Below are 144,179 nucleotides of genomic sequence, written 5' to 3' on the forward strand. Positions count from 1 at the left end.
CTCCAAATCCTGAAGGATTTCTGTGTAATTTTCTCACTGAGGCTCGCCATTGAATCCACACTTCCTTTCCTGCTTCTGTCACCTCCAGCACAATAGGGTCTGTGAATAGTATGTTCCAAGTGACAAGTTGGTTGTACTGCATTCTGTATTTATCGCAGTTTTTCCCATTCTTGATCCTTCTCACATATGACAACCTTTTTCAGCTAATATGTGCCCAAGTGTGGACTCTTTGTCCCCAAAACCTAAAGAGTTGTACAAGACACTATTATTAGTTCTTTATGGAGAGGATATGAGATAAAGCAATGTTTTTGTGGTTGTCATTCTGTTTTGTGTTGTGTTTTACTTTAGAAGGAATATCCTGGCATACTCTTCACTATTGAGCATTTAAACATTTTTCTGAAAGTAGCAGATACTTGAAATTCTGTAGGGTCCATCCCCACCCTCGGAGGGGTGTCTTAACAAGGCTTTCAGTACACTTGCCCTCTCTTGCTTGCCTTTCTTACTCAGCCTGGTATGTTTGCTTTATTAGGTCAATATTACAGTTTGTGGGATTTTTAAGTGGTCAATATTTCTTTGTAACATATTCAGAGAGGATAGGAAAGATAACATCACCCTGGAATAGAACTGTAAGTGAATATTGCTATCTTTTCCAACTGAATACAAACTGTTCCCAATCCTCTATCTTTTAAGTTAGAATAAAAATAATGCATTACTACTAAATCCATGGCCCTGTACTAATTCCATGGCCTAAGACCTTATTAATCTACTTTGGCAAAAATACCATTTCTTGCATAGCAGCTGTGACCAAAGTTACTATAGTCAATTCTTGTTATTCATGTCTGTTAAGTTCTATAAAGTCACCATGGAGAGTGCATTAGTAATGCTGAACCATTGCTCCTAAGGAAAATGCAGAGTTAGGTTCCTATGAGTCTCTGGTCATGAAGTTTTTATCAGCCAGTAAATACATACTTTGTTTATATGTATTTCTTTTTAAAGATAATTTATTTAATATATATTGTTGATAATTAAAATTGAACTCATAGCCCACAGAACTATAATTCATGCTTGAATGAAGCTTATCTAATACATTTAAGGCACATCATAACCTCCTTGCTTCTAGGAATACTAGACATTATTTAACTCTATGCATAAGGGTTATTCTAAACAACAAAATCACCAACACATCACAAAATAAATGTGGTGCCAAACAAACAATAAAAATGGTACTTGTTTACACTATGGAAGCTGAAACAAGAAAGTAGAGTGCCATCTTGTTGAAGCTTATTAGTTAGTAGCAACTTGTGGCAGATGAATCAAATTTTTCACCACTCTACATTTCTGTGAATGACTGAAAAAGTGCCAAAAGTATTAATTTTAGAGTTACAAATACATTTTAACAAATGGACAAGTTTGCAAATTTGGAATGAATCTATGAATAATGAGGATCAACTGTACTTTGTTGAACTATATAAGTACTCTTCATTTCACTACTTGAGATTCAGCCAGTTTTTCCAGGGGCCAAACATGCAAGTTAAACAAAAATACAATAGGGACCACCATTTCTGCATCCTCTAAGTCAGTAATAACATCACTAATTTGTCCTCACCAACCGGACACAATATTATTTATTTTTTATCTTGGTGAAGGAAGATGTTCAGATCTAAAAATAGGCTTATATCCAGAAACTGAGGAATAGATCTTAACTTTTTACTAGGGTGGTTTCCCTCATTCTCCTGCAACCTCATTCTTGCCTTTCATCTTTTATAGATTTTACACAATAACCTGGTTGCTTGCTCATCCATTTTGCCCCTCAGAACTTAAGCTGTTCTAACCACTTCCACAACTCCTCATCAGCCAGAAACCTTGGCTATTTTCTGGTCATGCTGGTTGTTAGAGTAACTGTGACCCCCTGGCTTCTGGCAGTAAAATGCCCCTACCTGGACACACAATTTAGGGGTCCCATCATCCCTGTTACTTTCCTTGAGTTCAGTTCAACCAACACATACCATCAGCTTCAATTTTACAGCTTAGTGATGTGGCGCCCCTCCTATCAGCATATTCCTGGTGTCCTTAAAGACTTGTTTCACTCCTGGTCCCTCGTGTGGAACATAATCTGCTGCTGGGTCTCCTGACCTCACACATTATTAAGACAAACAAAAAATTAGTTATATAAGAAAATCAAGGTATTTTAAAAAGGGAAATCTCTAAACTTTATTTGTAATTATTGTTAGGGGAAAATAGTATTGGTCTTATAAAATATGAATCCATTTATAAAGAGCATAAATAATGAAATTCACCATATAAAAAGTAAAAAAAAAAAATACCTGGATGAAGTGCAGATTTGCTTAGAATCTGGGCTTTGTAGTCACAGTGGGCTACATGAGAAATGCCTTGACCCTTTTCCTCACTGTTGTAGAGATCTTCGGAACTGACAAAGGAGTTGGCTTTTTTGCCAGCTTGGCTCTTTGCTCTGGGTGATGCTCAATGGAGAATGCTACTAGGCAGTGGCATCAGCCTGGATCTACTTGTCCCCTGTCCCAGAATTGACATACCATAACCAAGCACTTACTATGATGCACCTTGACCTAGGAAGAAGTCAGGGATTGACACACAGAAAGCATAGCATCTTCTGCAGTCAGTAAAGGACTCCCAGTGGCCGTCAAAGTGAATTCACCTTTCACATAGCTCAGATAAGTAGACACAGAATAGGGTAGGAATTGGTTCTAGTTGATGTAAGAAAGAAGAGATTTCCTGTCCCAAATAATAATCTTACATTTCTTTTACAGTGCCTTTATCATCCACCAAAACAGATTGTTTGAACAAAAACAGTGTATCTCCAGGAACATCCTATTAAATTACAAACTAAAATATTCTAATATTCTAAAGGAGGACACATTGCATTAGCAACTTCACATGAGGTACTTTAAGAAGTTATTTCCCAAATGGATTCACTTGAGTATAATAGGAGCAGCCATGCATTTTGTGGTAGTAATAAGAAAGAGACAAGTTTATATACCAACTTCTTTACATACTGCAGTGTGATTTACCATCATATATAAAAAAATAATATAGATATCCTCAGCATGGAATCTAAAATTTGTCCTAATTTAGGCGTACTAATTCATTTCTTTTTCTTTTCTTTTCTTTTTCTATTTTGGTATTATTAATCTACAATTACATGAGGAACATTATGTTTACTAGATGCCCCCCATAACCAAGGCCCGCCACATACCCCATTAGTCACTGTCCATCACTGTAGTAAGATGCTGTAGAATCACTACTTGTCTTCTCTGTGTTGCACAGACCTCCCTGTGCTCCCTCCACATTATGCATGCTAATCATAATACCCCCTTTCTTTTTCCCCCCGCTTATCCGTCCCTTCCCACCCATCCTCCCCAGTCCCTTTCCCTTTGGTAACTATTACTCCATTCTTGGATTCTGTGAGTCTGCTGCTGTTTTGTTCCTTCAGTTTTTTCTTCGTTCTTATACTCCACATATCAGTGAAATCATTTGGTACTTGTCTTTCTCCACCTGGCTTATTTCACTGAGCACAATACCCTCTAGCTCCATCCATGTTGTTGCAAATGGTAGGATTTGTTTTTTCCTTATGGCTGAATAATATTCCATTGTGTACAGGTACCACATCTTTTTTTATCCATTCATCTACTGATGGACACTTAGGTTGCTTCCATTTATTGGCTATTGTAAATAGTGCTATGATGACATAGGAGTGCATATGTCTTTTTCAAACTGGGCTGCTGCATTCTTAGGGGTAAATTCCTAGAAGTGGAATTCCTGGGTCAAATGGTATTTCTATTTTGAGCTTTTTGAGGACCTCCATACTGCTTTCCACAATGGTTGAACTAATTTACATTCCCACCAGCAGTGTAGGAGGGTTCCCCTTTCTCCACAACTTCGCCAACATTTGTTGTTGTTTGTCTTTCAGATGGTGGCGATCCTTACTGGTGTGAGGTGATATCTCATTGTGCTTTTAATTTGCATTTCCTAGATGACTAGCGATGTGGAGCATCTTTTCGTGTGTCTGTTGGCCATCTGAATTTCTTCTTTGGAGAACTGTCTATTCAGCTCCTCTGCCCATTTTTAATTGGATTATTTGCTTTTTGTTTGTTGAGGTGCATGAGCTCTTTATATATTTTGGATGTCAAGCCTTTATCAGATCTGTCATTTATGAATATATTCTCCCATACTGTAGGATGCCTTTTTGTTCTATTCGTGGTGTCCTTTGCTGTACAGAAGACTTTCAGCTTGATATAGTCCCACTTGTTCATTTTTGCCTTTGTTTCCCTTGCCCAGGGAGATATATTCATGAAGAGGTCACTCATGTTTATGTCCAAGAGATTTTTGCCTATATTTTTTTCTAAGAGGTTTATGGTTTCATGACTTACATTCAGGTCTTTGATCCATTTCGAATTTACTTTTGTGTATGGGGTTGCCGCTAATTCATTTTTATCACCTGTTTTCCATTTATATATCATTCTTTGGCTATATCAAATTTTTATTGTTTCCGTTGCCTCAACACATCTGCTGTCAGGTAACGGAATTCTATTCATCATTTAAGATTTACTCAAGGGTTACTTTTGTGAAGGCTTTCATGCCCACTTTCACTCAAACTTTTTCTCAGTCTTGATTGGGATTGATTAGATGATACACTGTGCAAATTTTTCTCTTAACATTTACTGTGTTAATGTTCAGACCACATGTCTATTTCTCTACTCCAATAGAATGCATGAGCTATGTCATGTTACCTTTATATACTGAGACCCAAATATAGAGCCAGAACATATTAGGTACTCAATAAATTATCTCAGATCTGGGGAACCTCCCATGATGAGCAGACCTCAAACAGCTCCACACTGTGAGTTCCTTGGACTGCAACAGAGATGCAAAATTAAAAATATTGCCTCTATCAGACATTTTGCTGAGAATCACCCTGACCAATATATATATACTCACATATATGTATAATATATATTGCTGCACAAATTAAGTTAGCTTGGAAATTACTTTTATAAATCACCAGAGAAAAGACCCAGAAATGATAACGAAGTATAAGTGCTTGGGGAATTTGCAATAAGCATTAATACAAAAATAGAGTAAACTACGTGGTGCACAACATTAAAAAATATTTTTTTCTTCTTCAAATTTTAAATCATTTAACTGCATTTAAATATTTAAAGCTTAGACTTAGAGGAAATGAAGGCAACTCTGATGTCTCCAGAGGGATGCTTCCATTCAGTGCTTCTGAACTAATGTTGATATTTAAATGTTTTAAAAGTCAGCTTTAAACAGCAGAAATTCTTCATCCTGAAATAGTTCACCTTGGGTGCAGCCTAAGAAAATACAGATGTTCATTTAAGAATCTGCAAACTAAAAACCTTCTTCATTTATAATGCAAGTTAACTTGCTACAAAGTCATTTATGTAAAACTCATTTTCAGTTTTCCACATCCTTTGCTTCTTTTAATAACTGAGATAGAGACTATTTATTGAATGCCATCTTTATTCTGGGGCTTTATATGAATTGTTTCTACTCCTCACTCTTAAGTATATTTCTATCATATAGATGATGGAACTGAAGGTAAGAGAGGGTAACTGACTCACTCAAGGAGTAGCTGCAAATATTTTAAAGTATTTAGTTGCAAGAAGAAACTTTTCTGGGGAGTTCATTGTTTAAGACAACTGAAAGTAAACTGAGTATTTGCAGGCACAGAGATTAGAAACAAATTTAAATAATACCTAAAAATAAAGACACACAAAAGGAGCCATGGACATACAATGGGGAAAGGACAGTCTCTTCAACAGATGGTGCTGGCAAAACTGGACAGCTACATGTAAGAAAATGAAACTGGATCACTGTCTAACCCCATACACAAAAGAAAATTCAAAATGGATCAAAGTCCTGAATGTAAGTCATGAATCCATAAAACTCTTAGAAAAAACATAGGCAAAAATCTCTTGGACATAAACATGAGTGACTTCTTCATGAACATATCTCCCCCAGCAAGGGAAACAAAGGCAAAAATGAACAAGTGGGACTATATCAAGCTAAAAAACTTCTGTACAGCAAAGGACACCATCAATAGAACAAAAAGGTATCCTACCGTATGGGAGAATATATTCATAAATGATAGATCCGATAAAGGCTTGACATCCAAAATATATAAAGAGCTCATGCACCTCAACAAACAAAAAGCAAATAATCCAATTAAAAAATGGGCAGAGGAGCTGAATAGACAGTTCTCCAAAGAAGAAATCCAGATGGCCAACAGGCACATGAAAAGATGCTCCACGTCGCTAATCATCAGAGAAATACAAATTAAAACCACAATGAGATATCACCTCACACCAGTAAGGATCGCCACCATCTGAAAGACAAACAACAACAAATGTTGGCGAGGTTGTGGAGAAAGGGGAACCCTCCTACACTGCTGGTGGGAATGTAAATTAGTTCTACCATTGTGGAAAGCAGTATTGAGGTTCTTCAGAATGCTCAAAATAGAAATACCATTTGACCCAGGATTTCCACTTCTACGAATTTACCCTAAGAATGCAGCAGCCCAGTTTGAAAAAGACAGATGCACCCCTATGTTTATCACTGCACTATTTACAATAGCCAAGATATGGAAGCAATCTAAATGTCCATCAGTGTAGATCAATAGATAAAGAAGGTGTGGTACATGTACACAATGGAATATTACTCAGCCATAAGAAAAAAACAGATCCTACCATTTGTAACAACATGGATGGAGCTAGAGGGTATTATGCTCAGTGAAATAAGCCAGGTGGAGAAAGACAAGTACCAAATGATTTCACTCATATGAGGAGTATAAGAACAAAGGAAAACTGAAGGAACAAAACAGCAGCAGAATCACAAAACCCAAGAATGGACTAACAGTTACCAAAGGGAAAGGGACTGCGGAGGATGAGTTGGAAGGGAGGGATAAGGGCAGGGGAAAAGAAAGGGGGCATTGCGATTAGCATGTATAGTGTGTGGGGGGCACGGGGAGGGCTGTGCAACACAGAGAAGACAAGTAATGATTTTACAGCATCTTACTACACAGATGGACAGTGATTGTGAAGGGGTATGTGTGGGGGACTTGGTGAAGGGGGGAGCCTAGTAAACATAATATTCTTCATGTAACTGTACATTAATGATACCAAAATAAAAAAATAAAAATAAATAAACACACACAATCCCAGTTGAAAAGACTATGGGGCAAGAATGTATGTGACATACAAAAGGATTAATGGAAAGCAGATAAAGAAAGATACTATCCTCTTACTTACCCCAGGAGTTTTTACACTTTCCTTTGTGAGAAAGAACTGCAAATTTATATCAAAATCTCAGATTACATTTATCATCAATTTTTCTGCATATACTTTCTGCATTTGATTTCAGAATATGTAGAATTATTACTGTGAGAAATTATTTTATCACTCCCAATCAATACATGTTTAATATGCCTGTATTACTACATATATATATGTAATAACCTATCTATATATAGATTATTCTTGAATGCACTATTAAAATACATCGATTGACTCTAATACATATGTAATATATATATGTATACTACATTAGTATCAGTATAGTCAAAATTATAAAGATGAAAGTAAAAATGTTAAAGTGAATAGAGCCCCTGATAACATGTTTCTGCTCATTTAGATTTCTTTTGTTTGTGTTTCAAATTATATAAATGTTAGGCCACTAATGAGTGAAAGTTGGTATGAAAAATTTGAAAATCAGATATAAAGCAGAGAGCAAAGAAATAATAGAAGACTAAAAAAGAAAAGGATGAGGAGAGGAAGAGAAAAAAAAGAGAATGACTATAAAGCAATTTTGCAGATTTTAAATTAAAGATGTAAAATTATTTTGGGGCCATATATGAATAAGTGCTTATAGTGGAAACACTATAATCATATCTTGAATCATTCATTCTTTCAGTTGAACTACTGTGTAGGAGAACAATGAAGATATGACTGAAAAAGGAAGATTAATTTAAGAATTAGTAGTTAATCTAAATGCTTGTATATTTATAAGGCACATCTGGAAAATCAAGTTTTTTAAAGAATATTAGTTTTTTTTAAAATTATCCCTCCAAATACTAGGTTTAAAATTTTAAATGGATTGCCCTGACCCCATAATATACTGTTGAATTATGTGTTGTAGTAAAAAAAATAATAAAATGAAACTTGAAAAGCTAATACACACTTGACAAAGCTAGTAAACCGAATGTTACCTATCAATGGCCAAGAAAAAGCTTGTCGGTGAAAGTTGCCTCACTATTATTAGTTTGCTATTTAAACTTGTATTGATGCCAAACAGGAGTTTCATCTGTGATTCTCATTCGGTATATACCACATTAAACAATCAGTTAAAGCCATCAAAATTCCCTTCTCATTCGGCATATAACACATTAAACAATCAGTTAAAGCCATCAAAATTCTAAGTATTACAACCCATCACACTGCAGTGGTTATTTTGAAAAGCAGAGATGTTAAGGGAAAATAAATCAGGTGCTCAATAATGTCATGTGAGACTCAAACAGTGCTGAGCACAGAAATAACTTTGCTATGTCCCCAGAGGATAATTCCTTTTTGTAAACTTCTAAATTCTGTAAGAATTTCTTGAGAGAAAAAAAATATGCAAAGTACAGTTTTGTAATATGACACAAAAGAAACAAACAAACAAAAAAACCACCTCTATTCCAAATAGCTGAAATTGGGGAATCAAGCTCATTAAAACATGATTGTGGAGGTCCAAAATAAATCCTGTCACGTGAGCAGGAAAAGTAATGGTCACTGCCAGAACACCCTCTTGCTGCAAAATATTGCTTATTCCAAAATATGACTTATCAGAAACTTTGGTGCTTTAATTAAAAGACCAGTGTAAAATTGTCACTCTACTCTATCTTAGTGAATAACCATCTATAGTAAAAATTGTAGTAAAAATAGTAGTGCCACAAATCTTGACATAACCATTAAAGTTTCAATTCAAATGTCACCTGATCAGAGAAGCCTTCTAAAAATTACATAAATCAAAATAGTTATTCTCTCATTTCTAGTTTCTGTCTAGTTCATTAGTCTCTATGATTCACCACATAGTTCTAATACTCTCTGAAATTATTGTAATTATTAATTTTATTATTTAACATACAATCTGTACACCTAAATGTAAGTTTAATGGTTAACTAGGAGCTTTGTTCTTCCAATGTCTAGAAGAGTTAATATAAGTCAGGTGCTCAAGGCATATTTATTTAAACAATAAATTACACTTCAAATTCATTTAGGTTGTATTGCACTATAGGTGCAAAGTTAAGCATATTATACAACTTTTGTATTTCATTGGAGACAATTTGAAGGGTGCCAAAGTACCCTGCATAAGATAATATTTTAGTTACATCTGCTAATATCTTTTGTTACAGTAAAGAGAAATTTGAAAACAAGAAAAAACACTCATTCAATATCCATACGAAAAAATGTGTTTACTGTCTCCTATATACTAGCTATTTAGTTTTCTTTTTACATATATTTTCTGACTCCATACTATTAGCATCTGAGTGAGGTTATTATTTTGATCATTAATTTAGAGTAAGGGAAACAGGATAAAAAAATGCAAATAGTGTACCCAGTATCACAAAGTAAGAGTCAATACTTAAAATTGTAAGACTATGTTCTTTCTATCACATCACAGGTAGATAACTAGGCAGTTAGGCTATCTAGAAGATCAGAGCAGATAATATAATCTTATATTTATATTGATTTTATCCTTGTATCTTAGAGTCAAACTAAGAAATCATTGTCCCATACGTATTTCAAAACCCTTAATGTGCTTTGAAACACAATGAGTCAACCTCTTATTTGGATTGAACAACAGGATTACTCAATATCTTAGCCAGTGAATGTCTAAGTATCATAAACAAGAGCTTCCATAATATTAAACAGCTCCATTTTCTGGAAATTTTGCTCCATCCCAAGCATTCCAGGTTTTTTGTCATGAGCTCATCAGCTGGTTTGGTCTGATCATCCATCTGGACTTAGTATGGTTCAGATGCAAGAGTGTATAAAATAATTTTCTGAAATCAAAATTTGTTTTAAAATGACTAGTAAGAGAAAGGATAAAAGGGATTTTTAATTTCCATATTCACACACTTGTATGGATTTTTTACATTATTCAGAAGTGCTACTATTTGTGGTAGGGAGAAGGGAAGGCAAAGAGGTAAATAACAAACATGAAAATCTGCTTAAAGTATCACTTTTCTAATACCATTTATGGTGCAGGATTTTAAAGAGATAGAAAAAAGGAAAGCATCTCCTTAAAGACATAAAAGGAACATTGTCCTTATAGAGATTGTGATAAATACAGACCAAGAGATTATGAGTTTGTATTTTTTTCTCATTTTACTACATTGTTTTTTTAATATTGAGATTCAAAACAACAGTTCTACCAACTTTGAGAATGTAAAAGAAATTTATCTTTCTTGGGGGAAGTATTTGAAATCTATAGGAAACAAAGGAGGTCATCAAGCCACTGTTCCAGCCCACAAACCTGCAAATATTACAAATAATAAGAGAAACTCTCTACATAAGCGATTCATAGCATCTTAGCTTTCACCACATCCAAAGCTACATCCAAAAGCTTTCTTTCCAGGAAGAGGAAGAAGATTCAGATAGTGAAAGAACTTGTCTATGAGTTGACAGAGTGAAGTTCTTTTCAAAAGTGCTCACTTTTTTTCCCTATTATTTTTCATTTAGTGATTCAACAAATATGTGCTAATTTCTGTGTCTAACAAATTATGCTTTGAAATCTACCCATCAGTAAAAAGTCTAGGAAATTATAATTGTCAATATAAGGCAGATATTAAAAGAATGTTGATTACTTCCAAGATCATACATTGAAAATACCTGCCATATTTGAAAGAAAGTAAATAAAAATAATAACTGAATTGTATTCCCACTCTGGGAGATAGCCAGGTCCTGGACATTCCTGATGTTCTTCTAATATATCTCAGCTTCACTAAAATTCATTTATTATTTCATATATATATATATAAATCCAGTCATTATATTTTGCAACACAATCTGAAGCATGTTTCTCAAAGTTAAATGGCCTCACACTTGTAATAACCCAGAAAATAAACCAAATTCCAGCATTTATACAATGCTCTTGTGCTTTAGAATTGAGTTTCTTTTGACATAACATAAACATCCAAGAAAAAAGGGTAATAGATTTGCTCTGCACATAAAATTCTATTTTCTGTTTTCTACATCATGAAGTACTACTGTTACTTATTTGTTTTAATAGAAATCTTCTGAAATGTTTGTAATTTAATAGAAATCTTTTGTAATTTTCACATCTTCATGTATTTCATGGGGTTCAAGTTCAGACTACATAATTGTATTACTCAAGTAAATCATCTTTCATGGTACCCAAGTGAATGAAATGTAGTTATTATACCATATGTAATTATTAATTATATATTTAACTTTTTATAATCTTCATCATAATAAACATAAAATAGTTTAATCTTTCTCTTTGACAAGATAAATATATTTTGTAATTACCCCTCCCTGTTAACTGTCAATGAACTCAGATCCTTAATCAGATGTATTGATGTGGGTGGACAGAGTGAGAGTAATTTGCAGGCAGGATTGAAAATAGTAACAGACTTCATTTTACAGCCAGTGTAACAGTGCCTTCCTAAGAATGGAAGAAAAGGATAAAATTCAGTCGGATGAGTGTAGGTGTCACAATGTACAATGGGAAAATATTCCATGAATACACATATCCCGAAAGCTTAATTATTGCTCTCTGTGTCCCTGTCTATACCATTTTCATTACTGGCCACTTTCTTCCTGGATTTTTAAGTGTCTCATCCCATCTGCTAGCTTTATTGGAACAATTGCACCACCTTGACTACAAGGGAAACATGCTTTGTGTGGCTACCTCCTGACAGCGCTGCCAAGTTATTCTTACAAAATTGTGCCTTATCACAGCAATGACTGCCTTATAAATCATCCTTGCTTTTGCACTGAAGAAGATTCACCTATATTTTGTTCAACAAAATATTCACGTTACCAAGTATTCAGCAGCTCAACATTCCATTCTTCTTAAAACACTTTCTTCATCTGGCTGCTAGGAAGCAGCTCTTTCTGATTCTCCTGTTTCCTTCAGAGATTCCTCCTGCCCGTCCATGACCAAAGGAGGGCCTCAGGATTCAGTCCTTGTGTGCTCTGCTTCTATACCTATACTTATTTCTGAAAGGACAGATGGGAATGAAAGCTCATTCACCTAATGGTTTTAAATACTGTGTATATGTCAGTGACACCTAAATTTACATCTGTAGCACAAGCTTTTCTCAAACAAAAACCCATATCCACAAGGACTCCACACCTCCACTTGTTTTATACACAATTTATACTTACTGTGTTCTAAACTGATCTCTTTTTGTTCCATACCCAAAACTTCTCTACCTGGCCATCTCCCTTATCTTTGTAAATGACATACTATTCTTCCATTTGTTCATGAGAAAAATCCCTGGAGCCATCCTTCACACTTCTCTTTTTTCTGATATTCCACAGATAATCCATCAGTAATTCTTCTTAACTTCAAAGTATATGTTGATTTTAATATTTTAAGCCATTAGTTTCTTTTACCACCATGGTCCAAGTCATCACTCTCTTCCAAATTATTCTAACAAATATCTGTTACAATCTTGTTCTAAAGAAAATATGTTCATCATTGAGTAATGTAGTGTTTAAGTTACTTCACCATGAAACTATTTTTTTTGTAACATTTCTTAACTTTTGTTGGACATAGGGTATATTTTGGAAAACACTGTTCTAAAAAATACTGATTTGTTAGAGGAACCCCAGTCTCTCTCCTTAGTTTCCCCTTAACAAATTTCTCATTTACATTTCTTCAGTGTAACTAAATTTTGCTCTTAATGTTTTCTCCCCACCCTCACTGTATTTCAGCAGGTCCCAAATTGTATATAATTTGTGTGGACACACAAGATTAGTGACCACATATATGTATCATTTGCTGAAACCCAAGTATTTCTCTTAATTAGCTCATCCATGAACCATCCTGATGCTGCTTTTTACATGTCTGAGTTTCAGTCTTTTTATTTTTGGCTCATATGATTGCCATTGCTAGTCATCCTGAGCTCTAGATATTACTTTAGTTTGAGTAATTTGAAAATAACTATATTTTATTCCTTTACCACAAAATTTAGGTAGCAGCACAGCATTCTCAAAGATGAAAAGGGGGATGAACTTTTTTTTTTATTCTAAAGGAATGAAATAGGAATGTATTTATGACCCTAAGCAAATTCTTCAAGCAGATAAAGCATGTGGTATATTCTACCCTGCTGCTTATATTAATTTATGGTCCCTCATTGTTTATTGAAGCAATTGAGATTTTTTACCACTTAATGTATATTTTTTTCCTCTAATCAGGTTATTATTTTCTGAAATACAAAGATCATATCTTATTAGTGGTTGCAGCCCTATTGCATAGCCCAGTGAATGACAAAGTATAGTGACTCGATGAAATGCTACTGAGGGATACTTAGGTTAATCTACATTATGAGATTCACACTTAAGAACTTCTGGAGGAAAAAAAATAGTATGAAAGAGAAGTCTTCCATTTTTGTGAAAAAACAAAAAAGCAAGTCAGCAGTTTTATGTTGCATTTTACCTGTAAGGTTGGGAAAGAAGAAAATATTTCAACATGTTTAAAATGCTACCATTCTTTAAAAATGTAATACTGTGCGTCAACTACCCTTCAATAAAAAATAATTATTTAAAAAAAATGTACTATACATTACTTAAATGTGAACTATATTATTGATGGATTTTTAAAAAAATAAATTATAAACATATTTATGACTGAGCCCATGATCTTAGAAACTCATGTAGAAAATTGAGTTGATCCAAAGAATCAAATCCTGCAACATTGATTGGTCAGGAGAAATAAATCATAAAGATAATCTGTAACAGTGTCCTGACCAAGGATAAGAAAGTTTCTCTTATGAATAAGAACTCAGAATAACTATCTATAGAGCAGAAGAATATGGCCATGTAAATTTAACACTAGTGTAATATTTTCCTTCATGTGGTCTTTAAATATAAATTAGGGTGCAATTGAATTGAATGACTTCTTGAATTTCCTCCAGTTTGTTGATTTCTAGGTATGGCAGTATTTCTTTTCACTCACCATAGTACTGGAGGGATAGTACCTTAGATGTCTAGTCATTCATGGGCATAATCCTGAGTCTGAGAGCTCAATGATTCATAAGAGAGCCTCTATGTAGTCTGGCACAGTTCTGAATATTTGGCAGGATTTATTCAAAATAGGACCAAGATGGGAATAGCAGAGGCATTGCTGGCAGAAATCTATAGGGATACTTGCCTTCTCTGTTCTTGGCTCTAGCTGGTGCTATTTAGCCATCATTTCATGGAAACATGAATACAAAGCTCAGCCATGCCTTTTTTAAATGGAGGGAAAAAAAGCTAAGCTAAAAATAGGCCATCATTTCATTGAGTTTCAGTCATGCAGTTTTACCTGGTGTGCATTTGCTGCTGACTGGCTGACTCCCCTAAAAGTGGATGGTGGATTTTTTTCTGGCCGAACCTTTCATGTACAGCTATCGCTAAGACCATAATGTTTTGTTCAGTTCTAAGTGCTGTGGACCAAATATTTGTCTAGAGGCAACATACTGAATTACAACTCTGGCAGTGGAATGCTTTACTCTTTTCTAGGTAAAGAGAGAGTGACATTTGTTTCCTTTTAAAAATTTAGTATATAATATTGTTGAATTTGTCTTCTTCTAATTTAGTTTTGATAACACACTAAGTAGAAAGGATTCTATACAAAAATATCCCTTAGGACTTCAGTGCTCTATGAGCATTATTTAATGAAATCTAAATTTTTATTTCTTCGGGGAAAAAAACAAAACAAAACAAAAAAATTCCTGACAAATCTTTAAGAATATAAACCTCATTTTTTTACACCTAAACATGTCAAATAAATGATAATCCATCCTGCTTCTAGTAACTAACATTTTTGGAAATGAGATTTGCTACATGAAATAAATTTAATAGATTTTACAAGTAATATTTCACATTGTTTTGTTTGTAATCTATTTCAGTGCTTGCATCACTTATATTCTTATCAAGGGGGCAAAATAAATATTAAAAATTAGAAAATTTAAATCAGTTATGTTGCAAATACAACAATCTAAAATCTACAACCATCTAAAATTTTGATCTAAAATTTTGATCTAAAATGTTCCTAAATGATTGACTTTTCTATTAATACACTGACAGACAAAAATTCAGTCTTACTATCTCCAATTCTGTAGTCCTGCCATCTTAAAATAACATTTTGTGTCCTCCCAAGTATTTCTTTTTCTTCAAAAAACGTACTTGAAAATAAATTTTTATTTTCTTTTCAAAAAAATGGTATCAGCTAATCCTTTCTAATGAAGTGAGAGTTAATTATGTTCACATTTCAAAACGTGTTCCTTTCCAACTTTGCCCCTGTTTAGTTGTTACATTATCACAAAACATCACAGCCAGGAAAAGGGGAATCCTAAATCCTGAGGAATAAGTTTCTGCAACTTTCTGGATTCTGCCAAATTCCTACTGAAGGGCTTGTAACAGTTTATATTCCAAATAAGTCAGAGTAACTATTTCTTTCACATTCTTAAAAATGTGTGGAATTGCCAGATTTTCTTTTGCAGTTCTATAGCATGGAAAAGCTATCTTAATGATATTTCACTGAGTTTTCTCTTTGGTGACTTGTCTAATTATCATTTGATCTGCTCACAAACTCTACCCGAATGTCTAACAGATGCCTCAGTTCTAAAATGCCCAAAACTGAACTTGTGATATTTATTCCCAAAGCCGGTCTTCTTGTGGGTTTCTACATTTCAGCATCAACCCCATCTTACCTTTCCTGCTCTCCAAGGCCAAACACTAAGAATCTTCTTTAATACCTCATGCACACTCCCTCAGCCAATACTGTCATCACTACTTGAAAAATATATCCAGTGTGAATTTAACCTTTTCTCACCTCTATCACTGCCACCGCCAGATCCCAGCCATCATTATTTCCTGCCTGGAATGTGACAGGTGCCTCATAACTGTCTCCTTCTTTAGTCCTTGCCCTCCTACTATATTCTCAAAGGTAAAATAATGTCATTCACTGTTAAAACCTCTTCCTATTCTAGTTAGAGTAAAACATGAATGTTTACCGTGGTCTGTAAGCTCCTACAAGATCTGCTGTGCTTTTTCATTCTCTCATCTCATTTCCCAGCATTCCCCTCCCAGTTTATTTAGAACCTCTCTCTTCCTGGAAGTTCCAAGGACACACCAGCGATACCCGTACAGTAGGTTTTCTCCCCGGTGGGCCCAACCCTCTCTCCTTAGGACGCTCTTTCCTCAAGTATCCACATAGTTTTTTCATCCCTTTATTATTATTTTTTTGGTATTTTCTTAAACATTATGGTAGGGACCAAGGGCAGACCACCCCAAGATGTGCCATTGTGACATGGAGATTATTTCAGAGTTGAGAACAATCAAGACCCCAAAGATTCAGGGAGATACTTTGTTCTCCCCCTCTTCGCCCAACTACACAAAAAGAATTTAGGATGGAGTCACTGCTCCAGGAGGAGAGTGATCACCATATACAGCTATGTTATAATGCAAACTAGGGGTGCTAGACTGGGAGGGATGTAGCTGAGCCTGTCAACATTTCTCTCTGTGCCCCATTTTTTCTGTGTGGCACATCAAGCATTTTGTTTACCAAACACTCTTTTCATATTCCTTTGAATTACTGCCCTTTTCCTTTGAATCCTCAGGCCCCTACCCACTTCTCCTTGGTTCAGGATGACATAATACCTCATTCACCCTGTCTATGGAATCCATGTCTATGACTTCCCCATATGTATATAATTAAACTTTGGTTTATTCTGCATGCTAATCTATCTCTTGTCAATTTGATTCTAAGACCACCTAGAAGAACTTGAGAGGCAGAGAAAATATCTTTTTCCACAGCACTATCAACAGGTGAATGGATAAATGAACTGTTGTTTATGCACACAATGGGATACTAATCAACACTAAAAATAATTTAACAATTAATACAAACTACAACATGGATCTGAAGATAATTGTGCTAATTGAAAGAAGCAAGACAAAAGAGTATATATTGTGCGGTTCTATTTAAATAAATTTTAAATGTAAAATAATCTATAGTGACAGAAAGCAAAGCAGAAGTTACTTGAATTGGTTGGGTGAAATGGTAGGGAAGGAAGAATACAGGGATTATGGAGATTCATGAGGAAACTTTGGGGTGATGGATATCACAATATTGTCTTGATTGTGATAGTATTTTCATGGGTATGTACACATGTCAATACTTATCAAATTTTATACTTTAAATATCTGGAATTTATGTAAATTATATCTCCATAAACTATCAAAATTGGAACAAATTTGAACTTTAGATTTTTATTTGTAAAAGATAATAAGTGTTACCATTACAGGGAAATGATGTGTGTAAATGCGTAAGTTTTGATTGCCGAATTGGGTCCAATAGGGAAAATTCTGCTTTAACTTTTAGCACTTTTATATAGTTTGTTAGAAAGAATGCAGGTATCATATAAGGTTTTATATGATATAGATTGATCAGTCTAGAGTAAATAAGGGATAGATAAATGGATGGATAAACTGATAACTGTATGTAGGAATGGGAAGATAGTTAAATAAATCAGTATATGCACATGTTAGCCTAACCCTGAAGTTTCTATTTTTATGTTTACATGATCCAGGTTAAACCAAATGCTTTTTCAAATTCCTTTGTCATGCCAATAAAAAGATCACTTACGGATGGGTTCTTAAGAACAGAGGAGTCTCATTTGAGACTGATAACCCACCAGAGAAATGGAAATGTGAATAAGCTAACCATGTACAACACCTTTCTTTTTTTATCTTTCTATACATTACCTTTCCGCAAAAAGAATTTTTTAAAATGATGCTATTACTTTAATAGCTTACATTTCCATTCTGAATTTTCATTGTGCCAGTTACGCAATTCCACTTATATGATGAAATCTGTGGGCCTCACGGCTATTTTAATGTGATGCCTTTTATAATGTAATTGAGAGAAGTCTCCAGTGAATAAAATAAATGGTTTCAGAGGGTTCTTAAGCCCTCAACAGACATCAGCGGAAATGTTAAGAGTGCCTCCAAATCCCACTGGTGCTATATTTTCTAACCATGAAAGAAATGTCATTATTGTAAATTCCCAGCTTTTGTCTGAAAATCTTGTCCTAGATCCCTTGAGCACCAGTTCTGTTAATTAATTCAAACAATTTCCTCTCTAATCTCTAAAACATTTTCATATTTAAGACAATAAATGAGGTACTTAAGGGACTCACTCATTGTTGGTCATTAATATGCCCAGGAATTAGAAAAGTTACCCCTAGTTTTCAATGACATGAATAATGTCTTTTCTTTTTTTTTTTTTCCTTCCCCTCGTTCTGACCTGGACAAGGTTAAAAGCATGGTTTCTCTGCAGCTCTGCAGCTGAATTTAAGAAAATCCTATTTTCTACTTGCTTTGGTTTAATACTCTTCCTTCTCTTTCAGCAATAAATTTAATATGTAGCTTGATAGGTTATGCCAATTTAAAGATTAAATTAGTTAATAATAACTTTGAAATTAGTGATTAGTTTAGAAGAAGAATAATTACCTTTTCCTTGAACCAGTCCATAAGGTTAATGCAGTTGGGAATGTGATGGCTCCAGTAACTTTGACACTAATTGACGATTGTGTTACATGTTAAGATGAGGAGTCAGCATGAATGGAGTCTCATGAGGCTTGCAGGAAGGCAAAACTATTTGCTCACAAACTTACTTTTCTCCCATTTTAATGACTGGTTTAATTTCATAAAAAGTTCTTATGTGACCTTCAGGATAAAATTTCATAGCATCTCATGCCCTTGACTCTGGAATATCAAATTGAAACAAAATACAGAAAACAACTTTTTCAGTAAAGCAAAATCAGTCATCTATTTGTCAAGATATGAGTCTAATTGTTCAATTTCCTAAATGACTATCTCTAGGGAGGAAAAAGTGTGAGATGAAAAGAAAACCAAGCTTATAATGCTTAGAAGCTTTATGTTTATATAGCCATTAGTCCACAAGTCTTCTTGTAACTCTGGGGGCAAATTACCTTTGGAAATATTGCACTTTTACCCACACTTCGAAATAATTTATAACCATTATGAATTTAATTTTCTTAATGTAAATATACACACACATTCCTGTAAATGTGATTTTGAAGTGTTGAGGAAGAATCCAGATATCCGGGGGTAGGGTAGCAGAATTATGTACAGCAAATTGTAAGATAATTGAGTCAGAAAAGAGCCAATTCCCATAAATTCTAGTGCAGGAACGTATCTGTTACAGGATCACTCTTGTCTCTAGGTATCAGTTGAAAATAGCAGTGTTTCAGCTCTAAACAAAAGGTTTCTATTATATTTTTCTCATTTGTAATTTTTTAAAGGCTTAAGCGTTTGTAATATTTTAAAGGCTTATGCTAGCACAGCTCAGTGTTTTCCTCATCAAACTGTTAATGTCTGATATCTAAAATGCATGATTTATTTATTTGAAACATTTATTCACCTGTATATCATCTTTATAACCATCAACATTTTCATAGCGGAAAGCATGTTTGAGTAAAACAATGATATATGTAGATGTTACAAATATATTGCTTAATCTATTGCTGATAAATAATTGGGCTGTTTTATTTAACAATATTACATTATAAGTTACAATTTTCAAAAAATATCTGAAGTGTTGGGGAAGAAAAAATTTCCCTCTACCCTTCTTGGTTCTTTGATCTAATAATGAAATTAACATAGGACAGATTAACAGGAGAAAAACAAATTTATGTATGGGGAGCTCTATAAAAATATGAAATCTCACAGGGAGTCAGGCAATTGAGATTTATACCCCAATCTGAGCTAAAGAGAAGGGGGTAGGGGGGTCTGGGGCTTCAGAGAGAAAGAAAACAATTTACAGTAAGAAAGGAAGAACAAATGTTTGGTAAACAAATGTTTGCAATGCCTAGCCCAAATAATGGGATACAGAGAGAAATTAAATCTCCAGGTCCTGGGAGCCCCACCTGAGTTTATCATACCTAGCCCATATTCTTTTAGTTATCTCTAGTGATAATTCTCTTCCTGGACCAGGCCTTCTATCTAACTTCTTTTAGGGAGTTAAGGAAGAGGTAAATGTTTTTCTTGAAAAGCTGGGTCTTGATAGCCTTCAACTCAAAAAACTCCACATGGCAAAGTAGCACAGTTCAGGGAGGCTTGTTCTGAACCCCTTCACAGGTATGTATACTTGACTTTAGTTATCTTCACCATATATAATTTGTTTTTGTAACTTTCAGTGTTATACAAATGTAAGGATCTTGTTCATATTTTCCATTTTCAAACAGGTTTTTACAGTAAAAAAATACTTATATATTTTGAGATTCCTTTCTTTTAGTCACTAAAAGCAAAGGGCAGTACTAATATGATTTTATAAAAAACTAGACACTTATTTGCCCAATAACTGAAATAAATTGAATATTTATAAATTGAAACATATAAAAAAATCCATCATAGGAGGCTGCTTATTGGAAAAATGTGAATAGTTTTAATAAAATAAAACATCTAAGTATTTTCTGATCAAGTTCCTATCTAAATGCAGATATTTAAAAATAAATATTTTGCTATTATTCAGATAGGTATAGCCAAAAGACTTTGCACTTAGATGGATGACCACTGAAGTCACAGTGTCTTAAAAGCTTGGTATGTTTTGTGTTGATTTAGAGAAAAGAAGATATCTGAATGATGAGGTGCCTGTTTGCAGCTATGTTACCCAATCTGAGCAACCTGTAGTTTTCCATATCATTTCAGCTTCTTCCTCTCAGTTCATGGACTGTTTTATTCTAAAAAAATGATGATAAAAAGAAAAAAATGGACTATTCAAAGAGACCAACTTTTAAATAATGTAAGGAGAAAGACATAAAAATAGAAGAGATAGACACACATTCAATATGGCAAGTTTTTCTAAAGGTTTTATTGATATGGAAGATCATCCAAAATTATTTGAACATACTTTAATATTATTGTCAATAACAAGGTACTAGTTAATTAGATCAATGTTTTAATTCAATTTACACATTTTAGTAATTCTATACACAACTATTATTACTTTTAATTTCAAATTAATTCTTAGTGCTGTTTGTCTAAAATACACAGATATATAAGGAAACACAGTCTCACTATCCCTTCCCTCACCATGCACCACATTTTAGATGACTTTAACAGCTACATAATATAACAGAGTAGATAGAGTAAATATATTTTATTCAACCATTATCTATTTTTAAACAGATTTTCAGGAGAAGAGTTTTTCACTCAAAAGTGAGTTTATTTCTAATATTAATAGATCGTGCCAGAATCATTCTCAATAAAATTGTAATAATCTGTATATCCTTTGCAATGTAGGGAAATACTTATTTTCTCCATTTTCCTGATCTCTTAACACTAGTAGATGGCATTAATCATGATGCTTTGTTTTTGTTTTTGTTTTGTTTATCCTTAGGATGTATGAAAGTAATGTTTTTTACTGTTGAATTTATTTGCATTTTTTTAATTAGCCGCTAATGAGGTACCTTTTCAGTTTATTGATCCTTTGCATTTCTTCTCTTGTGAATTGTCAAATTATTTCCTTTTCTTTCTTTTTATTCATATATATTATATTTCTAAGATTCATCACACACGCGCACACACACACACACACACACAGTTCAGTGTTCGCCATGGAAATAGAACAAGTAAGAAGTATACAAAGAGGGAGGGATTTATTTTAAGGAATTGGCTCATGTGATTATGGAGGCAGACAAGTCAGAAATTGGTAAGGCAGTTCTGCTGCCTGGAAATTGAGATAAGAGTTGAATTTGCAATATTGAGCCTGGAATCCATAGGGCAGGCCAACAGGCCAGAAACAGGCAGGATTTTTATATTATAATCTTGAGGCAAATTCCTTCTTCTCTGGGAAAACTCAGATTTTGCTTTTAAGGTCTTTTAATTGATTGGATGAAGCATACCCCCAAATGGAGGATAATCTGCTTTACTTAAAGAAAATTGTTTGTAAATGCTAGTCACACCTGCAAAACACCTTCACAGTAACATCTAGCATAGTGTTTGATAAAACAACTGTGGGCAACATAGCCTAACCTAAGCTGATACATAAAATTAACTGTCATATTTTCATATGTCTGTAATTCATTCATTCTGACTGCAATACAATAATCCTGAATCTTCCACCCTATTTTTCATCAGTTTTTGTGCATTTGTTTCTTGGTTTTTCCTATTGTGCATAGTATTTCTATAGGTTCTCTATTAATATTGTTTAATAGGTGTTACAGCTTGGGTAGAAAGTACCCTTATACAATGAAAAGTAGGGAGTTAGGTCTTGAACTATAACATGTCAAGAACTGTTATGAGCCTATTCTAAATTAAGGTACAGGGATGAACTGACTCATAGAAAAGAAATGAGAGTCCATGCATGTATAATATTTCATGGCATGTCAAGTAAATTGGGAAAGTAAGGATTGTCCAATAAATGAAATGGGAAAAAAATACTATCCACATGAAGAAAGATGAGTTTCAACTTCCAATTTTAAGTAAAAACACAAAAAAGAAGATGAGTCACAACATAGTAGATTCTCATGACATACAATTGAGAAACTATTATTAATATATGCAAAAATACACTCTATCAATTAGTAAGAAGAGTACAAACAACTCAAAATTACCATGGGTAAGGGACATAATTTAGTCTTTCCCAAAGAAAACACATATAAAGCAATGCTAAACATTATTGTGATTCATAAAAATTAAATCAAAATCTTAAAATTACTCATACACAAAAACATTCTATAATCATGAAATTATTAATCTTTATAATGTGGGGTGCTTTTATCTAATCAATTTGTAGAAGCCCATGTATTAGGGTTGCTGCTCTTTGCCTGCTATATGTGTTGGACATTTCTTTCTAGTGTATTTTTTGTCTTTTTACTTGTTATTGTTTCTTGTATTTTGTATTTTGATGGCCAATATGAATTTTTATATTTAATTTAGCTAACATATCTATATTTTTCTCTGTCATCCAATTTTACACAAGTAATATCCTAATCATTAATTATAACAAAGAAAATTCATCAAAACTACCATGAAAGTATCTTATTAAATGATGAAATTTTGAAGATATATCCAGTAAAATCTTTCAAAAATGTTCCAGATGACAACTTTCTCAATATTATTCAACACTGACTTTATGTTCTAGGTAAGTGAATAAATACATGTGCAGAGCAGTAGATGAAATGAAGTTAAGCTAACTTCTGATCAAATTTTTAAAAAGCATCACTCGATAGATTATGTAATCACTATGTATAAAGCACTGTTTTAACTATAGCTGCTATGTTTTGTCATATGGGCTTTATTATTCAAAAAATACTGTGACTCACTGATGGATCAGCTAGAAATTCTAAATATGCCCCAGATATCAGCTTAAATTGATTGTCTTTGAGATAGAAATAAAATGTCCTCAAACTTTTATTACACCGATGTTGAAAAATGCATTGCCCTCCACAGGATTTCTGAAAATTCCCAAGAGACATATGTTCTTATAATCATGTGTGGCTCATAAATCCTGCTTCTGCTAAATTAGTTCAATTTAGCAGTCATATGCCATTATAGCTGAGCTGTTCTTGTTCTCCACCACATTTGCCCAATTATAAAATTTTGTCCTGTAAATTTGTATGCACACAATCACATAAAGATATACACATATGCAACCATCTTTAAGTCAGCTCTGTATAAAGCATGCTGCAGTGAATGTTGGGAGACAAGGAAAGATGTTAGAGTGTATATTACCTCAGTTAAAAATAATATTCTAATCCTTACCTCCTATATTCTAGCTTATTTCATCTAATAACCCAACTCAAACAGTTCTCAAAACAAATCTGGACCTTCTTCAGTCTTCGAGTCCTTCTGATTTTCTTTGTCTGCGGCTTGGTTCATATTCCCCTCCTTAACTACCTCACATCACAAGGAAAATCTGCATAATCAGCCTTCACATAAAGCTCTCAAATCCTTTCTAGCTTCATAGTCACTCACTGATTTAAATCACAATCCTGGTTTAACCTTAAAGTTTACTCTCTCCTAATGTGTACTTATATAGACAAACATAGATGGAAAAAAATGTGAAGTGCTTTCATCCTAAATTGATGATCAAAAACCTATGTTGAGCCCTTAAGTTGCTGGCAGTGAGACTACATTGAATTTGGGCATTCACATTTCCACTTCCTTAGTTGATTATTACATAATTTATCCTTTTTCATCAAGCTTCAGTACTTCTTTCCCATCATCACATCAAACTGATGACATTGCTGCTTATTTCACTGAGATAATCTCTCATCATAGCTTTTATCTGCTTTCTGTCCATTTATTCTGTTTGAATAACTTTTTGAATAACTTTTCTCACAGTTAAGGTCAACCACTTTGTCTCTACAGTACGTCTCAATATTTCTCATGTATTCAAATAATTGCTACAGAAAACATTCACTTCCTCCTGCATTGTTAGTATTTATGACACTGCTAGATCATTCATGCATGCATTTAAATCTACTATTATTCTCTTACCTTAAAAATTTTTCAAATCTTTATAGATATGAGAATATGGAGTAGCCAGAATCATGCTTAAATTGTTACTGTTGATTGTTACTGTTACTAAATATGAAAGATTATCATATATAGCAACAATTGCTTATAGAATTTGGGCAATTGGCAAATTTACAATTTGTGAAATAAAGGAAGAGGAACAAATCAGTGATTCCCTGTATTAATCCAGGCTTCCCCAGAAGAGCATTTTCCAGACAATCATGGAATAGGATATAAGAGTAAGAGCAGAGATTTCAAATTGCAGCTCTCTTTCTGAGTGGAGGAAACAGAGATTGGAGGGCAGAGCTGCCTTAATGCTTTGGACTTTTTCTGGGGTAAGGAGCCATAGAAAGGGGATCTGCAGAAAACTAACCCCATAAATCTGTGTAATAATTCTTAAGTTCCTTGGTTAGCCCCTGTTCTTGTGTACAGGGTGAAATTCTAAGAGGCTTAACAAAGAACAACCACTATATATCTGGAACACCTACCAGAGATTTCAGAGGTTGCACAAGTCTGAAAAAATATTGAAGTTCACAAAGATATCAAGTGGAGATAACCTCTTTTCAAATGCACATGGAACATTTTCCAAAGTAGATCATATGCTGGCCATAAATTAATTTTTGACAGTTTTCAAAGAACTTAATTTATACAAGGTATGTTCTCTGACCCCTTTGGTATTTAATTACAACTCAATTACAGAAAATTTCCTAGATTATGTTTGAGAATTAAGCAACACCCTTCTGTATAATCTGTATTTTGAAGAAGAAATCATAATATGTATTAGAAAATACTGAAAAATAGCTGAAAAGTGAAAATGCAACATGTCAAAACTTTGTAGATGTGCCGCTGAAGCAGTACTAAGAGGAAATTCATAGCTTTAAATGCATACATTACAAAAGAAGTTTAAATGAGTAATATAAGCTCCCAACTATAGCTACAAAAATAGAAAAATATTAAACTCCCCAAAAATGAAAGGCAAAAACAATAATAAAAACAATTAATTATGAATCAATTTAAAATAAAACAGAGAAACTGTTACTGACTGAGATGCTATTTTTCCCAGGATCATGTCTCAGAGGTGACAAAGAATGAAGCCAGCAGACAAGAGTATGGAGCAACCAGCAAAGTTTTTAATGAGGAGTGAAAAGGGAAGAAAAAAGCTCCTGCTAATCAGGAGGGGCTCCAAGGCATGAAGCCTTGGAGTTAGAGCTGCAACGTCTAGGGTTTGAAAGCACAAAAATGGAGTAAGTCACGCGGGTGGCTGGGAGCTGTTGCTAGGGCCTGTTGCTATGACCGAGCTAGGATCAAAGGAGAGAATAACTCCCTTTTTTCTCAGGCTGATTTTCCCAGATGTCCAGGATGAGGCTTCTTGTTTACTGGGAACCTTGACCCTAGTTCTTGTCTGCCTACCTCACTGGGACCTTGAGCTTTATCTGCTTGTGTCCAGGGCCTTGAGTTCTATTTGCCTACATCTGACTAATGCCTGTTTCAAAACCAATAAAGCCAAACCTATTCTTTAAAAAGTTATCAAAATCAATAAATACCAAATAAATCCAAGCCTAAGAAAAAGGAAAACATGTATTGTATATATTGAAAGTTTAGATAAAATGGATAGAATCACTGAAAAAATATTTTAACAGAACTGGCACATGAAGAAATAGATAACATAAATAATCATATATCTGCCAAAACAATGAATCCATAATTAAAAGCCTTCACAAAAAGAAAATTCCAGACCAAGATGGCTTCAGTAGATAATCCATTTAAAGAATTAAAGGATAACTAAATTTGCACAAAGTTTTCCAAAGCATACAAAAAGTGAGAACAAAGAGAGTAGCATAACTATGTTACCAAAACCTTAAATAGACAAAATAAAGGAAAATAAGAGTATATACTTCTCACAAGTCTTGACACAAACATTATCAACAAACTATTAACAAACAGAATAAAGGGATATATAAAGAAGATAATGTACCATGACCAAGGCACATCTATTCTAAGAATGAAAATTGTTTTACACTTCAAAAATCATTTAATTTAATTCTATAAAGAAAGAAAAGGGAAAATATATTATTTTTCCACATACAAAAAAATGCAGTCTCATATTTGTAGATGGGATGTATGATGAAAAATGTGGAAAATCCAGAAGAATCAAAAACAGACATTCAAAAACAATAAGTATATTTTGCAATGTTTCTGGACATAAGGGCATTATTTTTAAGTGGATTGTTGTAAGTTAGAAAGTAAATCTTACAAAATAAATGTATAATAAAGTCAAACATATTTAATATCTAACAGCAGTGTTATGAAAAGTGTGCCAAATTCCCCACTGACCACAAAATATTAACATGAGAAATCAATGATGACCTAAACTAAAAGAGGAATCTTCCATGTTTCTTGATTTAAAAAGTCAATATATCGAAGACATCATTTCTACCCGAATAGCTCTATTGAGTCTATATAGTATCAGTCAAAATTTGACAGGTGTGTGTGTGTGTATGTGTGTGTGTGTGCGTGCACACATGCATGTGTATAAACTGACCAACTGGCTTTATATTTTACATGGATATTCAAAAGACCTAGAATGGTCAGAGTAACATTGTAGAAGAAGGAGAGTGCAGATAATATATTAGCTGATGCTAAGACTTACTATCAAACTGTAATCATTAAGACCAGCATGTATTGGCACAAGTATAAACACTAGTTCAGACAAAACAGGGCAATGGATAGTTCCACAGATACATATTACCACCTGATATATCACTGCAATTCAATGCAGAAAATCAATGATCTTTCCCAAAATTTGGTCTGGGCCAATTGTGTATCTACTACTTTGTATGACAAACAAAAATCATTTTGATCTGGCTCATAGATCCAACCCTAAGAGATAAGACAAAAACCCTTTAAAAAAATATGCATGAGAACACCTTCATGTCTTTATATAGATGAAGATTTTTTAAACAAGACATGAAAGTCAGTAACAAAAGAAATATTGTAAGTTAGCCTTCAATAAAATTAAGCACAATTGTTCATCAAATGTCACTATTAAAGAACTTAAGATATATGCAAATTACAGGCCAGAGAAGATAATAGCAGTACACATATCTGAAAAATATATCAAAATGTATGAAAAATTCTAATCAACTTTTTTTAAAACAGTCATCCCATAAAAAATAGACAAAAGACTTGAATAGTCACTTCACAAATATGGGTTTCTAAATAGCCAGTAAAGAAACAAAAATGTTCCACGTTGTTATTCATCTGAGAAATGTAATCACCAGAATGGTGCAGTCTGAAAAGTCTGACATTATTAAGTGTTGATGGTGATGTAGAACAGATAGAACTCTCTTACATTGTTAGCAGGAGTGTAAACTGCTATGGCCACTTGGGAAAACTGTTCAGAAGTACCTGCTTAGGCTAAACATACTAATTTCCTTACATCGAGGTCTATTTCAAAATATACTTACAAAAAAATACTGAGTATTAATGTTCATGAAAAGATACTATAAGGATGTTTATAGCAATTTTACTAATAGTCATTTCAAATTGGAAATAATCTAAACATCTATCAGTAGCAGAATGGGTGAATAATTTGTGGTAAGTCATAAAATAGATACTACACATTGTGATCTACACAATGAAAACCCATGAACTGTTTTACAATACCACACATGAATTTATAAAAATACTCAGTATGCCTAGTATTAATTTTTATATCCCAGTCCTTTGTTTCTGTGCTTCAAATTATAGTTTCCCACCATGTCTCTCAGGCTAAACCTCATGACTTGCCTCCTAAGGTGTTTCTTGAACTTTGACTTCTTCCAAATATAGCATACAGAGCAATTCACCTTTCTCAATTTTCAAATTCTTATCCAGGCCCACACATATTTATTCAAATCCATGGAGATTCTCTCAAGGGAAACAAAAATCCCTTGGTTTAATTTTATCTTCCTTCTTGAAAGAGCAGTTTCCTCTCTGTTATATAACCATGGTTTACTTCAGTAACAAAATACACACAGATATATTCCCCACCACCACCATCATGCCATCCTTGCCATCTGGCAGAGTGTATGCATGGCCTCTCAGGAGGCTCATTGCCTTTATTTACTCATGGAAACTTAAGGAGAAAATCTCTTCTAAGTCTTGCAATGGAAGATATTACTGAATGTATACATTTGTTATGTGGAATATATAAGAGAGGAAATAAGTTGGAGTCAGAAGAGCAATTAGGATACTAATTCACTTTGATAGGTTTGAGGTGTAAAATATCCAGATTATCATATAACTAATAGAAGTAGAGAGAAAAAGAGTAATAGGTGCTACTAAGGATAGGTGAATGCAAATTATTAGCTTTATAGAGGAACATTTTCCTCTATAGAAAGAAAGAATTTAATAAGATTCAAAATGTAAGCATCAGGAAAGAATTAAACCATTTCTGTTATTTTGATTTATTGCTTTCTCTAGAGATATATTTGAACCTTTTAACCTTTTAAGTTATAAGTTATAAAGATATCATGTTAATGCCTGATGCCATATCAAAGACATCTTTTCAGGCATATCCTGAGTACATTTTCATAAAACACCAATTTAGGTTCTGTCAGTTACATCTGCTCCTGAGAGATTTCATCAATCACATTATGTTTAATCACATGACTGTACATGAAATGATTGATAGCATGCAGATAGAACACATCCAAATATGTAGGCTTCATTAGAAAATTTTTAAATAGCCTATGGACATTTCACATTGGCCTCAGATACCAATTATTTTAGTATGATTTTATTCACAAATAGGTTTTAACTCAGAGAATTAATTTTAAAAAATACACTATATTAAAGGGTCAAATTGAAAAAAAAATTTTTCCTCTCAAAAAAAATGTAAGGGCTGATAGAGCTTTCTTACAACAAAGCACCAAGTATAGAATATTCCAACTTCTTAATAATTCAAAAATAACATTTCATTTCAAATCATTATATGTGTATCATCAGCTCTGGAATATTCAGTTGCCAAATTGTACTCAAAGGAACCAACCTAAATGGCAGTGAAGGAAAACTCATATTGAATGGGGTGTTGGTGAGAACACTGCTTTGAGATTCATTTTATTATTTACATAAAATCCACAAAGATTGCCTAAGTCCTTAACTATCTCCTCAGTCTCTGCTTTCATTGTCTTTTGGAGATGTCATAGGGTGTATTACCTGCAAGAAATATATTCAACCTAAGAAAAAGGAGACCTAATTTCAGAATATCACACCTTTTAAAAATCTTATTTAGGTTTCATAGGAACTAGAAATCCATATAAGAAGCCCTTTGGTCTCATGGTCTCTTCTTTTCTGAGGCTGCTCTATCCTCCTTTCTGCAGACCACCCATCATCCTCTATAAGATGGTTTTCAGTTTTCCATAAGTCCCTCTTATACATTGTTTGGGATTGAAATGAGGCAGGTTTTTGTCTTAGAACAACATAACTTCATGGATCCAGGTCTCAACAGAGTTTGACAGAATTTGACAGTTCTGTCCTTAAATTCCATTTCCTAGGAAAAAATATATATAATTGGTGTAACTTTTTTCAAAGGTATACAGAGCTCCAGAGCAAGTTTTGTAAGAAATAAGAGAGGTGGTACAAAATAATGGTCATTTTCAATACCTAGTACCCAAATATGTTTGATCATGACAGAGTTATGAAAAGTGTAATTTCAGTTTAATTTTTCTGCACCCGAAATTTTTATTCATTTTATATATATATATCAGTTAAATCTATCACACCATTATTCCCTTTTTTATAACTCTTTTCTTGAGGTTTTGTTAGAATAAAACTGATTTTTAGACTAATGATTTTTAATCGTTATCAAGAATTGTTGAGCATTCTTTAAGTTAGCAAATTAATCACACATTAGACTTGTAATAATGGTTTCCTCTTCCCATAATCACAGTTATAGTTTGCCTAGTGGCAGCTCTCACATATTTCTGTGGAAAAGCATGGGGTGTCTTATTACAAAACAGATTTCAAAGTGATTTTTGCTTAACTGATGTTATCATTTAACATCTCATTTTTCAGTCACTCATTTTGACAAAATCAACTAGATAAAAAATAAACTCCATATAAAATGTCATATGGTATATAAAATGTGACTGGTGTTTTAGTTGTCAGGTATTTATAGCACCTGTGTTTTAAAATCTATCAGTTACCTTCCACTTATACCTAATTCCATCAGTCATTTGACAATTAATTGCACACTAATTTTTTACTTTGCAGTATTATCAGGTGACCCTTCAGGAGTTTTAAGTCTTGTTCGAGATGATATAATGAACTGTGAATGATCCTATTAAGAGAGATTATGGAGGTTTCATTATAGGATCCCAGGCCCTGATGAGGAGTTATAAATAGCTGGCTGAGAAGGGAAGAGCAAATGGGAGATTTTATGATGGAAACCTCATTATTAAGATACCTACAAAAGAACCAGTATCTGCATGTGTGATACACAGCTAACTCTGATGAGAGAGTTGCTAGCACTTTCCATGATATTGAGCCCTTTCCTTTTAATTTCCCCCTTCCTTTTGCTGAACAATTAAGTGACCAGAAACAGCAACTTTTGAGTGAAGGGAAGAGGAAATGAGAAAACCCACTATACGGTCCTCTTCCTCAGTACCTAAAACTGAGTCAGTCAGATCAGTCCATCAAAGGAGAGTCACATGGAAATTAATGAGAGGATACATCTTTAATTTAAATAATACTGTATTAAAATGCCTGCCTTTGATTCACCTCCTTTCTCTGCTCCTTTTTCCTTTTATTGTTTTAGTAGTATCTCAGATTATGTTTGAATGTGTTGCAGACTAGGCTTCCCTGCTTTTTAAATAAAAATAACTTCCATCAAGAGTTTTACTTTTCTACCTACCTGCTTCAACTAGCTCTCTGTACACTCTAACTTTCAAAATTGTGATTTATGAACTTTGGACTCCTGAGTAAGAAAGAACCTTGCACCTTGGGGAGACCAGTTCTTAGGGCCTGTTCATAAATACAGGACAAGGGAATCATTCCCAGAGTACATGAAGAGGTCTCCAGTACACTGGGAACATGCTCCATGATCTCATCCTGAGCTGTGCTGTAGTCCTCAGATACGACACATTCGGACCAATTACTGACACTTGAGCCTTTTGCTCCTCTGCCACATCAGACTTTTCTGTGTTGCCAGTACAGCCAGTAATCACATCAGAGCTTATCTTTCAAGTTCTCCTTCACACTTATGGTCAGAAATAAGGGAAACCCTCCAGGAGGGACCCAAACTTCTTGAATCATAGGAAAGAATCTGAATATAAAAATTAGACATTAGCTGAATATAAAAATTAGACATTAGCTTGAGACCAAATAATTATGGAGATCATAAATCTACAATCAATATGTCAAATCTATTTGTTTTAAAAAATTTTCACAAGTATTTTAAGACCAGGGTATTTTCATGTAAAAAATAATATTTGAAGATTATCGTGAACCTGTACCTTTAACAGGCATATGCTCCTACCTGTCAAGAATCCATTGAGTGTGCTTTGCACACTTCATGTGGGCATTTGATCTCTTGTTTGTCAGAGTCCCTGTACTGTCATTACAACATCTTTAGTAAAATACATTAATCAGGGTATATTAGTATATTAGGGTTCTCCAGGGAAACAGAACCAATATATATGTAACAGGATTTATTATACAGAGTTGGCTCATGCGGTATGGAGACTGAGAAATCACAAAATCTGCAGTTGGCAGCCTGGAGAGCCAGGACAGCCAATGCCGTAAACTCCAACCTAAAAGCCAGCAGGTCAAAACCCAAAAAGATCTGACTTTCAGCTTGAACCTAAAGGCAAGTGAAGACTGATGTCCCACCTAAAGCAGTCGGTTTTACAACTTTTTGTTTCTATCCAAAGTCTTCCATCTATTAACAAGGGCAGTCAGCTTTCTTCAGTCGGCTGATTCAAATGTTAATCGCATCCAGAAATACCTCTACTGAATATCTAGAATAATGTTTAACCAAATGTCTGGATACCATAAAATTAACCATCACAATAGACCTTCCCCAGAGGACACAATCTCATAAGCCTTTGCGGATATGGTGGTCAGGAACTCATCAAGTGTACAGCAGTGACTCAGGCTAAGTCTCCATTCCTGAGGACCTTATGTTTTACTTGAAGAGAAAAAAGTAAATTAGTAAGTATAGGTAATGTGTCAGTAGTAAATGTCTTAAACCCATTTGGCCTTGTTGTAGCTTTACCAGCCAAATCTCTGAAAAATATGACAAGACAGCTTCACAGATGCAATAGTGTTACTCATACTGCTGCTTACGGACTGCTTGATTGCTCGACAGCCAGTCCTTAGTTAACTCTGACGGAACCTTGTAAATATCACCGTAGAGGTTTTCAGGACATAAAATAGTCAAGTAAGTACCTATACCCATGATCCCTTCCAGAACTTACATCCAGTAAGATTTCCAAGTCCTTCAATTAGAATATGAATTAGGAAGGACTCTTGTCAAAACCCAACGGCCCACAAACAGCAAACACTCTCTCTGCTCAGATCCTCCAGGGAAAATGGGAAAGGAAATGGGGACACAGCTCGTCTTGTACTCAAAATACCAGAGCGGAATGATAAAGTGTATATATCCAAACAAATGCATTCATCTAAGAAAATCCCTTCACATGGAGAAGGAGACTTTATGGCAATCTGAACTATAACCTTGCAGTTAAGATTAGAGGAAGCAAGTTAAAACAATCTTCCTTTAAACTTTTCAAACCTAAAATTTTAATCTGAAAATGTATCTATTTCACAGAAACACTGGATTAGTCCCATTTTTTTGTTTTCAGAGACTTTTTTGTTTTTGCAATATACATGTGAAATGTAATGGTATAAACGGTTTTAAGTATTTTATCATCAAGTTATGTTTATGAACTAGAAAGAAAGCAAAGAATAAAAATAGTTTAATTATTTTAACTGTTAAACTTCTTTTTTCCTATGGAAGATAAATATTTGATTTATTTCCTTCATTTTATAATGTTGAAAAGTATATCTTCTATCTGGATTATATGGAGTTATACTAAGAGCTAGTGGTATTAAAATCTGATATATTTTTAAAGCGTGGCTGCTTGATTTGTTTACGAACGTTTATCTTGGTTGGTTTGAGTCAGTTTTTTTCAAAATCTGAGACCCATTGCCTGAAATGCCTGGTTTAATTAAAATCTCTTTGTTTTTGTTGTTGCTAAAATAATATAGTAATTTAAAGGAAATGTAAAGCCTTAGTCATAGCAGAAACACTTGTATTGTAATATTGCAACTTGAAAAAGACCTGGTGAGTTTCAGTGCTCCTCAAAACAATGAGGTTTAGTTAGAGAAGATGAAACTTTTGTGTTTAAAAACTAATGCATTCCATGCTTCCTACTACACTTAAAAAGTGGCTATGCTGGAAACCATATTCTAAGACAAATCAGATTCCTAGCTTCTTGATTTATCAGCTTACAGCCACAGCTGTTGAGACTGGGGATATTCTTTTGCTCCCCTGCTAACAAATATCAGTCTGGGCGTCATAGTAAAGACCTTAATGCACACCTGTATCCATTGTTCTTTCCTGACCATATGGGAAGATTATACTTGCTTGTTTTTATTTACGTAGAATCAAATAACTAGCTCTGGCCAATGAAATGTGTATAAAAATGAAGTGTGTCCTTGGGGTCAACGTTATTGCTAATACAAGAGCCTCCAGCAGGCACAAAAGCTGCATATCTTAAATGGTGCAGTTTCAGGCAACAAAGATTTTCTAGCTTATATATCTATGTGTGTATATACATATATATATATATATATATATATATATATATATAGCAGGGGCTGCCTTTACCCAATGTAGACATGCATGCAAGCAAGAAATAAATCTTTGTTGGGTTAAGTCACTGGGATTTAGAGAATAGTTTGTTATGGTGAAATTATCTAGTTTAAGCTACTGTAAGTGTGTTTACATATATTAGCACCATTTAAGCATTTAATAAATAGCAATAGAAATAGCACCTCTCCAGTTAACCATTAAAGACAATTCTATATACTTTGTTCCAAGAAAAATCCAAGTATTCAGTGTGGATGTCTATTCTCTATTGTTCCATAATTTCTATTTTCCAGAATTAGTCCCATAACAATTCTAAGAAACTAGCTTATTATGAATTTTTTTTTATTATACACACTAATCGTAAGGCCCCATTTCATTTTCCCCACCCTTATCGCTCCCTTACCACACATCCTCCCCAGTCCCTTTCCCTTTGGTAACTGTTGGTCCATTCTTGGGTTCTGTGATTCTACTGCTGTTTTGTACCATCAGTTTTTCTTTGTTCTTATACTTCACATATGAGTGAAATCATTTGATATTTATCTTTCTCCACCTGGCTTATTTCACTGAGCATGATATCCTCTAGCTCCATCCATGTTGTTGCAAATGGTAGGATTTGTTTTCTTCTTATGGCTGAATAATATTCCATTGTGTATATGTACCACATCTTCTTTATCCACTCATCTACTGATGGACACTTAGGTTGCTTCCATTTCTTGGCTATTGTAAATAGTGCTGTAATAAACATAGGGGTGCATCTGTCTTTTTCAAACTGGGCTGCTGCATTCTTAGGGTAAATTCCAAGAAGTGGAATTCCTGGGTCAAATGGTATTTCTATTTTGAGCTTTTTGAGGAACCTCCACACTGCTTTCCACAATGGTTGGAATAATTTACATTCCCACCAGTAGGAGGGTTCCCCTTTCTCCACAACCTTGCCAACATTTGTTGTTGTTTGTCTTTTGGATGGTGGTGATCCTTACTGGTGTGAGGTCATATCTCATTGTGGTTTTAATTTGCATTTCTCTAATGACTAGGGATGTGGAGCATCTTTTCATGTGTCTATTGGCCATCTGAATTTCTTCTTTGGAGAACTATTCAGCTCTACTGCCCATTTTTTAATTGGATTTTTGGCTTTTTGTTTGTTGAGGTGCAGGAGCTCTTTATATATTTTGGATGTCAACCCTTTATCAGATCTGTCATTTTCGAATATACTCTCCCATGCTGTAGGGTACCTTTTCGTTCTATCGATGGTGTCCTTTGCTGTACAGAAGCTTTTCAGCTTCATATATTCCCACTTACTGATTTTTGCTTTTGTTTCCCCTGCCCGGGGAGATATGTTCATGAAGAAGTCACTCATGTTTATGTCCAAGAGATTTTTGCCTATATTTTTTTCTAAGAGTTTGATGGTTTCATGACTTACATTCAGGACTTTGATCCATTTCAAATTTGCTTTTGTGTATGGGGTTAGACAGTGATCCAGTTTCATTCTCCTACATGTAGCTCTCCAGTTTTGCCAGCACCATCTGTTGAAGAGACTGTCATTTCCCCATTGTATGTCCATGGCTCCTTTATCATATATTAATTGACCATATATGTTTGGGTTAATGTCTGGAGTCTCCATTCTGTTGCACTGGTCTGTGGCTCTGTTCTTGTGCCAGTACCAAACTGTCTTGATGACTGTGGCTTTGTTGTAGAGCTTGAGGTTGGGGAGTGAGATCCACCCCCACTTTATTCTTCCTTCTCAGGATTGCTTTGGCTATTCGGGGTCTTTGGTGTTTCCATACGAATTTTTGAACTATTTGTTCCAGTTTGTTGAAGAATGTTGTTGGTAATTTGATAGGGATTGCATCGAATCTGTATATTGCTTTGGGCAGGATGGCCATTTTGACGATATTAATTCTACCTAGCCAAGAGCATGGGATGAGTTTCCATTTGTTAGTATCCTCTTTAATTTCTCTTAAGAGTATCTTCTTGTTTTCAGGGTATAGGTCTTTCACTTCCTTGGTAAGGTTTATTCCTAAGTATTTTATTCTTTGAGATGGAATTGTGAATGGAATAGTTTTCCTGATTTCTCTTTCTATTAGTTCATTGTTAGTGTATAGGAAAGCCACAGATTTCTGTGTGTTAATTTTGTATCCTGCAACTTTGCTGTATTCCAATATCAGTTCTAGTAGTTTTGGAGTGGAGTCTTTAGGGTTTTTTATGTACAATATCATGTCATCTGCAAATAGTGACAGTTTGACTTCTTCTTTACCAATCTGGATTCCGTGTATTTCTTTGTTTTGTCTGATTGCCATGGCTAGGACCTCCAGTACTATGTTGAATAACAGTGGGGAGAGTGGGCATCCCTGTCTTGTTCCAGATCTCAGAGGAAAAGCTTTCAGCTTCTCACTGTTCAATATGTTGTTGGCTGTAGGTTTATCATATATGGCCTTTATTATGTTGAGGTACATGCCCTCTATATCCATTTTGTTGATAGTTTTTATCATTAATGGATGTTGAATTTTCTCGAATGCTTTTTCAGCATCTATGGATATGATCATGTGTTTTTTGTCCTTCTTTTTGTTTATGTGGTGGATGATGTTGCTGGATTTTCGAATGTTGTACCATCTTTGCATCCCTGAGATGAATCCCACTTGGTCATGGTGTATGATCCTCTTGATTTCTTTTGAATTCGGTTTGCTAATATTTTGTTGAGAATTTTTGCATCTGTGTTCATCAGGGATATTGGTCTGTAATTTTTTTGTTGTTGTTGTTGGGGTCTTTGCCTGGTTTTGGTATTAGGGTGATGCTGGCTTCATAGAATGAGTCTGGAAGTATTCCCTCTTCTTTTTTTTGGAAAACTTTAAGGAGAATGGGTATTATGTCTTCTCTGTATGTCTGATAAAACTCTGTGGTAAATCCATCTGGCCCAGGAGTTTTGCTCTTATGCAGTTTTTTGATTACCGATTCAATTTCTTTGCTAGTAATTGGTCTGTTCAGATTTTGTTTCTTCCATCGTCAATCTTCGAAGGTAGTATTTTTCTAGAAGTTGTCCCTTTCTTGTAGGTTTTCCAGCTTGTTAGCATATAGGTTTTCATAGTATTCTCTAATAATTCTTCGTATTTCTGTGGGGTCCGTCGTGATGTTTCCTTTCTCGTTTCTGATTCTGTTGATGTGTGTTGATTCTCTTTTTCTCTTAATAAGGCTGGCTAGAGGCTTATCTATTTTGTTCATTTTCTCAAAGAACCAACTCTTGGTTGCATTGATTTTTTCTATTGTCTTATTCTTCTCAATTTTATTTATTTCTTCTCTAATCTTTATTATGGCCCCCCTTCTGCTGACTTTAGGCCTCATTTGTTCTTCTTTTTCCAATTTTGATAATTGTGATGTTAGACTATTAATTTGGGTTTGTTCTTCCTTCTTTAAATATGCCTGGATTGCTATATACATTCCTCTTAAAACTGCTTTTGATGCTTCCCACAGAAGTTGGGGCTTTGTGTTGTTGTTATTTGTTTCCATATATTCCTTGATCTCTATTTTAATTTGGTCATTGATCCATTGATTATTTAGGAGCATGTTGTTAAGCCTCCATGTGTTTGTGGGCCTTTTTGCTTTTTTTGTACAATTTAGTTCTAGTTTATTTCCTTTGTGGTCTGAAAAGTTGGTTGGTAGAATTTCAATCTTTTTAAATTTACTGAGGCTCTTTTTGTGGCCTAGTATGTGGTCTATTCTGGAGAATGTTCCATGTGCATTTGAGAAGAATGTGTATCCTGTTGCTTTTGAATGTAGAGTTCTATAGATGTCTATTAGGTCCATCTGTTCTAGTGTGCTGTTCAGTGCCTCTGTGTCCTTACTTATTTTCTGTCTGGTGGATCTCTCCTTTGGATTGAGTGGTGTGTTGAAGTCTCCTAAAATGAATGCATTGCATTCTCTTTCCTCCTTTAATTCTGTTAGTATTTGTTTCACATATGCTGGTGCATATATATTTATAATGGTTATATCCTCTTGTTGGACTGACCCCTTTATGATTATGTAATGTCCTTTTTTATCTCTTGTTACTTTCTTTGTTTTGAGCTGGGGTAGGGGAGGGGCTCAGGTCCCGCGGAGCTACACTCTGTTACGTTACCCTGTTCCGTGAGGTCTGCACTTTTCTCCAGGTGTGTGCAGTCTGGCGCCGTCCTCTTCCCTGTTGCTCTCTCAGGATTATTTGTGCCAACTCTATTTTCTAATTGTATCCAGTTTTAGGAGGAAGCCTCTGTCTCTCCTCTCATGCCACCATCTTTAATCCTCTCCCTATTATGAATATTTTTATTGGTTTATTCAGGGTCTTGGAGGTTATGTTTTGTCTTATTTTTTGTTCTTATGGTAAATGGGGATGAAGGGTTCATTGCTACTTTTTCTTTAAAGAGTTTTAAACTTGTTATTGTACATTTGCTATCTTGATCTGGGCCTTGGTTATATGTCAAAATTAAATACATCAAAATTCATCAGCCTGTATGCTAAGATTTGTGCATTTTATTTTATGTACCTCAATGTAAACATTTTTTAATTAAAATTATAATTAAAGGATAAAAATAAAAGCAAAGATACTGTCCCTAATTTTTTTTTAACTACCTATTTGTTGTAAATATAAATTAAACACCTGGGGCTGTAGCTTATCTTTCAATGTTTAGCCTTTTTAATAGTCACTGTACCATATGTTGTTATATGGATAGCTTTATCATGAACAGTCTGACTGTCTTGAACACCTAGACTCTGAATCCTATGTCTTTTCAATAGTTTTCCAAAATTTTTCCTTTTTTTTGGTGGTTTCTTTTCTTCCTGGACTCCAGGCGCTATAAACTGCAGTCTTTCTGTCTCTGCACATATCTGAATCTCCAAGATCAACCACCTATTTCTGCATCTTTTCTTTTTCTTTTATTGCCCTATGTTATTATCTAATGGTAGTATATTTTGTTGGATATATAATTATTGACATTTTCAGAACAATGTTTCTTATCAGAGAAATAATGATGCTGGATTATAATTCTTCTGGAAAATGTCCTAGACAAACCAAGATAGCAGCCAGTTTACCTGTTAATCAGGAAATAATGCAAATTACTTTCTATGTTTTTGTTTTCCATGTGTATTTCTCCATAGCTTGTTTTAGCTACATAAGAAACATTTTCCATTCCTTGTTTTCCAAGACTGTATGCTTATTCAAGTTAAAAATGACAAGTGTTTGAAATATTTCTGATATCTAAGTAAACATAAAAGGAAGGATATTACAGATTCATAATGATTAAATAATACTTTCCTGATAACATTTGTTTACATTTCTCCAGGGAGCCCTTAAACTTGACACTTCATCATAAAACAAAACAATACATGTGTAAAACAAACTTTGTATATGAATCAAAGCAATATATTTTGAAAATCTGTGTTAAAATTGTATATAAAATAAAGTGGTTATATGGCATAGTTTCAACTTGTAGAAAGTGAACTAAAGTGGCAACAGAAAAGAGTAGACAGCAGTTAAGAAGTTCTTATTGGAAACAGAAGATTATAGATTAGACTTAATATCATGTATCAAATTATATTGATTAATTATTTTATTCCTCCCCATCATATTTTACTTAAGGGAAGTACTATAATTCAGAATAAGAACATGGATTAAGACAAATGAAACATTGACAAAATTTTATTAAGTTAAGTTAAAATAAATTTGTGCTAAAATTGTGCTTGATCTGAATGTATTTCCTAGCTGAAAATTGTCTAGTCACTTAGTGTAAAAGCATTTTAGAGCTTCTTTAGGAAAAAATCTAAGTGTTCATCTCCATAAACCCTTCACTGAAGCAGGTTCAGAAAAGTAAAATGAGCTACCCACACCATACTACTGTTGACTACTTTTAGCTTTTCAGAAGTTTAGTACTGCTTTTTTTATTGATTGTTCCTTTGATTTTTGTTATTTATCAGTTACCCTCAGGCTTTTTTCCTCTTGATACTGTAATACTATTGAGGAAGTTGGTGTTTTAGTCCTAATACAAGACATAATATTTGTGTAAGCAATTATGTATATTTTAAATTCTAATTCAGTTTTCAATAGTATTATCTTTATGACTGGGATCTTTCTATTAAGAACAGAGAATTTTTGACTCTTAGAGATTTGTGCCCTGCAGCCAAAGGGCCTAGTGATTATGTTTCCAGAAAGCCTCTCTGTGGCAGCATTGCTTTCGTTCTGCCTTTCTTGGAAACACACACTGGATGGAGTTGGGCAATAGAGTACACATATTCTTTCCTGGAGGTAGTCAGGGAATGATTTTCCTAAAGCAACCTAGATTTCTACTTTACAACGAAACTTGAATAGCTAGTGTGAACTGGGTAATAATTACAGCACTGCTTTCAGTTCTATTGCAAGTATTTTTCTACATTTACCTATTACACATTTTCATTTTGGTCTTCCACATTTTGCTTAATTCAAATAGATAGTTTTGACTATAAATATTTTGAAAATCATCAAATTCAGGCATTTGTTTTTACACGGTATTCAAGGGTTAAGGGAAAACTGGTCACCTCACTGAAATCTTTGTGATAACTAGAATTGTTGCTGTCTTTTAATTGTTTGAGGGCAAGAGAGTATGGAAGATATGGTGGGTGTTTTAAGGAGAGTAGAAGTGCTATAAGGTGTAGGGAAATATTTAACTTCCTGGGATTTATGTTCAGCAATCCGGCATTGTAAATGCTTGCTTGTCAGCCTGAGCCTCGTGATTTCATATACACTATATAAGGCTTGTAGAAATTTCCAATAGGCAGCATTAATTCAGAACCTCTACCACTAGTGCAAGGAATGCAAATAAGATTCATGTTTTATTGAGAGCAGGATTAAAGCAATTTAATTGAGTCTACTGTCCTATGTATATTAAAAGGAGAAATGCGGAGAAGAGAAGGTTGAGGGACAAAAAGAAAAAAGAGGAAAGGATATAGGACTGGGTTTTTAGGAAATTATAAGCAAAGGCAACAGTACCAAAGTTGATAACTCCATTATATTTGTGGTAACTCAGTGGTGCCTGCCCATGTCAAGTTCCTTCAGCTTTGCATGATTGCCCCAGGACTGAAGATGCAGTGAATGTGTTGCTAAGTTGTCTCTGGCCTATTTATTTTCACTCAGTGATGAGTGGAGGTTGCATCAGCATGTAAATAGGATTATCACCATCTTAAAATTAAATGGGAAAAGGAAAACATAAAATATATTAAAATATTATTTTGTAATAGGTGGTGGGAAAAGTTTCAGGCTGCACCAAATAGTATTTTGCATGGGGAACTAAGTAAAACCTCAAATGGTAACCCTATAGAACTTTCTCTCATTTATTGACTACATATAAGCAATGCCTAAGCCTAGCTGATTTCCTCTCTTAAATATCCATTCACATTGTCACTTACCTCTAACTACGTTCTCACAAATGCTAACCTCATTCCCACTGCTGCAGTTCCTTATCAACTCCTGCTTTCAAATTTAGCTCACTGCCTTTAATCTTCTCTCCAAACCATTGTCTGTATTGCCTGTAAAATGCAGTATTGCTCTTTAACATATGAGAGATCTTTGGCACAAAGATCAGTGATTCTCAAATGTTAATGCCCATGAGATTTACCTGAGAATATTGTAGTCTGGCTCTGACTAAACATTCAAAGCTATGTGACATAAACAAAGTCACATTTAAGTTTGGTATTAAATGACTAAGAGGCATGAACTGGGTAGAAAAAGCAGAGAAAGCTACTGTACACATAAAGTACATTTTGTGAAAGGAAATAGATTTTTTTAAAATAAAATTTTAGTGGGTCTGTAACAGATTTCCTACCTCCAACCATAATTACCAAATATCTAATAAAGCGTTATATGTGCATGTGTGTGTATGTGTATACACATACATAAACATATTTATAATATAAACAGATTTAAAATATTTAATTCATATAAGAAGATTATATACTTCAAGGCATCTTGCAGCTTGTTATATTTTTAAAAAGTTTATCATTGTCTGAACTGTATTTACCTTCTTTTAAATTGCTAACCTCAAAACAATATTAACTGGGACTTCCTCTTTGATGTGACTGTCACCTAACTAGCTTTCTATTTGTAAAAAACTGTAAAAGTGGGTCAGTTATAAATTATGAAATAACTGCTTTTAGATTTTGATCAAGAAGCAGCACAGGATCGTGTTCCCTAATAAAACTGAAACAAGGAGGCAAGTGTTAGGAGTCAGTCCTCCATGGGTCTCACATTTCTATAAGAATTGTCAAGAGAGACATTAACAGCTTTTGTCCCAATCCTTCTTTTCAAGTAAATTTGTATAACAGCCTTGGAAGAAAGAGATTAATGTCTCCCTTACAGGAAAAGGTAGGACAGGTTGGTTTGCAAACCCCATGTAAAAGATTGAGGTTTGCTAGGCTCAGAATTCTTCAGCTGAAATGCAGACTCACTGCATGTTTAACATCCACCTTGGCCCACTTCTGGGTCACACCTGTAAAACTTGGGGGATAAAGTGTACTCACATGAGCATAAAGTTCATTATGCCTGCTATACCATGGTCTTTTTCTCTGACCTAGGTGGTCCACTGTCTTCTACCTGTAATCACGAAACTGTAGCAGGTTAACTGTGAGCCTTCAGGAAGGGTGAATCCTAGAGTAATCACAGGTTTTCTCTGGCTTTCTGTCAAAGTCCTGTCCAAACTGTGGTACAGGGAAGGCAAGTCCAGAACGTGGTGGTGTTATCACTAAAGATATTATGAGTTTGAGGCTATTGAATGAGCTGGGATTTATGGAATAGAGTGCCAGAGAGAGGAGAGTTCTTCAAAAAGAGTTCCAGTAATTTCAGAGATTTCCTTTCATCTCCCATCATATACTAAGCTCAGGGCAAGGTTCAAAGAGACTAAAACAAACAACTTACCAGGTTAGCAACATTTGCCTCAGAGAGACAATTATTGCAAAAGTAAACTGGACAACTACTAGAGCTCACATGGGGTTAGGAGATATTTTATTTTCAACTAATAAAAATAGAGAGGTCTCTTGAGCATTCCTGGAATTCTATATATGCCCCAGAAAGGCAATACCTTCAGAATAGAGCTGATCTCATAGTATAGGATCTACTCTAGATCCATCCTAAATAGCTTTAAAAGAAGCTTATAGAGGATCAAGCTGATCTGGAAAGAAACCAATTTAATACTCTAGCATGAGAGCAAAATCTTAAACAAAAACTATAGCATCCATAATGTCCTTAAAAATTTTTTTAGATAATGGAAGAAGCAGAAACTGTGACCCATAATCAGGATAAAAATCAATAAGTAGAGACCAGAAGTATCCGTGATTTTAAAGTTACTAAATTCTCTAAAATACCTACTAAGAATATATTCAAGAATTTTAAAGGAAAATATGAACATAATGAAGGAACTAATAAGAATATAAGCAGAGAAATGGAAGATAAAATAGTCAATAGGAAATTCTAGAAATGGAAAAATATAATTGCTTAAATGACATATTCACTGGATGCACCTAATAGCAGATTGGACATTTCAAATGAAGAGATGAATAAACTTGAAAAGAGGATTAAAGAATTATACAAATTGAATATAAAGAAAAAAGGAGTTAGAAAAATGAACAACATTATCCATGGAACAGTATCAAGCAGCTGATTGTGCATGTATGTCATTGAAGTGCCAGAATTAGTGAATAGGGAGATTGCGTAATAAAAATGTGGAAAACTAGTAGTTAAAAATTCTCTTCATAAAAATTATAGGCCCAAAGTTCCAAGAAGCTCAATGAACCTCAAGCAGAATAAGGCAGAAAATAATACCAAAGCACATTATAATCAAATTGCAAAAAATCAATGATACAAAGAAAACCTTAAAGCCAAAGAAGGAAAAAAAAGCCATTTTGTTCATTACAGGAATTAATGATAAGAATGAAACTGTTCTCATGAGAAACCTCACCATGATAATTTATAAAATATTCAAATATGCTTATGTTTACTTTTGTGAGCATAACAAGTGTTTTTATATCATTCGTGAAAACTGGATGTCTCCTCTCCCTTCAAAGAATGCCTTTTTCTCATCAGCTTCTGTTCCTAAAGTATTCACATTTCAGTCATTACTTTGGTTTGAAGCATTGCAAGCTCTAACATATTTTAGTCAAATAGTTACATCCATGAAAACTAAATGCAGGAAACCTTTTCCAGTATTTTTTGCCATTTTGAGAGATTATATATCCAGTTGCTTCCTAGGCAGACTAACAATGGAAAGTACATGGGAAAAAATATATAAATTCTAGTAATAAGGTATGTTATATAATATAAAAAAATACAGGGAGCAGTATTGATTTTAACATCCTCAAGATTTTATGCTCAGATATTGAGCATAAAAATAAGCAAGTCCATGTTCAGATCCTAAAACAAGTCCTTAATCTGATGGGAATTTCCCTTTTATGGGCACAGCTTTTCTACTGCTTACATCTACTAGGACATGCACTTACAACTTTGTCCTTTTAAAGGTAATTATAAATTTCATTCAGTATCTCTGGGTTTTTGTTCTAATATTAATTAAGGTTTCAGTTATAGATTCTAAGCATGATTGCATAAGTTTAGTCTTCAGCCATCGGAACAGAGAAAATCTAAGGAACACGAGGATATGTCTTGTATCCCTGAAGTCATCTTATATAGAAAATTATTTGCTCAACCCATGCATTGAACTAAATAAGAAATATATATTACATGGTAAAGGGCAGCCTGGAATAAATGGTAATTCAGAGGGCATCACATTCAAATTAAACATGTATGATAAAAAAAATACAATAAATAATGGTTTAACTAAAGTAAAGGATCAAGACTCAATTTATTCAAGTGGATAAGGCACTTAAGTAAAATTCTTTACATTCATAATTTTGATGAAGACCAGCTATAAAGTGAAAACAAATTGTGTTTTGAGCAAAAATTATTCTTCTACCATGGAAAATATCTCAGCATTATCTTTCAAAGTTGAAATATTCATGTGACCAACAATACTACTCCTGGATAAATACAAAATAAAAAACTTACACATGTTAACAGCTTTCTTCTTAGCATCAGCAACATTTTGAAGAGTGAAAATATATAATTTTGTCTAGTGAAAATAAATCATAGATTCATGCATGATCATGGATGCACACACAGTTGAACCCTAAATAAACAAATTATGGAGGAATACATAAGGAATGGCTAAATCCTACAAAATGTCAAACACAACTAAGCTATATAATGTTTAGAAATACAAACAAATGAGGAAATACCATTAAAAAATCAAGGGAATGATTACCACAAAATTAATGGAAGTATTTTCATATGGAAGTTTGGGAAAGGGATTTGACTAAAGGAGGAAATGTGGAAGACTTTAAAAGAACAGAGTTTCTCACATTTAAGCTGCATACCTGCACAGATGATGAAGAAAATAGGCTAATACATACTCCATAAAGTACAGTTAAAATCCTAGGTGTTTTGGAGGGGATATGTAGTCATTTGATATAGGTATATTTTTGTTTCATTGTAGCTAAACCAGAGTTGGAACAAATAAGAAAATAAAAATCTAAGATTTTGCAAACTAGCTATGCATATAAAAATTTTCTTACCTATATTACCAGAGATGGATCCTTGATCTCAGGGTGAAAAAGAATTGAAGAACAGAAGCAGAAAAGCCATTGAGCATTAAGAGTTTATTTGGAGATCTAGAGTTTAAAGAAAGGAGAGCATATACACCAGGAGAGTTGGGGTGTGGGCAGACCCAGAGGGAGTCGCATCAAGAACTATAGGGAGACTTTTTTATATGAATGGAGATGAATATTTAAAAGTGAGATCAGGTTTTAAAAGGAGCAGGTAGAATCTTCCTGGAGTTTATGCTTGTTCTACCTTCATGTCTGGCAGAGGGATTTTTGACAGTATTTGATCCTCATCAGAACTGTCATGGTATGGGGATGTGTGACTTGTATTATGCTAATGATGGAGGGCTATGATTTTTACTATGTTAATGGATTTTGGGGTGAAGTTTGGGTCAATTTCACCTCCCTGTTGAAACTAGTTAGTTTTGGGCAGTCTATTATTTATATTCTCATTCCACATTCCATAGAACAGCTTACAAGGAACTTGTAGAATATAAGCAAGCATTTAGCTGGATGTAAACACTGGCCAAAGTTCCCCTCCCCACTTCCTTCTCATGTCTGGTTATCTACCTACTATAAGACCTATACTTTCTGAAATATAAGAATAGAATTGCATGGGTCAGAATAGGAACTCTAACAACAGTTCACTTATTAGTCTGGACTTTTTTTCCTTAGGATGAGAAAAATTTTCCCAAGAGATGTACATTTTCCATTTAAATACAATTGCTTTAAATGTTAAAATGAAATTAGACATCTGGGTAAATTGAAATAACTAGTTTGGATTTGCGTTCCAATCATACCTTGCTACAAAAATGTATAGACAAAATAATTTTGTCTAGTGAAAATAAATCATAGATTCATGCATGATCATGGATGAACACACAGTTGAACCCTTTAAAAATTTAGGCACAGGACTCTTATCACTAAGATAGGGAAATAAATGTGGTTTCCCTTCTTTCAGAGAACCCAGGCTGAGTGCCGTGCTCTCACTGAACTGAGAAGTCACAGCTAAGATCTTGGGGAGCCTACGGAAGCTAGAATTTGCTGGTAGAGTACTAAAGAAGAGGAAGCCACGTCAAGAACTTTGTACAGGCAATACCTTGAGTCTTGATCTGCTAAGATTGAGACTCCACAAAACTAAGCAAAGATCAAGTAATAAAAGGAACAATTTCCAGAGCTCATCAAGACATGGGAGACATTTGAATTTGGATCATCCAGAGCAGAGAGAATGCAAGGTCGGTTCAATATTCAAAAAATAATCAATGTGATCTCTTGTATTAACAGAATAAACAAGGAAAAAAATCATTTTATATCAAAAGATGCAGGAGTAGCATTTCATCAAAATTCAACATTCATTCATGAGAAACTTCCTGAAGTTGATGAAGAGCACCTACCAAATACATGCAGCTAATATCACATTTAATGGTGAATGATAAAATGTTTTATTCTGAGAACAGAAACAAGGCAAGATATTCATTCTGATCACTTTGATTTGTCACTGTACTGGAAACCTTAAAAAAAGGTAGTAAGTTAAGTTAAGAAAATAAGATCCATAAAGATTGGTAAGGAAGAAGCAATATTGTCTGTATCTGCAGTTTACTTACATAGATAATCAAAAGGAAATTCAAAGACAGCTACTAGAACTAATGAGTGATTTTAACTGTCCACAAAATAATAACAAACAACTGGAAAATAATTTTACAAAAATACTAATTTCAATAGCATGCAAAATGTGAAAACATATTTAGGAATTCATTTAACAAAATCTTGGCAAGGTTTGTAACACTAAAATAATAAAACATTACTGAGAGAATAAAAAAGATCTATGTATATTAAGGTATTTCATGATCATGAATTGAAAAGTTCAATATAAAGATGTCAGTTAATCAAATATTGATGTATAAATTCAATCCAATGTTAATAAATATCCTAGCAGTTTTATTTTCTTGTAGAAATTAACAATTGATCCTAAAATTTATGTGGAAATACAAAGTACCTAGAATGATTTAAATGGTTTTGAAAAAGAGGAATGAAGTAGGCAAATAATTTCCCTGATTTCCAGACTTACTATAAAGCTACAGTAATCAAGACAATGTACTATTAGAATGAAGATATACATACTGATTATTGAAATGGATAAAGAAATAGACCTATGTAAATATGCTTAATTTCTTTTTTACAAACACACTAAGGCAATTAATGGAATGAAAGAATAGTCTTTTCCTCAGACAGTGCTGAAACAATTAGCTAACTGTAAGGAAAAAAAAATGAATTTGACTCTTAAGAAACATACAGAAAATCTGAAATTGTTCATAGACCTACATATAAAATTCAGTCTGTAAAATACGTCAAAATATTATATAAAAGAAAGGTCTTCAAGGCCTTGGAGTAGACAGATTTCTTATACATGGAAAAAAGAAAACAAAGTTCAAGAAAGACAAAATTGATAAATTTAACTTAAATAAAATATCTCTGTTCATCAGAGACATTTTTATACATAAAAAGGCAATCCTCACACTTAACTAAAATATTCAAATACATATAGCTGAGAAAAACTTATATACAGAGGATATATTAAGGCCTTCTACAACTCAGTCTCGATTCAAAAACCCAACTGTACATGTGCAACATGTTTGAGGAAAAAAAACACTTCAGAAAGAAAATACACAACTAGGCAATAGGCAAATTAAGCTATGCTCAGTATAATTAGTCATTAAAGAAATATAAATTAAAACTACAAGTAGATACAAACCTCTTCTAATGGCTAATAAGTTATGGACAACAGTAAGCTTTGACAAGGATGTGAATGGATCAATTAAAACTTCCATGTATCACTGATGTGAGTGTAAAATGGTACAATCACCTTAGAAATAGTTTGCCAGTATTTTGTAAAGTTAAATACACATTTTTACTATAATCCAGCAATATCATATCTTGATATTTAGTCATGAGAAATGAAAGCATGTATTGACAGACACACTTCTATATGAATATTCAGAGCAGCTTTATTCATAATAACCTCAAATTGAAAACAACCTAAACACTCAATAGTTTGTTGAATTATTTTTGTTAATTAATTTGTTGAATAAACAAATAATGCTATCTCCATATAACAGAATCCTACTCAAAAATGAAAGGAAGAAACTATTGCTATATGTAACAGTCAGAATAAACCTGAAATTCTCAACAAGCAAACTAATACATAGTGACAGAAAACAGATTATTGTCTTTTGCTGTTTGACTGCAAAGGGCCACAAGGTCATTTACAAGATAATAAAAATATTTTACCTCTTGATAAGAATGATGGTTACTAGAGGGTGTAGTTTTGTCAAAACTCATCAAATTTTGTGCTAAAAATTTATTTAAAAAATTATAACTCAATTTGATTTTTAAAGTTAAATGAATTCAAATCCACCTAAAATTTTTCAGTTGCTGTACATTTTAAGCCATAACTAATTCTCATGAAGTATATATTAAAGTTGGGATGGGTTAATGAAATTCATCAGAAACACTTATTATTGGATTTCAGCATAAATGATACAAATAGTATATAAGAAATCATAAACTTCAGACACTAGCCAAGACAATCATACATTAAATTTAACTATGTAAGCAATTCATGATTTTGCCTCTTGTTTATAATTTGTATTGTTTAATTTTTGCTTTTAAGAACAAAAACCATGGAGAAATATCTTGTATTGTAAATATAAAGTTAAAAACAAAAAACCAACTAGTAGTATAAGCATTAGTTGCCAGAAGAGTCACTAAGCTGGATAAAACAAGGGTGACATAACTTAATCCTAAATAGTCTACTAAAGAATTGTTATGTCTTAGCAAATTATAAAGTTACTTCTATGGATGAAGGAAATGATATACCAAATAAAAATAAAAATAATAGGCATTTGGGATAAAGATATGAGATGAACTTTCTTTCTAATTCATATAAATTATTACATAAAAATTTATATAAATTATAAATTATTAGCTATTTATGTGAACTTATATTTTAAATATAAAAAATATATATTTTTTTATTTTGATATCATTAATCTACAATTACATGAAGAACATTGTATTTACTAGGCCCCCCGTTCACCAAGTCCCCCCCACAAACCCCATTATAGTCACTGTCCATCAGCATAGTAATATGCTATAGAATCACTACTTGTCTTCTCTGTGTTGCACAGCCCTCCCCGTGCCCCCACACACACTATACATGCTAATCGTAAAGCCCCCTTTCCTTTTCCCCACCCTTATCACTCCCTTCCCACCCAGCCTCCCCAGTCCCTTTCCCTTTGGTAACTGTTAGTCCATTCTTGGGTTCTGTGATTCTGCTGCTGTTTTGTTCCTTCAGTTTTTCTTTGTTCTTATACTCCACATATGAGTGAAATCATTTGGTACGTGGCTTTCTCTGCCTGGCTTATTTTACTGAGCATAATACCCTCTAGCTCAATCCATGTTGTTGCAAATGGTAGGATTTGTTTCCTTCTTATGGCTGAATAATATTCCATTGTGTATATGTACCACATCTTCTTTATCCACTCATCTACTGATGGACACTTAGGTTGCTTCCATTTCTTGGCTATTGTAAATAGTGCTGTAATAAACATAGGGGTGCATTGTCTTTTTCATACTGGGCTGCTGCATTCTTAGGGTAAATTCCAAGAAGTGGAATTCCTGGGTCAAATGGTATTTCTATTTTGAGCTTTTCGAGGAACCTCCACACTGCTTTCCACAATGGTTGGAATAATTTACATTCCCACCAGTAGGAGGGTTCCCCTTTCTCCACAACCTTGCCAACATTTGTTGTTGTTTGTCTTTTGGATGGTGGTGATCCTTACTGGTGTGAGGTGATATCTCATTGTGGTTTTAATTTGCATTTCTCTAATGACTAGGGATGTGGAGCATCTTTTCATGTGTCTATTGGCCATCTGAATTTCTTCTTTGGAGAACTGTCTATTCAGCTCTACTGCCCATTTTTTAATTGGATTTTTGGCTTTTTGTTTGTTGAGGTGCAGGAGCTCTTTATATATTTTGGATGTCAACCCTTTATCAGATCTGTCATTTTCGAATATATTCTCCCATGCTGTAGGGTACCTTTTCGTTCTATTGATGGTGTCCTTTGCTGTACAGAAGCTTTTCAGCTTCATATATTCCCACTTACTGATTTTTGCTTTTGTTTCCCCTGCCCGGGGAGATATGTTCATGAAGAAGTCACTCATGTTTATGTCCAGGAGATTTTTGCCTATATTTTTTTCTAAGAGTTTGATGGTTTCATGACTTACATTCAGGACTTTGATCCATTTCAAATTTGCTTTTGTGTATGGGGTTAGACAATGGTCCAATTTCATTCTCCTGCATGTAGCTGTCCAGTTTTGCCAACACCAAATGTTGAAGAGGCTGTCATTTTCCCATTGTATGTCCATGGCTCCTTTATCATTCATTAATTGACTATATATGTTTGGGTTAATGTCTGGAGTCTCTATTTTGTTCCACTGGTCTGTGGCTCTGTTCTTGTGCCAGTACCAAACTGTCTTGATTATTGTGGCTTTCTAGTAGAACTTGTAGTTGAGGAGCGAGATCCCCCCAACTTTATTCTTCCTTCTCAGGATTGCTTTGGCTATTTGGGGTCCTTGGTGTTTCCATATGAATTTTTGAACTATTTTTTCCAGTTCGTTGAAGAATGTTGTTGGTAATTTGATAGGGATTGCATCGAATCTGTATATTGCTTTGTGCAGGATGGACATTATGATGACATTAATTCTTCCTAACCAAGAGCATGGGATGAGTTTCCATTTGTTAGTGTCTTCTTTAAATTCTCTTAAGGGTGTCCTGTAGTTTTCACAGTATAGATCACTCACTTCCTTGGTTAGGTTTATTCCTAAGTATTTTATACTTTTTGATGCCATTGTGAATGGAATTGTTTCCCTGAATTCTCTTTCTGTTAGTTCATCGTTAGTGTATAGGAAATCCACAGATGTCTGTGTATTAATTTTGTATCCTGCAACTTTGCTGAATTCCAATACCAGTTCTAGTAGTTTTGGAGTGGAGTCTTTAGGGTTTTTTATGTACAATATCATGTCATCTGCAAATAGTGACAGTTTAACTTCTTCTTCACCAATCTGGATTCCTTATATTTCTTTGTTTTGTCTAATTGCCATGGCTGGGAACTCCATTACTATGTTAAATAACAGTGAGGAGAGTGGGCATCCCTGTCTTGTTCCTGATTTCAGAGGAAAAGCTTTCAGCTTCTCGCTGTTCAGTATGTTGTTGGCTGTGGGTTTATCATATATGGCCTTTATTATGTTGAGGTACTTGCCCTCTATACCCATTTTGTTGAGAGTTTTTATGATGAATGGATGTTGAATTTTGTCAAATGCTTTTTCAGCATCTATGAATATGATCTTGTGGTTTTTGTAATTATTTTTGTTTATGTGGTGGATGATGTTGATGGATTTTCAAATGTTGTACCATCTTTGCATCCCTGAGATGTATCCCACTTGGTCATGGTGTATGATCCTCTTGATTTCTTTTCAATTCGGTTTGCTATTATTTTGTTGAGAATTTTGGCATCTATGTTCATCAGGGATATTGGTCTGTAATTTTATTTTTTGGTGGGGTCTTTGCCTGGTTTTGGTATTAGGGTGATGCTGGCTTCATAGAATGAGTCTGGAAGTATTCCCTCTTCTTTTTTTTGGAAAACTTTAAGGAGAATGGGTATTATGTCTTCTCTGTATGTCTGATAAAACTCCGCGGTAAATCCGTCTGGCCCAGGAGTTTTGCTCTTATGTAGTTTTTTGATTACCGATTCAATTTCTTTGCTAGTAATTGGTCTGTTCAGATTTTCTGTTTCTTCCTTCGTCAATCTTCGAAGGTAGTATTTTTCTAGAAGTTGTCCATTTCTTGTAGGTTTTCCAGCTTGTTAGCATATAGGTTTTCATAGTATTCTCTAATAATTCTTCGTATTTCTGTGGGGTCCGTTGTGATGTTTCCTTTCTCGTTTCTGATTCTGTTGATGTGTGTTGATTCTCTTTTTCTCTTAATAAGGCTGGCTAGAGGCTTATCTATTTTGTTCATTTTCTTAAAGAACCAGCTCTTGGTTGCATTGATTTTTTCTATTGTCTTATTCTTCTCAATTTTATTTATTTTTTCTGAAATCTTTATTATGGCCCCCCTTCTGCTGACTTTAGGCCTCATTTGTTCTTCTTTTCCAATTTTGATAATTGTGATGTTAGACTATTAATTTGGGTTTGTTCTTCCTTCTTTAAATATGCCTGGATTGCTATATACTTTCCTTTTAAGACTGCTTTCACTGTGTCCCACAGAAGTTGGGGCTTTGTGTTGTTGTTATTTGTTCCCATATATTCTTTGATCTCTATTTTAATTTATTCATTGATCCATTGATTATTTAGGAGCATGTTGTTAAGCCTCCATGTGTTTGTGAGCCTTTTTGTTTTCTTTGTACAATTTATTTCTAGTTTATTTCCTTTGTGGTCTGAAAAGTTGGTTGGTAGAATTTCACTCTTTTTGAATTTACTGAGGCTCTTTTTGTGGCCTATTATGTGGTCTCTCCTGGAGAATGTTCCATGTGCACTTGAGAAGAATGTGTATCCTGTTACTTTTGCATGTAGAGTTCTGTAGATGTCTGTTAGGTCCATCTGTTCTAGTGTGTTGTTCAGTTCCTCTGTCTTGTTACTTATTTTCTGTCTGGTGGATCTATCCTTTGGAGTGAGTGGTGTGTTGAAGTCTCCTAAAATTAATGCATTGCATTCTATTTCCTCCTTTAACTCTGTTAGTATTTGTTTCACATATGCTGGTGCTCCTGTGTTGGGTGCATATATATTTATAATGGTTATATCCTCTTGTTGGACTGAGCCCTTTATCATTACGTAGTGTCCTTCTTTATCTCTTGTTACTTTCTTTGTTTTGAAGTCTATTTTGTCTGATATTAGTACTGCAACCCCTGCTTTCTTCTCGCTGTTGTTTGCTTGAAATATGTTTTTCCATCCCTTGACTTTTAGTCTGTGCATGTCTTTGGGTTTGAGGTGAGTCTCTTGTAAGCAGCATCTAGATGGGTCTTGCTTTTTTATCCATTCAGTATCTTTTGATTTGTGCATTGAGTCCATTTACATTTAGGGTGATTATTGAAAGATATGTACTAATTGCCATTTCAGGCTTTAGATTTGTGGTTACCAAAGGATCAAGGTTAGCTTCTTTACTATCTTACTGCCTAACTTAACTCGCATATTGAGATGTTATAAACACTGTCTGATGTTTCTTTATTTCTCTCCCTTTTTTATTCCTCCTCTCCCATTTTTTATATGTTGGGTGTTTTATTCTGTGCTCTTTTGTGTTTCCTTTGACTGCTTTTGTGGGTTGTTGATTTTATTTTTTGCCTTTAGTTAATATTTGGTTGATCTTCTTTCTTTGCTGTGATTTTATTTTCTCTGGTGACATCTACTTAGCCTTATGAGTGCTCCCATTTAGAGCAGTCTACCTAAAATACCCTGTAGAGGTGGTTTGTGGGAGGCAAATTCCCTCAGCTTTTGCTTGTCTGGGAATTGTTTAATCCCTCTGTCATATTTAAATGATAATCGTGCTGGATACAGTATCCTTGGTTCAAGGCCCTTCTGTTTCATTGCATTAAATATATCATGCCATTCTCCTCTGGCCTGTAAGGTTTATGTTGAGAAGTCTGATTATAACCTGATGGGTTTTCCTTTATAGGTGACCTTTTTCCTCTCTCTAGCTGCCTTTGAAAGTCTTTCTTTGTCCTTGTCCTTGATCTTTGTCATTTTAATGATTATGTTCTTGGTTTTGTCCTCCTTCGGTACCTTCTGTTGGGAGTTCTGTGTGCTTCCATGGTCTGAGAGACTATTTCCTCCTCCAGTTTGGGGAAGTTTTCAGCTATTATTTCTTCAAATACACTTTTCATCCCCTTTTTTCTCTCTTATTCTTCTGGTACCCCTATAATGCGGATTTTGTTCCTTTTGGATTGGTCACACAGTTCTCTTAATATTTTTTCATTCCTGGAGATCCTTTTATCTCTCTCTGTGTCAGTTTCTTTGCATTCCTGTTCTCTGGTTTCTATTCCATTAAAAGCCTCTTGCATCTCATCCACTCTGCTTTTAAGTACTTCCAGAGATTGTTTTATTTCTGTAGTCTCCCTACCTATTTTGTCCATTAGCTCTTGCATTTTTTTCTGCAGCTCCATCAGCATGGTTATGACCTTCATTTTGAAATCTTTTTCAGGAATATTGGTTAGGACTGTCTCCCCAGATTCCTTCTCAGGGAAGTGTGTCTGGGTTAGTCCAGTCTATATCAAATTCTTCTAACTTTTCATGGTTATAGATGTAGTTGTGGGGAGCTGGCACATGTGTCGGCTGGAAGAATGTCCCTTCTTGCTAGTTTGTGGCTTTCCTCTCCTGTGAGAATGGCGACCCCTAGCAGCTTGTGCTGTGCAGCTTCACTCAGATGGTGTCTCTGATTCTTGCCCGGCCACTGTGAAGGAAGCTCCGCACACAGTTGCTGTGGTTGTGACTGGCCTCAGGCTGCTGCTCCACTATGGTGGGGCCGTGCCAGAGGGGTAACAGGCTGGAGGTTGTTTCTTGCTGTGAGGGGCCTCCAAGCTCTCCTGCCGCCCAGGTGGTTAGGATGCCCGGAGTTCCCCGGGATTTCCAGCTGCTGGTCTGAGTGTGCTAGGAAGCACCGTCCAGCTGTGGGGTCCCTGACCCTTTAGGACATTCAAAAAGCACTCCGTTTTGTTTGACCCAAGGTCGCCAGCTGCAGGGACCTGCTCACAGGTTTTACTGTCCTGTTTCCCTAGTATCCAGCACCCCATGTACTGTGTGTCTGTGCTCCCAGTGCAGATGGCTAGGGCTGTGTATTTAGCAGTTCTGGGCTCCCTCTCTCTCCCTGCTCCGACTCCTTTCCACCTGCAGGGAGCTAGGGTGAGGGGCACTTGGGTCCCGCCGGGCCACCGCTTGTATCTTACGCCCTTCGCGAGGTGCTGGGTTGTCACCGGTGTAGCTGTATTCTACCTGTTGTCCTGTATCTTCTGGTCTCTCTTTTAGGAATAGTTGTATTTGTTGTATTTTCAAAAATATATATGGTTTTGGGAGGAGATTTCCACTGCTCTACCCACACTGCCATCTTTTCTCCTTCTATAAAATATTTTTATATAGGAATAACATGGCTCTTTCACTGTTTAAGTAAGTAGATTTTTTAAAATCCTTATCTTAAAACCAAAATTGTATTTCAAAATATAAGTGTGACTTGATGAAATTGTGAGTTTGCATATATTTGTTTATTTTAATGAATTTTAACTCATTACTGCTTTTAAATTATGAGTGATAGCATGGGTGACAAATGAGCAGATTAAGTATCAGGCTAAATTAATTATGAAAAAACAGGAATAGATATAGATCCAAATAAATGTAGTTTTATAACCTTCAGCTTATTAATTTTTCTTCACTAAAAATGAGACAGCCAGAGTTTTCCATCATATTCTGAAACCAGCTCAGAGCAAATAGGTGCTGCAAAATATTAAAACACACACATATTAGAATGATAATTACCAGTTTGTTAAAAAAACGTACAGTAAGGGTTCAATGTGGTCCACAGCTTTCGCTTTATGACATGGAATGTATAACAACTTTAAGGCACAATTCATATGCTACTGTACTAACTATCATGCCAATGAATTTTGAGGGCAAAAATAATAAAAATATTTAGGTTAACCAAACAAATTGCCTTGCTGCAAAGTACCCTAGGACATTTCTTTAATTATAAAAGCATGATACCTGTTGATCTATTCATCTATCTATGCTTTATTTTCTTATTTAAATTTGAAACGTGGAGCTTCCAATGAACGTTTTCTAAAAACTTTTTCATATGAAGAATCACCATGAAACTAACAGTGACCCATATTCTTGAAAGTTAAAATATTAGGTATTACCATGAAATAATTCAGTAATAGAAACAATTCACATATAGGTTTAAAGTAATATCTACTGTAAAAGATTGCAATCATAATCAGTAGCTTCTTTTCCACTTTTCTATTGACTTGTTACAGATATTATTGCATTGTCCTGGACTCTGTAATTTTCTCACTGTCATCCATCACAAAATTTAATACATTAAATTATGGAAATCTAGGTATTAAATAATTGGTTGAAATTATCATGAAATTTAACAAAATATATAAAAATTTGGTTGCTTATCTCAATATGGGATTAATAAGCTGACTTGAACCAAAAAAAGAACACAAGTAGTTGAAATATTACAAAAAGTAGTCTAATGCAGTAATACCAAACAATTCCAAAAGTTACTAAAATGTTCATATTCATGTTATAATTTTAAATTTTCTAAGGCTATCATAATAATCATCCATGAAAAAAATGTAGGTTTTATGAATTCTAAAGTGCACTAGTAACAGTAAACACATTGAAGGTTTTTTCCTCTTGTCTCTAGTTCAATCTACTATATGTAAAGCAGCTTAATATTAGCTTTAATTCCCAGAGAATACTAATTTTTGTCTCTCCTTGTTACACAGAATTATTCTTTATAGGGGTTAATATGATAGTGGCTCTAAGGTATTTTGTGGGCCCAAGAAGATAATAGCTGTGTTTTTCAGAATTTTATGAATATTCACAATCAGTATGCATCATAGAAACCACATATTTAAGTACAGTTTGATTCCTACTATCAGCAGGCAGCTGCATCTGGGGAAGTCTCTCCTGTGTACCAGGTTAAACCTCAGCCTAGACGGGGGAGGGTTCTTGACTCTGAATGAGAAAAAATTCTTGAGCAGGTGAGAAGAGTATAGGTAAGGAGGAAATTCATTAAAACAGGAGTAGAAATGAATGTCAGTGGCCTTGCAGGCAGCTGAGAGCAGGAAAATGCAGAGGTGCAGAGGAGAAGTTTGCTAAACATTTTCTTGGTATAGGGAAGATTCTCTTGCCATCTCTTAAAGACAAGGTCACTTGGTGTCTCATGTCTGCTTGTATTTTTACTGTGTGGGGACTAGCCCCCACCACCCTGGGATTTGGGGAGCTGCGGAGGATGGGATGGAGTGAGATTGTATTCTGAGAACTTCCTAAAGAAGGGAGGTTTTCAGGAAGGCTCCTGCAACTGCAGTTCTGTCTGGGTCACCCAGGCGATGGAAACTTGCAGGCCCAAATCTGAGCTCTCAGCTGCCCCTCCCTACTTATTAAGGGTAAAGTGGAGACTTTGAAATAGAATGAAACAGCAAAAAGACAAAAGACAGTAAGTTAAGCAGTGAGAAACCTTTATTTAAAGGTACACACTTAAAGAGAGAAAAAGTGAGGGCATCTTCAGAGAGGAGGTACACTCACAGACTGGGGTTTCTTTTAAGCATTTTTCAAAGAGCCAAGTGGCATAGACTTATAAAGTGGTCTCAAAATACTTATCTCCAGTGAGAGACATTAAGTCTCTTCTATTATCAGTTCTCCAGGTAAATTCTGAAAAATTAACTTAACACAAGAAATTGGTCAGTTCCTCTCCAAGATAGCAGCTTCCCTCTGGGGACATGTCAATTAAAACTGCCTGCTCTGCCCCCAAAGTGGGTTGAGTTATTGTCTGTTTGCTAAAGAATATGTTAGGAATCTTACTTCCTAACTTCCTGGTTTTTAAACTGGAACCTTAGCTTTAAGATGGGCTTCCTCCTGGTCTTACTAATATGTTTATATCTCAGCATTTTTCTGTGGTGGGAAAGTTAGCTATGATGCTTCTCCCAGGTCCCTGCCCTACACCCCTGCTACCCATATACCTAACTTGCTATGTGATATAAATGTACTGGCAGTATGGTTTTCAAAATTATTTCTAGATCTCAGGGTTTATAGTAATTAGTCTACCAGGGGACTTTTAGTTTCTGGAAAGAATTGCATAGCTAGAAAAAAATATATAGAATAAAGAAATGAGTAAAATACTGACTAGTGTAGATCAATTAAATTCTTTAGAAATCATATCTAACCAACATTATTACTTTGGCACTAAATAGCACTGATACAAAGGAAGCAACAGTTTATCCCTGGGATTTAAACCACTAGCCACATTATCCCACTTTCTTTTATTTTTCTAAGTACTATGCTATGCTCTGAATGTTGTGGTTTCCCCCCCAAATTCATAAGTTAATATCCTGCCCCACAAAGTTGACAGTATTAGTAGATGGAGCCTTTGAGATATGCTTAAATCTTGATGATGGAACCATCAGGAATGGGATTAGTGTCTATAAAGGAGTCTCAAGACAGATCCCTAGCACCTTCTACAATGTGAGGATAAGGAGAGAAGGTGCTGGCTATGAACCAGGAAGAGGACCCTCACCAGAATGCAACCATGCTTGTACCTTGACCGTGTATTTTCCAGCCTCCAGACTGTGAGAAATAAACTTATTTTGTTTATAAGCTACCCAATTTGTGGTATTTTTTATAAGAGCCCAAACAGACTATGGACATCATGTTAAATACTAAACAAACTTATAGTTTCCACATTTAAAGGACTGGTTGAAGTGAAGATGATGGGAGTTAAGCTAAAAGTCTTTAAAGTTGTCAAATAACAGTCAAATAGAAGCAAACACAGGCAGCAAGAGTACAATGATGGAGAATCTAGGTAGTTAACCATATAAGTAAGGAATTTGTTAGTTAAATTATGTCTTTCAGGAAACTTATTCATAGGCAAAATGATCCAGAAACTGAAATAGTTCCTACAAAGAAAAGCATTAAGTGAAAACACCTAGATGTGATGAAAGATGCAAGAGCAGAAAATAAAAAGCAATTCCTTCAAAGGATCGCCATCATTGAAAAGACAAACAACAACAACAAATGTTGGCGAGGTTGTGGAGAAAGGGGAACCCTCCTACACTGCTGGTGGGAATGTAAACTAGTTCAACCATTGTGGAAAGCAGTATGGAGGTTCCTCAGAATGCTCAAAATAGAAATACCATTTGACCCAGGAATTCCACTTCTAGGAATTTACCTTAAGAATGCAGCACTCCAGTTTGAAAAAGACAGATGCACCCCTATGTTTATCGCTGCACTGTTTACAATAGCCAAGATATGGAAGCAACCTGAATGTCCATCAGTAGATGAATGGATAAAGAAGGTGTGGTACATATACACAATGGAATATTATGCAGCCACAAGAAAAAAACAGATCCTACCATTTGCAACAACATGGATGGAGCTAGAGGGTATTATGCTCAGTGAAATAAGCCAGGTGGAGAAGGACAAGTACCAAATGATTTCACTCATATGTGGAGTATAAGAACAAAGGAAAACTGAAGGAACAAAACAGCAGCAGAATCACAGAACCCAAGAATGGACTAATAGCTACCAAAGGGAAAGGGACTGGGGATGATGGGAGGGAAGGGAGGGATAAGGGCGGGGAAAAAGAAAGGGGGCATTATGATTAGCATGTATAGTGCGTGGGGGGCACGGGGAGGGCTGCGCAACACAGAGAAGACAAGTAATGATTTTACAGCATCTTACTACGCAGATGGACAGTGACTGTGAAGGGGTATGTGGGGGGGACTTGGTGAAGGGGGGATCCTAATAAACAATGTTCTTTCTGTAATTGTAGATTAATGATATCAAAATAAAAAATAAACAAAAGGCAATTCCTGCAATGTGGTGATTTTTTTGTAGTTTATTTTTCACTTGGCAGTATTAGGCATATAAAAATTCTAAGAGCACTAAGACAAGCTTTTCCTATAAGTAACACATAGACCTGTCTGGAAAAAGACTTATGTGTGAAATGATTTTAAAAATTAATGATTAATAGTAGTTCTTGGGTGTGAGAAATTGAGTTCTACTTTTAAGACTCTGAGATAATGGATAGAGTTTATTTTAAGGTAAAGAACATGGCTAACCTAGAGTTTGAGAAGATAAAACATGAGCAAAACCTGTCTTTGACAGCACCTGCTCATTTTCAATATTTTCCCAATATTGCTCCTATTCCCAAATGAGTATTGATCTTTGCTTTCTGTGATCAAATCAGCACCACAGTGTGTTTTGGATTTATGGCACAAAAATTACTGTACATGTTTAAGTATTTTATAAGGACAGTAACTCCCATGTGATGTTGATATAACCCTTAAAATGAAAGTTTAATGCTGGTTGTCTAACTTCCCCATTAATGGCTATTAAAGAGCACTCACAGAGGAGAGTGAATTTGGAAACCAAAAGTGATGAACGTGTTCTCCCTCATGAGGATGAAAGTGAGATCATTCTTCATGCTGCTAGGCTAAAGTAAAGCTGACTATATCAGCAAAGACTGAGTACAATCAGAATTGCTACAGACCTCAAGCTCCTTCACATATTTTCAAACTGGAATTTTCCCATTTCTGCCAAGAGTTGAACTAACCCTTGGAAGTCACTTAGAAATGCCTTCTACTGAAAATATGCAGCAGAGTTCATGATAACCAGGGTCAGTGGTAATGGTGTGAATATTTATTTAGTACCTGATAATTTCCAAATTTTGTTTAAATGTTTTTAAACAGAAAATGACATGGTCAGGACTAGGTTTTACTTTTTTCATAATTATTTTTAAAAGTATTTTCTATATGCAAAAAAAAAAATGTGAAGGTGTTACAGATGAGTCCTTTCTAACCTATACTTAGTTTCCACTGTTATTAACATTTTACATTAGCATGGTACATTTATTATCATTAATGTGCCAACATTGATACATTATTAACAGAAGTGCATTCTTCATTCAGATTTCCTTTGTTTTCTCCTAATGTCCTTTTCCTATTGGAGGACCCAATCCAGGAACCCATATTGTATTTAGTTTTCATGTCTCTTCAAGCTATTTTAGGCTGTGATATTTTACATAAAATGTCCTTGTTTTTCATGTTACGTCCTTGACAGTTTGGAAGATTAATGGTCAGGAATTTTGTTGTATGACCCTCTTAGAATTTTCTGGTGTTATTCTCATGATTAGGCTGTGTTTATAGGATTTAGGGAAGAGGATCACAGAGGCAAAGCACCATTTTTATCACATTTTATCAAAAGAACATACTGTCAGCATGATTCATAACTATTGATATTGTCCTTGGTCACCTGGATAAGATAATATTTGTCAGGTTTCTCCACTTTAAAGTTAGTCATCTCCACTTTCCATACTGTACTCTTTGGATGGGAGTCACTAGGCATAGCCCACACTTAAGAAGTGAGAAATTATGCCCCTTCTCTTTTAGGGTGGAATATCTATATAAATTATTTGTAATTATTCTGCACTGGAGATTTATTTTTCTCCATTTATTAAATTATCCAATAATTTATTTATATCAATGTGGAATCCTCTTCCTGTCTTTATGTAGGTTCAAAATTATATCACTTTCATATACCTTGAAGAACTTCTTTTAATAATTTTTACAGGGAAGATCTGCTATCAAAGAATCCTGTGAGTTTTGGTTTGTCTGAGTAAGAATATTTCCAGTACTTTTGTTGGATAGTTTTGTAAGGTATAGAAAAATAGATAAGTGATTTTTTTCATTTCAATATACTTTAAATATTTTTTTATCTTTTATCTTTTCAAAATATTTTATTTTATTCAAGCATTTCCTTCCTTATATAGTTTCTGACTACAAGTCCAATGTAATTCTGATCCTTGTTCCTTTATAAATAAGGTTATTTTTTTCTCCCCTCTGACTACTTTTAAGATTTTCTGTTTGTTTTTGTTTTTTACAATTTGAATATGATATGCTTAGGTGCAGGTATTTTCATTTGTTTTTATGGCTTATTGTTTTGTTTTGATATTTATTCTGCTTGGTGTTCTCTGGCTTTTGTGGATTTATGGTTTCATGTTTGTCATTAATTTTGAAATATTCTTGACCATTATTATTTCAGATATCTCCTCTGCTATGTTCTCTTTTTCTGCTTCTGGTATTCCATTATGCATATTGAAATTGTCCCACAGTTCTTGGTATTCAGTTTTCTTTTTCCTTCCTTTTTTTTTCTCTTTGTCTTTAAGAATAATGAAAATATTTTAAAATACATCCAAAATTAAAAGTTGACATAAGTATTCAGTGTGTTATTAAGAAAATATAAAATAATACATCCAAGTATGTGGTAGGATGCATTGCCATGATGACAATGGGGAAAAAATAACAAAAACAGTAACAACGAATCTATTATTAAGATTGACTACAAAGATATATGTCTACAAAGGATAATGACACTTTTTAAAGATAAAGTATGTTGGCAGTTTCTACTTTTACATATCTATTATTTCAATTAACAAAATACTATTTGGCATATACTAAATTACTGGTAATTTTCTCAGGATAATGGTAAATATATAAAAACTCATTCCTTGCCTCTAGATTTAAGAGTTCAAATCTAAAAAAGTGAGAGATGTTCTTAAAAAGCTAATAAAAACAAAAATTTGAAAATTAAATAATATCCTACTGTAGGACATAGAAGAAAGATCACTTAAGAGTGTTAGGGAATTCAAAGACAACTTCGCAGAAAAGACAGTTATTGAATTTTCTTGAAGAATGAATGAGAATTTCACCACATCAACAAAGATAGGAAGATATTATAAAATATAATCTGTTAAGAACAAATGAGGAAGCCCAGTAAAATTGTGGACTATAAGATATATGAGATTGCTGGACAATGGTATATAAGAAAGGGAGTTATAGAAAGTGAATCAGATGTAAAAACAGGGGCCAAGCCATGCTAGGCTTTCTAGACAACACGTTCAAGGAAATTCAACCTGAGTGTTATTGAATTCATTTCTGGAAAACTCCAGTGGTGTGGTTCCATTATAACCATTTCTGTTGAGAGGACTAAACTTCTTCCTATAAAAATTCAATATGAAGAAAGAAAGATAGAGGCATGAAAACTTTTATCTACTAAAAAAGTTACTTGTCAAGCTATGCAAATAGTCATCAGTAGAACACAGCATCTATCTCTCAAATAAAAATTTGAGATGCTTTAGGGACCCCTGAGTATCCTGGGCTCAAAAACAGCTCTGACATACTTTCCTCTTGGTCTCCCTTGCTCCTGAAGGCAATCTGCCCTGGGGGGTGGGGGGGGAATATCCCTTAATTGCAGAGAAAAATAACATTTCCCATCAAGCCCTCCCCTCATCAGGTTAAAGCTGACCCCTGAATAATTGCCAGTTTCATAATAGAATGGCCACCAAATAGAGGCAGCCCTACATGGATGGCACCACATCACAGAACTTGATGAGCAGGAAAGCACGTTTATAAATAGAAAGATACGTGATGACCAGAGGGTAGTTATTAGCCCAAAGCACAACAGTCTACAGCCTCAGTGAGATTTCTGAGAAGATGAACTACAAAGTAAAAATGTGAAGTATTCACATAAATCACATGATCTCTGGTACCTCTTGCAGGAGATTGATTGAAAAAGATTGAGTGATTTAATTTACTCGACCAAAAGTAGTAATCCAAAAAAAGCTTACTTAATGCTATACAAAGGCAATGTGTTGAAGCAAATTAATTTTTGTAATTCTCTGAATACATTTTTAAGGAAACTAGTAATAAGATATCTTTTACAACTAATTCCTTTCAGTGAATCTTTTTTTCATAGCTTTAATTTTATCTAATTTACCAAAGCCTCCTATTCTCCATGCTTAATCATTCATGAATCTGAATATGGAAAATTCATTTTTATATTTTAATGGCAAAATCAAGTGTATGCAGCATGCAAAACTGTTTTATTGCATACAGATGATTTTGGTACCAATTTGGTGTTATTTCTTTCTGTAGTACAGAGTGATATAATTATATAGTCCATTGCTGAACTTTCCATTAAATCATAAAGTAATAATAATTCAATTAAATCATCAAAGAATATATTGTGATAATTTAAATTATATTTTAACAGTCTCATTAATATAATTAGTCTTAGATAACAAACATGATTGGGCCTTAGTAAGATTTGAGATTTAATTGCCTCATTTCCATAATTGGAGCTATTCTGTTTAACATCATTTTTCTCTTTTAAAAACATAGTTGTTTCGCTTTCACAGAATAAACCTTTTGAATTAGGTACGAGAAGTAGGATGATGGTGAAACTTAAACATCAGTCTTCATTTATCCCTGAGATCAAACCCAGTAGACCCCCTCCTTAATTTTAATTACTGATCCAAGCATGTAATACACATTTTGCCTGTGGCCTTCCTAGGCGATTCAACTCTGTCTACCTTTGGGGTTTTAGTCTTTTTTAAGAAAAAAAGAAAAAGAAAGAAAGGTATTTCTTCTCACAGGGAAATTAAATTAATAAAATGAGGTTATACCTTTCTAGAAATGTAATACTTTGAATTTAATTTCTAAAATGCAGTATTGGTTCTGATGGCTCTGGTAACTTAGGCTTTATGTGTGTGGCTTTCTGATTGCTGGGGTTAGGACAAAACCCTTATTGAAAGCTGCCTGACCCGATACAGCATCACAGGAGGTTTCAGTGATGCCCTCTGAAATAAAATGTTGAGTGAGTTCACCAAGAAGAGTAGTTAGGGATTCAGGAAATATCTTACTGAGAGTGCTTCATTTATAAACATTCAAAGAGACCTGTAGGGAGTGACTGAAGATGCATGAGAACATCACATTCAAAAGCATAACTCAGGAATCCCAACAATAGATTTGTACCAAGAAATAACATGTTTCTATAAATACCAAGTGGTAAGTTTGGGACCAGAAACTGCATATGCCCTTCTTACTTTCTAAATGAAAATACCATGTTTTCTTAAATATTACCTCTGTGAACCAAGTGAAGTACGAGATAGTATTCCTTTCTTAACACTATAGTAACATGCCCCACTGAAACCTCCATCTTTTTCAATGCTTCAGAGCTTAACAAATAGTAATACTAATAGAAGTATGTGCTGAGCTCTTACTGTGTTCCAAGTACTTATTTAATCTTAAAAAAAAACTTATATGATGATTAATTCTCACTTACGGAGACATACTCTTGACTAGGTTAGGTCCACCTTGTCAGAGTTTCTCACTCCCTCTATGTCATAATATTCACAGAACTTTGTTTGTGTCACTGGTTGTATTTCCTTTATCCCTATTCTTAAAATACAGTGTGGGTAGGTGTAGCATCTGATCTAGTCACCGTGTACTCCCAGGTAATACACTGATGTGCTCATATTGGATGCTTGAAAGTATTTATTGGGTTATATAATACAGGAAGGTTTGAGTTAGCAGTTAGAAAATTAGTACCTTCTTCTTCAAGAACTCTAAGTTGAAGAAAATCATTAGATGTTATAAATGAATCCTGTGGTGACCTTTAAAATGCATACAAGTTGAATATCTTTAAAGAATGAAAAACAAGAAAATCATTGTTAAAATGCCTCAATTGAAGTAAAATATCTGAACAATAAAGATTTTGTGACTCTCTAGCTCCCTTCTTTGACCAGATGTTTGAAAATAAATATGTGGGTATATCCCAGTTAACCCGCTGATCAGTACCTCCAGTAGAGTTCCACAGGGCTTATTTCTGCCTGCAAGTGAAATCAGTATGTCTTAAAAATCTGAAGTTAAAATGTTCTCTGATCCTGTCTCAGTGGTGGCTCAGATCCCTAAAGTCTCTTATGCCAATCAACCTGTGTGAACATGGGGTTCAGCACTGGAGTGTGCCATATCGAAAACTTTACCAGCTGACTGGGCTTTGTTGTAAACCTTTATTATCTCTATTCTGTCCTGCTTCTCTTCCTGCTCTTCATTCTTGATCAGTTATATTCCCTGCAGTGGCATGGGAACAAAGCATTGCTTTAATGGGTCTTTTCCATCTCTGGTTCTGCCTCTGCTACCATCATTTCCAGCTGTTTCCTAATATTTTTTCTGTATGTATGAAAAAAGACCAAACCCCAAGAGGTACACAAAATAATTCAAGGGATATCCTCTGAATTTAAAAAGCCAGATGTTCAAGGAAACTCTTCCACAGAAAAGTAAGTTAAATATTCTTTCATGTGTACAGGTTTATATTTATAGCTTTAAATAACAGTTCAGTGCCAGTTGGCCCATTACTCAACAAATTAATCCTTCTGCTCATAGGAATATGCAAATGACAACTTCAGCTTTTTATTAAACAATTGTCAGTATACACTGTAACACATAATTTTTATGATAAATTGTGATTAACCTCTTTCAGTTGTTTGGAGAGATACTATACACTTACTAAGGATGATTTAAAAATTAGCTTATAAGGAAGACCTGTTGAGGGTAAAGAAAAGTGAGATAAAAACTTAAAATTGTGTGCATTTAACTTGACTATATTAACACATTAGATTTTGTTAAAAACAAATTATTTTATTTAAAAATACATTACTTGTAGACAATAATCTAGCATCCCATTTTATAATTAAAATCTATTTCTGAATAATTGAAAAGGACATTAAGTTAATTACATGATTGATGGTTAATCAGATTATTTGCATTTTAAAAACTTCATAAAATTAATACCATTGCTTATGAGGTCCTGAATTAATTTTCCTTTATATTTAAGGTTTTCTCAACCAGAATCCTAATGGGTTGTTAGATTTAAGTGAGTCAATTTCAGCATTTGATCCTTCAAATGCTGTTCAACAGTTCTACAGTCATCAAAATGTGTGCACATATTTTGCAGTTATAATTTTAAAGTATGTATGATATTGATTTGTATAATAAATACTGATATAGCACATATGCTTACTATTTTAGGCAGTTTACTCCTGTTAACTCCTTTTGTATTCATAATAACCCTATATAATATGCACAACTCTTATTACCATTTTATAGATGAGAAAATTGAGATACAGAGAGGCTGCATAATTTGAGGTCACTCAGCTATTAAGAGTAGAGCCAAAATTCAAACCAAGGAATACAGTTGAAGGCAACATGCACTTAGTGCTCTATAATACAGCTCCATAGAAATGACATGAATCAGGAACACCAGAGTTTTTAAAGTTTATTTTGGTTGTCTCAAAATATATTAATCAACCAAAGAGCCTTCTTTTTAAAATATTTGCATCTTTTCATAAGCTAAACACTAATCCATAACAACTGTTTCTTTCAACTGGAAAACTTGTATTAGTAAGCCTTTAAAGAAAACTATTTTTAAACCTGTAGGAAATTGTGCAATACTTATTTTTAGAGTAAATATACTTTTGCTTGTAGGAAATTGTTCGATGTTTGCCCTTAAATATTTTTTTTCTACAGTATAAACTAAAATGGAGTAAATATTAAAATATTGCTTACAAGCCTTAGGTAAATCATTTCTTAATATTTGCTGTACTATACACTATCTTAATGATGACAGGTATATCAATAATAGGAGTTAAGGATGAAAATAATTCTCAAATAGGAATATGTCATTTCTGTTTTATACTGCTGCATATCATCAATACCTTAGTTGCTTTAAACAAAAAGATTCTTTATTTCTCACATTTTGATAATGTTGACTTGGTCCATCTGGACTCTAATGAGGTGTCAGGATAGCTGAAAATTTTAATGTAGCCTTACAGGTTGGCAGTTGAGGCTGGCCTGCAGGTGGGAGATCAGCTGGGTTCATTAATCAGTGGCTTCAGTACTCCTGCATGTGGGACTCTCTGCATTACTTCTTGGACTTCCTCATATCATAATGGCTTAGGGTCAGGAAGGAGCACTCCAGGTATACAAACACCAACATGTAAGCTCTTACCCAGGCTTCACATTCATCAGGCTTGCTCATATTCCTCTTCCAAAGCTAGTTGCATGGCCAAACCCAAAATTAACATAGGTGGAGACTACAAATGGACATGAAAACAGGGAGTATGGTTCACTGAGTGCCATCAAAGTATTAACTGCCATTTGATTTAAAAAAGTAGTATTAGTTGCCACCTAATTTGCCATCTCTGCGGTAATCAATGGCTAGTTCAACTGAAAATTTAGCCTTTACCATCTTTGTATAACCCAAAGCCAGAAATAACACAGATAGCCTCAGCATGAGATTATTCTGAGGTATTATTTTTCTCATTGAATCCCTTGTGCACTGTATTTTAGGGATGAACATGGACCTCCCCAATTTCCCTTGGATCTAACTAAACCTCCATCCATTGTTTGAACTGGCTAGGATTTTGACTTCACTCTCTGTTCTGACATTTTATAAGATAGTTGTAAAATTCATTCCCTCTCTTGGATTTAAGCCTGATTTTGAAAACTCAGTCTAGTTACCCAGCTGCTGGCCTCTGCAGGAAAGTATCAAGTAATGAATATTTGTTTTAATAGAACTGTAACAAAAATTAAGCCCAAGTTTATGTGCTTACCCAACTCTGAAGGATCCCATTGCTCTCCAGAAGGATGTGACTAGTCCCGATGATTTTTTTAAAAACAAATAATAATGTTTCCTAGATGCCATACCTCACCAAACTGACTGAACTTTTGGTGTCCATCTAAGCATATCTGGGTAAATCTCCAAAAATTTACAATTGCCTTGTCAGTTTTTATATTTTCTGGGTTCATTTGGCTCATAGAAATCCTGAAAATTTCACAACAGGGTATTGTGAGCTGATATGAATCTGCTCCCACATAGCACTAACAAGATTTCCCTAGTCTGTGAAACAAATACCATATAAATGGAATTATTCTGTATATCCTCTTTTGTATGTGGTTTCTTTTGCCCAACTAATGTGTTTAATTTAAGATTTATGCATATTATGCATGAATAAATAGTATATTTCTTTTATTGTTGAATGATACTCCACTCTATGACTAGAAAACAGTTTATTTAACCAAATATTCATCAAAATATTTCTATTGTTCTCATTTGGTTCTTATTAATAAAGATATGGACATTAATGTAGATTTTTGTGTAGGCTTACACTTTAATTTCTCCTGGGTAAAATCCTAGGCATGGGATTGCTGGGTAATAGGATACATACATATTTAGCTTTAAAAGAAACTTCCAAAATATCTTCCAAGCAGTTTTACAGTCTTACCTTCCCACCAACAATGTATGAGAGTTTAAGTTGAGTCACATCCTTTTCAACACTTAGTATTGCCAACCTTTGTATTTTGTCCATTTTAGTGGGTATATAGTGGTATTTCATTGTGGTTTTAATTGGGCTTACACTAATAAATGATTTCGTTGAATATCTTTCCATGTACTTATTAGTCATTTTTATATTTTCTATAACAAAGTGGCTTTTCAGTATCTTTTCGCTATTACACATCCTTTGTCAGGTTTATGCACTGTATTTTTTCAATTTACAGAGCCATTGCTCAGTAATTCTGTGGGACAAAAGAATGCCATATCACTGGTTGCATGAATAAAGAGAAGAAATTGGTTTGATTGCCCTCTGGAAGTCCCTTCAAAAATAAGGACTAGACTCAATTATTTGAACTGAACTGGGAACCTAAAGTCTTACTCACCAGTGGTGAGCACACATTGGAGATACTTTAGACCTATCACACTCACTGATGTTGGCTTTATGTGGGAGGCCCCTACAATTGTAAACAATCTTTTCTTTCATTGGCATCATCTATGCCATAGTATTGTATTTTTGTGTGGAAGTCAGACATTAATTTTCCTCCACCAGAAGGCGGTGAGTTTTTTCTTAGAGGAAGTCATAAGAGTTATTCAATTTCTTAAGAAGACTTTACTCATAGATTGTGTAACCCTCCAACAACTACAGAAATTGCACCAAAATGAGGCCTCACTTGGTTGCTCAAGGGACCTTTCCAAAGGAAAAACTAATTCAGGTAACTGACTTGTTATTTATAACCACTCTGCAGGCAATTTCCATACTCTAGTTAGCAAAGGTGGTACATAATTTTTTCAAGGAGAAACAAAGAGTCCTCCTTGAAAAGTATTCACATCAGTCCCACCGACTGTCTAATGTTGCTATGGATCATAGAATTACCCTAGATTTCCTCCTTGTGGATTAAAGTCGAGATTTTGCAATCACTAATATATGCTGGTATATCTTGGGCTTTAATGCATGGGCCAAGTGGAAGAGATGAAACAAAAACTTAAGGAGAAAGCCACCTGATCTAAAGACATTAATAGTTATGAGAATTGTTCTGCTATGTGCCTGAGTGTCCAGATTGAAGTCAATATGACATTTTGTGTCATCCTGCTGTTTGTCTAGTATATAGTGGCTTTAATTAAATGCCAGACTTGGTCCCATTCTCTGTTGGTCAGGTTAATTGCCAGAGAATTTACCAGAAGCCAAGTGCAAGATATATACCAGTGCAAGAGACAATAGAATTGTTTTCTTCAACTATATCCACCCTTGTTTCTCTGTCACCTTGGCTTTGGCCTAGACATCTAAGGGTTATTAGTTTTGTAACTAGCCTTAGAAGACAATGTCTTCTGAAGCAATGATAGTTATTGTTACTGTCCAGTATAAGAATAAGGAAAAGTCTCCTTCTGAAGCAATGTACCTTGCAAGGCTATTGCTCATTATAAAATATTTGAGTTTCCTAAGCTTAGAGTTCTTTTCCTATAACATAATCCATTGCATGTACAGTTGTCAACTGGTCCTTTTTGTGTTGTTCTGTAGGAATTGGGACTCAGAGAACCCATGCGAAATGCTAATATTCTGTCTACTGTTCTTGTTGCAATTAATAAGCTGTCCTTCATCTCTGACCCATGAAACTATGACAGCCAAATTTATAAACTTGTAAGAAGGTTAAAATCTCAAACCTTTATGGTTCTTGATAGTGTCTATGTCCAACAAAATCCAAGTAAGAGAATAGTCATAGCTGTTTTATTTGTTAAAACCAAACTCTGAAAACAAAATATCTATTAAAAAGAAAATAGTCTTCTAAAAAATTGTTGTAGTGTATCTATACAACAGATACTATGGAGATATAACTACATAACTATACAAATTAAAGAACTGACAAATCCAACAACATGGATGAATCTCAAATAAAATATGTTGTGTGATAGAAGTCAGACACAAAAGGATGCATATAGTATAATTCCATTTGCATAGCATAAAATGAGTATAATTTATGAATAGTGACAGGTGTCAGCATAGAGTTTATAGAAGGGATTAGGTATTAGGATTAGGGATTGACTCAATAGGAACATGAGCAGGAAATTATCTATGTTTTGTTCTGTGGTGTAGTTTTAGATACATAGGTAGGTAGATAGATGAGAAAGAAAAGAAGGAAGGAAGAAAGAAAGAAATGTATTTGGCTGTGATTAAGAATAGTATATTCTTGTCATTTTATTGCTATGTATGGCACACCTTAATTAGGAGATTTTAAAACTATCTTGACTTTATAGTAACTCTTAATACATTCTGGCCTGTAATATTTTAGGAAATATTTAATATCTCAGGTCACTTAACATATTTTGCTAATTAAACTTAAACGGGATGTGTATTTGTCTGATAATATCTCTGGGAAACTTACCTCCAGAAAAAACAAAAAAACAAAAGAAAGAAATCATGAAATCCCAAGGTGATTTCAATTAGTTTAGACAAAGAAAATGATTTTTTAGAGCAAGTGCAATATTGTATTCCTAAGATATTTATGTGTATCTCTTTTCCCTAATTTTCTATTACTTAGTTGCTTATATTAATTACTACAGTTAATTTTAGCTTATTTTAAGAAATGATTTTGTTGTCAAAGCTTAGACTCTGCATATTTTTTAAGTGTATTTTATGTGTCTACTTTTCCCTAGTCAAAAGAGAAATACTACACTGAGATGTAGGTTTCGGATACTATTTTCCAATAAAAGGAACCAGGGCTCCCTGGAGAAATGCATTATTCTGGGATTGGAATAAGAGATATACAAGATGAGCCTGGAGTATTTTTTTTTTAATGCTGGAAAGTAAGAAGTATTCAAAAGGAAAAAAAAATCCACAATGATGGGTATATTAATCTGCTAGAGATACTATAACAAAATACCACAGACTGGGTGTCTTTAACAACAAAAATTAATTTTCTCCCAGTTCTAGAGGTTGCAAGTCAAAGATCAAGGTGCCATGAGAGCTGGTTTCTGATGAGACTCTCTTCCTGGCTTGTAGACAGCCAACTTGTCACTGTGTCCTCATGTGGCCTTTCCTTTGCGTGCACATAGAGATGGAGAGAGTTCTTTCTGGTATATTTTCCTCTTCCTATAGAGGACACTGTCCTATTAGATTAGGACCTCCACGTATGAATTTGGGGTGGACACAATTCATTCCATAACAGTGGTGGTATATTAAAGGGATACAGAGACCAACAAAATGGTTTCCCAAAGGTAGAGGAACAAATTAAGCATGAAAATATAGTTTTGGACTATAGCTCAAAATTTAAAATAAATATCAATGAATCTGTATGATGTAAATATATGGCTGAGTGAATAAATAAATCAGTATAGACAATTTAAAAAATTTATGTAGGTACCCTGCCCTCAAGGAGGAGGAACATAACTCCCTGTTCCTCAGGTATGGGCTATGCATGGTAACTTCTTTCCAAAGATTACAATATGGGAGAAGGGCAGAGTAACTTTGAAGTGGGGTAAGCTGACAAACACTGTCTCAGCCAGATGATCAAGGTCAGAATCAACAGTGGTTAAGTCATGTTGATAAGATGGTCTCTTGATATGTTATAATAAATATAAATATGGTACTTTACCTCTGTGATCCCCCTCCCCAAAACATATAACCTCAGTTTAATCACAAGGAAAATATCAGACAAATTCCAGTAGAGGGACATCCCACAAAACACCTACCTGGTATACCTCACAAGTATCAAGGTCATCAAAAACAAGGAAGGTCTGAGAAACTTCACAGTCAAGACAGCCTAAAGAAACAAAACAAGGAAATATGATATGGTATACTGGGTGAGATGCTGGAGCAGAAAAAGGACACTAGATAAAAGCTAAGGCCATTTCAATAAACTATGGACTTTAGTTAATAATGTAACAATATTGGGTCAACTGTGAAAAATATATGACACTAATTACCAAGGAAATATGGGTATGGGTATTGGAATTCTCTGTACTACCTTCACAACTTTTCTGTAAATCTAACACTATTCTCAAAAAAAGGTTATGTAGAGTTTTCTTTTTTGGTATTATTAATATAAAATCACATGAGCAACGTTGTGGTTACTAGATTCCCCCCATTATCAAGTAAAGGTTATGTAGATTTAAAAAAAACAAAACTGAAACATCCTCAGAGAGAGAAAGATTAGTTGACCTCTGAGGCACATGACCATTACCAGTTTTAAATATTTATCAATTTTCCATATTTTTTCAATTATGTTGTTTTATCTCTCCCACTTTTTATTAGTCTTGAATTGTATTTTTGAGGCCATTTGGAAACACAGTCAGTATCTAATTAATTGATATGTAGTGATAAGTCATCCATGGGTCATTCATTGTCCTTTAGCAACTTTTCATTATTGGTGTTTAGATACTATTTCATACTGTGTTTATAGGTAATATTTATTGTAAGGAAAGTAAATCAACTAGCTTCAAAGTAGACCCTAGGGTTGTATTGTAACAAGTGCCAGAGTTCTATATAGATTTTATAGAATTATTGTTTTAAGTGATTAGTACCTCCTCCAAAGAATTCAAATAAAAATGACTTGACATTTAATGTCTCATAATCAAGATATTATTTCAGCAAAATAGGAAATGATGTCATGGCCACAATATCTTATAAATTGGAAAGAATTTTTATAAAACTTTCAAACTATTTTTGCTTAATTTGAAAACAAACTCATATAACTCTGGCTCCAAATTATCAAATTTGTACACTGGCAGTTACCATCCAGTTGTCATTGAATCAACAATTTTGTCAAATATGCTCATTACTAAAGATTTGTTATTTATTCCATTGGCCTATAAGAAATGGGTATTTCAATAAATAAAATGGAGAAATGGAGAAACAATAATGATCTTAATGGAATATAATGCCAAGTTTATTGCCACAGTTTGAGATCACAGGCAATATGTGTGATCCATATATACCAACCAACATTTTGACATTTACTTCTTCAATAAAATACTTATAGAACTATCATATAGAACAAATCCATACATCAAATCTGATTATAAATGCAATTAATATTGTGATCATGTCATGTCTCCAGATGTTTAAATAAAAATTTGAAGATTAGGTATTAATACAAATATTCCTGAGAAATTTTAATAATTTAAAAATGACTTTGATGTTAACTATCTGATGGGTTCATTAGTTATACAATTTTCTATCACTACCTATGCCAAATTCAGGACATACACACACTAAAAGTTTTCAAATTTTGTTCTTAATCCAAATGTCTCATTAATCCATTTGATGATTTTGTGAGTCAGGAAATGAAAGCATATATATTGCCATATCTTTTCTTTACAAGAACTCACTAATACAGAATTAAAATATTTTCCTTATTTAATAAAGCTACAGGTATACACACACTTAAACTTCAAAAAAAATTGTGGATTCATGTATAAAGATAAAATTTTAATCTGATTTCCATTGAAAGGAAGATAACCCTGCATTCGCCCTGCCTGGTCTTACACAATTTAATCATTTAATAAAAAACCTAATCGTATCAAAAATAATTTGTTTTTATTTTTCCAAATGAATATTTGTGATATATTTTGCTAAACCAATGTGTAGTTTGTATATACATTCCAAATAGATATTGCAACAGAATTTTCTAAAGGAAAAAGCATGGAAGTAGGAAGAGATATTTGATTGGTATGAGTTTTCTAAGTTACTCAGAATTGAATTTTTCTTATTTATCTGTTATTATAGTATTATTTGACCTCAGATTCCATTATAGGAATAAAAGTAGATATCCAAAAAAATATAATGAAGTCTGTACATAGAAATTACATTGCAGTAATCATTCCAGAGTTACCAGTAGACTTTTTTTAAATCTTATGAGATCCATAAAGGGCAGCCTTTGTTTAACAGCAGCTTTTGACATTTATTACTTTGCTTCTAACAATTTTTTTCTCTTCACTTTATGAACTCATTGGTGCATCATCTCTTCCCTTGAATATTGTGTTATCACTAATATTCTAACTTGTTCTTATTTCCTCTCCTATAGATACACAGCTTTCTAATACAATGTCCTTTAATAATGAGTAGAATATTTGTGTCTCTATACTCAATGTTTCTAATAATGGTAGAAAGCTTTTCCATTTAGTGGGAGATAAGCTATAAGGTAAAATATAAAAATAAAAACAGATTAAAATATGTGTATGCATGACCCCCACCCCCAGTGCTTCTGTGTTCTTGTATATATGTGAATAAATTCATGTATGTAATTGTGTGGTGGGAAAACATGTAAACATCATCTACACCAGACTCAGCTGGCTATTAAAATAATTCCATCAATCATTTATTTTTTTCTGTTTATAGGGTCCTAGTTTGTTGTATTTTCTTAGAACATTTCTCTTTTAGGAGAAAAGAGGCTTTCAAATAGTTGAATAAACTTTACGTACTGTATTTATATATGTATATATATATATATATATATATATATATATATATATATATATATATATAACTGAAGGGTTTTATTATCTTAATTTAAAAAGAAAAGATGAAACTTAGACCAGATGACTTGGCCTTTTCTCTTTTTGTCTCATTCCAGTTCAAAACATTCATATCTATTAACAGCCACTGAACCTCAGAACAATCGCCTTTGTAGTTTGGCCTCCCTCTAGAAAATCTGTTGAATGTGACAACCATAGCTGCTCTTCCTGTCATACAGGGTTGCTTTCTCTGGGCACGACGGAAATCATTGCACTTCTTGTCCCGTGTCATGTTATAAGACCAATGCTTGCTACTTAGTGTATTTCAGGAATACTCACCATGTGTCCAGGAGAAATGCTGACATGAAAAGCTATTTGCTATTTTGTTGATAAAAATAGGTTGTGTTCTCTTGACACAGTTTTTGCACTACATCAGATTTGTCCATTTGAAATCAAATCAATTTACTTGGCACAGTGTGACACTGCAAGATTCCATTTATAATATCTGAATTCACATACTGCTTTTATTTTGAGGTACTCAAAATGTTTTATAGGTTCTCTGATTTCCAATATTATTTGATGTTTTAAAATATTGTTATATAGAAGTAATGTAGACAGAGATTGTCAATTGATTGCTCATGTCATTTAAAAATCCAGTTGCTAATTTAACAAAATTTTATTGAACACCTGAACATGCTAGGCAATTTTTTAAGTATGGAAATAGAATTGTGAATTAACTAAATTCCTACCTTAAATGGATTTGAGATTCTAAAGAGACAGAAAGTAAATAAGCAAAATAATTACTATAATTTCATTATTCACAGTTATCTGTTTATTGACTTTTATCTGCAAAATTTAATTATACTTTTCTTTTAAATTTTCAGAATTATTAACTAAACATAGTAAGTTCCACAACAAAGTTTAATGGTGAGAAACAGGACATGTAAAATTAATGCAATTATGGAGATACAGGCATTCAACTCAATGCCATCAAATGTTATTCTTGCATTTTAAATACTGTGTAGGTTTATTTCAAGAAGGGATTTATTCAATCCATAAAATTTACGTAAAAAACATATAGACTTCTCCCTTACATCCAGTGTATGGTTTTTGCTTCACCTACAAAATTTTATATTATTATTCATTTCGTATCTTGGCTTACATATTTCAATTATTGACTTGAAATAAATATTTTTAAAGGTCTGATGAAGACAAGTGTTCTATGAGATCTAAGTTACCTTTTAACTGAACAAGCTTAGTATAGCTTCTGAAAGAATGTTCTCTTTACACATGGTTTGTTGAACCTTCTATGGGTATTCTGAAGAGGATTTTTACAATTCGGCTTTGTATGGCAGAAATTAACCTGAAATTTATGCAGATTTACTTTATTCTCATCTTGGCCTTTCCTCCGTTAAATAAGGCCATTAAAGGAGGTGATGTATAAGGTCCTTTCCCAAATCAAACTCCTCAAGCTAATCAGGTAGAAAAATTATAAATCTAGACATTCCGTATTGGAGCACCCTCACTTTGACCATCTTGAAATCACCAAAATGACCATACTCAAGCTAAAATGTAAAAGTGGCTCCCTAAAGAGATATACAAGGATGGAAATCAAGACTTTTGGAAGGAAGATTTGCTTGAGTTGTGTGATTACAAAAGAATGAAAAGAGAGCAGAGAACAAAAGTTTTATCTTGATTCTGTACTAAATCTGTGTTACTCCTCTGGTTCTTACTCCTTTCAAACACCCACTTTGCTGCACTCATGGGACAGCAAGCCTGTTTGCTGCAGTAGAATTTACAACTGAGATATATTTAAGAGAAATACATTTTTGTATTTATAATCAAAGGTATCCATTATAAAGTTTAAAACATTTTTAAAAAGCACTAAAAATATCAGAATAATATGACATAATAATATAGAGATTCAAATCCAGATCTAAGTGGAATAGAAGAAAAGCTTGAGTCACTAAATCCAGAGATTGAAAGATTTGGAGAAAATCTTGCTTAGTGCAATGTAATTCTATAAAAGCATGGTATTTTTAAAAGGAAATAGTGTCTTTTGTTTATTGTCAGAAAAAATTGTTAAAGACTTTGGAATAATCCAGTAAAGATTATTGATGTCTTTCATTGGAAAACTAGGTGCTTTCTAGGGTGCCTGTCTGGATCATGTCCACCTTTTATTGTCTTTGATCTATTTTACTACTCTTTACAGAAAATTGAAAATGCATATTAGTCATGTTCTCAGAAAACAAATTATTATTGCCCAATGGGTAGACCTGTTTGCACCTACATGCAAATTCATTTCAGTATTCCTTTTTTTCCTACATATATGTAATATTTTAATTTTCCTTTGACCAGTTGAGAGATTTTATGGATCTTCTAATTGAGTAAAATAACATCTTTAAATATGTTTATTTTATACAAAGTCATGATTTTACCGTTTTACCATATTTATTCTTCAGCAGTATTCAAGCACTTGTGTTTACAAAACTCAAGTCAGTAAGGATAATAAGACATTTTTGGTTTATATTTGAATTTTTAAAAATCAGTTTAACTTGAGAAGTTTGGAAAGGTTGCTGTGCTATATATAGTTCACACACATACATATACTTCATAGTTCTAGTGTGATGTATTTGACTTAAATTGTATACATTCTCCACAATATGTTAGTGACAAAGATGTCCTGTGGCCCTCAGGAAAAAAATATAATTATAAGACACCACTTATTGTATCTGCAAAGGTTCAGATACAAAATATTAAAAATAAATGAGTTAGTTTTGCTTGTAACTTTAAAAATGAATCAGTTTTAATGAGGAGCAGATTTTTAAAAGATAATAGATGAGTCTCTATCATTTTAGTGGGAATATAGTGTTTCACAATTTATATGCATCCAGTTGCTAACTGCCTGACTTTCAGCTATGATGTGACATGCCTAAATAAACATTCCCTGGCTTCATGCCTGAAACTAACATACCTATATTTACGAGGAACGTTGTTCTCAATTCTTATAGATGCATATGAACAAAATAAATATGCAAGGCATCACAGGACAAAAGAACTCAAATTGCCTTTATTAGCTTCATAGTCTATTCACAAATGTAAACAAGGCAAATTCCCTGTTAAATTATTGATAACCTGCTTCAGCCTCTACTAATTCTCTTCCACAGAGAAGTAAACATTCATGTAAAAGGCCATAAAAATGGTCAATTAAGTCATAACTATTTGCCTGGTAGCTGTTTTCCCTATGTAGGTCTAAATCATGCACATTTATAGTTTTGAGTTTATTGTATTTCCTTAATTTATAAATAGCCATTAAAATATCTTTAAACAATTTAGATATAATAGGTGTCCTCTTTGTTACTTTGTTTTGTTTTCTGCATTTGCATGTGGAAATAGTATATGTTAATTTTTTTATCCTTGATACCCTCGTAATAAAATATTTTTACAATTAGGGAGCTTTAATTCATTAGTAGTAGATAGACATTTTTGTATGTTCAATCATAGGAAGAGTTTATTTGAACAAAATCATTCCTTAAAATATAGTATAATTAAGATTGCATTTTTAGTCTTCATCCTATATAGAAAAAGGGTCTCTGAGCTTCAAATATGTCAAGAAAAAATAAAACAATATCACTGTTTTATATTGTAATGGCAACAGCTTGAAGTTTACAATTAGTGTATTCAATTTATAGAGCTTAGAAAAAGTAATATGCACATGTAAAAATTAATACCTATAACCATGTTATACTTTGGGAAGAGGTACTCTAGGAGGATTTATAGTTAATGATTGCTATGGTCAGAATGTTTGTACCCCCATCCCCCAAATTCATATGTTGAAATCCTAACCCCCAAAGATGGTAGTATTAAGAGGTGGACTTTTGGAAGGTGCTTAGGTCATGAGGGTGGAGCCTTCATGAATGGGATTAGCACCTGCTAAAAGAGGGTCCAGAAGACCCTCTTTTATATGCCCTCCACCATATGAAGACATAATGAGAAGGCACCAGCTATGAACCAGGAAGAAGATCCTCACTAGATGGTGATCATGCTGACGCCTTGATCTTGGACTTTCCAGACTCCAGAATTGTGAACCATAAAATTTTGTTGTTTATAAGCTAACCAGTCAGTGGTACTTTGTTATAGCAGCCTTAACAGACTAAAACAGTGTTGCAGAGTATGAACGTTCTAGTATGAAAAGTTACCAATTACATTTTTTTTTCACTTCGTAGAATAATAAAATCAAATGCAAATATTTTCCCTATCCTCCTAGGAGGTTTTGAAGGTTAATGCTTCCCACAACCTTTAAGAAAATGGTTCTGGTTTTTCAGTTGTAATAATTTTAGCCCTAGATTTGTTGTGATTTTGAGCAGTCCCTGGAAAAGCTGTCCAAGAAGACAGGCAGCGAGTGACCCAGTATTAGCCAGATAAATAATTTTATAAAGGGACCTCCATAACAACAGTCTGAAAACAAGAAGCTTGTAGTAAATTCCTGTTTCCTTGGTATTTTGGGTTGGCTTATCCTGGTTCTAATATCTGAGAGCTATGTAGTAGAGGGCCTCTTTCCTCTTTCACCCTGTTCCTACCAAAAAGAGTTAAATAAGGAGACTTATCCAACATTCCCCTACAATGAAAGGAATGTCAGCCATTTCTTCTCTTCCCATTTGTTTCATTTCAAAAAAGGAGTAACAAATTATGGAGGACATTATATCAAAGAGACTGCACAACTGAGGATGGTTACCTGGTCTTTAAGCCTGAAATACACTCCAAGATATTTTTTCCGTTACCTGACTTATGTTGTTTGTGAGTATAATCTCCTGTCTTGAGGAGAAGCAATTTACTGAACCTGTGAATAACTTTCATTTATGTGATGATTGACACTTATTATTCATAAGTCCACGAAGCAAATACTCAGGCTGTTTGAAATAGAAATTGACTGATACTCACACAGTGGATCCTATAATCCACACAGTTGTTGGAAGTCTTCTCCAACCAGAGGCACTTTCTTGCACATTCACATGAGATACAACTATTCACACAATGTAGATTCATTCCAAGAGGTCCATCCACAAATACTTGAAAATTTTTCTCACCAGTTAAAAATGTCATTAACTCCAAGAATATGGTGATTTTCAAACCACTAAATTTTCTGGATCATAAAAATTAAAGGGCAAGAAGAAGCTGAACTGAACTTGGGATCACTAAAAAGGTAATTTCTTTGTTTGAGTCCCACCCAAGGGGAGAAGTCTTGGATCAGTTGGAGTAGAACATCTAGTTGTGCCATATATCGCCTTCAAAATTTTTAAGGAGTTCGTTTTGTGAGTTTTTCCTTGTAGCATGGGAATAGATTGTGTAGAGACTTGTATTTTACTGTGAAGAGTATATGTCATTAGTTCCAAGTATATTTGTCCTCAGGGCTTCAATTAGTTAACTGTCTGCTTCGGTATTTTTGTGAAATTACTTTTCCACAAACAGGCAGATATTTGTCTTCTCAAATGAACTTGGTGTTATTGTTATTTCTGGCTCTTCAGATCCTTTCATTATGATGTCCTACAATAAGGAGAGAAAATCCAAGATGATGAGAAGCAAATTGTGACATAGAACAAGAGAGGTGATATTACCATAAGTCACGATGTTTCAGGCATAATCTTTCTCTAAAAAGTCATAACAATCTTATGTTCTTTATTAACTGGCTTGGAGAGAAAGTGAGAAATTACTAGATCTGTAATGGTAGATTACATTAGATTAATTGTAGATGCACTAAGCATGTTGACTAACTTTAGTAGAGAACAAAGGGAAAAAATAATTGCAATAGAAGTAACCAGAAGATTAAGTTTATAATAATCAAGATCCTTATGTCCTTTTAACCTGCCAATGAGTTGGAATTCCACCAGTGTAGCTATAGTACCTAGGTGCAAGCACTAATTTCTGTGATTTCTCTAGAATTGTTATTATTTTTTATTTACTTTTTATTTCAGGAGGCATTCTAGAACCTTCTATTTAGTCATTTTTACCATAGAAATTCATATTTCATTGGTCAGGGTGTCAAGGTAGGGTTTGTTAGTTATACAGATGGATAGGTAAATAGATAATTGATAGATACACACATATGTATACACATATGTAGATTTTTGCATTCAGTGACCAGAAATGTGGAAAGCAACTATTGGAAGACATCAGTGTTTCCGCTCATACTGTTTTGAGGCAGACTCAGATTAAAATTTCATCAATCATCTAACACTACTCTGCTTCTCAAGAGTTTTCCAGGGATTAGTATTAGCTCATATCCAGTATTAAACAACCACTGGAGTTTCCTCAATTTTCCTTTCCAAAGTGCAGTTGCCTGCCATCAATTCCCTTTTCAAACTGCTGGAATGCACATGATGCCCTTGTCATATTATTTTGAGGTGGTATTTTTAAAGTACTTGGCTTCACTTGATTTAAAAAGTATTAGGTCTGTGAACTGACATATTTGGAAATTGAGTGAGAGGATATAATTCCCGATTGTAATTGCTCAAGTCAGTCCTATTTTTTCACATTTGAGTTTGCTTTTTCAAGTGCAAAACTTAATAATTTAGTACATCGTTGCCTAAATATATCAGCCCTAGGACCACAGACCAAAACCTTCTGCAGTTCAGACCATTCTGACTTAACAAATTAATCCTACTTCTCGTTATGAAAACCAGACTCACTTTGCATGAAGCCTGGAAGGCCATTGCTTGGTCGATGCCTCAGTGTGAACCCAGCATGCCTACATAAATCAGAGATTCCATGTAAAGTGTCTTTCATCAGCAGCCTTGGCCTATCAAAACCAGCCCCTGCTTTTCCAAGATGTAGCTTCTACCTCCATTAATATGTTCCTTTGTTTAGTTGGAGGGTATGACTGTGAATCCTCTTGCAATAAATTTTGGAAGCTTGTGCACAGACTGCTTTTAACAATTCCACTAAAACATTCTTATCTAAGTTTCTAAACTCCGTCCTGCACATCTGCCAAAGAATTCTGGCTGCTTAATTTTATCTACTATAGATCTGGGTTTTCATCAAGCAACCGAATGGAACAAAGGCAGGGTCTGGTCTCCCAGCTCCTTCTACCAACACATTGAATCCAGTCTATCTGATTGAAATCCCATGCTGATAAACTCACTTTTTTCTAAAAGTGTGCATTTCCGTGTTTTATTGAACATCCCCAGCTTCAATTTCCTCAATATTCTCATGATTCTAATTTCTACATACTTTATCAAAATACATTTTGTCTTTTCAAGTGAACACTATTTTGTCCAAGGTTTAACACTGTAAGTATCCCTTCCACTTCCCCCAGGTAACACAGTTATAACGTTAATTAAATGGAAGTACAAAGGATGGCCAGCTTTAGTTATGAAAAGAAGTAGCCTCTTCTTTCAAAATATCAGCCTCTTCAACCCAGGAAGGGAAAGTCTTATCAAACAAGGAAAGAAGGGTTGCTTCAGCTGCCAGATAAGATTCAGTAAAGTCTGAGTGTTCAGGACTTGAATTACCAAAATATCTCCATTCTATTTTTTGCAAGTCATTATGAACATATTATATTAGTGACCTGGATAGTATGTAGATTTATATGTCTTAAATTCAACAATGCAAAGGGTCAAAATGTGAGTTTAATTTTAATCTGCCTAAGAACTGTGGCTTCAAGGAAAAAACATGAACTATGAAATTATATAAATATATAAAAATTGTATGAAATTTACAAATCTAATTTTAAAGTATATAAAATTGTTAAAAATTAAAAATTATAACACAGTAATATAAAGTTTGCTATTGTCAGTATATGACTTGAACCAAGAACAAATACTTCTACTTGTTTAAACTCTCCACCATTTTTAAAGGATGGAAAAAACAAAGCCCTCCACATTTACTGAAATTTATCTTGACCTTCATTTATTTTATAGCCACAGTTCCTGCCTGCATTCAAGCTTTGCATTAATGGGAGTTTCCTTCAAAATGACCACATGTGTAAATAGACGTAGTTTTTATCCTATTAACTGAAGGTTTCCCTGAAGTTTGAGCCATTAAGAGTAACTGTATTTTCACAACCCTGAGCCCTAAATTTCCAAAAATTCAATCATAGAATCCCTGCTACTGTTGTCTACAAATAATCTAGGTGACATTTTCTGTATCAATCTGGATACCTAGATTCAAACAACAGAAAACAATTCCAACAGAAAGATTTTTAGATTTGGGGAAGTCTCAGAATTGTTTCAAGTCTCAGAGAAACTGGTCCCAAAATAAGAATGCAAAATTGGTCTAGTGATGGACAGTTTCATTGGGTACAGACATTTCACACTTACACTGCCAGCAACATCAGTGGGTATGGGTGCTGCTACAGTCAACGTTACCATTGCTGACTCTAGAAATAGAACTGCTAGACCAATTTTGCAATACTACCCAAATTATTCAGTGCAATCCCTATCAAGATCCCAGAAATTTTTTGTGAAAATAGAAAAACCCATCCTAAAATTAATATGGATCCTCCAAGGACCCCAAATAGCTTAAACAATCTTGGAAAAGAATAAAACCAAATGATTTACCCATTGTGATTTCAAAACTTACTACAAAGCCATAGTAATCAAAACAGTGTGACACTGGCATAAAGACAGACACACAGACCAATGCAATAGAATATAGATATCCTAAAAAGAATCCCTTATATACATGGTCAAATGATTTTTGATAAGCATGCCAAAACCATCCAATGGGGAAAGGACAGTCTTTTTAACAAATGGTGCTAGGAAAATTGGCTATTCATGTTCAAAAGAATGAATTTGGATCCTTACCTAATACCATCTACAAAAAAATTAACTCAAAATGGATTAAAAACTTAAATATAAGACCTAAAGCAAAAAACAAATCTTAGGAAAAAAACACAGGACAAAACTTTATGACAGTGAATTTGGAAGTTCTTTCTTAGATATGATGCCAAATACACAGGCAACAACAAAATAAAGAGATAACTTGGACTTCATATAATTTTCTAAATTTTAATACTTCAAAAGACACTATCAAGAGAGTCACAGAATGGGAGAACTATTTGTAAATCATATACTTGAAAGGGATTAATATCCAGAATATATAGATAACTCCATTTTGTTATCTGTCTAGTCCACATTTTCTAAAAAGGAGTCCTATATTTGAGACATGTTTTCACTTTTCTAGATCAGTGGTAAAACTGATATTCTACTTTGATTCTATTGTGATTATTCTTCAAGGTTTAAGTCTACAGGAAAGACAAATTGAGTTGTTAGTACCTTCAAACATCCAACAGACTTGAAGTCTATCTTGTTCAAGAAATATTATTGAATTTGCTATTACATAATTAAAGGAGATAAACATATTCCACCTAAAATACTTCATGATAAGTTACTTTTTCTTCCTTTTAAGTTGTCATGAAAGAAGAGAGATTTTTGTTTCATGGCCATCACCTTATTTGCAGCTTAGGTAACATGCTTCCAAACTGACCTTAACTATCACCTCTGCTCTAGTGCGTTCCTTTACTCCTTTCTCACAACAGTCTGAACACTATATTCAAACTCGCTTCACTATTCCTACCTTTGAAATTTTCTTTTAATGTGTTTGTCTATTACCTGAAATGCAGGTATTCCTACCTTGAGGTTTTCTTTTAATGTATTTGTCGCTTACCTGAAATTTATTTCAATGAATTATCATCAATTCATTAAATAAAGAAAGAAAGAGCATTAAAGAAAGGAAGAGTGAAAGGTAAAAATAAAATATTTTATTTTTCCTATTCTTAACTAATCTATAAAACAACCATTTCTTTAAAGCAGTAATAATAATAATGTATCAGGTTATTATAGTATAGGAATAAGTGAAATGAAAAACATAAGGGAATTAATGACTATCATAAGGGAAGGAAGGCAAAATTGAAAATACTGTTATATGTTACACGATTACACATGAAGTTATACAGTGTTATTTGAAGATGAATTTAAATTAGCTTTAAATATATATTGAAAAGAATAGGGAAAGCCAGTATATAAATTTTTTAAAGGATAACTAAAATAACTAAGAGAGGAGATAAATAGAATCATATAAAGTACTCAAAACCAGAGAAGGTGAAAGATAACCAAGAGAAGCAGCAAATACAGACCAGTTACAAATGTGGTAGATAATAATCCAAATACATCAATATTCACTTTATATGTGAATGGTCTAAATGCAACAATTAAAACACAAAGATTATCACTGTGGATTAAAAAAAAAGACCCAATTATATTATCTGCAAGAAACCCACTTCCAGTATAAAAATCCACATAGACTAAAAAGTAAAAGGGCATACTAAAAGGAAAATCAAAACAAAAACAAGTACGTAATGACAGGTGTACATCAAAGGGACATAGGAGCCGGCAATGGCCAGAGTGGGAACAATTTGAGCAGAAACATAAATAATATTGATTGCATCCTAAAATAAAGAATACATTTCCTTGGTCCCATACTGATATAAATAAATGATTAAATAAACAAATGAATGAGGGAGAATAGACAAATCGTTCATGCAAAAAAATGTCCAAATAAATTATGCAGATACAGGGCCCTCAGTGAGGTGGAGTGTAGCCCACCTTCCTCATTAAGATCAGGCTTCCTTCCTCAGTCACTTTCTTCCAAAACATACAATATGGAAAGGGGGGAAAAAAGTAGTTTTACAATAAAGAAACCTAACAAATCCTGCCTAAAAAAATCAAGCCAGGTAATCAAGTTTCAACGCCACAGTGACATGTCATGTTCATAGTGGATTCCCTTGCTTTGTGCTGAAAACGGCACTTCGCCTCTTTGGTCTTCCTTCCGAAAATAGGTAACCCTGTTTGAACCATGAGAAAAATATTAGACAGGCCCCAGTTGAGAGTTATTCTGCAAAATACCTAAGCAGCACTCCTCAAAACTGTTAACATCATCAAAAACAAGTAAAATCTGAGAAGCTGTCACAGTGTAATGTGAAATTCTGGATGGGACCCTGGAACAACAACAAAAAAAGAAACATTAGGTAAAAACTAAGGAAATTTGAAGAACATACGGACTTTGGCTAATAGCATTATTTCAATTCTGGTTTATTAATTCTAACAAGAGTAAGAAAGGTGTAAAGAATAAGGAAACTGGATATGATGTGTATGGGAACTCTGTACTATGCTTGCATTATTTTTTAATATGTAAATCTTACAAAAAATCATGTTTACCGCCATTCAAACCTAACTAGTGTCCCAAAGAAAAAATAAAGCCATTCCTATCTCTTTCCAAAGAGAACTCCTATATCTGTGATTTGTATTACATCCATTTTGGCTTCCTCTTGATCGTTTTTTCTCTTAAACACAACCTCCCCAGTCTTGTATCTAAAACATTTAGCACTGATTTCTTCTTCTACCTAACCATCTCAAACATGTTTGCTCAAAGGGCTTCTTCAGTCTTCCATATACAAAGGTATTTCATATCACTCCGCATTCCGTCATAGAAAATGTTTTCAGAAACAGTTTTCTGTATATGAACATATGCTTATTTGTGATTGTACAGCACAGTAATATGAATCATTCATTTACTGTAAAATGTTCCGCTTTTGAGATTACTCTTACCAACATCATCAATGACTTTCTAATGACACATTCAAGAGTTTTCAATTCTTTGACTATTTGAACTCTCTTCTCTCCCTTCCATATGGGAGATAGAGAGAAAAGAGCCTAAGGGAATTCTTGGCCATCTCCTTTTTGCCCTTCCTCTCTGTGCCTGAAACGGCATTCAGTCATCCTCTTGCTCTGGCATCACTCCAGAACTCCCATCCTGATGGTGGCTAAGTCAGGTCATACAACAGGTAACACCACGCTAGGCATTGAGTCTAGCTCTCCTTGGTCTTTGCTCTTAGACCCTGTTTAATATTAACATTCCTGGTTTTACCTTTCCTCACTTTTTCTTTTTTTTTTAAAGACTTTAGCCAGATTTAATTATTGTGGAAAATACACATATGGCTTACTTTGGCTCTAAGCCTATTAGGCAATATAAATTACATTTTAAATATTCCTTACTTGATCTGGCATACCTTATAAGTGTCTTAGGGCATATAGTTCCTCCCCAGACTGTTAAGGAAGGGTACCTTTCAGGATACAAGATTCCTAGGAATATTGGCCCAATAGTATTTTTAAACCAACCCTTAATACTGCTCTCTTCTATTAACCCTATCAGAGCTGTCTTTATTGATAAAGAATGGGAATTTTTATTAAAAAGGAAATAGAAATTAGATATTTCATATAACTTGGTTGTAAAGAACTGAAATGTAAAACAAAGTAACTTGGTAAAAAGGGAACACTGACGTAAGTAACCAAAAACTGCAGAATGGGACTAGCTTTGTACTATGGTTTGATCTGCAAGTTCATGATACCAGAGCTCAAGCTTCGTATGTTTGTCATTGCTTCAAATCTGCTTTCTGCTACTCAGGCTATCTTCTTTCATGGTAACAAACATGCCCTTAGATATTTTTGACAGAGCATCTGAGAGGTCCATACACCAGCATTTTCATCAAAATTCTCCAAGTTCACCTAATTGGAGGACTTTGCGAGCATATGCACCTTGGACCTAGTACTATGACCATAGAGATGTGATTATCTGATTGGCTTAAAGCCAATAAAATACAACCCAAAAGATATAATTGGAACAATCCCAAACAAACATAAGAGAGAATAAAGATGAAATTGGCAGATATACAAATGTGATGTTACAAAGAGGGAGAAATAGAATGTATGGTGAGAAATGAAAAATACATGTATGTAAAAACATTAAAATACAAACATATTCAAAGTGTTTTTATGAATTTGTTCATCCTTAATATATGTATATAAAACAGCTTTTAAAGGAACATTAAGAGAACAGAGAAGCTTCATCACGTAAATAGATTTTATGAGAATGTCCTGTAGAGATATGAAAGAAATGCTGTCCCTGGAATTTTGAGGAAACCTACAGGCCAAAGAATGACTGGGACAAGTCCAGCTTGGGGAGGAAAGGGGTTTCTTACCGAGTGATGGAAGGCATCTGGGCAGCTGGTTTACTGAAGTTGACACCTCCTGCCCTTTAGGCTAGCTTTTATCAGAAATAGGAAAGGGTGCTACATGAAGGCAAGCAGGTTTCTTCCTCTCATCTTGAGTTTCAGTGCATTCAGTAAACATTCTTTCCATCCTTGGGTCTCGCACCTGCAACGTGGGATAAGGGGGTTAGGCCCCCTCTCCTCCCTTGGAATGCAGCCCAGCAGTTTGTTTTTTAAATGGCTACTTTATCAAAATGGCTTTACTCTGGTCAGATTTTAGAGAATCATCTATATTACAGTAGGGAATTACCTAAATAGTGTTTCCCAGTTGTTTCCATCCATGACACATTAAGAAGATAGGAGTATTTGCACAGCAAAATGATATAATCAGATAAGGCTCTTCTTTGTGAGAAACCTCTGGCCAAGAGCTTCTGGCTACCCAATTTCCCTGCAGTGTCAGAGTTAGAGGCAACCAGCATTTCAGGCATATCGGGAATCCAGTCACATTCAACTGATGTATTCTGCCAAGACACCCTAATCAGAAAGCACTTGACAGGCTCTTCCCCAAGATTCTTTCCAATTCTGAGGTTCTCTACTTCTTTGACCATCACATCGAAACTTTTATGTTTATCTGGTAGCATAATGGAAAGGCACAGACTCTTTCTTCATTTTTTAAAGTCAAGATCTTAAAGAATAATTACATTCCTTTCTAAAATATGTCCTTTAAAGACAACAAAAGGGACTGCGTAAGAAATTTGAGAGACATTGATCAAATGCAATATGGCATCCATGTTTTATTAATCCTGAATTTTGGTGGTTCCTGTCAAATACTCCAATTAACCTTGACTCCACTTTTATGACCTGTTAAAAAAAAACGAAGGAATTTTTTCTCCAGGAGTAAGATAGAAAAGTCTAGAATTTATTAATACAGTCACAAAAGCAAACCCAAATCACATTTTTAAATTTTGAAGCATCCAAAAGATTGTCAGAAGCCTAAAAATATTTGTGGAGTCCTCAAAATAGTTTAAGTGCTAAACTCTAGAAGAAAAATGTAAAGTCACTCTTATTTTCTCTCTCAGACTATTATACATGATATCCTTCTGCTGACTGAAACTTTTGACAAGGCCATGTGTCAAGTATCAAAAAGTGGAACATAAATATAATAAACTATCCATAGCAAGTCAGGAAAGAGGCTCTATTGTAGAAGGTTTTGTATTTTTTTAAATTTCTCAGAGTCATCTAGTGGACCTCAACATGACTTTAAATGTCTTCCTTGGACACATCAAATTACACTCTGGTGACACAGTGATGATTTGATGGATGAAACTGAGCTGACAAATCTCAATATATCCACTCTTTTCTGGATGAAATGAACTTGCTAGTCTGCGAAATTCCATTCATGAGAAACTTCCTACCATTGATGGGGAAGGGATAACTGCATACCACACTTTTTTGATTGTTGAATATCCATAAATAAGCTTTTCAGAGGAAAGGTATCAGAAAATATGTTTTTAAGTGTTGCAGTATAGATTTGCATACTTATATTCCTTATATATACTTGCAGTCTTGCATACTTCAACCATTTTAACAATTCAGTAAGTATTTTTTATTTCAATATACAAGAAAACATCAATTTATAATGTTCAAGCAATAAATTGTATAATATATCCCTGATTTTTTTTTCTATGCCCTTTAAATCAATTTCTACAGTAAGGAAAGATGCCATAAGACAGCAAAACTAATGGAGACAAGACTTTCCATACAAATTAGAATTTTAAACAGAGCCCAGCTCTAGTCTCTGCTTTAGCTAGCCAGGTCTAGAATGGTGAATAAAGGGGTAATGTGGGAATTTGGAATGCAGACTCTAGCATCTGACTGCCCAACTTGAATTCCTTCTCTGCAAGTTGCCAGACTTGAATTGGGACAAAATATATCACCTATGCTTCAGTCGTCTCAACAATAAAATTAGGAAAATAATAGTAACTATCATGAGGCTGATATCCTGCCAATAAACCAGTATATTCTCACCAGTTACTTATGTTACCATCCATTCTGAGTAGTCTGTGCCTCATTCAGATGCATTAATCTGATGCCACACCGTTATAATATTTTGATAGTCACCTATGCCTGTATCACAGAGATGTTGTGTGTTACCTCAGTGTTAATTGTATAAAATGATTTATTGTCTGACACAATGAGTTTTCAAAAAAATATGTACTGTTCTATTATACATCTCAAGGTATTGAAGTCCTGTTGGGTATTTAGCTTAGAAAAAAAGAATCATTGGCTTCAGTGCCATCAAGTTACAAAATTTAGGTACAAAATTTTGGATAGAATGCACTATTAATATGAGAGATGTCTTTGGTTTAAAGAACTGATAGTAATCATTATGGAATCTGGAGAAAAGGAAGCAAGTAAAGCTGTTTAGGGCTATTCTATATCCATATAAATATATAATGTGTAGATAGCTATTCTAGGGTGTGGAAGGGTGAGGAGGGAGAGAGAGACAGAGAGAGAAATCCTAAACAGATGTGTTGTCTATGGAGAATTACTGAAGACAAGGAAAGAAAAGTACTTAAACTCCCTGAAGGTGGCAGTTAATTGTATCTTAACTAAGGGCTTCTCCATTCTTGCATATCCCTATAATTTCAGTGGTACAAAATACTTATGTATAAGTGGGGGGCTTTAACTATATGTAGGGTGATCTTCTGATATTTCAGTACATTTTAAACTTGTTCACCATGATTTATCAAAGAGGGCATGTTGATTTATATTAGGAAAAATTCCTTTTAAAAATTGCATTTTTTATATGGCACTTACAGATCTAGGCCTTAATTACCTAAATGTGTCCTTGTAAGGAAAATGTAACTTCCTGATTCTTCCTTATAAATGAGGCATAACTATAATAAGTTCTCTTAATTTGGATGTATTTTCTTTGAGAGGTTTGCATTGGTTTTCCAATTCTAAAATGAACCAATAGAGCATATTATATTGAAAAAACTATATATGATCAAGACCACTAGGTAAATGGCATGTCTCGTGCTATGTTTACAGTGTCCTGAAGCCAAGTGAGAAATATTATCATTGCTTTTGTTGTTAAGAATGTCATGACAGTCTTAGACCTGAGTTCCCTCTTGTTGGATTAAGCTATGTCCTGAGGGGTTCAGCTCTCCCACACTTCGCCAAATGATCTCATTCTGTGTCCTTAGAGAGCAAAGATTAATCATTCAGAAACTTAATGAGCTGGAAAAACAAATACCAATAGACAAAAGGTTTCTGAGAACTTTAAATAAAATTAATTAGTTTCCATTTGAAAAGTAAATTAGTTGATTTACAAAATCTCTCTTCTCTTTTTTCTCTGTTTGTACTTCTCTGTGTTTTTACCATCTTCATCAAACCCTCTGTCCTTTCAAAGGTAAAGTCCACTCGTGAGAACTTTATTTGGCTAGTGTTCATTTTCTATTTTAAAACATATTTTTATACATTACATTGCTGTTCTCTAAGTTGCCTGTCTTTCAAATAATTACTGATTTTACTACCGAACCACTGCAATGAAGTTTTCAAAATTCAGAGATAGAAAATTAACAGAATCAAAATCAAACAAAAAGGACTATTTATTTAATAACCCATTAGAAAATATTTTCAGTTTTGATATATTCTTAAATGTTTATTCATATAGTCATGATGACATATTTTTTTAATTTGTTTTAATATTCAAATATTTTCAAACATATTACTTTATTATTATGGAATTTTATTAGAGATACATTTCATTATATGAACAATGTAGGACAACTCAATAATACTATCCTAATTTACAAAGAGGTCCACTGGACTTGAGCTAGGATCTGTATATCATTTTCCCTAAACAGTGCTTGAAATTTTGTACATTTAAACTATAGTTATACAAACAATGATATGAATTATAGTAAGATAAAAAATTATGGTGTTAAGTATAAAAACAACCTGTGCACATCCATACTTAGTAAATTATTTATTTAAATATCTATTTTGCTTTTCCTAAAACTTGCTCCATCATATACCATTTCTTAGGTCTTCCTAAATAGTTCCTCATTACAGCTTTAGTATTATTTCTCCAAAAATCATCTCTGTCCTTTTAAATCTGAAGTATCAATTCCAGAATTGTGTTCCCAAAATGCTCTTACCCATCCTATCATTGATGTATTGGTTATATCTTCTGGCACCACACACAGTGATACTGAATTCTCTAGTCAACAAATGGTTTTAAGTTGTCATCTAGTACATTTGTAACTTGCCTTGATTTGGAAACCTCTGAGTATTTACTTGTGAGCATTTAGGGGATCAGAGGGCTTAATTTGAGGAAAATAGTAACTCCTCTAGACAGTGCTTTCTTACAGATCCTGGATGGCCTTATATGTCACATTAAAGGGCCTGGGTTTTAACTGATAGAGTTTGTGAAACTATTGAAGAAATTTAAGCAAGAATGGAATACAATCATTTTTCATATGATAAGACAGCAAGCCAGAAGCATTGTGACCGATAGATGAGAGAAAAGTTCCTAAATAAAGATGATAGAAATAAGGATTCAGGAAAGTAACAGAACAAAAATGTATAGGAGATAAAAATGTTAGGTCATTGATAATTAACCAGGTATGAAGAATAGGAGATTAAAAAGGAGTCAGGTCTGAAAAATTCCTAAATTATTTTGACAAAATGAAGAATCCTCACATATTCTTGACTGTTGTTTTGTGTGTGTATGGGTTCATGTGTGTGTGACTATGTGGCAGTGCACTCACTGTTTAAAGAAAATATGTTTCCACCTTTTTTATTTTATATAATGAAATTGGAGTGTTTTTCCCAGATTTATTTATACTTCTAAATATTATTTTTCAGTTCAATATTTGTTTTAGAAACACTGAAGTGGAAGACATATAAATTTGTTGACTAAAGTGGAAATCAGAAAATATATAAAATGTGCGACTGTTGAGATGTTTTAAAAATCACTGTCATTTTGAATACTTAAATTTACTTCTATTTAAAAAATATAGTGGCTGTTACCTGTATTTGTCCCTTATCTCTATAAATGAATTATCCATTAGGCATATAAATAAAAGGAAATAGAATTCAATTATAAACATTAAGTCTTCATTTCCATAAGAAATGGGTATTATATTTATTATGAATAAAAAGTTGAAAAATAAATTTGAGAAATAAAACATGAAATAAGTGACAAAATTAAAAGTGCCTTAATAAATTAGTTAGCCATCTCTCATTTTTGTAATCCTAATTATTTCCTCTTTTGTATCAAATTTCAAATGTCTTTATAAGGAACATAAAAATTAAGTTTGATATTCAGTGATTCTTTAGTACAGAAAATCTCCCCAAAATTGTTCAGTGCAACCAGTTATCAAGTCAAGACTTGCTGGCTGATGAATAGCAGGACAGATAAGGCAGCTGTCACTGTAAGAGTTATAATTGCATTTCTAGAGTCAAAGGTCCATAAAGTCTGTGTGAATTCAAGTAGTGATAAATCTCATGAATGAATATTCTTAAGTGAAATCCTAGTGGACAGCCAGAACAATTGTGGTTTGATATCAAGATCACTTCTACTCTGGTGCCTAAGGACCAGTTATTTTTTCTGCCCCCAAAAGTCTTCTTTGATTTTTTTCATGGGTGAGCACCTGTCATTATTCAGGGTTCAAATTCAAAGTTACTTCCTCAGAGAGTTTTCCTGAACACACTGTCTAATGTCCCACACCTGTCCCATCTCCAGGGCTTTCTCAATAAACTCTTTGTTTTCTTCTTAGTGTTCTTTACTTCAGAAATAAAAAGTTTAATGTATGAATCTCTCCATTGAGAAGAGACTCCATGGAGACAGGACTGCTCCCTAATTTATTCACTGTTTTAACCTCAAAGCTCACAATAGGGCCTGGCTTAGGAGAGGAACTCCAAAATTGTTATATATATATATATATATATACATATATATATAAAACAGTAAGTGGAATTTGCTATTATGGAATATTCTTAAGGAATATGATAGGCAATTTTCCTTAGATTGGCTAAATCAAGGCTCATTGACATTGGTGTCATTTTTGGTCTTACAATTACATACTGTATGTGTGTCAGCCCCATGGCCCAACTACGCCAGGGAAAATTTTAAGAAACTTGATCTTTTCTTCACTATCATTCTATGGCTGTCCAACAGCTTTCAATCTAACCTGTCAACTTTCTTTACTCTTTGACTTTACATCTTACTCATAAGCTTCTGGTGCCAAAAATTGAAATGATTCTTGATCATCTAATTTGCATGTGAGGGTTGTTAGGTACGTATTTTTGACCCAACGTGTAAAACCACATAAAATTCCAAGAAGCTAGTACAGCATGACCTTGCGTGTTCCAGTTTAACTTAAATGTATGAATGATGTTCTTTTCTAGAGGTGTCCCTGGGTTTTAGTAGTCTATCTTTGTAAATCTGTGACTACAACTACAGCAAAAGGATAGTTCAGCTGTCATTTGGATTAGATGGTTCTTTTCCTACTTGACAGTTTCTGCACCATTGTAATTTTCTTGTCTTGTACGTATGTGCACAAGAAGATGTCAGGACTCAAAGATTATTACTACATGAATATAATACTCTTGCCTCTATTACAAAGAGAAAAGGACTCCTACACTGAAGGTGCTTAGAAAGTGAGAAAAACAAGTATTAATGAAAGTAACCTTATTTTTCCTGATGCTAAAAGTTATGTTTTCTGATTCTAAACATATATTAATGTTCCTTTAGTTGTTTTCCATACTAAAAATTATATTCAAATAAAAAGTATCCCAATATTTAATTTTTTTGTTTAGATGAAATTTGCAATGAAGACTTATCTTGGATAATTAATAGGATTATGTTAATAGCAAAATACTCATTTTTTTTACACCTCCATCATATTTTACAAAAATGTGAGTGCAATTTTGAGTATTTGTTTTAGTTCAACAGCTTGTTTTCAGTAGAATAGAAGACTTTTTTCAGGATTATTGACTCTATTTTCTTTCTTTGTTGTGCTTAAATTTTGATATTACCTGGGGTGTGGTTATTAAAATGGATGTGTTGCCATAAATTTTTGACTTTTGAAATGATGAATGATGCCTTCTTCTTGCACTTAGTTTTAAAAATAGTTTTGAAATAATTTCTGATTTTCAGACATTGCAAACTAATACAAATAATTACTTTACACTTAGTGTATTATTTGGTGATTTCTGTTTTTCCATTTGTTTCTCTGTCTTGCCAGTTCTTGGGGATTCTGTAAATATTTTAAGATTAAACTCCCCAGATTAAGAAAAGGATAAAAAAGACAGGTGCCCAGTTACATTTGAATTTCAGATGGACAGCAAAGAAATTTTTGTCATAGATATGTTCCATTCAATATTTGATATAATTACATTTAAAAAGTATTCATTGTTCATCTAAACTTCAGATTTAACTGGGTGTCCTGTGTTTTTCCTGGCAACCCTAATTGAGGTGGAAATCATAAAGTGGCTTATTCTCCTTGAGTTTTCAATATATCCTTCCAGCCTTGTGTGACCACCAAAAATGTGGCTGTCTTTGTGAATAGCCCTATGCCCGGGTCAAGCTTAGATTCAGACCAAGCCTACAACCAGAACAGGCAGAATGCTTACATAAACAACTTCAGAACTTCAGCTTATCTCTGACTGTTTTATCCACTCTGTGGAGTTTTACTCCCCTTAGTCCTCATTACTTCTTCAGCTATATGTTGCCTTTAAATATATGATTTTTATAATTATTCTATATTTTACTATTTGCACTCAATGGAATGGTCTATTGCAATTTAGTCCATATTTCTTAGCATCCAAAATGGTTTTATGTGAACTATATTACCTTTCAGATGAAAACATTTTCTTAATCTTATAGTTTCTTCTTTGATTCACAAGCTATTCTATTTTTGAAATGTTTGAGATGCAGCTTTCCTAAAACTCTGTTTATGTCATCTGTTTATGACTAGATATATTTTGGTCAAAGGATGTGCTTCAAATTACTCAAATAGTTGAAACTGCTTGAGATTTTCTTTATGGCTCATTCTAATAAGTCCAATTTTGTACACACTCTGTGTGCTTGATATGCATGCAGTTTGTACAGTATTTTACATGTCAGTTCAGTCAAATGTATGAATGATATAGTTCAGATATTCAATATCAATGCTAATTTTTTACCCACTTGTTCAGTGAACAATACAAGCCATAGTTTTAGTTGAACCTTGTTGTTTCCTAATACTGTAGATGTTTCTCTTACATTGCTGTATTGTTTTAGCCAGGACTGACAATCTTTGTGTTTTAAAGAGAGTGTTATATTGTCTTACATGCTTCCATTCTTTGATAGAATTGGATATAACACCAGTGTATTATTTGGGGCCTCCTATTATTCTTTCGTTTCTTCTTCAGTCCTTTCTTCTTTATTTTGTACTTTTTAAAATCATTACATATATCTTTTTCTAATCAGTTGGGAGATAAACACTCTATTTCTATTAGGAGCTACCCTACATATCTAACATCAAAATTAGCAATAATTAGTATCTTCACTCTTTTTGAAAAAAATATATATATATATTAGAATACTCCATTTATTCCCCATTACTCTTATGACATTATTGTATTTTAAAACGTTACTTTTTAAATTTCACTCTATTAGTTTGCCAGGCCTGCCATAACAAAATACCATGGACTGGGTGATATAAATAACAGAGATTTGTTTCCTCACAATTCTGGAAACTAGAGGTTGGTGAGTTTGGTTTCCTCTGAGGCCTTTTCCTTTGGCTTGCAAATGGCCACCTCCTTACAATTTCATTCCTCTGACTATGCTGTCTGGTCCTAGTCACCTCTTCTTATGAAGACACCAGTCATATTTGATTAGGGCCTACCCTAATAACCCCATTTTAATTTAATTACCTCTTTAAAGTCCCAATTGCTAAATAGAGTCATATTGTAAGGTGATGGTGGTTAGGACTTCAACATATGAATTTTGGGAGAACACAGCTCAGCTCACAGTACCCACTAAATTTATTGTTTTATTTAGTCAAATTGATTAATTTTATTTAGATGTACCCATTTATCACTTTTTTGGTCTTTATTGCTTTTCGCATCATAGAGCTATATTATGGAATTCTTTTCCTTTTGAGATACATATTTGTAATTGCCTTTGGTGGTAATTTGCTTGTGGCAAAGTCTCTTGGGTTTTTTGGTCTGAAAATGACTGGGTATGTAATTTTCCTTGAGCACATTGAAAACATCACATCACATATTTTGGCTTCCATCTTTTCTGATAAAGAGTGAATTTTTGTTTTGATTGAAAGTAATCTTTCTTTCCTGATTGATTTTAAGATAATTCTTTAGTTTATAATTTCATTTTCACTATGATGTATGTATAGATTTCCATTTTATTTGTCTTGTTAGCATTTTTCAGAGTTTTTTTTTTAAATCTGCAGAGTGTAGGTAGTTATAATCTTAGTGAGCATGTTAGTAAGTATGGTAAAATGTTAAAGATAGAATCTCTGTGCATGCTGCAAAAATTCTTTTAATTTTGCCACTCATTTGGTGTGTTTTATAATAAATTGGAAAAATAATTTTACTCTATACATCAGCAGTAAATATGAGAAAATGCAATGTATTAATAAGGAGTATCCTAACTCATCAAATATTTAGGACTCCATCTAACAAATGATGTGCAAGACTTCTGAAGAGTAAACTACATGCAATATTAACACTAAAATATGCCCAAACAAGTAATGGCTTACTCTGTGTCTATGTACTGAAATACAATATTGCAAAAATGTCCATTTATTTTCAATGGACTGTATAATGAACACATTCTTGACCAAAGTCTTTTCAGATTTTGTGATGTGTGGAAATTGGCAAACCAATTTGAATATTTAATATAACAGGACAAAAAAAGACAAGTTGTTACAGTCTAGAGAACTGTAACAAACTGACGACTTATACTATAAAGTTACAGTAATAGAGACAATGTAGTATTGGTCAAGAATAAACAAACAGGTATAAGAACAAATGAAAATGTAGAAACCAACCCACACATACTTGGTAACTTGCTTTATGACTATAAAACATGCCAGTGCAGTGGGAAAAGTATGATCTTTGAGTAAGTGTTGTTGAATCAATTGGATTTCCAAAGAGGGGGGATAAAATAATCTTGATAACTAACATACATTAAAAAAATCAATCAAAATGAATCATAAATCTATATATAAAAAGTACAAAAAATCTTCTAGAATAGATTATCTTCATGTTCTTAGGATAAGAAAATTTTCTTAAAAATAATGCACAATGCTGCAACACAGAAAAGAAAGTAGTGATTTTACAGCATCTTACTATGTTGATGGACAGTGACTGTGAACGGGTTTGTGGGGGGGACTTGGTGAAAGGGGGAGCCTAGTAAACATAATGTCCTTCATGTAATTGTAGATTAATGATACCAAAATAAAATTTAAAAATAATAATAATAATAATGCACAATGCAAACCAAGACTCTAGTATCTCAGGGAGTAATCAGAGCAGGAAGTTCCTTGTGTTAATTCTAAGTATTCAAAGACCACTTAACAGGTTTGCACCCCCAGGCATTAGTCACATTCCTGAAGAATCCTTAAAAGGGGCAAACCCTAATCTTTCGGGGTACTACTCTCTCTGAGGTCACCCACACTTCCTACATGTGTAACCTTTTAATCTTAAACTTTCTCTCTCCAAACCTTTCAGGGCACCTCTCCTTGCTGAGGTGGCCTGTCCTTTTCCCTCTTTACATATCTTTAAATGAAACTTTTACTCTGCTTCAAAAGATAATAATAATAATAATGCACAATGCACTAATCATAATGAAACCTTTTGATTAATTTAGCTTTATTGAAATTAAGAACTTCTGCTCATCAAAAGGTTCATTAAGAGATGATGTTCCAAAAATAGAAGGTATTTGCAATATATATGTATGACAAAGGATAAATATCAAGCATATGTAAGAAACTCCTATAGGTCAATAGGAAAATGGCAGGTAACTATAAAACTCTATAAAAAATGGGCAAAATACTTGAACAGACACTTTTTTATAGAAGATATTCTAATATCCAATAGCTATATGAAAACACTATGAATTTTTTAGTCATAAGAGAAAATATAAAATAAAACAAGATATTCAAAACACCTACCCAACTATCAAAAATTAAACAATACTAAGTGTTAGTGAGATGGTAGACCAATTTAATGTCTCATAAGACTGCAAATTGGTGTAGTCACTTTGGAAAGTTTTTGGTATATCTCTGAAAGTAGAACCTTTGCATTCCGTGTGACCCAGAATTGCATTACCTACATATATATCCTTGAAAAATATATACCTATGTGAACCAAAAGACAAAAGAGGTATAAAAGAATTTTCATAACAACACTATCTAAATAGTACAGACTTAACATCAGCAACAGCAGAATGGATATATAAATTATAGTTTATTCATAAATGCAATAGAATATAACAATAAGAAAGAACAAATTGCTGTCACTGACAACATGAGTGAAATTCACACAAATATCCTAAAAGAAAAGATACATATTCAATATGTACCTCCTGTGTGAATACATTTTTATAGTTAGAACACAATATGGTGAGATAGGGTAAAATAGTGGCTACTCACTCCAAGACTGAGAAGGGATTTGAGAGGGCTTTTCTGGGTTCTGATAATGTTTGATGTCTTGGACTAGGTGCTGATTATAGTGACACTTTCAAGTTGAGAAAATTTATCAAGTACCTTTCTGTATGTATGTTAGCATTATTTTTAAAAAGGACTTTAAAAATTAATGAAATACCCAGAATTTGCAGATATATTTAAATATGAGTGAAACTTTACTCATAGTAAAGTTAAAGATTTGATCATTTTAAAAAACATCAGATTTTGAGCTGCTGAAAATTATATTAAAGACATAAAACAAGAATTGGTTTATATGGTAACTAAAGGAATGACAGAGAGCTTATGCATTTGTGCCATGCTAGGATCTTGTTTACGAGATTTTGTGTATGCCTAAGTATGCATTCTTTCTTTTAGTATATGTACCTACAGAAAAAGCTTCCTAGAAACTTATTATTGGTGCCTCATTTTGATTCAGAGACACTGAATGGAATTTGGATGCTAATAAACTATCAAATTTTACACTGAAAGTTTTCAAAATACAAGGTTGATTAAGGTTCTTTTCCATTTCCATTTTTTATAATTCACTTTTTTTATTGCATAGGGCTGATTAGGAGGAAAACCTAATTATTTTTATCATTAAACATAAAACAGACGTATGTGATTTCACGTTTGCAACAATAATTGAGATTCCAGTAGAAAAAAGATATATACATGACTAAGACAGAAATATATAATGCTGGCATGCATATTTTCCTTCCATAAAGAACATGCTGAACTTCCTGTATTTTTTCAAGTTACTGATGAGAGAGCATTTGAGATGGATATATCATTAGAAAGTGTTACATGTTCTTCTTTCATGAAAAGGTCAGTAGCAAAAAGAAAATCTCAGAAAGATGAGTTAAAGTGTCCCCATGCCCTTTTTCATGGTTTTCAGCTATCCAAGTTTCCGAATATCATGCCTAATTCTAAAAAGTGAAAGAATATAATCAGAAGAAAAATACCTCAATATTTGTTCTTGTAACAAGTATTTTCAATTTTAAAAAACCTTGTTTATTAAATAACAAGAAACTTAAAATTCTTAAAGCAATAGCCACATAACAATAAATATCGTACAACTGGATGGTATGCAGAAAAATATCAATCTATTCCATGAGTAAGAACATACAAATAATCTGAAAATTATTTTGGTTACTTTCAATACATTATTTAAATGAGTTGAATTTTAAAAGAATATCGAACACAGATACAAGTATATTGCATACCATTGGGTAATTATGTTTATAGAATATGGTTTGTGTCCTCTAAAATTAAAGATTAAATTCTTTATCTCTATAAGTTTTCATGGCATTGCAATTAAACATTAAGAACATTATATTTGTGCTCAATTCTCAGATTTAAAAAAAAAGTATTTTCAATTACATTCTATAAAATAGAAGCTCTGAGGGCAATGCCAGGTTACCACACTGCATTGCAAATAGGCAAATCAGAACAAAGCAGTACTCATTAAAGATGTATTTCTTCATGGGGTATTTAGTGTTTTTAAACTGAAGACTAATGGTGTTTCAGATTAAAATAATTCAGATTAAATTGTCATTGGACAAAATGCATACCACAGAAGTGAAAAATAAAACTTGTTGGCATTTCATTGACTAAATGTGAACAAAAAAAGCTGGGGGAAAAAAATCCCCTAATTATATGAAGAATGTGATAACCTTCAAAGTTGAGAAGAGATCAAGTCCCTACAGGCAATTCCCATGAACGTGGTAGTTCCCATTATAATTTTTCCTTGTCCTTTTTCCATTTTGAAAATAATCTTGAAAAAAAATATCTGTATGGCCACCATTAATTCCTTCCATGCAATTTCTGCCCCCAGCTTTACTCTGACACTAAGTCGTGCTATTTTAATTGTGAGAAAATGAGCAAAGAACAAAAGTGGACTTAAAGTACAGACAATGCATTTAAGTCAGTGGGAGGCTAAATGGCAGCATGGCATGTCAGATGAATACAAAATTTATACTAATTAGAATATGTAGAAGCAAATTATAATTGATCCAAGTTATACAACTATAGACACATGTTAAGTTTCAAAAACACTTTATCTTTGGATACACACTTTTGCTTTGTGGCAAGTGGTGACTAAATTTCAGCAAAACTTCAATGCCCCAGGTTCCTCAAAAACTAAAAATAAGAATACCATTTGACCCAGGAATTCCATATCTAGGAATTTACCCTAAGAATGCAGGAGCCCAGTTTTGAAAAGACAGATGCATCCCTATGTTTATCGCAGCACTATTTACAATAGCCAAGAAATGGAAGCAACCTAAGTGTCCATCAGTAGATGAATGGGTAAGGAATAGGTGGTACATATACACAATGGAATACTATTCAGCCATAAGAAGAAAACAAATCCTACCATTTGCAACAACATGGATGGAGCTAGAGGGTATTATGCTCAGTGAAATAAGCCAGGTAGAGAAAGACAAGTACCAAATGATTTCACTCATCTGTGGAGCATAAGAACAAAGCAAAAACTGAAGGAACAAAACAGCAGCAGACTCACAGAACCCAAGAATGGACGAACAGATACCAAAGGGAAAGGGAAAGGGCCTGGGAAGGGTGGGTGGGAAGGGAGGGAGAAGGGGAATAAGGGGCATTAGGATCAGCATACCTGATGTAGGGGGGTGGGCATGGGGAGGGCAGTATAGCACAGAGAAGACAAGTAATGACTCTATAGCATCTTACTATGCTGATGGACAGTGACTGTAATGGGGTATGAGGGGGGAGACTTGATAATGGGGGGAATCTAGTAACCACAATGTTGCTCATGTGATTGTATATTAATGATAACAAAATTAAAAAAGTCAATGCCGCAATTGGTATAAATTTGAATATATTGATTTTGTTACTTGGTTTATTAATCGTATATCTGTTTTGATTTTGTAGCTGCAAGTAGAATTTATAAATATGGAAAGTTTATGCCTTTCTTCTTAATTTTTTTATATAGTAAAAAATTAAACTTTGGGGTAAAAATTATGTCAACACTGGTTGGCCATAATGATTTTATTTTATATTTAAAATGTGTTACTTAAATATATTTTTTAATTAAGGATTTTTAATTTTATGTACAAGAACTAGCATTGTAATTTTAGTCAGGTAATTAGTCTTAGATAATTTAGGCTTAGATAATTCATTCAAGAAAGATCACTTAGTCCAAGTTGGTGAAGCCTTTGTCCTTCACAGGCTTACACTAGTGGCACATATTGAGGCCATGTTGTTAGATCAGATCCTCAGGTTTCAGCAGATTCAACAAAAGAGAAACCCAATTGCTGAATTTTAGCATGTGGCTATAATACAAATGCTGGTGATCCATCCTGCTCTTAGGAGTCACAGGCAATAGACTACTTTGAGTTTTAAATACTTTCACATTTTTTACATTCTTGAAAGGTAAGAGCTTAATTCACTTGTATACACAAAACTCAGAACACTATCTGCCACACAGCATTAATCTGGAAAAGTTTATGGACTACAACTCTGTTTAGTATATAACTAGTTACAAGTTGTAGAAGTTAAGGGGAAACAAATACTGACTCTACAAAAAGAATTTTGTAAATGTAGCTAGATGTCCTGTCACCTGAGGTTGCTGTCTCCTTTGATAGTCAAATGAAAGTGCCTTAAAATCCTATCTGAAACTTTGGGAAAATCAGCATCACTCCCAGCCTCTGCAGTGAATGATTTACAGGGTGAATTTGTAATTCTTTGAACACTAATTTCTGCTGAATTCGTTCAGTATGCTTTCCATTTGCCATTACAGATTGTCTGCTACTAGACAGTATCCCAATTTCTACACTTCCCATAATATAAGACTTGTGCTGAAGGTTCATGAAAAGAAGGTGTTTCCCATGTCAGTACAAACAGAATTGCCCTTCTTGAAATATCTTTGTCTACGCTGCTCTGGAAATGTCTTAGCACTTAATGTAGGCTACAGTCCAGTATGCTAGCTTCTCTCTCTGCCTCACTCTCACTCTTCTCTGACTTCCTCCTATTCCCCATTTTGCTGTTCATTTTCTTAATGCCAATGTTTCAATTAATGGGTTATTCATAGGAAGTTGGTATCTATTTCTTTGCTTACGTAAGTCCATGTCTGTGGTGGGAATGAGAATATCTCATTTTCCATACCAATGCCCATTCCAAAGAGGTATATCAAGGGCATAGGAAGATAGCTATTCACAGTTTTTAAAAGAACATTATTTGCACACTATTTTACAATGCCTGGAATGGTCCAAATTACGTGAATTGCCTTGGGAGATTTTATTCAAGATTTTATTCAAGTTTAGGTTGCTTAATAACTTACCAGGAAAATATGGAAGCAAATCTTAGGAACATTAGTTAATTCAATAGTGCCTAACAATATACAGGTCAATAAAATCTTTTTAAGAATCTAAAGAAAACTAATGGCATGCAATATGGACTCCACATTAAGAAACTTTGGCCAAGATGAATTGATACAGCAGGGCTTCTCCATCACTGATGATCTATCTGGGTTTATGAGTTACAATAACTTCACAGTGGTTAAAAATATTTTCTCTCATTTAGTGGCAAAATCATAAAGCTATAAAAATGAGAATGCAAATAAAATTTAATTCAAATGTGGCCTTAGTTCACCAATTATCTTTTTTATATTAATAGACTTTTTTTTTAGAACACTTTAATATTTACAGAAAAAAGGCATATAGTACAAAGAGTTCCCACAAAATCCTCTCATCCTGCACAGTTTCCCCTGTCAGTAGTATCTTACACTAGTAGGAAATATTTGTTATAATTAATGAACCAATATTGATATATTTTTATTAACTAAAGTATATAGAGTATTTTATGCTCCAGGATCCTGTCCAGGATGGGATATTATACTTAGCTTTATACATCTTTAGGCTTCTTTTGTTTGTGATAATTTCTCAGACTTTCATGGTTGACCTTGACAGTTTTGAGGAATACTGGGTCAGATATATTGTATAAGATCCCCTATTGGAATTTGTCTTATGTTTGTCTCATGATTAGACTGGGGTTATGGGTTTGGGGGTGGAGGATCACAGAGGCGGAGAGTGACATTTTCTTTAACCATGTCAATAATTCACAATTTATGCCTGGTGATGTTGACCTTGATATCTGGCTGAAGTAGATGTCTGATTCTCCCCTGTAACATTACTCTTCCTGCCTTTCCATCCTATAGTCTTTGGAAGAAAGTCACTACGTGAGCCCCACGCTTAAGGAATGAGGAATTATACTCCCACTTATTTAAGATGGAATATCTCCGTAATTTATTTGAAATTCTTTTGCACTGGAGATTTGTCTTTTCCCCCCATTTATTAATTTATTCAGTAATTTATTTCTGTCAAAATGGACTTGCAGCATTTATTTTTTACTATGGGTTGTAAACCAATATGATTGCATTTATTTTTCTTACTCATGTCATTCCAGTATTAGTCTTTGGCTGCTCTTTCAATTCATTCCCATGTCCCTTTGACATACCCCCATTAATACAAGTGAGGTTTTAATTACTTCTTTACTTTCAGGAAATGGTTTTTATGACTATATTATATTATTCTTGTTTAAACACACACGCATACACACACATGCACACACACACACAGAACACATGGAGACAAACACAAGGAGATATTTTCATTATAATAGAATTATTTTAACCAGGAATTGAAAAGGAGGATTATCAATTGTGAGATAAACTTTTTTCTTTACCAATTCAAGTTCCATTGCTGAAACGAGATAATTTTTTAATGCATATACAATTTTTACATGTTCATGTGTGAATGAGTACTCATAGAGAGGGGATGAAGAGTGATTACTGATTTCAAGCTTGTGAATAGTTTTGTCCTACATCATCTCTAAGCTTCAGCATCAAAGAATACCAAATCACTAAATCTGCACTTAGGGATTTTGGTTCATTTTAAAAGTTTGACATAAGAAAATGAAACAGTACAGAAAACCGCTCTGTGTGTGCATAGGTCATATCATAATTGACTCATATAGAGTAAATTAGAAGAATTACTAATTAAATCTAATGGTTAGTTTCATTTTTTATAACAGCATATTAAAAGTAATAATGGAATATGTATTTTTACTCTTTACCTTCACCTCTACTTCTCAGTCATCCCTATGAGGTACTTATTTAATCTGGTGGTTTTAATAAAAGATTTAAAATTTAGTCTTCCAAATAAGTAAGAACATAGATCATTCCTTCAATAACTGTTGGCAGCAGATATTTAGTGATACACACATGTGGATATAAAATATTCTTACTTTCTTCTGATTTATACAGCTGACATCGGTTATTATTACGTGAATATTTGCAGAATGTGACTGAGTACTCAAGGTGGTAGAAATGTCCATTGTTTCCAAGAAGCAGTTCACATGGCTATGTTCCTGGAAGAAATACCTATTTTTTGAATGCATGATAGGAACTCTAATTTTGTTGGTTGTATGTATGTATCTGTGTCAATATAAGGGCAGTCTCCTTCCTAAAAAAAGATGACAAATTTAACAATTAGTGCAGTTTTGCCTCATTCTACTGTATTTCCTCCCTCGAACCATTATTTTCTGACTAACTTGAATATTTATTGCTATGCTATTCAGATAATGAATATCAACTGCTCAGAATTTCCAGTAGAGGTAAAGTCCAACAATTTTCTTTTATTCTCCCCATAAATCATCATGTCCAGAGAAGTTCAATATTTTGGATTTCTAGTATAACATTTAGGAACCCAGGGTTTGGAGTCAGTTAAATCTGGTTCAATCACTTACTTTGTGATGGTCTCTAAGTTATTTAGTCCTTCAGAACTCCAGTTTCTTGGCCTGTTTAATGGCCTCATTAGGACTTTTATAAGGATTAAATGTAATCTGTGCAAAGCGCAGAGTGCAATACCAGAAACCTTCTTTGTAAACCTCTCCATGGGAGGTCAGACATGCTCAGAAAGTGTGTGATAAATGGTAGTTATTATTGTTATCATCAGCATCATTATTATTCAAAACACTTTGCCCAGCTGCTCACAGCTAGACATAACATACAATTCTTCAAGAAGAACATTTCTCAAATTTTGATTGAGACTATATGATCACCTTGTACTAAAGAGAAAATGAAAGGGTTTTTATTTAATTTCTAGGCTGCTTTGGAAACCTAAAATCAGAGGCTAATGTGAGGGAGTGTCAGGTTGCCAAACAAGACCTTCAAATTTGTAGACTTTCAGTGTCTAACCTAAGTCATAGCAGTTTTAAATGATTTGAGTCCAACCCCACATATGAAAATAAGAAGACAAAAGTAGGCCAGTAAAACTCTGCGTATTTTTTTTAATATGTTCCATTCCTTTAAAACACTAGACAGATGAGCATTCTGGAAAGAAGCTATTCCATGTGCTAATATCTAAAATAGGAATATGTCTAAATCTTAATATTCAAATTAAGCACAACAGATGTCATCCCAATCAAAATACATGGATACTTGCTAGGTAACGTGTTAGGACTGAAGCCCTACAATTAAAAAATAGTTTCACAAACAATGGATAGAAGGAGAAAATCTAGATTAAATATGCAAATAGCATTAGGTACAGATCTAATTTAGAGGAAGATGTGATCCTACAAATTGTTTTGTTGGGCAATAAGGGTTTAGCTATTTAGAATTCTGCAGATCTGGTTAGCTGTCCCATGTTGGTCCTACTCCCATTTACCAATGTATTTCTTTGGTATATATAAAAGGAACTTAGTAATCACCTGTATAGAGATACATAAAACACAAATGTGAAAACTAAATAAATTATGAAACTACACAAACCTTTTGGAGGGAAGCAACAGGAAGAAACTGAGCCTGGGGCTCAGTTTTTGAGCTGAGAGTTTTGAAGAAGGAAAACAGAGGATACAATTATTCGTCAAGAGCCAATTACAAAGGCGAAAGAACTTCCAAATGGCTTACCAAGTGGGGTAGCAGCTAAGGGCTTAGTTCTGGGTCTGTCCTGAAGAGAGGAGTAGCCGTAAAAGGAAGAGTGAAACAGATAAGGTGACTGCACACTAAAAGGTCAAGCACCTTGAAGGCAAGGATCAAAAGATTAGACTTCAGAGCAACACCTTTGGCAGCTACTTCAGGATAATGAGAAGGAAGGTCATGTTCCTTTGAGGGAAATAATTCCAGTTGCTGAGGGTTGAATAAATTGGATAGGATAGAGATTGAAAACAGGTCTCTACCTTGAAAGCTGCCTCAGTAGCCCTGGCACAAGGTAAATGAGTTCTAGATAAAGAGTGTGGCAGTGAGGATAATGAGTGGGTCTCAGCAAAGTCCCAAAGGGCAAAGTGACAAGATGGTGATGGACTGAATGACAAAGTCAAAGGAGATAGTGAGGATATAACACGATTTTATTTCTGTGGTTCTCAGGGCTGTTAAAATGCATCATCAGAAAGTTTCTTAGAAAAGCATACTGAACTGAAAGCTTTGTTTTTGTCAAGAATTATATCTAACAGACTCTGATAAGCACGGTGTGCTAGAATATGAGGAGTGAAGTACCTGTACACATAGATGAATTTCTGAAAATGTGTAGATTGCCAGGAAAATGCAAACATATAAGCAAATGATGAGTCTCCAGGTTTTAATATATAAAGAACACTTAGAAACACAAACCCAATTTATAACTAAACTAAATTCTAGACTGATTTTTTCCTTTCTTACAAACAGCTCAGTGCTTAGTATATGAAAGATGCTAAGAAATATTTGTTAATTAAGACGAATATAATCCTTGTCTTCCATGTGAAATACTAGTCAAATTGCCAAGTAATTAGACTGAATAAGATGTGTGAATTAGAATGTGTGTGTGTGTGTGTGTGTGTGTGTACATGTGCTGGCATGTGTGCTCACACTATAGACAGCTGAATGAAAGGATGAGTCAGGAAATAAAGATTGGGTATAATTCTCTTACCCAACTATCAGCTGGCAGGGTTCTCTGTTCATCAGGCCTGCCTATTGAACAAAATAGCTGTGTTTGTCCTTCTCATCCTTAAGTGAGTTAACTAAAGTTAGGTGATCTAAAATTCAACTTAGACTTTTTCAGGGTCAATAGTATTTTTCTAGAACATAGCGTACATTTATTTCACAGTTTGAAATGAAAAGCTTTCCTTTTTTATTTATTTAATGGAAAAATGTTTAAAGGCACTCATACTTTTAAAAACACTGTGATGTAAATTAATATAAAAAAGTAAGGTTATTGAGACATGGATTGGATTTTGAGAGTTAAGACAATTTATATTTTGTACTTCGGCTCCTCAATTTACCTTCTCATTTCTCCTTCAATGTACCTACTGTGTTCCAAAAAAAAAAAGAGATGATAGGAACAATTATATTGATCTGCATTTTTAAAGGCCTCTGTGTTAAGAGAATTATAAAAGAGTCGTTGAGAAAGAATATTTTCCTTTCTAATATTAAATTATTCTGGAAATCAATATTGGACCAACCTGAATATTCCATATGTATGCTAATTAAAATATTATGCTGTCCTCTTTTCTAATTTTGTGATAAAATTCTAACACAATCCTCCTACACAAAAAAATTGCCTGTTTTTGAAATTTTTATCAGTATTTTCCAGGAAAGGGAAAAAGAATCTCCCTTAATTATTAATTTCATTATGGTCTCTTTATGAATTACATGATATAACAATTAGTTATATCAAAATCTACATCTTTCAGTTATATCTACATCTGAAATTGTTATATCTAATACTCTGTTTCAAGTAGTCATGTCATATACCAAAACAAATGAAATTATAACTTGTAACTCAACTTAAGAGAGGTGAAAAGGAGAAGAAATCTCAAAATACCTGTTTTAGTGCCCTTCTTCAAATAGTAGCTGTATTCCCTAAGAATTACAACTTCCACCAGGTAGCCCCCTTTTCACTGCTACAACTCTCAGTGGACAATTTTATATAATTTTTCTCCCCTTGCTTCTTCACCCCTAGGCATTATAATTCTTCCTGTTCTCCTAAGCCTTGTCTACATCTCTGTCCTGTAGTGTCTGCCATCAGTGAATCTGCCTGCATCTGGATTGAAACAGTGGTTGGTACTTGAAATAGACCTTCCAGACAGTTTTCTGGGACAGGATTTTACATATATTTAAGATATACATGGATAACCTTCTTGCCGGGAGACATTCAGCACTAGTAATAAATGTCATCCTAGTGTCATTTTGTCCTCCAGAATTATGATTTTCTAACCTAAGTCTCATGAATTCTTTTGTGCAAACTTTTTGTTGAGATATTTTCAACAGATCTCCTTTCCTCTAAGCATGAATCTTTATCAATCAATCCATCACCAAGCAGGCTAATGAGCAGCTACTCTATTGGAAACACTGTTTCCTATATTAATGTGTGAAAAAGCACAAGCAAAAGGTTATCTAAATAAACAGACTTCCAAGTTTTAGCACCGAACAGAGTTAAATACAGAAAGTAAGTGTTACATGAAAATAGGGATTGCAGAAATTCTGTGTGCATGTGCATGTGTGTATGTGTTCCCTTCATGATTCTTGTGACTAGAGCTATATTTGTCAGGTAACATATGCACATAATTCATTTATCCTTTAGAAAATTTAGTTTAAATCTATGCCCAGGAAAATTTAGTTTAAATCTGTGCCCTTCCTGGTGATTTATACATGTAGCTATAAGGGAGTAGGAGAGAAAGCAGCCCAAATACAGGGTTGTAGATAAAGAGGGGTTAAGGTGCTCTGGGAGATAAGCTGGTGGAAGATGAATGTGTGTTAATAGAAGGTTGGGTAATGACAACTGAACAGGACAGATGAACAAAGGAAACAAGGTTTAACCAGTGGAAACTGGGAGGAATCTAGTTCCCTTTGCTCAGATGCCATGATTGGCTTTGTGTGTTCATAAGGAGAAAAAGATAGGTCAAAAAAAAGTAGGCAAAAGTAAAGTAAAAATGATGCTAAAAATTTAAAAGAAGAGAAATGATCAAAGTAAAGATAAATTTTACAATATAAAGGCCTTTTTCATACAATATTTTGGAATTGTTACTCTGTTTAAAGTTAAAATTCAGATCTGAGGAGGAATACAAGTAGAGAAAGAGGAAATTTTTAAAGAAAAAAATAACAAAATGCAACTGAAAGTATAAATATATATATGTAATGTATATGTACATAATAAATACATGTTTTTACATTAATATATCTATTTTTATGGCAGTAAGCTTGAAACTGTTGGTGAATCAATTAAAAGCAAGTAATAATTGTTACAAGGGGATCTGACTCTTTAGTTCTAGCACCACTTTACAATTCCATACTCTGTAAGTGTTGAATTTCTGATTATGTATGATCCTAGTTCATGATAAAACTGTCTTTTCCTCTTGTAATAAGTCTAGTCTAGCACAACCTCACATCTTTTTTTTTAAGTACCCTCTTCCAAAAGCACTGAAATCTTCACTGAAACTTTTGTTAGAACATCCAGGGGGGGATCACACAGCGCATTACACTGCATAACTTCTTTAAAAATCTCATTGCACATTTCTAGTTTTTCACTGAAGTTCCATCATCATGACAGCCTCTTAAATCTTTCTCTCTTCCCTGGCTGCCCTGATCACTCTATCTTACTTATTGTCTTGTACTTTATTATTTCAGATCTGCTTTCTCCTTCCATGTCATGTCTCTATTTCTTCATCATTTTATCTAATATGCAGAACATAGTCTCTCAGTGAGTCTAGTTGTGTATCTAGATATTATTCTGTCCAGAGAAATAAAAGCTTGGCTCAACAGAATAAACAGTATCCTCCCTGGAAAATGATGTTCTCCTGCCTTTACTATATAATTAATGTCCCCAAAACTTAGTGGGTTAAAACAACAATCATTTAATTATACATTGTGTGAATCAATATTCTGAGCGATGTTTGGCTGAGTGATTCTTGGTTTTAAGGTATATCAAGTGGAGGCTGCTCAGTGGTATTCAGCTGCTGTCTGGTATAGTCTGAAAGGTTCAGAGAGTTTTGCTTACACGCATGCTGAGACCTCCACTGTGATAGCTAGAAAGGTAGGCTTTGCTGGTATTCTCTTCTTCTACCTATGGTTACAGAGCCTCTCTCTATGGTCTGTCCAGCTGGAGTGTCTGATCCTCACATGGCCAACTAGGCAAACAAGTGTTCACAGAGTGTCAAAAGAAAGCTGCAAGACCACATGTGACCTAAACACATGTGACCTATCCACAAAAATCCAAGAAAATTACTTATGCCACATTCTTTTGGCCAAACAAAAGCCAACATGATTCAAAGCAAAGGGAATCACGCTCCATCTTTCAATAGGAAGAATAGTGAAGAATTACTGCAGAAGGTAGAGAAAAATCATAGTAAAATACCCAACAAACACAAACACAAAATCAGTGGGACTCAGAGAAGGCCTTGATAAGAGGGAAGAACATTGCAATACAGGCTTACTTCAAGAAAGAAGAACAATCCCAAAGGAACAGTCTAAACTCACAACTAATGAAACTAGAAAAAGAATAATTGAGGCCCAAAGTCAGTAGGAGGAGGGATATAATAAAGATCAGAGCAGAAATAAATAAAATAGAGAAGAATAAAACAATAAAAAGAATCAATGAAACCAGGAGCTGGTACTCAGAGAAAATAAACAAAATAGATAAACCTCTTGCCAGACTTATAAAGAAAAAAAGAAAGTCTATATGCACAAACAGAATCAGAAAAGAGAAAGGAAAAATCACTATGGATACCACAGAAATACAAGAATTATTAGAGAATACTATGAAAAATCATACGCTAACAAATTAGATAACCCAGAAGAAATGGACAACTTTCTAGGAAAATACAACCTTCCAAGGCTGACCCAGGAAGAAATAGAAAATATGAACAGACCAATTACCAGCAACGAAATTGAATCATAATAAAAAAACTACCTAAGAACAAAACCCATGGAACACATGGCTGAATAGCTGAATCTTATCAAACATTTATAGATCTAATACCCATCCTCTTTAAAGTTTTCCAAAAAGTAGAAGAGGAGCGAATACTTCCAAACTCATTCTATGAAGCCAGCATCCCCCCCCAATACCAAAAGTAGGCAAATACACCACAAAAAAAGAACACTACACACCAATATCCCTGATGAACATAGATGCAGAAATACTCAACAAAATATTAGCAAACCAAATTCAAAAATACATCAAAATATCATCCATCCTGATCAAGTAGGATTTATTCCAGGAATGCAAGGATAGTACAATATTCAAAAATCCATCACATCATATACCACATCAAGAAAAAGAAGGAAAAAAATCACATGATAATCTCAATAGATGCTGAAAAAGCATTGGACAAAATTCAACATCCATTCATGATAAAAACTCTCAACAAAATGAGTATAGAGGGCAAGTACTTCAACATAATGAAGGCCATATATGACAAACCCACAGCTAACATCATACTTAACAGCGAAAAGTTGAAAGCTTTTCCTCTAAGACTGGGAACAAGACAGGGATGCTCACTCTCCCCACTTTTATTCAATGTAGTACTTCAGGCCGTAGCCATGGCACTCAGACAATAGAAAGAAAGAAAAGGCATCCAGATTGCTAAGAAGGAAATTAAACTATCACTTTTTAGAGGTGACATAACATTGTACATAAAAAACCCTAAAGAATCCACTCTGAAACTACTAGAACCAATAAATGAATTCAGCAAAGTTGTACGATACAAAATTAATACACAGAAATCTGTTGCATACCTATATACTAGTGATGAACTAGCAGAAAAAGAGATCAGGAAAACAGTTATTGTATCAGAAAGAATAAATACCTAGGAAAAACCACCAAGGAGGTGAAAGACCTATATACCCTGAAAACTACAAGACACTCATAAGAGAAATTAAAGAAGACACAATAAATGGAAATACATCCCATGTTCAGGTAGGAAGAATTAATATTGTCAAAATGGCCATTCTGCCTAAAGCAAAACACAGATTCAATGCAATCCCAATCAAAATACCAACAGCATTCTTCAGAGAACTAGAACAAATAGTTCTAAACTTCATATGGAACTACAAAAGACCCTGAATAGCCAAAGAAATCCTGAGAAAGAAGAATAAAGCTGAGGAGATTATGCTCCCCAACTTCAAGCTCTACTACAAAGCCACAGTAATCAAGACAATTTGGTACTGACACAAGAGCAGACCCATAGATCAATGGAACAGAATAGAGTGCCCTGAAATAAACCCTGCAATATATAGTCAATTAATATATTATAAAGGAGCCATGGATATACAATGGTAAATGATAGATTCTTCAACAACTGGTGTTGACAAAACTGGACAGCTACATGCAAGAGAATAAAACTGGATTATTGTCTAACTCCATACACAAAGGTAAATGCAAAATGGATCAAAGAACTGAATATAAGTCATGAAACCATAAAACTCTTACAAGAAAACATAGGCAAAAATCTCTTGAATATAAACATGAGCAATTTTTCCTGAACACATCTCCTTGGGCAAGGGAAACAAAAAGCAAAAATGAACAAATGGGACTACATCAAAATAAAAAAGCTTCTATATAGCAAAGGACACGATCATTAGAACAAAAAGGCATCCTACAGTATGGGAGAATATATTCATAAACAACATATCCAATGAGGAGTTAACATCCAAAATATATAAAGAACTCACACACCTCAAAACCCAAAAAGCAAACAAGCTGATTAAAAATGGATCTGAACAGACACTTCTCCAGAAGAAATTCAGATGGCCAACAAGCACATGAAAAGATGCTCCACATTGCTAATTACTAGGGAAATGCAAATTAAAAGCACAATGAAATATCACCTCACACCAGTTAGGATGGCCAACATCAAAAAGACTAGGAACTGCAAATGCTGGCAAGGATGCAGAGAAAGGGGACCCTCCTACACTGCTGGTGGGAATGTAAATTAGTTCAACCATTATGGAAAACAATATGGAGGTTTCTCAAAAAACTAAAAATAGAAATACCATTTGACCCAGGAATTTTGCTTCTAGGAATTTACCTGAAGAAAACAAGATCCCAGATTCAAAAAGACATATGCACCCCTATGTTTATCACAGTACTATTTACAATAGCCAAGATATGGAAGCAACCTAAGTGTCCATCAGTAAATGGGTAAAGAATAGGTGGTACATGTACACAATGGAATATTATTCAGCCATAAGGAGAAAACAAATCCTACCGTTTGCAACAACATGGATGGAGCTAGAGGGTATTATGCTCAGTGAAATAAGCCATACAGAGAAAGACAAGTACCAAATGGTTTCATTCATTTGTGGAGTACAAGAACAAAGCAAAACTGAAGAAACTAAACAGCGGCAGACTCACAGACTCCAAGAAGAGACTAGCGGTTACCAAAGAGAAGCAGGTTAGGAGGGTGGGTGGAGAGGGATGGAGAAGGTGATTAAGGGGCATTATGATTACCACACATATAATGTAGAGGCGGCAAGGGGAAAGCAGTATAACACAGAGAAGACATGTAGTGACTATAGCATCTTACTATGCTCATGGACAGTGACTACAACAGGGTGTTGGGGGGGGTACTTGATGATATGGGTGTATGTTGAAACCACAATGTTGTTTATGTGAAGCCTTCATAAGATTGTATATCAATGACACCTTAATAAAGGAAAAAAGAATACTTAACATATGTTTTACCCCTTAACGAAATTTTTAAGTATATAACACTGTATTGTTAACTATTCACTATGCTTTATGGTACATCTCTAGGACCTATTTATCTTACAAAACTGCCGTTTTATGCCCTTTGACTGATACTCCTCATTACTTGCTTAACCCTGATGACTATTCCACTCTGCTTCTATGAGTCTATTTTAGATTCCTCATGTATAGGCATCATGTAGTATTTGTCTTTCTGTGTCTGCCATATTTCGCCTAGTGTAATGTCTTCCAGGTTCATTCATGTGGCAGCAACTGTAAAATATCCTTCTTTTTTATGGCTGAATGATATTCCATTGTATGCATATGTCACATAACAGAACAGGATAGACAACACTACATGTACGTCACATTATTAAAGTCTAAATAACTTATGAAATCCATGAGAAAGGCAATAAAAAGATGAAGTTTCTTTCCTTAGGTTAGCACTCTGTCCAATGGGAATACAATGTGAGCTCCATATGCAATTAAAAAATTTTTATTAGCCAAATTAAAGGAAATAAGGAGAAACAGTTGAAATTAATATAAATATTTTATTTAACTCAACATATTCAAGAATGTTATTCCTTTCAATGTGTTATCAATATAAGCAAACTATAAATGAAATACTTTACTATTTACATACAAAGTCCTTGAAATACAGGATATATATTACACTCATGGAACATCTGCATTCAAACTGACTGTAATTAAAGTGATCAGCCAGATGTGGTGCGTGCTTACCTTAGTGGACTACAGAGTGCAGCTCTAGACTCTTGCTCCTGAAAGTAATCCCCACAGCAACAATTTGGACATCACCTGCCCTCTTGTTAGAAATTTTAGAACTTTAGGCTACACCTAAAACTTACCAAATCAAAATCTGCATTTTAGCAAGATTTCCAGGTGACAGCAAAAGTTTGAGAAGCATATACCATTTTTCTGGGTACTTCCTCTACCTGAAATGAGTTTCCCCCACTCTATTAATTTCCTAACAAAATACCATGGTAGCTTAAACAACAGAAATTAATTTTCTCATAGTTCTAGAGACTAAAGTCCAAGATCAAGGCTTGATTTCTCCTGAAGCCTCTCTCCTTGCTTTGCAGATGGCCTCCCCTTCTTGCTGTCTCCTTACATAGTCTTTTCTCTGCATGCATACCTCTGGTACCTCTTTCTCTTCCTAAATGGACACCAGTCATATTGGGTTACAATCCACCCTAATGGCCTCATTTTAATGTAATCACTTTTTTAAAGGCTCTGTCTTCAAATACAGTCACATCCTGAGATTATAGGGATTTCGACTTCAGCACATGAATTGTAGGGAAAACAATTCAGTCCATAATATCTTCATAGTCCCTTTCTCATATCTGACCATTACATTACTCAAAACTCAGTTCTTTCCTTTCCTGATCCCACCCAGGATACACCCCTCCCATGAAACCAATCTTTTAACACTATTAGAATAGCCCATGTTTTATAATCTGCTATCATTTAATATCCTGCACCAAACCATACAACTTGGGGTGAGGGGTGCTATGTCTTACAGAAATAGCCTCAGAATTTATCACAACACTTGGCATGTGAAAAAGGAATAATACAAATACAGCTGAATGAATGAATAGGTAAAATAATTTATGAAACCTAGAAAAGTGTTAGTTAATGCAAAGAACAATTATTATTGGCATCTGACCTCATCTCTTACTTCCCTAAGAAGTAGAGGGAGAAAAGCCTTTAGAAGGAAACCACCTCAGCTTCTCAGCAGAAAATCTTCAAATCTATATATATCTGAACAAATCATTTTGACTTTCTATTGCCCTTTGAAGGGTCCCCTATCTTATCTAAATCCAAATCTGCTACTTATGCTGTGGCTCTAGACCCTGCTCCCTACTCAGAATTGCATTCTTTGGTTATTTCTTCTCTCCTCCCTATATCTTCCACTTCTCTCTGTTTTCTCTATACTTAAATGTTCCAGTACCTTATATCTTTGGGGAAAAAAGTCCTTCTACGTTAGCTTTAACCACATTAGCCTTCCAGTTACATCCCTCATGGACAAATATCTTGAAAGAAGAAACTATACTCATGATTTCAATTCTTCACCTGTTCCTCCGCTTCAAAGAGGTAAGATTTACTTTACTCATGCTCTTTTAACTCATTTTTTTCTAGATGAAAACATCCACTTTCTACATGTCACTAAATCAAATAAGCAACTTTTATTTATTATTTATTTATTAATAAAGTATCATTGATATGCAATCTTATGATGGTTTCACATAAACAACACTGTGGTTTCAACATTCACCCATGTTATCATGCCCTTACCCCCTCTATCAAATAAGCAACTTTTAAACTCACGTAGCTATCAGCAACATTTAACACAGCTAATCAATTCCACATTCTTGAAAACTACCATCTGCCTAACCCCATCTCACTCAGTGGCAATAAGCTGTCCTGGTTTGCCTCCTATTCCTTTGCCTGTTTTTACCATCGACTTGGCAAGCTCTTCTTCTACCCATCACTTGAATATGTGTGGTCTCTGTTTTCCATGCTACATGTTATTTCTCTGCAACTTTACTCTCTTATATGCACTCATTGTCTAAATTTTTACTGAAGATACATAACTGCCTAAAGAACACTTTCACTTGTACATCCCACAGAATCCTTAAATTCAACATGTACATAAATTTAACTCATAATTTTCTCCCCTTCTATCCACTCAGTTGTATTTGCATTGCCTACGTGTTTTCTGGATCATTTTAATGACACTATCTATCACTTGGTTTCCATGTCAGAAGCCTGGGCATCGTTTTTTATTCTGTTCCCTTTCTTCATCCTTCAAGTCTCATTAACGGTGTTCTAAAATAGATTTCAATTTCTAATGCAGACTAGACACTGCTTGTCTTGTCTTATTTTCACTCTGCTCCCCTCTAGTCTACTTGTGATAAAATACTAAGAGACCAGAATGACTGAAAAGGCCATGTTGTTCTGCTCAGTATACAAACTGCTCACCGACTGATCTGCTCATCCATCTGTCCAGTAGGAAGAATTCTTACATGGCCCCCAAGCTTCGCACAAGCTGATGAAACTGTGCTGTGTCTAATTCTGTCCCCTTGAATGTGAATCATACATATAACCTACCTTTGAACATGATAAAATAAATCACTCTATGATTATGTTACATTACAAGGCAAAGATGAGGGATTTTGCAGATGTAACTAATGTCCTTAGTCAGTTTACTGTAAGTTAATAAAAGTGATATTATCCTGGAGAGGCCTGACCTAAGCAGATGCCCGTTGAAAGACCCTCTCTTGCCTGCTAGATGCACACAGCTACGGTGTGAACTTCAGTGGAGAAGGGCGGCCTCTGTGAGTCGGTGGCTTCAGTCCTACAACAGTGAGAAACTCAATCCTGCTAACTACCTGAGTGAGCTTATAGGATCCCTAACTCCAGGAAGGATCACAGCCTGAACAGCTCCTTGATTACAGTCTTATAAGACCCTGACCAGAGGAGCCAGTTAAGGAGTGCTTCAAATCCTAACACACAGAAGCTGTGAGATGATAAATCCATGTTGTTTTAGGAGGCTGTTATTTAACTTTTATGTTTAATATATTTTAGCAGATTCCAGGGCCTTCAGAATAATGTCGTTAGCTTGGCGCACAAAAACCTCCATGAAGGAGGCTTTGTCCCTTGCCAGCCTTCCAGGTTTCTCTCTTACCAGTTTATTTCTTGCTATAGAGGAGACAGTTATTTGAAGTTTCTTTCAGACTTCCCCATGAGTCAGGCTGCCTCTTGCCTCTTGCCTTCAAGTTATTACCATCATCTGGTCACATCCACCATCCTGCTGCTACCATTCCGGTAAAAGCCACAGTCGTCTTTCTTCTGATCTCCCTCCCCTTGTCCCTCTCTGTCCTGCCACAGCCTTACCTTGACAGAGTAGTTGCATCAAAACTGCGAAGACGGGAGAGGCTAGAGATTCTGCTCTGCTCAGAATGTCACGAAGTCCCCAATTGGTTCTCTCTCAGTCTTCAAAATGGCTTCAAAGACTGTGCACAGACCCCTTACTATCTTTCTAGTCTTATTTTCTTCTGCTTTACCACTAGCTCACTTGGTTCCAGCCTCTTTTTTTTTTTTTTTTTGTCTCTGCTTTTCTTTATACTCCAGCTGGTCTGATGTGCTGTGCTGTCTGCATAAGCGTGCCTCCCTCAAGTAGGCACGTGGCACACATGGTCCCTTCTTGGTCACTCACATGGCAGTTTGCCACTGTGTCCTTCCTTGACCGTGTGATTTAGAATAACCTCTCCCAGCACTTCTTAAATCCTGTCCCTGATTTTTTTCTCTATAACATTTCTTATGCTCTCTCATTCTGTATAGACATCTGCCCAGTAGAATATAAACTCCGGTGAGGACATGGATTCTTTCCCCTTTCACTGCTGCATCCCTGGTACCTAGAGCAGTGACCAGCACATGGTAGAAAGAGAGCAAATACTTGTAAAATAATTGGTTGTAAACAAATTGGTTTGTTTTTTTCTAGCACACTATCTGTCCTCTGTCCTCTCCCTCTCCCCACTCAGCTCCAAGAAGCACACCCTCTTTTATTTCTCCTAATTAGCTACTACGTATCTCTCTCACTTTTAGAAAAGGTTGTGTCTCTCTGAAAAACATATTCATAGAATCCTGTATGTAGCCCAATTGCGGTAATAATTATATTTAACTACTACTGCTACTAATTTGTTGTTAGTTTCTGTTGCTGAATGTGCATTCCAAAATGTAGGGCATTCATTGTATGCATTACTTTATCCTTGGTAACTAGTACTGTACCTGTGACACATTGTGTGCTGTGTGGGTACTGGTTGTAAGAAGTAAGGCATGTAGCATTCTAGAATAAGTAAATAAACCAAGTGAACCCCTTTTCTTTTTTTCAGTCCTACTTTCATTTTGTTTGGCCTAGCAGAATGCCAAGCATATTACTTGGACTAGATTTGTATTTGTTGATTGATTCAATTGGTTTGGAAAGCTTTCAAATGTATTTATCTACATATAAAGGTAAGAATTTTGCTGAGATGGCATCCTGCTTTACAAAACTAAATATTTTACCATATTCATCTGGGAAACAATAAGTAACTGACTGCCTCTGGTGCAATAACATTTGGGAGTCAGACACTGAGCACCACAGGGAAATGACACAAGGAAGCAGGCAGCGATGAGACAGAGCCATAAACAACAACAGAGTATGGAGAAAAGAGATGCCTCTAAGATCAACAAGTTGTAAAAATCAAACATTAATGAATGAACTATACATTTGGAAGTATATTTGTCTGAAATGAATGATTCTAAGTTCAATCACAGGCTATTTTGAGATTTAAAGACTATAGTCTTAAGTATGTATATGTATTTCTCAATGAAATTATTCAATGCAATTATTAAATTATGAATCATAACCTTAGGACATGTAGCTTTCTTTTAAAATGATTTTTTAATTGAATTTTTCCTTTAGATACTTTTAAATAAGTGAGTGACTATGTTTTTCATCAGGTTTCAGTAACACTTTTCACTATATTAGGAACAAATGTAGTATCTACTTATAAACACCTCACTGTGCATGTTGCCCTTATTTGTAAAACAGTGATGCATAGATGTCATAAATTTTTGTATTAAGATCTAACTTACAACAGAAGAGAGACTTTTCATGCTGCTTTACATTCCTTATTATGGATCTTTTCAGACTCTCTCAAACCTCATAATGATTTTAATAAACCAGTTAATCAATATTAACTACTTTGTAAACAATTTAAATAATTGGATCCTTCCATGTCTACTGCTTTTCCTACTATTTTTATTCCAATGTTTAACATACCCAACTTAGAAACTGAAAACAAATGACTTGTTAATAGATATATGAAGACAAGGAATAATTGTTTAATAAAAAATATTTTTAATATTTCAGTTTTTCAAACTGAAGAAATTTAAAGACACCTATTCTTAGTACACATATTGTGGTTTTATAGACTTGCCTATAATATATTATGCTCTCATATCTAGTGGAATGCTATTTTCTATCATCCTTTAATAGCTTCATTTTGTGGAACAGGATTTATTTATTCCAATGCTGTCAGTTTTATAACAGTTCTTGTGTGCCATTTAGAGGCATCCATCCAACATTATGACAGATTATGAAGAAAGAGGATGTGAGAATAAATGGCAATAATAAGAGAAGGTAGATGTGGTAAATTTTCCTTCTTGATTCTCTTAATAGTTAAGGCTTCATTTTCTATGTGAAAATTTTTCCACCTGTCATTAAGCCCTACAAATAAAGAATTGTAAGTGACACTGTATTTATTTTCCACCTTAATGACAGACATTTAAGGAGGACAGAAAAGTGAGGTTGTAGTTTGGAATAAGAAAATCAGACTTCTTAAAATGAAAAATTAGTGATTTAGTTATATTTTTATTTTTCTTCACACATACCCAATTAGATGATGCCTTCTAGACTTGATGAGAGCTTCAGTTTTACCACCTAAAAAGCAATTAACTTGTTTAGCAGATAATGCAGCACGAACTTAAAGCCTATCGGCCCAGCCAAGATGGGAAAGTGAACAGTGTGAGAACACTGAAATCAAAACTCACAAGGCTTGTGGCGATGATAGATTAAGGCTGAGTGGTGTGCATCTGTCAACATTAAAAAATGTGTGGTTTCTTTAAGGATTTGTTATTTTAGGGGAAAATAGGACCTTACTAAGGAGTTAAGCTATACAGTAAGGGAAATATCTCCAACCTCACCTTCCTATAGTAAAATATTTTCACCCATACAGCTCTAGAGAATACTCATTAGCATTTTGGTTTTGGAATGGCTTAAGGCCCTAGGTCAAAAGGACAGTCTCCAGTGATGATAGCTTCTTTATAGGTCTCATTACTAATCTTTCATTCTTGCTTAAAATTATGATATTGCCTTATTACCTGAAATTGTGATTTATAAATGATAGCAGTGTAGAAGTGTCACTAATTCATAATTTTAGAGAGTATAGCTCATCAAAATTTTCTCTGATATGTTTTATGAAAGGGGAAAATCTCAAGGCCTTTAATTAATAACCTGCCTTGGAAAACCATCTTTCTAGAAGAGTACTGAAAAAACTTAGGGATAACCAATAATAGGCTGACATCCTCTTTTATTTCAAAAGGAATCATTTGCTATTAATAATGGTAAGCAGGGATTCAGGGCATTTTATGGGAGCATGATTCCTTTAACTTGTCATTTGATTTTATGTTATAAAGAGGAGGGTGATGGGTGATGGGGTGAACTGAGCTTGCAGACATATATAACATTATGGGAGATGAAGAATCTAGGATGCTTCATCAGACAAGTCATTTCATTTTGTCATTGAGTCATAGCAAAGTCATTGCTCTCTGAGGAATTATTGTAAAGTTATTAGTTTTTTAAAAACTATTTATATATAAATGTTAATACCAGTTTATATAATCACACCATGCCATGAAAATTTAGATGCAAATATTTAAAGTATTTTGTTCCATTTCTTAAAAATAAAACATGCACATAAATTTTAACTTTGCAAAATTGGGAATATTACTGTCAAAAATTTTTTATTACTTGAAATTGCTGCTGGTTGGTGAAAACTGTCACAGCTATACTGGAACATATTCTTCCCTCCCTCTACTCATATCTTCTCCCCTCCCAGCAGTAGGCAAAACCTCTAGAGCGCTAAGGACATTACAGCAGTGACAACAAAGAAATCAGGATATAGACACTGTTGGACATAGAATCATAAATATCAGATATTCACATAGTATTCTCGCAATACCTTGAGAAGCAAAGCCCCTGAACAAATAGGAAATACAGCAAGAGATGATTTCACTAAGATTTTATCAGTTCTAATATAAGAAAATGTATCATATTTACTGATATTTTAGGTGAACTTATGGAAGATGTTCATTCACCCCAAAAAAAAATAGTGAAGAGAGATTGTTCACTTTGGTGGAAAGGCCTATGAATAAGACAACTTTCACTGAGTACTATTATGACATTACAGTAAGTAATGACAGAACGCACACATTTAGGTAATATAATCAGTTATGTTATAGATAGGGTTACATGTTATAAGGAAGAAATAAAATAGGATCTTGAAATAGAAAGTGAGGGGGAAGGATGGGACTGTGTTCGTGGGGGATGTTTCCAACATAGCATTTAGCTAAAACCTGAATGATAAGAATTAAACAAACCCAGAAAACTCCAGAGAACACTCAGGGAAAGCATTTCCATCAGGCAAGAAGAACAGTATCAATTTTCTGTTGACACCTTTCCCAGTGCTGAGAGGTTCCAGGATCTTATAATACATTTGTAGCCCCTCATACTAAGAGATCTTCAATATCTCCCTAAATACTGAACACTCAGGCCTCAGAGGCTTTCTGACCCTCAATCCTGAAACTCAAGAATGCTGAATCCTATCGTGTTTACAGTGCACTGTAAGCTTGCAAAGTCTAGTAGCACTTAGATAAGCTGAAGCATTCAGACTCAATTAGCAACAGGTAAAAAATCAAAGAAAATGCAGACGTTTGAATTTTCAGAGTTATCTTGCCCTTAAGTATTTCCAACTTGTTTAATGTTATATCTCAAAATAAATACTAAGGGAAATCCTAGAGGGGAAGGTTATCACAACTTTGTAAAACTTAAGTGCATATCATGAAGAATCTTTGAATTTGCTAGTGGTTACTTTAGGCAGAATACCTAAATTCAATATTCTCACCCCAGAGAGAGTACTGTACCAGATGGGGAGTCTGATCTAGGTTCAGTCTCAAGGTCCAACACATGCCCTTTATCAGTAACACATCTTTCAACTGTCCACAAACTTCCTAAAAGAAGTGGACTAGTAACACTGTTTCTCAGTGGACCCAATACTGGTCACTGGGGACAAGGGAATTGTTGTGTGAGAATGACCCTATTATAGTATTAAGTGTTGCTGACTCTCACCCACTAAATGTCATTGCAACTCTCCAGTCAATTTGATAAACATAAAAATTAAATGTTTCCACACATTTCTGAACATTCATTGGATTAGGTAACCATTTCTTAAATTCAGTTCCTAATAATATTCTCTTTGTATTACAAAAAGAAAATGTTTTCATAGGTCAAGCATTTTTTTCTACAATGTATAAAATAGTAAAGCAGATCTCTTTTTGTAGGAATTTTCTAGATCTTAATGTATTGATGAGAACTGTACATTTCAATAGGATGGGATTAGGGCAAAGTGTTTACATAGTGCTCTAAGCTGATTGGGGAAAAACAAGTTTTTAAAAACCATTCATGAGAAATGGACTTAAGTGAGCTTCCAGATTCATACATCACATCACATATGGTATACCTGAAAATTTTATTTACTCAGCTTTTGGAGATTTGATTTGAAAGACTGAAGAGCCTGCAAAAAAGACAGCAAATATACAAAATCTTTTACATACAGAAAGAATCAAATGGTAGAGTGGAAAAGAATGGTAATAATATGGCAGTTTCTACGTTAAACATTTTTCTCACATATTTTCTTTTGATAATAGCCTTACACAAAAAGTAATCATCTTTAATCTACAATTGGGAGAATAGAGGCAAAGAGATGACTTGCTCTGTTAGGATATAGGTTAGTTGCTTTGAAAAAAAGATTCAAAATGCAGTAGTTCAAATAAGGTAGAAACCTATTTCTCCCTGATGTCACAGGTAGAATGTAGATAACTGATCAAAGGTCACTTTGATGGCACAGATTCACGAAGTCATCTAAGGAATCAGGTTCCATCTATTGCATTTCTCTGCAGTCCCCTGATATTGCCTGTATTTGCATGGCTAAGCTCGCTCACCAGTATCATATCCATATTCTAGCCCAAGAAATTGGGGAAGTACTGAGAGGAAGGCAAGGCTTAAAGAAAGTTATCTAAACATTTCAGACATTTATACTGACAAGGGAGCCGGAAAAAAGGGGTCTCCAGCATGCTCCCTGCTAAAACTTGGTTAGGCAGGGGAGAAGTTCCATTGCTAGGAGGATAAAAGGGAGAGTGGGTTCTAGTAAGAAATTTTCAGTCTCTGCCAAAAACACAGAAGGAGGAGGGCAGGGGAAAGAGAAAGCGAGTGAGAGAGAGAGAGAGACCTTTACATTAAAACACAGTGTGCCTCATTATGCAAACCAAAATGCATAATGACAACAATCATGATATCAAACATCCATAAAGAACTTACTTTGTGACAAACAGTGTTCTAAATATTTTGCATGCATACATTAAGTCATTTAATTCTCAACAACCCTACTGTGTGTATCCTATTATTATTGCCACTTTATGGAAGACAGAATTGATGCAGAGATTCAGTGAGTTGTGCAAAGGCACACGCTAGTGAGCAGTGACCTAGAATCTAAAATAGGCTGTCTGGCTCTGTAGAGTCCTGTTCTACTGCTTCTCCATGTCCATTTTGCCATGAATAGAAGGGTTGTTTATGTAATCATCTTTATATCTTTATATGCTTGACTGTGTGTGATCCAAATTAACAATGGTTTTGTTAGAAAAAGTTGGGAAATTAGGATTTAAGTCTGTGATGAATATCTTTACATTTTCTGTTTATATTATGACAGAAATAATGAGGGATAAGGTTTATCTTACCTGAATCTAGGTGGCACTATAGCATATTTAACTGTACCATACCCTAATATTTCAGCATCATTAGATTTCAAAGTTCAGTGTGATTTGTCTTTGCATAGAACATCACCATTCTCAGAATATCTGTTATGAGAGACTGCATGTCAACAGTGTAAACATGTCTAGGCCCTTAGATTTTTTTTTATCTGATGTGCTCTTTTGGAAGTCTTAAGTAGAACATTAATAAATAGTGTTGGATATTTTCAAAAGCCCTGAATACTTGGCACTGTGCCAATAGATCTCATGTAATTCTATCCTGGAGATCACTAATTGTGCCTAAATTGCATAGTTCTGAGTGTATCCTGATCCTTGTTCAAAGTGGAAGACGCGTATGAATGAAATCACACTGCCCTGAATAGGGACGGTACTGGTAGAGCAGTAGAGGTGTCAGTGTCTGCGCCACCTGAGGACATGTGTGCAGTCCATATATTGCTTATATTTGAGAGTCCAGCAGGGAAAGCCTAACCACACAGAGAAGAAAGAAGAGGGCAATACTGAAGCTCTTCAACACTGTTTTGAGCCATAAAGAGGCAAGTGGAAAATCTGAGTACAAGAGCCTGGAGACACACACAACGTTCTGCTAATATACTCTGGGACCTTACCCAGAAAACTCAGTTTATTGCTGTGTGGAAATGGAAGAATATGATTTTTTTTTAATTTCTATCGTCAACATCCCCATATTCATACTCCCCAGAACCTGAAATCTAGCTGGATATAGGTCATTTAGCAAATAGCACTAAACAGCAGAAAGTGGTCATTTTTTTTGTTAATGGGTCTCCAATATAAAGTGTAAATATTGAATTTCTAAGCTCAGAGGTGATGTTTTTAAAAGTTTTATTAAGTCATTATAAAATTCCTAAATTATCCAGACTCCATTGCACAAGGAAGACATTTTCAATGAGACGTCTTTTGGTTATAGTTCTTTTTTTCCAGCAGTTTGTTCTCATAATAGCCCTAAATTTTTGTGTATTAAAATGCTTAGCTTGGTTTGCATTCAATACTGCTAGAGAAAGAACATTTCTTTCACAAATGGGAGGCAAAAATATGTCTTTGAAATCTTAAACTGAGTACATAAATATTTTCTCTTGTTTAACTGAGATACTCCCAAAGTGATAGCTGTAAATAGATAAATGTTGTAAGTATGAAATCTTTTCTCACATTTACAAGAAATTTCTTCCCACAATAAAGATGTAAGAGGGTTTTTATATCTCTTGAATCTGGATTGTTTTTTCTAAAGCTTGACCTAAAGTGCATGAGCAAATAAAAGCCATATTAATTCCAGTGATTTTTTTTTTGCTTTTTTAAGTTTAATTTTATCGGAATTTCTCCCTGTGAAAATCACAAAGTAAGCCTTCTGTCTGCTCTTCTCATGTCCCCTGCACCCTCTCGTACCAATCTCCCTATTCAAATCAATATTAATTGACCCACATTTCTCTTGGGAACTAAATACCCTTTTCAGAATGGTCTTACAGTGCTTTTCTCCAAGAATATCACTTATAACCGAGATTAATCTAGCATCAACCCAAATTTGGGGCCAGTATAGTTAGGATATCAATATCTTTGAAACATTCTTAGAATCTATAACAAAATAACTATTGTAAAAAGTATAATTTTCAAAATGTGGTCAAAAGACTGTGTAAAGAATATTTAGTTACCCAAGAAAGGATGTTGGAATATCACTAAGTTAGACTAGCAAGCAGTTATTAATAACTTCAGGGAAATACAACCATAACCTTTGGGGTTATTTTTAATTCTAGAAAGAAATCATTTGAATCTTGACCAGACAAAAACCTAAAACTGCATAGTATATGACTGCTAATCAATAATAAACAGCAGGTCAAACAAAACTGAATTTCCCAGAAAAAAATCTTTGAATGGGCCTGTTAGACAATGTTCTGTAATGACAATGAAAGGACACACAGACATCCATATTCTTTATCTCCTTGTTTCGAGTAATTTTTCTTAACATATTAATTTTTTCCTCTAATGAGAATGGTTCACTCCCTATAAAAATGCAGTTTTATTAGCAAAACTCACAATAGCCTCCTGTTAAATCTATTATTTTGTCTTCATCTGAAATGAAAAGGTAAAAGTTCTAGATTAAATGAAATACCAATTTTTAACAAATAAGAATTGACAAAATAAGAAAGAGGTTTCAGCTTCCCACGATTAACAGGATAATATATATTTAGAGTGCTATGAGATGGCTGTGATTTCGCATAGTTATTTTTTAGTAATAGTGATTTTTTTATAACAGACATATTTAAAATCTTCATCAGACACTTTTCTATAAATAAATTCACATATTAGAAAAGTGTACTTTATCAAATATGTTCTGATTATTTGTTCAGAAAAACAGATCAAGCAGTTGTTAAGTAAAGTTGTTTCTTCAGTCACGACTTCATTGCTCTGCACATTCTCTTCATTAGTATATGCAGAGCAGTAAAAGAGAATTGATAATATGAGCAAACATGCTTTTGGTATGAAGAAGTTTATGATCTAGATGATGCATAAAAATCTTTAGTTATAATAAAGGAAAGACTGAATAGTATTCTAAAGAATCTCGTAGAAGAGCCCCACTAGAGCTCAGGAGGGAGAAGTCTCATAACTAATAGGAGCCGGTCTAACTTGGGTCATGAATGAGCTGTGAGATTCAGTAGGTTGAGATGAAGCAGCCAGCTCAAGATACGGTTTCGGGCAGATCAAGAGCGAAGCATGGAAAGCCAAAGGAAATTTCCTAGGCTTTCCAGATATTTGACTTGAGGACATTATACATTTACAAAGAAGACTAAGATGAATTATGTATGAAAAGCTAAGATTGGGGGAGCTTTTGCTTCATCTTAAAGGTTAGTGATTCGATGCTTCTGCAGAAAACCAATGCGTGTCACTTAGAAGAACAATGTAAATATTTTGTTAATTCTCTATGAATTGCAAATGAAGGAGATTATCTCAGTTGTTTTTTATTTATAATTTTTTCTCTTTTTTCTTTTTGGTATTTCCTTTCAGTAGCCATACAAAGAATCTCATGTATGGCTGTTTGTGTTTAAGCTTTTTAAACATATACCTTGCATGCAATACAACCTAGCATTCTACTAAGAACACTGAGAGTTCAAAATATCAAGTTTGAAAGTCAGTATAATAGACAACTAGGATCCACTGGAGAGTTTCTACTGAAGACATGTGATATAATCAAATAATACAGGTATTTCAGTGGTCACAAAAGAATGGATTGGAATAAAGGGTGGAAGTGGGTGTAACAGAAGGTCTTAGAAGTAATGAAAAAGAAGCAGCTGTGCTCAATTTGAGAAGAAAGAACTTGACGTAGAAAAAATATGAACAGAAAATTGATATTAAATTATAACTTCATTCCTTTATGAAATGTTCACTTGTTCTGAGTCAACTACAAGTTACTCATACTGTAACTCTTTACATACTATTTTGCTTAAGTTTGGACTAGTTCATTCACTGTCAACTTGCTTCTTAATCTACTGCAGTGTACCCAGAAGCAACATTATTTAAATTACTAATAACCAAGATACTAAAACAGAACTCTGACGAAGATTCAAATACCCAAAATTAAAATGAGCAGAGCAGGAAGATACCCTTTTTCTGTTTAATAAATTTGCACATGTAAAATAGAGAAATGTTATTAGAGAACAGCATCCTCATTTAACCATGTGACCAGTCATGAACCATATAACACATTCTGGACACATTAAATATTTACAAGCAATAATGAGTGATCAGTGATTATATATATATATATATATATATATATATATATATATATATACAAGTGAACTATTTACTTTAATTTTGTTCATGTTTAAAAAGAGGCAAGCTATGCTGTATAGAAACATATAAGATAGAGTGAAATAATGCTTGTTAAATATTCTTTGACAGGATTATTAAAATACTCCAGAATTTATGGTATCTACTGCAAATATATTTATCCCTAACTCTAACAGTTAATATGAGGTATAAGATTTTAGTAATTTACACAGTAGCCGAGCCAAGATGGCGGCATGAGTAGAGCAGTGGAAATCTCCTCCCAAAACCACATATATCTATGAAAATATAACAAAGACAACTCTTCCTAGAATAGAGACCAGAAACACAGGACAACATCCAGACCACATCCACACCCGCGAGAACCCAGCGCCTCCAAACGTGGTAAGATACAAGCCCCAGCCCGGCGGGACCGAGTGCCCCTCTCCCCAGCTTCTGGCGGGAGGAGAGGAGTCTGAGCAGGAGGGAGAGGGAGCCCAGGACTGCTGAACACCCAGCCCCAGCCATCCGGAACGGAGCGCAGACACAGTGCATGCGTGGGGTCCTAGATACTAGGGAAACAGGCCAGCAAGACTGGTGAGTGGGTACCGGGGGCTGGCACCAGAGAACAAAAGAAAAGCGAGCGGCCATTTTTGTTGTTGTTGTTGTTTTGTTTTGGCGAGTGCTTTTTGGAAGTCTTAAAGGGGCAGGGCTGGACACATAGTCCAGAGGTAGGGAATCTGGGGACCTCTGGGCACTCTAACCACCTAGGCAGCAGGGAGCATGGAGGCCCCTTACAGAGATAAATAGCCTACCGGCTGCAACCCCTCCAACGTGACTCCACCATTTTGGAGCAGCGGCCCGAGCCAGGCCACGCCCACAGCAACAGCAGAGATAAACTCCATAGCAGCCGGGCAGGAAGCAGAAGCCCTGTCTGTGCACAGCTACCCAGCACAAGCCACTAGAGGTCACTGTTCTCCCAGGAGAGGAAGGGCACAAACCAACAAGAAGGCAAGTTCTTCCAGCCATCACTCATCCCAGCTCTGCAAACTATTCCTATCACCATGAAAAGACAAAATTACAGGCAAACCAAGAACACAGAGGCAACACCAGAGAAGGAGACAGACCTAACCAGTCTTCCTGACAGAGAATTCAAAATAAAAATCATAAACCTGCTAACAGAGATGCAGAGAAATATGCAAGAGAAATGGGATGAAGACCAGAGGGAGATCACAGATGCCAGGAAAGAGATTACAGAAATGAAACAAACTCTAGAAGGATTTATAAGCAGAATGGATAAGATGCAAAAGGCTGGGTGAGGGGCAGAAGATGGCGGCATGAGTAGAGCAGTGGAAATCTCCTCCCAAAACCACATATATCTATGAAAATATAACAAAGACAACCCTTCCTAGAATAAAGACCAGAGGACACAGGACAATATCCAGACCACATCCGCACCTGAGAGAAGCCAGCGCCTTGCGAAGGGGGTAAGATAAGATACAAGCCCCGGCCCCGTGGGAGCCGAGCACCTATCCCCCCAACTCCCAGCGGGAGAAGAATAGGCAGAGCGGGAGGGAGACGGAGCCCAGGACTGCCGAACACCCAGCCCAAGCCATCCGGGCCCAGACACAGTATGTGCCCAGGGGGCCCTGGATACTAAGAAAACAGGGCAGCAAGAACAGTGAGCGGGCACCAGAGGCCGGGCGCCAGAGGACATAAGAAAAGCGGGTGACCAATTTTTTTTTTTTTTTTTGCTGCTTTGTTTTGGCGAGCGCTTTTTGGAAGTCTTAAAGGGATAGGGACCCCAATACTAGGGAAACAGGGCAGCAAGACCGGTGAGCAGAGGCCTGAGGCTGGCACCAGAGAATAAAGAAAACGAGCGGCCACCTTTTTTTTTTTAATTAAAAAGATTTTTTTTTAATTTAAAAATTTTTTTCTTTTTTTTTTTTTTCTTGTGGTGGTCGTTGTTTTGTTTTGGCAGGTGATTTTTGTAAGTCTTAAAGGGGCAGGGCGGGACACTTAATCCAGAGGTAGGGAATCCGGGGATCTCTGGGCACCCTAAACCCTGGGCTGCAGGGAGCAGGGAGTCCTCTTACGGAGATAACTAGCCTCCCAGCTGCTCCCGCTCCAACGCGACTCCACCACTTTGGAGTAGCTGCCTGAGCCAGGCCATGCCCACAGCAACAGCGGAGATAAGCTATATAGCAGCCGGGCAGGAAGCAGAAACTCTGCGCGCAGCTGCGCAGCACAAGCCACTACAGGTCGCTGTCCTCCCAGGAGAGGAGGGCCACAAACCAACAAGAAAGGAAGTTTTTCCAGCCGTCACTCGTCCCAGCTCTGCGAACTATTCCTATCACCATGAAAAGGCAAAGCTACAAGCAGACAAAGATCACAGAGACAACACCAGAGAAGGAGACAGACCTAACCAGTCTTCCTGAAAAAGAAATCAAAATAAGAATCATAAACATGCTGACAGAGATGCAGAGAAATACGCAAGAGAAATGGGATGAAGTCCGGAGGGAGATCACAGATGCCAGAAAGGAGATCACAGAAATGAAACAAACTCTGGAAGGGTTTATAAGCAGAATGGATAGGATGCAAGAGACCATTGATGGAATTGAAATCAGAGAACAAGAATGCATAGAAGCTGACATAGAGAGAGACAAAAGGATCTCCAGGAATGAAACAATATTAAGAGAACTGTGTGACCAATCCAAAAGGAACAATATATGTATTATAGGGGTCCCAGAAGAAGAAGAGAGAGGAAAAGAGATGGAAAGTACCTTAGAAGAAATAATTGCTGAAAACGTCCCCAAACTGGGGGAGGAAATAATCGAACAGACCACGGAAATACACAGAAACCCTAACAGAAAGGATCCAAGGAGGACAACACCAAGAAACGTAATAATTAAAATGGCAAAGATCAAGGACAAGGAAAGAGTTTTAAAGGCAGCTGGAGAGAAAAAGGTCACCTATAAAGGAAAACCCATCAGGCTAACATCAGATTTCTCAACAGAAACCCTACAGGCCAGAAGAGAATGGCATGATATATTTAATACAATGAAACAGAAGGACCTTGAACCAAGGATACTGTATCCAGCACGACTATCATTCAAATATGATGGTGGGATTAAACAATTCCCAGACAAACAAAAGCTGAGGGAATTTGCTTTCCACAAACCACCTCTACAGAACATCTTACAGGAACTGCTCTAGATGGGAGCAATCCTAGAAAAAGCACAGCACAAAACACCCAACATATGAAGAATCGAGAAGGAGGAACAAGAAGGAAGAGAAGAAAAGTATCTCCAGACAGTGTATATAACAGCTCAATAAGCGAGCTAAGTTAGGCACTAAGATACTAAAGAGGCTAACCTTGAACCTTTGATAACCAAGAATTTAAAGCCTGCAATGGTAATAAGTACATATCTTTCAATAGTCACCCTAAATGTTAATGGGCTGAATGCACCAATCAAAACACATAGAGTAACAGAATGGATGAAAAAGCAACACCAATCTATATGCTGCTTACAAGAAACTAACCTCAAAACCATAGACATGTACAGACTAAAAGTCAAGGGATGGAAAAACATATTTCAAGCAAAAAACAGCGAGAAGAAGCAGGGGTTGCAGTACTAATATCAGACAAAATAGACTTCAAAACAAAGAAAGTAACAAGAGATAAAGAAGGACACTACATAATGATAAACGGCTCAGTGCAACAAGAGGATAAAACCATTCTAAATATATATGCACCCAACACAGGAGCACCAGCATATGTGAAACAAATACTAACAGAACTAAAGGGGGATATAGACTGCAATGCATTCATTCTAGGAGACTTCAACACACCACTCAGCCCAAAGGATAGATCCACCGGGCAGAAAATAAGTAAGGACACGGAAGCACTGAACAACATAGTAGAGCAGATGGACCTAATAGACATCTATACAACTCTACATCCAAAAGCAACAGGATAAACATTCTTCTCAAGTGCACATGGAACATTCTCCAGAATAGACCACATACTAGGCCACAAAAAGAGCCTCAGAAAATTCCAAAAGATTGAAATCCTACCAACCATCTTTTCAGACCACAAAGGCATAAAACGAGAAATAAACTGTACAAAGAAAGCAAAGGGGGTCACAAACACATGGAGGCTTAACAACACGCTCCTAAATAATCAATGGATCAATGACCAAATCAAAATGGAGATCCAGCAATATATGGAAACAAATGACAACAACAACACTAAGCCCCAACTTCTGTGGGACACAGCAAAAGCAGTCTTAAGAGGAAAGTATATAGCAATCCAAGCATATTTAAAAAAGGAAGAGCAATCCCAAATGAATGGTCTAATGTCACAATTATCGAAATTGGAAAAAGAAGAACAGATGAGGCCTAAGGTGAGCAGAAGGAGGGACATAATAAAGATCAGAGAAGAAATAAATAATATTGAGAAGAATAAAACAATAGCAAAAATCAATGAAACCAAGAGCTGGTTCTTCGAGAAAATAAACAAAATAGATAAGCCTCTAGCCAGACTTATTAAGAAGAAAAGAGAGTCAACACAAATCAACAGTATCAGAAATGAGAAAGGAAAAATCACGACGGACCCCACAGAAATACAAAGAATTATTAGAGAATACTATGAAAACCTCTATGCTAACAAGCTGGGAAACCTAGGAGAAATGGACAACTTCCTAGAAAAATACAACCTTCCAAGATTGACCCAGAAAGAAACAGAAAATCTAAACAGACCAATTATCAGCAACGAAATTGAAGCGGTAATCAAAAAACTACCAAAGAAAAAAACCCCCGGGGCCAGATGGATTTACCTCAGAATTTCATCAGACATACAGGGAAGACATAATACCCATTCTACTTAAAGTTTTCCAAAAAATAGAGGAGGAGGGGAAACTCCCAAACTCATTCTATGAAGCTAACATCACCCTAATATCAAAACCAGGCAAAGACCCGACCAAAAAAGAAAACTACAGACCAATATCCCTGATGAACGTAGATGCAAAAATACTCAACAAAACTTTAGCAAACCGAATTCAAAAATACATCAAAAGGATCATACACCATGACCAAGTGGGATTCATCCCAGGGATGCAAGGATGATACAACATTCGAAAGTCCATCAACATCATCAACCACATCAATAAAAAGAAAGACAAAAACCACATGATCATCTCCATAGATGCTGAAAAAGCATTTGACAAAATTCAACATCCATTCATGATAAAAACTCTCAGCAAAATGGGAATAGAGGGCAAGTACCTCAGCATAATAAAGGCCATATATGATAAACCCACAGCCAACATCATACTGAACAGCGAGAAGCTGAAAGCTTTTCCTCTGAGATCGGGAACTAGACAGGGATGCCCACTCTCTCCACTGTTATTTAACATAGTACTGGAGGTCCTAGCCACGGCAATGAGACAAAACAAAGAAATAGAAGGAATCCAGATTGATAAAGAAGAAGTTAAACTGTCACTATTTGCAGATGACATGATACTGTACATAGAAAACCCTGAAGACTCCACCCCAAAACTACAAGAACTGATATCGGAATACAGCAAAGTTGCAGGATACAAAATCAACACACAGAAATCTGTGGCTTTCCTATATACTAACAATGAACCAACAGAAAGAGAAATCAGGAAAACAACTCCATTCACAATTGCATCCAAAAAAATAAAATACCTAGGAATAAACCTAACCAAAGAAGTGAAAGACTTATACTCTGAAAACTACAAGTCACTCTTAAGAGAAATTAAAGTGGACACTAACAGATGGAAACTCATCCCATGCTCGTGGCTAGGAAGAATTAATATCGTCAAAATGGCCATCCTGCCCAAAGCAATATACAGATTTGATGCAATCCCTATGAAACTACCAGCAACATTCTTCAATGAACTGGAACAAATAATTCAAAAATTCATATGGAAACACCATAGACCCCAAATAGCCAAAGCAATCCTGAGAAAGAAGAATAAAGTAGGGGGTATCTCACTCCCCAACTTCAAGCTCTACTATAAAGCCATCGTAATCAAGACAATTTAGTACTGGCACAAGAGCAGAGCCACACACCAATGGAACAGACTAGAGAATCCAGACATTAACCCAGACATATATGGTCAATTAATATTTGCTAAAGGAGCCATGGACATACAATGGCGAAATGACAGTCTCTTCAACAGATGGGGCTGGCAAAACTGGACAGCTACATGTAGGAGAATGAAACTGGACCATTGTCTAATCCCATATACAAAAGTAAACTCCAAATGGATCAAAGACCTGAATGTAAGTCATGAAACCATTAAACTCTTGGAAGAAAAGATAGGCAAAAACCTCTTAGACATAAACATGAGTGACCACTTCTTGAACATATCTCTGCGGGCAAGGAAAACAACAGCAAAAATGAGTAAGTGGGACTATATTAAGCTGAAAAGCTTCTGTACAGCAAAAGACACCATCAAATCGAACAAAAAGGAACCCTACAAGATGGGAGAATATATTTGAAAATGACACATCCAATAAAGGCTTGACGTCCAGAATATATAAAGAGCTCACGCACCTCAACAAACAAAAAACAAATAACCCAATTAAAAAATGGGCAGAGGAACTGAACAGACAGTTCTACAAAAAAGAAATACAGATGGCCAACAGACACATGAAAAGATGCTCCACATCACTAATTATCAGAGAAATGCAAATTAAAACTACAATGAGGTATCACCTCACACCAGTAAGGATGGCTGCCATCCAAAAGACAAACAACAACAAATGTTGGCGAGGTTGTGGAGAAAGGGGAACCCTCCTACACTGCTGGTGGGAATGTAAATGAGTTCAACCATTGTGGAAAGCAGTATGGAGGTTCCTCAAAATGCTCAAAATAGACTTACCATTTGACCTAGGAATTCCACTCCTAGGAATTTACCCTAAGAATGCAGCAATCAAGTTTGAGAAAGACAGATGCACCCCTATGTTTATCGCAGCACTATTTACAATAACCAAGAATTGGAAGCAACCTAAATGTCCATCAATAGATGAATGGATAAAGAAGATGTGGTACATATACACAATGGGAAACTACTCAGCCATTAGAAAAGGGCAAATCCAACCATTTGCAGCAACATGGATGGAGCTGGAGGGTATTATGCTCAGTGAAACAAGCCAAGCGGAGAAAGAGAAATACCAAATGATTTCACTTATCTGTGGAATATAAGAACAAAGGAAAAACTGAAGGAACAAAACAGCAGCAGAATCACAGAACTCAAGAATGGACTAACAGGTACCAAAGGGAAAGGGACTGGGGAGGATGGGTGGGTAGGGAGGTATAAGGGGAGGGGAGAAGTAGGGCGGTATTAAGATTAGCATGCATGGGGGGGTAGGAGAAAAGGGAGGGCTGTATAACACAGAGAAGGAAAGTAGTGATTCTACAACATTTTGCTATGCTGATGGACAGTGACTGTAAAGGGGTTTATAGGGGAGACCTGGTATAGGGGAGAGCCTAGTAAACATAATATTCGTCATGTAAGTGCAGATAAGTGATACCAAAAAAAAAAAAAAAAAAGGGCAGCTCCTGTGTGGTAACCTCCAATGAGTTCTACACAAGGGTATAAAGGGCATATAATAGTGTAGGCAAAGGGTCTGTTTGTGTTTACACAGATGAACAAAGCCTAATTGGGCTACCCCGAAAATGAACTAAGATACGATATGAAAAAGAACTTTCAACATCAGCACTCTCTGGAAGACTCATGCCAGAAGATGATCATCAAAAAAACCCCAACAAAGATCCACGCACTGCTACAGCTGTAGATGCACTCATCCCACCAGTTCCTGTACTTGCCATGGGAATGAAGGAGATATCTAAGCTGGCCTGTGCATACAGTAAAACAACAAATTTGACTGGATATATACTGTTGGAACACAACCAAGAATTAGGAGAAGTGCAAATTACAGCACTCCAAAATCTTACAACTACAGACTATTTACTGTTAAAAGAACATAAGGGATGTGAACATCCCCCAGGAATGGGTTCTTTTAATTTGTCTGATTTCTCTCAGACTGTTCAAGTTCAGTTGGACAATATCCACCATATCATAGATAAGTTTTCACAAATGCCTAAGGTGCCTAACTGGTTTTCTTGGTTTCACTGGAGATGGCTGGTAAGTACAGATATGCTTTGGTTATGTAACTATACTCCTATTATGTTAATGTGTGTGCGCAATTTAAGTAGTAGCTTAAAACCTATACATGCTGAAGTTACTCTACAAGAAAATATGTCAAAGAAATAATCAACCTTCCCGTTTTCGTCCGCCTGCTACTTCTATAGCTTTTCTTCTTCCTTCCTAATCACAACCCTTAAATAGAATTCGTGCCTCATATCAAATTTACCGAGTATCATAATTCTTCCAAGTGGTAAAGATACCTCAAGACAAATGCTGGGCATAGAAGCTACAGGGCATAAATATGCAAAGAAATAAAAAGCTAACCTTTTCAAACAATAAGGCTTCTCTCTCACTGATCAACTTATAATTCCCTGTATGGCCCCGGAAGATGACTGGTTAGCCAGAGACGGGTAAGATTCCTCAAGGTAGGAACAACCTAAGACAGGCACAGTCGCAGGGGGGTCATCAGGTGAGAAATTGGGGATCAACAGAGGTGAGGCTTAGAACCTCACCCCCCCGTTCTGAGAGAAATCTTCTGCATACGTGGATGTTTTATTGCCCTTGTCTAGCTTGAATTAACACATAGTCTACAGACACACACCTGATCATCTACATTTGCTCTCTTACAACACTAAACTATGTTATCTACCTTTATCTTGTATCTACCTACCACTTCAGCATTTTATTAAAAATAATAATAATAAAGAAAGAAATGTGGTATCCACATATAAATCAAGTATAAAAACCAAATGAGTATTCATATTTGAACTGTTTATAGTTCATAATGCATGAGCAAAACCGAAAGTTTCTGTGATGACTGCCCTTGTATTGTTCACTATGTAACTTATTCATTATGTAAGAATTTGTTCTCCATGTAAGAACTTGTTTGTTATGCCTCAGAAGATTGGAGACTGACGAAAATTAGGCTTGGGGTGGATTAATGATTGTGCATTGAGCATTGACTCCCCTATACAGAATTTTATTGTTGTTAACAACCATTTGATCAATAAATATGAGACATGCCCTCACAGAAAAAAAAAAGATGCAAAAGGCCATTGATGGAATAGAAACCAGAGAGCAGGAACGCATAGAAACTCACATAGATAGAGATAAAAGGATCTCCAGGAATGAAACAATATTAAAAGAACTGTGTGACCAATCCAAAAGGAACAATATCCGTATTATAGGGGTACCAGAAGAAGAAGAGAGAGGAAACGGGATGGAAAGTATCTTGGAAGAAATAATTGCTGAGAACTTCCCCAAACTGGGGGAGGAAATAATCGAACAGACCACGGAAATACACAGATCCCCTAACAGAAAGGATCCAAGGAGGACAACACCAAGAAACGTAATAATTAAAATGGCAAAAATCAAGGACAAGGAAAGAGTTTTAAATGCAGCTAGAGAGAAAACCACCTGTAAAGAAAAACCTATCAGGCTAACATCAGACTTCTCGGCAGAAACCCTACGGGCCAGAAGAGAGTGGTATGATATATTTAATGCAATGAAACAGAAGGGCCTTGAACCAATGATACTGTATTCAGCACGACTATAATTTAAATATGATGGCGGGATTAAACAATTCCCAGACAAGCAAAAGCTGAAGGAATTTGCTTCCCACAAACCACCTCTACAGAACATCTTACGGGGACTGCTCTAGATGTGAGCACTCCTAAAAGGAGCACAGAACAAAACACCCATAATATGAAGAATGGAGGAGGAGGAATAAGAAGGGAGAGAAGAAAAGAATCTCGAGACAGTGTATATAACAGCTCAATAAGCGAGCTAAGTTAGGCAGTAAGATACTAAAGAGGCTAACCTTGAACCTTTGCTAACCACGAATTTAAAGCCTGCAATGGCAATAAGTACATATCTTTCAATAGTCAACATAAATGTAAATGGACTTCTTGGGAAGACTCATGACAGAAGATGATCAGCAAAAAAAAAAAAAAACTCCAACAAAGATCCACGCACTGTCACAGGTGTAGATGCACTCATCCCACCAGTTCTTGGACTTGCCATGGGAATGAGGAAGGAGATATCTAAGCTGGCCTGTCCATACAGTAAAACAAAAATTGGACTGGATCTATACTGTTGGAACTCAACCAAGAATTAGGAGAAGTGCAAATTGTAGCACTCCAAAACCTTACAAACACAGACTATTTACTGTTAAAAGAACATACGGGATATGAACAGTCCCCAGGAATGGGTTGTTCTAGTTTATCTGAATTCTCTCAGACTGTTTAAGTTCAATCGGACAATATCCACCATATCATAGATAAGTTTTCACAAATGCCTAAGGTGCCTAACTGGTTTTCTTGGTTTCACTGGAGATGGCTGGTAATTACAGGTATGCTTTGGTTAGGTAACTATATTCCTATTATGTTAATGTGTGTGCACAATTTAATTAGTAGTTTAAAACCTATCCATGCTGAAGTTACTCTACAAGAAGATATGTCAAAGAAATAATCAATCTTCCCAGGTTTTCTTCTGCCTGCTACTTCTATAGCTTTTCTTCTTCCTACCTAATCACAACCTTTAAATAGAACTCCTGCCACATGTCTAATTTACTGAGTATCATAATTCTTCCAAGTGGTAAAGACACCTCAAGACAAATGCTGGGCATAGAAGCCACAGGGCATAAATATGCAAAGATGTAAAAAGCTAACCTTTTCAAACAATAAGGCTTCTCTCTCACTTACCAACTTAACATTTCCCTGTATGGCCCCGGAAGATGACTGGTTAGCCAGAGACGGGTAAGATTCCTCAAGGGAGGAACAACCTAAGACAGGCACAGTCGCAGGGGGCCATCTGGTGAGAAAATGGGGAGCAGCAGAGGTGAGGCTTAGAACCTCCCCCCTCATGTTCTGAGAGAAATCTTCTGCATACATGGATGTTTATTGCCCTCATCTAGCTCGGATTAACACATAGTCTACAAGCTCACACCTGATCATCTACAGTTGCTCTCTTACAACACTAAACTCTGTTTTCTACCTTTATCTCGTATCTACCTACCACTTCAGCATTTTATTAAAAATAATAATAATAGAGAAATGTGGTATCCACATATAAATCAAGTTTAAAAATCAAATGAATAGTCATACTTGAACTGCCTGTGTATAGTTCATAATGCATGAACAAAACTGAAAGCTTCTGTGATGACTGCCCTTGCACTGTTCAACATGTAACTTATTCACTATGTACGAATTTGTACTCCATGTAAGAATTTGTTCGTTATGCATCAGAAGATTGGAGACTGATGAAAATTAGGCTTGGGGTGGATTAATGATTATACATTGAGTATTGACCCCCCTATACAGAAATTTATTGTGGTTAACAACTATTTGATCAATAAATATGAGAGATGTCCTCACAAAATATATATATATATATATACATATATATATATATATACATATATTTAAACACACTTCCAGTTGTAAAATAAATAAGTAACCAGGATGTAATGTATAGCATAAGGAATATAGTCAAGATATTGTAACAACTTGGTATGGTGATACCTGGTACCTAGAATTATCATGTATATAAATGTTGAATCACTGTGTTGTACACCTGAAACTAATGTAATGCAATACTGTTGTGAACTACCCTTCAATAATAAAAAAAAAAAATGTAAATGGACTTAATGCACCAATCAAAAGACACTGAGTAAAAGAATGGATAAAAAAGCAAGACCCATCTATATGCTGCTTACAAGAAACTCACCTCAAACCCAAAGACATGCACAGACTAAAAGTCAAGGGATGGAAAAACATATTTCAAGCAAACAACAGCGAGAAGAAAGCAGGGGTTGCAGTACTAATATCAGACAAAATAGACTTCAAAACAAAGAAAGTAACAAGAGATAAAGAAGGACACTATGTAATGATAAAGAGCTCAGTCCAACAAGAGGATATAACCATTCTAAATATATATGCACCCAACACAGGAGCAACAGCATATGTGAAACAAATACTAACAGAACTAAAGGGGGATATAGACTGCAATGCATTCATTCTAGGAGCCTTCAACACACCACTCAGCCCAAAGGATAGATCCACTGGGCAGAAAATAAGTAAGGACACGGAAGCACTGACCAACAGAGTAGAACAGATGGACCTAATAGACATCTATAGAACTCTACATCCAAAAGCAACAGGATATACATTCTTCTCAAGTGCACATGGAACATTCTCCAGAATAGACCACATACTAGCCCACAAAAAGATCTTCAGTAAAATCCAAAATATTGAAATACTACCAACCAATTTTTCAGACCACAACGGTATAAAACTAGAAATAAATTCTACAAAGAAAACTAAAAGGCTCACAAACACATGGAGGCTTAACAACATGCTCCTAAATAATCA

This window comes from Manis pentadactyla, chromosome 10, assembly GCF_030020395.1.
Source record: "Manis pentadactyla isolate mManPen7 chromosome 10, mManPen7.hap1, whole genome shotgun sequence".
NCBI classification, from domain to species: domain Eukaryota; kingdom Metazoa; phylum Chordata; class Mammalia; order Pholidota; family Manidae; genus Manis; species Manis pentadactyla.